At 44.0% G+C, this 144,179-nt stretch overlaps 2 protein-coding genes and 1 pseudogene across 2 annotated transcripts in view; 2 read left to right on the forward strand and 1 right to left on the reverse strand.

The window, feature by feature from the left end:
• The first annotated feature begins 1,809 nt into the window (after nucleotides 1-1,809).
• Nucleotides 1,810-2,827, forward strand: LOC120999599 (annotated as a pseudogene).
• A 6,932-nt stretch (nucleotides 2,828-9,759) lies between these two features.
• On the forward strand, nucleotides 9,760-78,023 carry LOC120999597 (calpain-8-like). Its single transcript, XM_040430553.1, has 12 exons — nucleotides 9,760-9,995; nucleotides 12,792-12,861; nucleotides 25,235-25,353; nucleotides 38,013-38,146; nucleotides 46,517-46,682; nucleotides 48,010-48,093; nucleotides 48,190-48,275; nucleotides 52,517-52,591; nucleotides 56,085-56,242; nucleotides 57,630-57,790; nucleotides 59,064-59,272; nucleotides 77,862-78,023. The coding sequence occupies exons 1-11, from the start codon at nucleotides 9,780-9,782 to the stop codon at nucleotides 59,259-59,261; spliced, it is 1,467 nt and encodes a 488-aa protein (XP_040286487.1). The 5' UTR covers nucleotides 9,760-9,779; the 3' UTR covers nucleotides 59,262-59,272; nucleotides 77,862-78,023.
• Nucleotides 78,024-87,231: 9,208 nt separating this feature from the next.
• The window catches only part of LOC120999598 (calpain-2 catalytic subunit-like), a 68,917-nt gene continuing 11,969 nt past the window's right edge, over nucleotides 87,232-144,179 (reverse strand). Inside the window, exons 3-12 of the mRNA XM_040430554.1 lie at nucleotides 139,807-139,925; nucleotides 135,363-135,496; nucleotides 123,673-123,838; nucleotides 121,865-121,948; nucleotides 121,683-121,768; nucleotides 113,365-113,439; nucleotides 109,378-109,535; nucleotides 108,096-108,247; nucleotides 98,306-98,511; nucleotides 87,232-87,454 (exon numbers count right to left, since the gene is read on the reverse strand). Of these exons, the coding sequence (XP_040286488.1) occupies nucleotides 98,317-98,511; nucleotides 108,096-108,247; nucleotides 109,378-109,535; nucleotides 113,365-113,439; nucleotides 121,683-121,768; nucleotides 121,865-121,948; nucleotides 123,673-123,838; nucleotides 135,363-135,496; nucleotides 139,807-139,925 (1,169 nt within the window). The 3' untranslated portion in view covers nucleotides 87,232-87,454; nucleotides 98,306-98,316. The remainder of the gene's footprint in view (nucleotides 87,455-98,305; nucleotides 98,512-108,095; nucleotides 108,248-109,377; nucleotides 109,536-113,364; nucleotides 113,440-121,682; nucleotides 121,769-121,864; nucleotides 121,949-123,672; nucleotides 123,839-135,362; nucleotides 135,497-139,806; nucleotides 139,926-144,179) is intronic.

A 144,179-nucleotide genomic window follows, 5' to 3' on the forward strand; every position in this document is an offset into this window, starting at 1 on the left:
TCTAAAGCCCTGTCTGCCGTGTATTAGTGGCAAAAGAAAAATATATTCGCTGTTCAGCGTTGCACTTATATGTTGAAAAGCCTTGTGTAGTGTAAAAGTGGAAAAAAATAATGGCCTATTTGCTGTTCAGCGGTGTAGTTATATGTGGTAAAGCCCTTTTCACGGTATGGACCGAATTACGTAGTGGTGAATTTTTTTATGTGAAACAGGTTTTTTGGGGGAAAATTGATGGGTGATTGTACACTTTGTTCTGTATGAACCGAATCCCATTATCCTTTCATTGGTGAAATTTTTTATGTAAAACAGACTTTTTTGGGGAAAATTGATGGGTGATTGTAGACCTCCTTTTGCTGTATGGACCGAATTATGTAGTGGTGAAATTTTTTATGTGAAACAGGCTTTTTTGGGAAAATTGATGGATGATTGTACACTTTGTTCAGTGTGACACGAATTCCATTATCCTTTCATTAGTGATTTTTTTTAAATCTGAAACAGCCTTTTTTTGCAAAATTTATGGGTGATTGTAGACCTACTTTTGCTGTAGGGACCGAATTACGTCGTAGTTGGTCCTGCAGTAAACATAATGAAGACGCTGATGACAGCACACCAGCAGACTTTGCCTTTACCATCTAGTCACAATTAAATCAAGCAGCTTCAGTAAGTTGAAAATATTCATGTGTTTTTATCTACTCTGTCTGCATTCGATCTCCACAGCACATACGACTTGACAGGAGAGCCGCTGCTTTGGAGTCCAAGTTCAGTTTCTTAAGATCAAGATTTCCATCAGAATTGTGCGTAACATTCTTGCTCCCTGTGCAAAGCCATAACAAAAGGACTCCGTAGGCATACACCTCAGAGGAAGCTGAAGCTGGTTCCCCTAATTTTAATTCAGGAGCAGTAAACAGCGGGAAGCAAATAGGGGTGGCTGAACTCCGCTGCTCTGTATCTCTTGTGAAGTCAATGTCTCCAACTATTCCCCTCTCGCGATTTACAACATATACATTATTTTCATGTAGAGATCCAAGAATTATGTCGGAGGCATGTAGTGTATGCAAGCCATGTGCGACCCCTCTCATCACTCTCACGCTGTTCTGCACCTGGTTTGCTTTGGCGAACTGTGTCACACATGGGAGGAACTGCTCTGTGTCTTTCAGCAAGAAATAGAATCCTGGCTTTCTCCGCAACAACTGTAAACCGGAACCATGGTGACCGATAACGGGAAGAACATGGTGTCGGCGCTGCGTCAAGGAGGTCTGAGCCAATGCGCCCTGCATGGCACACATGTTCAATCTGGTTGTCAAGCGGTTCCTGAAGTCTTCCAGACATCCTAAAAATGGCCAGGAAACTTTGCATGCACTTCAGCCACTCGTACACCGCAAAGCACACCATCCTTGAGCTGCAGCAGCATAATCACATCACCCAATATAGGCTGATATGCAACGTTTACACCCATTGGAATTCCAACCTCCATATCTTGGACTGACTATACGAACAGAGAAAGGCTATAAACGATTTCTTGGTGATCCAAGAAGTACTCCCCCATGTAACTTTGATGTCAGCCAGTGGCAGCTCATGTGTGACACCTGCCGTTTGCTCAGGTCCTTTGAGGAGGCCACGTTATTTGTCAGTCGCCAGGACTACGGGATGAACAATGTAATTCCACTGCTTTATGTCCTGGAACAGATGCTGGTAAATCTGTCTGGTCAGGGGACTAGAGACGTGGCGCCTAGAAAGATGGTGGCAAAGTTTTATACATTTGCCTTTCAAGATCTCTGTTTACAGTCAGTGAACGAGAACATAATTTATTGCAAGGATATGCAAACACCTACCAATGGGGTGTTAACCCCCAGAAGTAGGTCATCGGCACGAAGGAGCAGTCATTTTTACAGCTCGAGGTATCCTCCCGGAAGCTTGACCTCTGCACATCGACAGTCTGCATTGGGAAGCTCGTCTTAAAGAAAAATCCTGCAGTGCACCCCCTTGGAGGAAACTCTTGATCCGGCTTAGGCTGCTTTGCTCCTTCAAAAACAATGGACTTTGTACAGCGTGACACCAATGTATAATTTCTCATATACCAGACTGAAAGAGTATTCCAAGCATCTGTCTGCCCACACAGCTGCTGAGAAGCAGAAGGGACTTGCCATTGAAGTGGGCTCAGAGCTGAACCTAAAAGCCACATTTTTCTGTTTACCTGAACTCAAAGGAAACGACAGAGATCCACTGGGTGTGCTCATACAGATTTCATCCAAGCCTCCACTCACCATTAAGGCAAGCACAGAGGACTGGATTGTGTGGACAGGTTGGTTCTGCGGAATGTACACAGAGGAGGATCTATTGGAGGTGTTACCAGAGACATTTACGTCACTCTCGCTCTTCCTGTAGAACAGCTCCGAGGCACTCACGGCTATCGTAGGGACGTGGTTCGAAGAAAACTTTTGTTTCGGTTTGGTGATCAGTTCTCAAGACCTTACGTTGCTAGCAGCGATGTGGACTGGGTATGACGTGTCTGGATCAGTGTCGGCCAAAGAGCTTGTTTTCTCTGTGCCCGTCGAACCTTGCATGGACATTTCTTATGCCATCCACGCAGGGGACTTCAAGACTTTATGGAATGATATTCATAAATCAAAGGACGAGATCACGTTGGAGGAAGTGGACAATTTATTCTAATGTCTTTACTTGCATTTCTTCAGACACTTTAGAATCCACTTATCAGCAACCCAGGGCATCAGCGCATTGTGAAGAAAAAGAGAAGTTCCTCAGTAAGGACTACCTAATCCGAGTGCTGGGATTCATCACGGAGCTGGCCATCAATAACATCCAGTATTGAACACATGGACGACTCATCTTGGACCTTGTCCACAATGTTCGGGACCCCCCGGACGTATTACATGTTTTAGACATGATCCCTGCAGTGCTTACTACATGTTACACTGCTTCTTACCATTCTGTTCAGTGGCTGTGAGACCTGCACATGCTAAGGCTTATTTTAAATAAGTGGGTACAAAACACAGAAGACATGCAAATATTCCATTCACGTGTCATCTCTGTTTTGGATCCACTCCTGTTTTCTTTTGGCATTAGCAATACTGATGGATTACTGACCAAATGCTGACCGAGTGAAGGCGGATGCTCCACAGACAGGATCAATTTTTTGGGGGTTATTATTCTGACGGATCAAAGGAAGGGCAAAATAATCAGTGACGTCAACACAAACTTACTGCTGACACCCTCTCCAGTCTGTCGGGGGGCTCTACTTGTATAAGCGTTTAATAGAACAGGTTCTGTAGACATCTATGTGGAATCAGCTGATGTAAAAGGAGTGCGCTTCTTCATGGCGCTAACATCGACCTGTAAGGCTGAGTTCATACTTGAGTTATTTGGTCAGTTTTGGCCCCGTGACTGCCCAAATAAGTGAAGTGTGCAGTGATTCTAAGAGCGACGCCTGTCATCTGCATGTCATAGATTATTTCACTACCACAGCAGACTCCCTATACGTGTTACTGCAAGGCACAGTTTTCTACACCACTAAAAAGGCTCTCTGCAGCCAGGAAATAGCAGTTTTTTAACTCGATTCGCCGCAAATAAATTTGGTTCAAACCAAAAATTTTTGAAAAATATGCTCACCTCTAAATATCACCAGTAATATTATTAGTAAGATCCTTTGATCTCTTAACTAATAGTGCCCTATCAGGACTGGGACGAGACAGTTCAGTGTCCTAGGCACAGCTGACCTATTGCCCCCCCCTCCAATTTTAATTATCACTACTTACTAATAATGAGATTAAAATACATTTAACCGCTTAAGGACCCATGCCGTACATGTATGACGCTGGTGGATGTGACTTAAGGACCAGCGCCGTATATGTACGGCGGGTTAATCAGGCGGGTGCAGGAGCTGCGCCCACCTGTTCAGTGGCAGGAGTCCGATAGTCACTGACGGACCCCTGCTGTATGCGCCGGCATCGGTGAAAACACCCATACCAGCACATTAACCCTTGCACGGCCGCGGTCATTAACCTTTGCACGTGCGGGATCCTGACAGATGCGGGGTGGCCATTGAGCCTCCCTTAAGCATCGTAGCTCCCTTCCGTGACAGCCTGTGAGATCCAGCCCCCTGGATCTCACAGGCAGGAAGCTGTAAGTGTATTAAACTGTGTAATACATTTACAGCCAATGCATTACAATACAGAAGTATTGTAATGCATTATAAAGGGGATCAGTCTCCAAAAGTTGAACTCCCAGAGTGGGACAAAAAATAAAGTGAAAAAAGAAGTTAAAAAAAGAAAGCTTTCCAATTTTTTTTTTTAAGTTTCAAGTGAAAAAAAAAGCGTCATTTTCCCAAAATAAAGTAAATTTTTTTTAAAAGTAGACATGTTAGGTATTGCCGCGTCTGTATCGACTGGCTCTATAGAAATATCACATGACCTAACCCCTCAGATGAACACCGTCAAAAAAATAAAATAAAAACAGCTTTTTTTGTCACATTATATCACTAAAAGTGCAACACCAAGCGATCAAAAAGGCGTATGCCCCCCAAAATATTACCAATCTTACCGTCACCTCATCCCGCAAAAAATGAGCCCCTACCTAAGACAATCGCACAAAACATAAAAAAACTATGGTTCTCAGACTATGGAGACACTAAAACTAGTGATGAGCGAGCATGCTCGGCTGAATATCTGTTCGGCTCGAGCATCGCTATGCTCGGCACATGGCGGTACTCGACCGAGTACCGCATGTGCTCGAGCGCAATGCTCGAGTCTCCTCCCCGCACGTTTTGCGGGTTTTATGCAGCCAATAAAGGTGCAGGTAAGTACTGCCATCACTGTAATGCCAGTAGCCATGTTGGCTGCTGGCATTACAGTGATTGGCTGGCCGGAACGCATCATCAGGTGCTATATAGGACCGGATGACGCATGTTCGGCTCAGACGTGCAGGGAGAGAAATTTACTGTTTTTACTGCCAAAAGCTTTTCAAAGACCCCAAAGTCCTTTAAAGGACTACTGTGTGTGTGTTTGACAGCAGCAAGATATTTTTAATCTGGGTCTAATAATCTGGGCCTAATTCTGTGTATTTTTTTGACATATACTGTCCTGCATCCGGAAACTGTGTCTTTAGCGGACAGTAAAACAATCTGCGCCACATCTAGTGACAAAGCCATTAATATGAAGAAGGCGAGCACTAAGGGACGGGGAAGTGGGCGTGATGCTGATGGTGCATGCAGAGGCCGTGGCCCTGGGCGCAATTAAATTGTTCCTGCTGCCAGTGCACCTAAAAAATAATAACCACTGTACCCAGCTTCATGTCCAACTTAGCTGGACGGCGCAGGACAACACTGTCTAAGTCGGACCAGTGCGAACAGTTGGTCGGTTGGATTGCTGAAGATAATGCTTTCAGTCGGTTAAGCACAACCCTCTCTTCCACCAAGCCCGGTCTCTGTAGCCAATAATCTGGTCAATCGAATCCTCACTCTGATCATACTTCCTCCCACCATGGAGAGGCTTGCCAAACAAGTGATCCCACAATCGGATATTCCGAGGAGCTCTTTCCAGCGCCACTATTAGATTTGGCCCTCACGCCCAGCACGCTTGAATAGGGACCTGAGATATTGTGCCCTGATTCCCAACCTCTTGAGCCTTCACAGTCTCAAGAAGATGAGGGTAGTGAACGGCAATCATTCGTTCACGAGGTGGAAGATGATGGGACACAGTTGTCAATCACTGAGGTCAAGTCAGGAGGATGAGCAGAGTGAGGAAGTGGAAGAGGATGTGGTGGACGAAGAGGTCACTGACCCAACATGGGAAGATGAAAAGCCGAGCGAGGACAGCAGTACAGAGGGGGAGGGATCCGCAGCACTGATGTGGGTGTATTATAGTGCTGGTTCCTTGTAATTTTTGGCAGCCCTTTCGCTTAGTGCATAGGTTTTATCAGTGTAGGAGTCCTACTACCTGAACAATTGTACCAGAATGCGAATGAGGTCCTCCTTTAGGTGATATACAGGCTGTTTAGGAGTGCCTCTTGCTTGTAATTTTTTGCAGCACTTGCACTTTATATACAATTGAATATACAGGAAAGAATGTTTCCTAACAATTTTTCCTGTAAAATAGATCTTTTGGGGGGGTTTTGCGTGTATTATTGTCAGTCTGTAAAAGTGGCGTACAACTCGGACAACATGGTTCCCAGCAGCGACCTGGGAGTCCAAGATGCATTCAGACATCGTCCCCATGCTGTTCCCGATCCATTTCCGTGGTGTTTCTGTCACTTTCTGACCTTTTCCAATGGACCAGGCACCCTCCCCTCTTCAGAGCAGGGGATGCCGACCACAAATATAGCAAAGTGTTCGGCCGAACACCCGAATACTTTGGTGCTCGATCATCACTAAAACATGATTTTTTTTGTTTCAAAAATGCTTTTATTGTCTTAAATGTAAAAAAAAAAAAGGAGACATATTAGGTATCACCGCGTCCGTAACAACCTGCTCTATAAACATACTACATGACCTAACCCCTTAGGTGAACACCTTATAAAAGATAAAATAAAAATGGTGTCAAAAAAGCCATTTTTCGTCACCTTACATTACAAAAAGTGTAATAGCAAGCGATCAAAAAGTCATATACACCCAAAAATCATACCAATCAAACCGTCATCTCATTACTCAAAAAATGAGACCCTACCTAAGACAATCGCCCAAAAAAAAAAAAAACTATGGCTCTCAGAATATGGAGACACTAAGGGTACTTTCATACTTGCGGCAGAGGATTCCGGCAGGCAGTTCTGTCGCCGGAACTGCCTTCCGGATCCGTCAAACTGCAAACTGATGGCATTTTTCAGACGGATCAGGATCCTGATCCGTATGACAATTGCATTGAAGGGCCGGATCCGTCTCTACGGTGTCATCTGGAAAAACGCATCCAGCATTTAATATTTTCAATTTTTTTGCGGTCTGAGCATACACAGACCGCAATGCCGGATCCGTTTTGCCGGATCCGGCATTAATGCATGTCAACCACAGCATGCTGCGGTATTATCTCCGTCCTGAAAAGTCAAAAAGACTAAACTGAAGACATCCTGATGCATCCTGAATGGATTTCTCTCTATTCAGAATGCATGGGGCTAAAACTGATCAGTTCTTTCCCGGTATTGAGCCCCTAGGATGGAACTCAGTGCTGGAAAAGAAAAATGCTAGTGTGAAAGTACCCTAAAACATGATTTTTAGCTTTTTTTTTTTTTTAAATGCTATTATTGTGTAAAACTTAAATACATTTAAAAAAGGATACATATTAGGTATCGCCGCGTCCATAAGAACCTGCTGTATAAAAATGTCACATGAACTAAACCCTCAGGTGGACATGTATAAAAAAAGTTATTTTTTGTCACCTTACATCACAAATAGTGTAATACCAAGCGATCAAAAAGTCATATGCACCCTAAAATAGTACCAATCAAACCATCCTCTCATACCGAAAAAAATGAGCCCCTACATAAGACAGTCGCTACATAAGACAGTCACTAAAAAATAATTTTTTTCAAAAATGCTTTATTATGTAAAACTGAAACAAACAACCAGTCATATTTGGTATTGTCACGTCCGTAACAACCTGCTCTATAAAAATACCACATGATCTAATCTGTCAGATGAACATTGTAAATAACAAAAAAAATGGGTGCCAAAACAGCTATTTTTTGTTACCGTGCCTCACAAAAAGTGTAATATAGAGCAACCAAAAATCATATGTACCCTAAAATAGTAGCAATAAAACTGACACCTTATCCCGTAGTTTCCAAAATGTTTTTTTGGGGGGAGTTTCTACTCTAGGGGTGCATCAGGGGGTCTTTAAATGTGACATGGCAACTTAAAATTATCCCAGTGAAATCTGCCCTCCAAAAACCATATGGCGTTCCTTTCCTTCTGTGCCCTGCCGTGTGCCCGTACAGCAGTTTACGACCACATATGGGGTGTTTCTGTAAACTACAGAATCAGGGCAATAAATATTGAGTTTTGTTTGGCTGTTAACCCTTGCTTTGTTGCTGGAAAATGGATTAAAATGGTAAATCTGACAAAAAAGTGAAATTCTGAAACTTCATCTACATTTTCCTTTATTTCTTGTAGAGCAGCTAAAGGGTTAACAAAGTTTGTAAAATCAATTTTAAATACCTTAAGGCTGAGTTCACACGGGCGAGTATTCCGCGCGGATGCCATGCGTGAGTTGAACGCATTGCACCCGCATTGAATACCGACCCATTCATTTCTATGGGGCTGTTCACATGAGCGGTGATTTTTACGCATCACTTGTGCGTTGCGTGAAAATCACAGCATGCTCTATATTCTGCGTTTTTCATGCAACGCAGGCCCCATAGAAGTGAATGGGGTTGCGTGAAAATCGCAAGCATCCGCAAGCAAGTGCGGATGCGGTGCGATTTTCACGCACGGTTGCTAGGAAACGATCGGGATGGAGACCCGATCATTATTATTTTCTCTTATAACATGGTTATAAGGGAAAATAATAGCATTCTGAATTACAGAATGCATAGTAAAATAGCGCTGGAGGGGTTAAAAAAATAATAATAATAATTTAACTCACCTTAATCCACTTGATCGCGGAGCCGGCATCTCCTTCTGTCTTCATCTTAGCTGTGTGGAGCAACAGGACCTGTGGTGACGTCACTCCAGTCATCACATGATCCATCACATGATCTTTTACCATGGTGATGGATCATGTGATGACCGGAGTGACGTCACCACAGGTCCTGTTGCTCCACACAGCTAAGATGAAGACAGAAGGAGATGCCGGCTCCGTGATCAAGTGGATTAAGGTGAGTTAAATTATTTTTTTTAACCCCTCCAGCGCTATTTTACTATGCATTCTGTATTCAGAATGCTATTATTTTCCCTTATAACCATGTTATAAGGGAAAATAATACAATCTACAGAACACCGATCCCAAGCCCGAACTTCTGTGAAGAATTTCGGGTTTGGGTACCAAACATGCACGATTTTTCTCATGCGAGTGCAAAACGCATTACAATGTTTTGCACTCGCGCGGAAAAATCGCGCGTGTTCCCGCAACGCACCCGCACATTTTCCCGCAACGCCCGTGTGAACTCAGCCTAAGGGGTTTAGTTTCTAAAATGGGGCCATTTATGGGTGGTTTCTATTATGTAAGAGCCACAAAGTGACTTCAGACTTGAACCGGTCCTTAAAAAGTGGGTTTTGTAAATTTTCTGAAAATTTTCAAGCTTTGCTTCTAAACTTCTAAACCTTCTAATGTCCGAAAAAAAGAAAATGTCATTTACAAAATGAACCAAACATGAAGTAGACATATGGGAAATGTAAAGTAATAGCTATTTTAGTTTTAAAAGCAGAGAAATTTAAATTTTTCCAAATTTTTTGTAAACTAAAAATGAAATATTTTGACTCAAATTTACCACTGTCATGAAGTACAATGTGTCACGAGAAAACAATCTCAGAATGGCTTGGATAAGTAAAAGTGTTCCAAAGTTATTACCGCATAAAGTGTCACGTCAGATTTGCAAAAATCAGCCTGGGATTTAAGGGGAAAAGTGGCCCGGTACTGAAGGGGTTAATAATAAAGATAAGACATTGGTGTTATGTATTTTTATGAATCATTAAATGTGTACATAGCCAGGTAAACACAGCTATACCTCACCCCACCAGTGTGATCCATATCTCCGGGGTTTTATTTAGCATATAACTCAGTATAAATACCTCCCTGCGGATTCTCTATAATCATTCACTACAGCGCAGAGAGCTTCACATCATGTCCGGAGTTGCCTCTAAAGCTGCGCGTCTTGGCTCCATCAACAACCCAGTAAAATTTAAGGATCAAGACTTTGAGAAACTGAAGGCAGAATGCTTGGCCTCTGGCACTTTATTTAAAGATCCAGAATTTCCCGCTGCTCCGGCCTCTATGGGATTTGACAAATATGGTCCAGAGTCAGAAAATGTAAAGGGGCTCGTGTGGGAGAGGGCTTCGGTAAGAACCTGTTTAAGACTAATGTCTATGTATATTCTTCTTCTTTTTTTTTTTTTTTAGAGGAGGCAGTAGGAAAGAAGTTAAATATGTGAAATGATATCATTACTGTACATTCTCTGAACTGCTTCCTGTTCGGATTGCTCCCGTTGAATGTGCTGCTCTTTTGACACCATGTTTTACAACAGGAGACGCTGAGCGGATTGATATATATATCTTGTTAGTCTCAGTATAACTTGAGATAGTATTGGAGTCTGATGGGTGGTCTTACCAAGTGGGACTGCCCTCTGGACCTATTGTAAGGAGCAGGGATTGATACTGGTAAATCACAAGTTATACTAAATCTTTCCCCACGAAACTATATCAAACACCTCATCCTGTTTTGTAATATGCTGCTCACAGACAGCCATTACATTCAATGTGACTGATGCCCTGAACAACATTACAATAAATTACACCTAGTGTACAGCGTGTGGGGGTAGGACCCAAAAATTCTCTATTAATCCCTGTGTCATGCTCCACCCTCCAGGGATTTGCACTAGTGCATCAAATTTATTTAGACAGTTCTTTTAAGTAAACCTTTTTCCCTTGGCATACCTTAGAGAAAGTCTAAGGGAACCAAGACAAAGCCTGTAAACTGTTGGAAGAAACATTTATGCAAGTAAAGCTGCTGTTGAACTTTATCTCAAGGTCTGGACTCAAGTTATTTCTTCAAATTCCTCAATTATTCCCCCTATTTATTGCTTTGGAGCCAAAGCCTGGGGTTCAGGTAGGAGCACCGTGACACACATAAAGAGACATTTTAGGCAGCAGCATACCACTCAGCATTTCCTACACCTGTGACGCGACATAGAGGGCCCTGGGGCGCAGCCGCCCATCGCACACTCTCGGTGGCTGGATCCTTCTCTCGCGTTCCCAGGGCTGTCACAGGGATGGTGTGCACCTGGTTGTTGTGACTAGCAATGGTTTCCCCTGGGGGACCCTATCAGTGTCTCCTGTCTGATAGTTGGAGGGGTGCCCTTGATGGTGTCGTAGTGCAGAGTTATAAGATGAGAGACAGGCAGCCAAGTGCAGTTGAACAAAATGGAGAGTCTTTACTGAAGTTCAAAGGTCACAAACCCCTCCACACAAAATGGAGGCACAAGTTTCAACGAATACTGGCTAAAGCAGGGGTTATCTTTGGAGCCCACCTGAGAGGTTCATTATTTTTTTTTAACTAGATGCAACTCCAAAACCAGCACTACTAATTGAGCCGGAAAGGGCTGCGAGAAGCCAAAGGTGCCCTAACCAGGGCTAAGAAGTCCAGCAGCCATAAACGTGCATTACCCTCACAGGCTAAATCCTTGCACTCCATCTTACAGCTGCTCAACCGTCTCAGGGGTTCCTTATTTGCACACCACCTCAGGGGTTCACTAACTGGAGTCTTCTTTGGGTCTCAAATAAGCTGGTTCTGATTGTCAAGACTGGATGCAACTCCTTCAGCAGCTTGTCAGACTCAAGCTCAGACTGTACTCTATGACTGACTGTACAGAGAGGAGGCCAAGCCCAGCATTTCAGAGGCATTGCTTCAGCTTAAAGCCCATGTCTATAGTAAAAAACAATGCAAACCTAATCTTCAGAAATATACAGCACATTCTCCCAACTTCATCCACTAGCAGTGGCTTAGTGAATCACTGCATGAACATGTCCATGTGACTTTCCACCAATAGTGATCTCAGCTGTGCTGTATAAATGTCTTTGCCGATAATTATATACATATACAGTACAGACCAAAAGTTTGGACACACCTCATTCAAAGAGTTTTCTTTATTTTCATGACTATGAAGGCATCAAAACTATGAATTAACACATGTGGAATTATATACATAACAAACAAGTGTGAAGCAACTGAAAATATGTCATATTCTAGGTTCTTCAAAGTAGCCACCTTTTGCTTTGATTACTGCTTTGCACACTCTTGGCATTCTCTTGATGAGCTTCAAGAGGTAGTCCCCTGAAATGTTCTTCCAACAGTCTTGAAGGAGTTCCCAGAGATGCTTAGCACTTGTTGGCCCTTTTGCCTTCACTCTGCGGTCCAGCTCACCCCAAACCATCTCGATTGGGTTCAGGTCCGGTGACTGTGGAGGCCAGGTCATCTGGCGCAGCACCCCATCACTCTCCTTCATGGTCAAATAGCCCTTACTTTCAAAGTTTTCCCAATTTTTCGGCTGACCTTCATTTCTTAAAGTAATGATGGCCACTCGTTTTTCTCTACTGAGCTGCTTTTTTCTTGCCATAATACAAATTCTAACAGTCTATTCAGTAGGACTATCAGCTGTGTATCCATCTGAATTCTCCTCAACGCAACTGATGGTCCCAACCCCATTTATAAGGCAAGAAATCCCACTTATTAAACCTGACAGGGCACACCTGTGAAGTGAAAACCATTTCAGGGGACTACCTCTTGAAGCTCATCAAGAGAATGCCAAGAGTGTGCAAAGCAGTAATCAAAGCAAAAGGTGGCTACTTTGAAGAACCTAGAATATGACATATTTTCAGTTGTTTCACACTTGTTTGTTATGTATATAATTCCACATGTGTTAATTCAAAGTTTTGATGCCTTCAGTGTGAATCTACAATTTTCATAGTCATGAAAATAAAGAAAACTCTTTGAATGAGAAGGTGTGTCCAAACTTTTGGTCCGTACTGTGTATATATATATATATATATATATATATATTATATAATATTTTTAGGTAATGATATGGGTTTATGACTGCTGCCAAAAAATAAATAAAAAAAGGCGTTTAATTTTTACAGGAATTAATGAAGAACGCAGTGTTTATCATAGGAGGGGCAGAACGTGAAGATATCCGACAGGGAGGCTTATGTAAGTGGAGCTGAATTCAATGAAATATGAAAAGTTAAAGATATATTTCAGACATAGGACATATGAACAGGGACGGACTGAGAACCCTCAGGGCCCCCGGGCAAAATAAATCAAGGGCCCCCTTACAGGCCCCACCCATGCTCTGCTGCAAGCCCCACCCTTGTCCCGCCTCATAGCCCCGCCTCCAGCCACACCCTACACAATCTTTAATAAGATTTCAAAGTTAAAGCGACACAAAAGGCACCCAGACCCCTTCAGCTCATTGAAGTGGTCTGGGTACAGTGTCCCTTTTGCAAATCGAGCTGCAATGTTCTAGAGAAACTGCATTGTTTACGTTCCAGCAATAAGTCAGCCTCTAGTCGCTGGCAGTCACCTGAGGGCTTCCTGGAGTAAAACAGACCTTTGGTCTGGTATTTGATGCATTTCCCCATAGGAAAGCATTGATTCAATGCTTTCGTATGGGGTGATCTAATCTCAGCGTCCATTAGTGAGCCTCTGTTAGAAACAGTCCCCTCCACCTTGTACTTGTTCCACTGATCTGCTACTTGCGGGCTACGTGGGCATGGGTTCAGTCACTTCGGCGCGTGATCCCACGAGACCCGTGACCTACAGCGGCGGGTCTCGCGGGATCACGCGCTGCAGGACGGGATTGCGCACCGAAGTGACCGAACTCATGCCTACGCAGCCCACAAGTAGCGGAACAATTACAAGAGGGGTGGGGAATAGCCAAATTAAAAAATATTTTGAACCAAAAGGTGTGCTTTTGGTGGGTTTTGAACTAATGGTGGTCTGTGGATGGCACTGTTGTGGGGGCTCTGTGGATGGCACTGTTGTGGGGGCTCTGTGGGTGGAACTGTTGTGGGGGCTCTGTGGGTGGCACTGTTGTGGGGGCTCTGTGGGTGGCACTGTCGTGGGGGCTCTGTGGATGGCACTGTGGGTGAAACATATATAGCACCTTATGCTATATATGTGTCATCCACAGATCCCCCCATAACAGTGTCCCTGTGAGTGAATGACCCCCAATACAGGGTCTGGGGGCTGGCATCTGGTGTTGTAATGGCAGCGGGGCCCGGTGCACTCACTGTATTCTATCGCACCGGGCCCCGCTCACTGTAATACTAATTTTCATATGTGAACAAGAACAAGAGAAATCCTCCGCGATCCTCTCCCTCTCTGTACTCACAAACTCAGTAGCAGGCAGGCTGGGCGGCAGCGCAACTCACTGACGTCACGCGCCTGCTCCTCCCACTTTATAAATGAAGCAGGCGGAGCAGGCGCGTGACGTCAGTGAGTTGCGCTGCCGCCCGGCCTGCCTGCTACTGAGTTTGTGAGTACAGAGAGGGAGAGGATAGCAGAGGATTTCTCTTGTTCTTGTTCACATATGAAAATTTGTATTACAGTGAGCGGGGCCCGGTGCGATAGAATACAGTGAGTGCACCGGGCCCCGCTGCCATTACCACCATTACCAGGCCAGCATAACACATTGTTATTCTGCGGCGGGCCCCCATCCCGGCCGGGCCCTCGGACCATGTCCGAAGTGCCCGACCGGTCAGTCCGCCCCTGCATATGGATGATAACACTATATACTAGACCCTTATAGTATATAGTGTTATCATCCATATTGGGTTGTTTCACACGAGCGAGTCCATTGCGGGAATCGCGCTCCGTGTGTGAGTGTGATCCTCCGCTCTGGACTTGCAGGAGCGCACGGCATTATCATGGTTTATAATGCTATGTGTCTCTGCTTGACCTTATTTCTACAGAATCATACCGACAGATTTATGTCACTATGATTCTGTGGAAAAAAGGCCAAGCAGAGACACACAGCATTATAAATCATGATAATGCCGTGCGCTCCTGCAAGTCCAGAGCGGAGGATCACACTCACACACGGAGCGCGATTCCCGCAATGGACTCGCTCATGTGAAATAGCCCTAAGGGTCATTTACTATGCTGAAATACGACCAAAATTAGGCGTATTTCAGGCACACATAGCGGCGCAACAGTTAGTTGCGCCACTATCTGCGACTTCGCCCTGCTAATGGCAGGTCTAAAATTGCGGGCGTGGTGTGGGCGAAGAAGGGGACGGGCCGGCAGGCCAATCTCACTCAACATTTTCTACACCTGTTTTAGGCTTAGAAAAAGGTCTAAATGTAAGACAGCAAGAAAGACGTCTTACATTTAGAAATGTAGATGGATGCGCGGAAGTTATGGAGTGACCGGCGCCTCTTCTTAACTCTGGCAGAACAATTGCCAGCTAAGGCTACATTCACACTAGCGTTAATATTTTCCGTTCATTGTCAATGGGGACAAAACATAACTGAACAGAACGGAATGCTCCAAAATGCATTCGAATTCCGTTCTCATACTGGAGAGCAGCATGCTGCGGTTTGCTTTCCATCCTGGGATCCAGAGCAAGACCCGTTTTCTGACACAATAGAAAACGGATCCATCCCCCATTGACTTTCATTGGAGTTCATGACGAATCCGTTTTGGGTTGTTAAAGATAATACAACCGGATCAGTTCATAACAGATGCAGTCGGTTATATTATCAGTAATGGAAGCGTTTTTGCTGAACCCTGCCCGATCCAGCAAAAACGCTAGTGTGAAAGTAGCCTTAGGCCTCTTTCACACGGGCGTCCCGGATTTGCTCCGGATGCGTCGCGTGTGCATTGCGGTAAACCCGCGCGAGTTCGCACGCAATTGCAGTCAGTTTTGACTGCGATTGCTTTGCGTTGATCATTTTTTCTGCGCGAGTGCAATGCATTTTGCACGCGCGTGATAAAAAACTGATTGTGGTACCCAGACCCGAACCCGGACTTCTTCACTGAAGTTCAGGTTTGGGTGAGGTGTTCTGTAGTTTTTATTATTTTCCCTTATAACATGGTTATAAAGGAAAATAACACTATTCTTAATACAGAATGCTTACTAAAATGTCATTTGAGGGGTTAAAAAAAATAAAAAATGAACTCACCTCATCCACTTGATCGCGCAGCCGGCATCGCCTTCTTTCTTTTTCTTTCAGGACCTGCAAAAGGACCTTTGATGACGTAATCGCGCTCACTACGGGGTGAGCGCGGTGACGTCAGCGCAGGTCCTGCTGAATGAAGATAGGATGAGGTGATCAAGTGGATGAGGTGAATTCATTTATTTTTTAACCCCTCAAATGACATTTTAGTAAGCATTCTGTATTAAGAATGCTATTATTAAGAATGGTCTTAATAAATGTGTCCCTATGTGAATAGACTCTCTATTTAGGACTTTATCACTTCCCTGTTTCTGTAAGAGGTCCTCCTCTAAAGACTGATTTTGTCTATGGACATTGGCTCCCATTTATTGCAATTACCATACCATGCCCTGCAGCGCGCCCCTGAGTCAGAACAGAAGATGGGAGTAGTAGCAGCCCTGATGATGATGTGTCACAGTTGTTGTGGTAAACATTAATAGTTGTAATCATCTCGCATCAAAGTTTGTGTAAGGAAAAAGGTGAGTCCCCCTTCCCTCAGCCCCAGTCAGAGACAAACACACGTGTTACCATCTTCCTTGAAAATCCTGAGAGACTCCCCCGCGCTTCCCAGTCTGCTCACCTTTTATTTACTAACAAAAGGTGTAAAAAGGGGCTGGCCCAAGACAAGGATACAGGAAGTGATGACATAGGAATATAAGACATAAGACATAATCATTTACAATAACCTAGCTAGCTAACAAACACATTTATACTATAACCTACCATTACCACTGGAGCTAATTTTATCCAGCCTTGCTCAGTGATCAATGCCAGATAAAATTACTATGATCCTCATGCATGTTTATTTACAGGACAACGTCATTATCTCCAGCGGCTGATCAGGCGCACTAGAGACAACAAACGCACGTTCCTTTCGACATACACGGGAAGATATCCACTCCAATGGTTTACCCTGACACTGAGAGACATGATGACAATACACAATATATTAAATACATATCCTAATAAAATTTCCACAACAGTCCCTCCTCTTTGTCATATGCTCGCCAATGTCCCTCGACGGATCTCGATCTTCTTCTTTGAAAAAAACAATCTTTGTAAAGTCAATCTTGACACGTCTTCTTTTCTTCGGGAGGTGACGTTTCGCGTTGGTCGCCGGCTGGTTTGGGATCCTCTGCATCTGGTCCATGGTTTGGTCTTCAGGGCATCTTGTCTGTTCGGTCTTCGGTAACTCAGTCGATTAGACATCAGGAACATCTCACTCCGGCGTATAGAAGGAATGGAAACAAAAAACATAAGTACATGTCCCATTTCCTTTCACCTGGATCCAATGGAAAACCAGTGAGCCCCAAGACCTCCCAAAGCTTTAAAAAGGATTCTAACCGTCACTAGTCATAGCTCCGCCTCTGTCCTGCTCCTGTCAGTATGGGCCTGACCCTTGTCAATGGTGTCTGCTAGCCAGGCATAACCTTCCTCACAACTGGAGGATCCCACATCTACGGGTCGCCTAGCTGCCCGGACACCCATACAGGATTAATAAGCAAGGAGGAGGAGCCAGAGCTAATATTAATAATGTATCGTCTATCAACAAATGCCTCCTTGTAACAAATAAACAAAAGTGATACTCTGCATTCTTTGACTTAGTTGAGCAGCTTCTTGCAGTGACCGGTGTGGATCCAGTTGTCTCGTCCTTCGAACTTCAGAGAGGTTGGCGTCATCAGCAGCACCTGAAATGGCCCAAGATATCTCGGCTCTAGTCCCGTCCTCGGATGTTTCTTTAGCACGACCCAATCACCTGGTTGACTAGAATGAACACTGGTTATTGAGTCTGGGTCCGGAAGAGAACTCCCGAACCCGGTGGTGGACATCGGGTGATAACCCGTGGGGCTGCCTGGGGGCATACCTGATGGAATAAAAGGGTTACAGTGGAACATTCAGGCCATGGATCGGCCGTGATTTTTACCTTCTTTGCAAAAATCAGACCCAAGTACCAGCAAAGAAAAGGATTGACATTTGAGAGGTTAGAAAGTTTGAAGATCGTTGTTTTCTGCACCACTTTCCCCCCTTCTCATCGTCCTTAAAACCAGGACGAAGAGAAGCTGGATTAAACATGGTGCATCGTCTCAAGGTTAGATGGAGAGATGACAGAGAGATAGAGAAAGAGAAAAGCGCTTCTCTTGGACTCTGCAGTCCTAGCGGGACGGGATTACATGACAGTGTTAGTTCGCACTGTCTGGGACTTTTGAATGCCCTGTTGCTGGAGCTCGATGGATTTGTGCAGCCACAGTTCTGCCTTCTGGAGGGAACCATGGCTTTGGAGTCTAGTGGGGAATTCACGGACAAACTTTTCCCAAATCCAGACCTCAAAGGTCCCTTCTTTGGGGATGGTCCACTCTGAACCTACAGTCCATTGGTGCCAATCTTTGAGGGGCTTAACAACTCCTCCTCCATAGATGGATTTCATGTACTGCTTGGCTATCCTATAGTCAGAAGTGGTACCCTTCTGTTCCCTAAATTACCCTAAACTCATGCTCGAGCCTTCTAAAAGTAGATGCGTCCATCTCCAGTTTCCCGCGATCTACGCAAGGAATTGTCCCGCGACCTACGCAAGGACTGCCCTGCGACACACGCTGGGCGGCTGTTACTCCCCTTCGTTTGCCTCTGAGGTGCCCCCAGGGTTTCTGGCACCGACACACGGACTCCGTTCACCCTAGTTAGACCTCAGGAAAAGGAGTAATCAGTGTGAGGAAAAGGGCTCTTGCCGACACACGGCGGCCCTCTGAGTCTCCTAATGAGATATACCAGCCTCGGTTTTGGCTCTGAATAGTGACCTGACCACAGGATAGGGCTTCCAATTGACCTGTAGTGGAGAACACACAGCTATTGGTAAGCCCGGGTGATATATATCACCTTGTCTCCTTAAAAAAAAATGCTCATCAACTCACTTTCCTTTGCCGATATGATTCTATATAGTCAAGCTGAACAGCACACGAAGCCCTTTTTGCAGTGACTGATCAAAAACCTCTCACTCAGCAGCAACCCTTGAATTCAGACAGTAGTTCCCACACAATATCATGCGACCCCCAGTACTCCTAACCAAATCTGCAGAGAAAAGAGAGGGAAAGAAAGAGAAAAAAGAGAAAAAAAACAAAATATGAAAAACCTAAAAAAATTAATAAAAAGGAAAAAATTAATAATAGGCTAAAAAATAAAAATGGGTTGGTAAATAAGGAAAAACTGAAAGAGACTTCAATAAAAACCTAAAAAATAATAATAAATGGATTAGTAAAATAAGAAGACCTGTAAACAGGAGAGAAAAACAAACATAACAAACTTCAGTTACAGACAGTCCTGCTACATACATTGAGATTCAGTAAAAAGTTAATTTTACCTTAACCCAAAACGCATACAAAAACTAAAACCTTAGGAACACATACAATTGTATAGGACTGAATTAACAAATCAATGTCCTGGGGGTTCCCCTGAAACCGTACAGGAGAAATTCTACCCACCCAGTAATTGAAATGTTAATTTGCCCAGCCCCAAACAGCTTCAGATTCATTTTACCAGAGAAGCAGGATCTAACATCACAAGGTCCCAAAACCGGTTTCTTTCACATTTTAACCGTTCATATTGTGATTTAAAATCTGCTTCATTGATCAATGACCTTTGCTGTCTCTGCCTTTGCAAAGAAGCATGTCTGGGACCATTGCCCCATCGTGCTGGTGTGGTTCTGGGGTACTTAACAAACCTGTGTCTGTTGCCATTAGCAACGTTACAATATCGTGCAATGTGCCCGTATTCCCTGCATGCAAAACAAAGAATACCTCGCCTCCCTGCATAATACCTTGCCTGGGCACATGGCAATTTGATTTTGCGCACAACATTAACCATATTGAGTCCACTTACCACGGACTCATCTGAGGAATCTTCTGGCCTTGTGTTAATACGCCCAACTCCAGGGTCAGACACATTGTCCATCTCCATCCCTGAGTCGGTTCCACTATCTGAACCACAGTCCTCAGACTTCTCCATGCTTACAGCCCATACATTGCCTCCAATCCCAGACACATTACTCTCCAACGGTTGTTTCAATAACTCTGGCAATTTAATTATGCCAAACAAGTCTACAATTCAGTGTAACAGCCACAGATATACAAACATTAAGCAGAATCATCAACTATAGGACGATTTCACCACTAAACTGCCACTAATGTTCACACAATGATTCCTGTATCAGACTGGTCACTGAGCTATAACATAACCGAACACTCCACTGATATCCAGCACAAAACGTATCAAAACAAAATAAAACTGTACATAGAAAGGTTACAAAAAGACAAGATAATCATTTGACAAAACTAACATTTCAGGCAAAAACAATCAGATCGCTTTCCATAGTAAACTGACTAAGATGGGCCGCCAAGCACATGGTAAAGATGGCTGCCAAGCACATGGTAAAGATGGCCGCCAAGCACATGGTAAAGATGGCCGCCAAGCACATGGTAAAGATGGCCGCCAAGCACATGGAAGCACAGAGGAAATCAAGATAGTGTGTACAAAATCCAACAATAAAAACAGTTTCTATATTCCCTGTTCCATACTCCCTGAAACCAGAGCACAACCTCCACTCTGTGGGTGATTTACAGGTTAGCAATATAAAAATACTCCCTAAATGCTGTCTCTAATGTACAAACACTAAAACCAATTGCTGCCTCTATAAACCTCTATAAAATTGCCTCTTACAAAATCAAAGTAACATAAAAGTTAAAAGTTACAAAAAACACAATACCCTGTCTACTTCTCATCATACAATCTCATCATACAACCTTATCACCTTATCCTTACACCCCTTGATGCAGCAGACAACAATCATATACACCAATAAGGTTCTTTTTAAGTAGATTTCTTTCCAGATATCAGCAGATTGGAGTACACAGATTTAAATTCCCAAAGAGCAAAACTTTCTCAACAATGAGAGTAAGGAAAAAGGATATTACCTTATGCCGGCCTTTTTTGCTTTTTGAAAATTAAGCTGTGTCTCCTTTAAGTTTTGCTAATAGCGGGGAAAAAAATTAGCTTTCTAATTCGTGGTCGCCAACTGTTGTGGTAAACATTAATAGTTGTAATCATCTCGCATCAAAGTTTGTGTAAGGAAAAAGGTGAGTCCCCCTTCCCTCAGCCCCAGTCAGAGACAAACACACGTGTTACCATCTTCCTTGAAAATCCTGAGAGACTCCCCCGTGCTTCCCAGTCTGCTCACCTTTTATTTACTAACAAAAGGTGTAAAAAGGGGCTGGCCCAAGACAAGGATACAGGAAGTGATGACATAGGAATATAAGACATAAGACATAATCATTTACAATAACCTAGCTAGCTAACAAACACATTTATACTATAACCTACCATTACCACTGGAGCTAATTTTATCCAGCCTTGCTCAGTGATCAATGCCAGATAAAATTACTATGATCCTCATGCATGTTTATTTACAGGACAACGTCATTCTCTCCAGCGGCTGATCAGGCGCACTAGAGACAACAAACGCACGTTCCTTTCGACATACACGGGAAGATATCCACTCCAATGGTTTACCCTGACACTGAGAGACATGATGACAATACGCAATATATTAAATACATATCCTAATAAAATTTCCACAACACAGTGTACTCCCTAAGGGCTCATGCACACGACCATTGTTGTTTTGCAGTCCGCTTTTCACTGATCCGTTGTTCCGTATCTGATGGGGTCTACATCCCTTGTGTTTTGCCACAAAACTTACCCGTATGGTTTCCGTATGTGTTCCGTTTTTGTGGATCGTATACGGACAAAAGAATGAGGCAATAAGGAGTTACAAAAAAGCACATGGCTATTGTGGGCCTGGCCTTAGAATTCACAGCACGGATCTGCAAAAAAGTGATGAAATACAGTGGTGTTCCGTTTGTGTTCCGTATTTTTTGCGGACCTATTGACTTTAATCGAGCCACGGACTGTGATTTATGTACAATAATAGGACATGCACTACTGTTTTGCGGAACGGCCATGCGGACATACGGAAACCAAATGCACACACAGTGGTGTCAGTTTTTTTTTGCGGACCAATTGAAGTGAATGGTTCCGCATACGGTCCGCAAAAAAAACCGAACGGACAAGGAAAGAAAATACATGTGTGTGCATGGGCACACGGCAGGGCACAGAAGGAAAGGAATACCATACGGTTTTTGGAAGACAGATTTTGCTGGACTGGTTTTTTGATACCCAAAATGTGTAGAGACTGACTTTTGTCAAGATGAATCAAGTGTGGAAGAGCCAGGATTTCCACCCACCAAGCCTGATGCATCAGACTAGATCATTCATGGTGCCACACCAACACTTTGAAAATATACCGGTTTCTTCTGGCTACCTGCCTCAGCTTCTGATTCTGCCACCCGCCTGATGCGACACATCTGATGCCATGTGCTCCTTCTTTCACCCATCATCTTCAGCTGGTACTGATATTGCCACTCACTTCCCCACTCTGTCACTCGGGTCTCCTGATGCTGCTGCCACCTTCACACTATGTCACCTTGCCACTCTGTGGTCTCCTGATGCTGCTGCTACCTCAACACTATGTCACCTTGCCACTCTGTGGCCTGCTGATGATGCTGCTGCCACCTCCACACTTTGTCATTGTGCCACCCTGTGGCCTCCTTCAGATTATGCTGCTTCTGCCCCCTCCACACTCTGTCATTGTGCCACTATGTGGTCTCCTCATGCTGCTGCTGCTGCTGCAACCTTCACAATGCATTGTGACACCCTGTGGCCTCCTCCTGATCCTGATGCTGCCACCTCCACACTCTCATTGTGCCACTCTGTGGCCTCCTGATGCTGCTGCCATCTCCACATTCTGTCATTGTGCCACCCTGTGGCCTCCTCCTGATGCTGCCCCCACCTCCACACTGTCAATGTGCCACTCTGTGGCTTCCTCCTGATGCTGCTGCCACCTCCAGACTCCTCCTCCTGTTGCTGCTGCTGCCGCAACATCCACACTGTCATTGTGCCACCCTGTGGCCTCCTCCTGTTGCTGCTGCTGCCGCCACCTCCACACTGTCATTGTGCCACTCTGTGGTCTCCTCATGCTGCTTCCACCTTACCACTATGTAATAGAGCCACTCTGTGGACTTCTCATGGTGCTCCCACCCTCCGCACTTCATGACTGGGCCACTATTTTGCCTTTCGGCCTGGCTGACATCATCATTTATTTGACCCTTCTTCTGATCTGTGAGAAGGAAGGAAAAATGAGACGCACAACGGATCCTGTCTATGCAACAGCTGTAGGGCCTGCATGACATGGTCCCTATTTTGCAGAATTGGTTTATAATTTGGTAGCCAAAAGCAGGAGTGGGTACAAAACACAGAAGACATGCAAATATTCCATTCACGTGTGTTATCTCTGTTTTGGTTCAACTCCTGTTTTTTTGGGCTTATACTGATGGATTATTGACCGAATGCTGACCGAGTAAAGGCGGATGCTCCTCAGACAGGATCAGTTTTTTGGGGCTTATTGTTCTGACGGATCAGAGGAGGGGCAAAATAATCAGTGACGTCAGCACCCTGCTGACACCCTCTCCACTCTGTTGGGGGGCCCTACTTGTATAAGTGTTTAATAGAACAAGTTCTGTAGACATCTATGTGGAATCAGCTGCCAACGGTGTAAAAGGAGTGCGCTTCTTCTTGGCACTAACATTGACCTGTAAAGCTGAGTTTACACTTTAGTTATTTGGTCAGTTTTTCCCCCGTGACTGACCAAATAAGTGAAGTGTGCAGTGATTCTAAGAGCGACGCCTGTCATCTGCATGTTATACTGACTCACAGTATTGTTTCACTACCACAGTAGACTCCCTATGCGTATTACTACAAAGGCACAGTGTTCTACACCACTATAAAGGCTCTCTGCAGCCAGGAAATAGCCGTTTTTTAATGTGATTCGCCACAAATAAATGCGGATCGAACCAAATTTTTTAGAAAAATTCAGCGAACCAGCCAAATCGAATTTTTGAGAAATTCGCTTTTACAGAGGTGTGTTAGGGCTCATTTTCTGTGGAATGATCTGTAGTTTTTGATAATACCATTTTTAGGTTTGTATGACTTTTGATCACTTTGTATTCAAATTTTTCAAGTGATGAAAAATAATTATTTTCTTTTCCGTTACGCCATTCACCGCTACAAGTTTTATATATTTTAATAGTACGGGGCAATGCCCATGATGTTTTTTTTATTTTATTGTTTAAGTGTTTTGATTTTGGGGGGAAGAGGAATGATTAGAATTTTTATATATTTAAAAAAAAATTTTTTTTTTATATTTTCCATAAAGTTTTTTTGCTTTAAAAAAATTAAAATAAACTTTTTATTAGGTCTCCAAGTGGACCACAACATACAATCATAAGAACGCAATTTGTCTAGGGTAATGGAATTTTCTGCATTATCCTATACAGAAATAGGTATATTACAGTTTAGTGCTGCCACCGACTGGCCTGAACTGTAATATACAAGTAGTGAGCCTGGAAGCCTAAGGCGACTTTCACACTTGCGCTTTCCCTTTCCGTTATTGAGATCCGTTATAGGATCTCAATGGTGGGGGAAAACGCTTCCATTTTGTCCCCATTCATTGTCAATGGGGACAAAACTGAATTTAATGAAACAGAATGCACCAGAATGCATTCAGCTGCAAGCAGCGTTTTTCTGTCCGCGATGTTGTGCGTAGCAATACGGATCCGTCCTGACACACAATGTAAGTCAATGGGGACGGATCGGTTTTCTCTAACACAATAGAAAATTGATCCGTCCCCCATTGACTTTCATTAGTGTTCATGGCGGATTTGTCTTGGCTATTTTAAAGATATTGCAACCAGATCTGTTCATAACGGATGCAGACGGTTGCTTTATCAGAACGGAAGCGTTTTTGCTGATCCAGGACGGATCCAGCAAAAACGCTGGTGTGAAAGTAGCCAAATACAGGCTAAGGCTCATTTCTTAGAATGAACGCCTTCTCCCCGATATCTGCAGCCCGTAAAAAGCACACTTCAGGGTTTCTGACTTCTTAGATGCCGTGGTCACATTTGACCATGGCATCTGAGGGGGTAAATGTCCGCAATAGGCATTACTGATGGTTGCAGACATTAGCTGCTCGTGTCTGCTGTATGAAGCAGCAGGCACCCACTAGTTATGGAGCTCGATCCACTCTGGAGCATGCTCCATTTTTAAAGACCCGGGTACATACAGTATATGGCGGATGTTTAGAAGGGGTTAAAAAAAAAGAACAAATTCATTATTGCTGTTCTTAAGACTTACTCCAAATTATTGCAAACTAAAATGAAATACATGAGACATTACCTTTGACCCTTGACTCTTCCTTTACACAGTGGACTGTTGGTTCCTCGCCTCCGTCGCATGTCTCACCATGAATCAAGATTGCCTCTTCCGTGTGGTTCCATCAAATCAATCCTTTGAAAAAGACTATGCCGGGATCTTCCATTTCAAGGTACAGTAACTTCTTTATGTGACACAATGTAAAGCTTCTGGGCCACAGTGCAAAGTCTTTACCAGGGCCCCACCTACCATGTACCATTGATAATAATAGTATCATCTTTTATGGAAGGGGCGTCCTTGGGCACCCCCAGGCCTCAGGAGCTGGGTGTAACTGCTACCTCCATACCTCCTACAGAAGCCCCTGCATAGAATCCAGTTGATTCACATTTGACAACCACTTCATTGTTTGCGTCTACCAGGTTTTTTGTAATATGCAGTTCGGACATACCCTTTCATTTCTTTTCTTTTTCTCCATTGTAGATTCATATTGAAGACATGAAAACAGTGAAGGAACACGTATGGAATTAAGTAGCTAACAGAAAAGTGTTAAACAATCCAGAATATGTTTTATATTTTAGGTTCTTCACAGTCCCCCTTTTTGCTTTGATCACAGCTTTGCACACTTTTGGCATTCTCTCGATCAGCTTTATGAGATATTCGCCTGGAATGGTTTTCCAATTGTCTTCAAGAAGTTCCCAGATGTGCTGGGCACTTGTTGGCTGTTTTTCCTTCACTTTGCCGTCCAACTTATCCTTAATTTGGTTAAGTTAGGGTGGATAAGGAGGCCATGCCATCTGACACAGTACTCCATCAGTCTCCTTCTTGGTCACATAGTCCTTGCATAGCCTGGAGGTATGTTTGGGGTCACTGTCCTGTTAAAATGATGGTCCTACTAAGCACAAATCAGATGTAATAACTTTGGCTCATCGGAGCCAATACATTCTAATTCGATTCGCTCATCCCTAGTTTTTAATCATGACTGCTGTTGAGGATGCCTTCAAAGTTCTGGAAGTATTCCGGATTGACTGTCCTTCATGTCCTAAAGTAATGATGAACTGTCATTTCCCTTTACTTAATTAAGTGGTTCTTGACATAATGTGGATTAGAAGAGTAGAAGAGTAGAGCTAAACTCTGTATAAAACTGCACAACTCAACTGATGGTCTTAAACACATTATAAAGGCAAGAAATTCCACAAATTAACTGTTGACAAGCATACCTGTTAATTGCAAACCATTCCAGGAGACTACCTCATGAAGCTGCTTGAGAGAATGCTAAATGTCATCAAAGGAAAAGGGGGCTACTGTGAAGAACCTAAAATATAAAAAAAAATTCCAACACTTTTCTGTTTGCTGCTTAATTTCCATATGTGTTCCTTTATCATTTTCATGTCTTCGATATGGCCTCATGCACACAACAGTTGTTTTTCTCGGCCTCCGTTCCGTTTTTTTGCGGATAGGATGGGGACCCATTCATTTCAATGGGTCAGCCAAAAAATGCTGATAGTTCATCCGTTTGTGTTCCGCCTCCGTTGTCCGTGTTTCCCTTCAGCAAAAAAAAATAGTGCATGTCCTACTTTTTTCACATTTGCGGACAAGGATAGGCATTTATTACAAGGGATCTGTGGGAAAAAAAACTGATCCTCCCAAAAAAAAAAAAAAAACGGATGCCGCATTCATTTTTTTAGGCAGACGCACACTTTGCGGACGCGAAAAACAACTGTCGTGTGCATGAGGCCTATGAATGTATAATGTAAAAAAAAAATAAAAAATTGAAAAAATAGAAAAAAATAGAATAAAATAGAAATGAAACCATAGAATGAAATCATGACCTATTATTAGGCCTAGTGGCCAGCGTGGAAATTGTGAGATTATATAATTTAAAAAATATATATTTTTAAATATTGATAGTAACATGGAAGATGTTATATATATTTTTTTAAATCACCAAAAATTCAAAATGCAGGCAGATACAGGAGGTCCTAGTGCTTGCATCTGTGCCTTTGGTGAACGCTTTCCATAGAGGATACAGCCACCACCATTTTGGGAAGCTTTGGCTGCAGCAGTTTCTTTGCATGCATTACCCATGGGCACCAGGGGCTTCACCATGTAAGCTTAAAGGGGTTATCCCATGACTAATGTAAAAAAAATTAAATCAGACATCATATATAGAGATGAGCGAATCGAAGCTGACAAAGTAGAATTCGATCCGAATTTCAGGAAATATTCAATTTGCAACAAATGCGAATTTTCTTGCGCTTCGTGGTAGCGAATCACATTATGTATAATTTTATGTGTATTATTATATAAATATGGTGGCCATCGTAGATTCAGCGTTCTAAGTGCAGGACAGACGTGAGAAGGCGCTAGGGAGAGCAATAGGAAAAATCTCATTGTGAAAAAAAAGACTGAAAAAACAATTTAAAAATGCAGAGAAAGGATAGGGAGGAATCATTTCACAGCATCTTAGTGCAGGGAGAGACGTCATAAAGCAGTCGGGACAGTGCTAGAAAAGCGTTTTACAAGTGCAGGACAAGATTATACAGCTCTGTCATTCCAGCAATTTGTTCTTGTTATGGAGGTGCAAGTGCTATGTTGAAAAGCCTTTAGTGGTCTATTTTAGTACAAAAAATAAAAATATACACGCACTTTAATGTTGCAATTATTTGTGGCGAAAGCGTTTAGTGGCCTATTTCAGCACAGAAAAAAAATATATACGCATTTCACTTCTGCAGTTATATGTGGTGATAATGTTTATTGGGCTATTTTAGTACAAAAAGAGAAATATATACACAGTTCACCTGTACTGTTATTTGCGCTGAAAGCGTTCAGTGTCGTATTTCAGTACTACAAGAGAAATATATACGCTGTTCACTTTTGCAGTTACAGTGGATATAAAAAGTCTACACACCCCTGTTAAAATGTCAGGTTTCTGTGATGTAAAAAAATGAGACAAAGATAAATTATTTCAGAACTTTTTCCACCTTTAATGTGACCTATAAACTGTACAACTCAATTGAAAAACAAACTGAAATCTTTTAGGTGGAGGGAAGAAAAAATATAAAAATAAAATAATATGGTTGCATAAGTGTGCACACCCTTAAACTAATACTTTGTTGAAGCACCTTTTGATTTTATTACAGCACTCAGTCTTTTTGGGTATGAGTCTATCAGCATGGCACATTTTGACTTGGCAAGATTTGCCCACTCTTCTTAAAACACTCTAAATCTGTCATTTTGTGAGGGCATCTCCTGTGCACAGCCCTCTTCAGATCACCCCACAGATTTTCAATCGGATTCAGGTCTGGGATCTGGCTGGGCCATTCCAAAACTTTAATCTTCTTCTGGTGAAGCCATTCCTTTGTTGATTTGATTGTATGCTTTGGGTCGTTGTCATGCTACAAGATGAAGTTCCTCTTCATGTTCAGCTTTCTAGCAGAAGCCGGAAGGTTTTGTGCCAATATTGACTGGTATTTGGAACTGTTCATAATTCCCTCTAGCTTAACTAAGGCCCCAGTTCCAGCTGAAGAAAAACAGCCCCAAAGCATGATGCTGCCACCACCATGCTTCACTGTGGGTATGGTGTTCGTTTGGTGATGTGCAGTGTTGTTTTTGCGCCAAACATATATTTTGAATTATGGCCAAAAAGTTCAACCTTGGTTTCATCAGACCATACCATGACACCTTTTCCCACATGCTTTTAGGAGACTTCAGATGTGTTTTTGCAAAATGTAGCCTGGCTTGGATGTTTTTTTTTTGTAAGAAAAGGCTTTCGTCTTGCCACTCTACCCATAGCCCAGACATATGAAGAATACGGGAGATTGTTGTCACATGTACCACACAGCCAGTACTTGGCAGATATTCCTGCAGCTCCTTTAGGCTGGGTTCACACCTGAGCGTTTTACAGCGCGTTCCTACGCGCTGTAAAACGCACAACAAGGAGAAACCAATGCTTCCCTATGGGAATGGTTCTCACCTGGGCGTTTTACAGCGCGTACGATCGCGCTGTAAAACGCCCGACGCTCAAACAAGTACATGAGCGTTTTTTCGGGCGTTTGTCGCGCGTTCCCGTACATAGACTTTCGGGAACGCGCGACAATGTGTGTTCGCTTGTCTCTGTATGCGCGATTGTAAACGCCCGTACAATCGCGCATACAGAGCGCTCCTTTCAGAACGCTCCGGTGTGAACCCAGCCTCAATGTTGCTGTAGGCCTCTTGGTAGCCTCCCAGACCAGCTTTCTTCTCGTCTTTTCATCAATTTTGGAGGGACGTCCAGTTCTTGGTAATGTCACTGTTGTGCCATATTTTCTCCACTTGATGATGACTGTCTTCACTGTGTTCCATGGTACAGTCCTGATTAAAAGTCTAAGACCACTTGAAAAATGGCAAAAAATCATATTTTACATTGTTGGATCTTCAACATGCAACAAGAAGAAAAGAGAGTGAGACAAAGCATTTTTTGAGCATTCAATTAATTGAAAATAATGATTAAACTGAAACAGGCTGTTTTTCAGCTGATCCAAATTTTAGGACCACATGCCTTTAACCCCTTAAGGTGTCACTTTAAGTGCTGATAACTTTAAAACGCTTTGACTTATCCAGGCCATTCTGAGATTGTTTTTTCGTCACATATTGTACTTCATGACACTGGTAAAATGAAAATAAAAAACATCATTTTTATTTATTAAAAAATACCAAATTTACCCAAAATTTGTAAAAAAAATTGCAAATTTCCAAGTTTCAATTTCTCTACTTCTATAATACATAGTAATACCTCCAAAAATAGTTATTACTTTACATTCCCCATATGTCTACTTCATGTTTGGATCATTTTGGGAATGATATTTTATTTTTTGGGGATGTTACAAGGCTTAGAAGTTTAGAAGCAAATCTTGAATTTTTTCAGAAATTTTCAAAACCCAATTTTTAGGGACCAGTTCTGAAGTCACTTTGCGAGGCTTACATAATAGAAACCACCCAAAAATGACTCCATTCTATAAACTACACCCTTCAAGGTATTCAAAACTGATTTTACAAACTTTGTTAACCCTTTAGGTGTTCCACAAGAATTAATGGAAAATAGAGATACAATTTCAAAATTTCACTTTTTTGGCAGATTTACTATTTTATTAATTTTTGCGGCGATACCTAATATGTATACTTTTTTTTATTTATGTAAGTTTTACACAATGATTTCTTTTTTGAAATAAAAAAAATCATGTTTTAGTGTTTCCATAGTCTGAGAGCCATAATTTGTTCAGTTTTTGGGCGATTACCTTGGGTAGGGTATGATTTTTGCGGGATGAGATGACGGTTTTATTGGCACTATTTTGGGGTGCGTGTGACTTTTTGATTGCTTGCTATTACACTTTTTGTGATATAAGGTGTCAAAAAATTGTTTATTTAGCACAGTTTTTTTTTTTTTTTTTTTACGGTGTTCATCTGAGGGGTTAGGTCATGTGATATTTTTATAGAGCCGGTCGATACGGACGCGGCGATAGCTAAAATGCATACTTTTTTTTATTTTTGTAAGTATTACACAATGGTTTTATTTTTGAAGCAAAAAAAAATCATGTTTTAGTGTTTCCATAGTCTGAGAGACATAATTTTTTTCAGTTTTTGGGCGATTACTTTAGGTAGGGTATGATTTTTGCGGGATGAGATGACGGTTTTATTGGCACTATTTTGGGGTACGTGTGACTTTTTGATCGCTTGCTATTACACTTTTTTGTAATGTAAGGTGACAAAAAATTGTTTATTTGGCTCAGTTTTTATTTTAAATTTTTTACGGTGTTCATCTGAGGGGTTAGGTCATGTGATATTTTTATAGAGCCGGTCGATACGGACGCGGCGATACCTAATATGTATACTTTTTTTTTATTTATGTAAGTTTTACACAATAATATCATTTTTGAAACAAAAAGAAAATCATGTTTTAGTGTCTCCATATTCTGAGAGCCATAATTTGTTCAGTTTTTGGGCGATTACCTTGGGTAGGGTATGATTTTTGCGGGATGAGATGACGGTTTTATTGGCACTATTTTGGGGTGCGTGTGACTTTTTGATTGCTTGCTATTACACTTTTTGTGATATAAGGTGTCAAAAAATTGTTTATTTAGCAGTTTTTTTTTTTTTTTTTTTACGGTGTTCATCTGAGGGGTTAGGTCATGTGATATTTTTATAGAGCCGGTCGATACGGACGCGGCGATAGCTAAAATGCATACTTTTTTTTATTTTTGTAAGTATTACACAATGGTTTTATTTTTGAAGCAAAAAAAAATCATGTTTTAGTGTTTCCATAGTCTGAGAGACATAATTTTTTTCAGTTTTTGGGCGATTACCTTAGGTAGGGTATGATTTTTGCGGGATGAGATGACGGTTTTATTGGCACTATTTTGGGGTACGTGTGACTTTTTGATCGCTTGCTATTACACTTTTTTGTAATGTAAGGTGACAAAAAATGGTTTATTTGGCTCAGTTTTTATTTTAAATTTTTTACGGTGTTCATCTGAGGGGTTAGGTCATGTGATATTTTTATAGAGCCGGTCGATACGGACGCGGCGATACCTAATATGTATACTTTTTTTTTATTTATGTAAGTTTTACACAATAATATCATTTTTGAAACAAAAAGAAAATCATGTTTTAGTGTCTCCATATTCTGAGAGCCATAGTTTTTTTTAGTTTTTGGGCGATTATCTTAGGTAGGGTTTCATTTTTTGTGGGATGAGATGACGGTTTGATTGGCACTATTTTGGGGTGTATATGACTTTTTGATCGCTTGCTATTACACTTTTTGTGATGTAAGGTGACAAAAAATTGTTTATTTAGCACAGTTTTTATTTTTTACGGTGTTCATCTGAGGGATTAGGTCATGTGATATGTTTATAGAGCCGGTCGATTCGGACACGGCGACACCTAATATGTAAACTCCCCCCCCCCTCCCTATTTTTAACCAATTTTTTTTAACTTTATTTGGGGAAAATGATGTTTTTGTTTATTTTTACTTGAAACTTGTAATTTTTTGGGGGGAAAACTTTATTTTTTTCAACTTTTTTTTTCACTTTATTTTTTGTCCCACTTTGGGACTTGAACTTTTGGGGGTCTAATCCTTTACAATGCATTCCAATACTTCAATACTTCTGTATTGGAATGCATTGGCTGTATAAGTAATACTGTGTGTATTACTCATACAGCTTCCGGCCTGTGAGATCCAGGGGGCTGGATCTCACAGGCTCATCACCGGAAGGCAGCGTGATGCCTTCCTTAGACATTCGCGCTGCCTTCCATGCCATCGGGTCCCCCCCACAGGCCCATGGAGACCCGATGGCATTACCGCCGCCGCAACTTAGAAAAGCCGCAAACCGCACCGCCGACACTGGGGGGGGGGTCACGGGATAACCCCGCGCATTTAGCCGAGGTGCCTGCTCAATGATTTGAACAGGCACCTTGTTCCGATCACCGCCCGTCGGGCGGCGGTGATCGGAACAACACATGACGTACCGGTACGTCATGGGTCCTTAAGGACTCGAGATCCATGCCGTACCGGTACGTCATGGGTCCCTATGGGGTTAAAAGGCCAAATCTGTGCAAAGATGTGGATTCATTGTCATTTTCTGTCAGGTAGTCACAGGTTGTGGTGGCAAAGGCAAAAAAACTCTCCCTTTATTAACGTGGGCGGGTTGTTGAACTGCATAAGCAGGGTCTCTCACAGCGTGCCATCGCTGCTGAGGTGGGACGCAGTAAGACAGTCATTTGGAATTTCTTAAATGATCCTGAGGGTTATGGAACAAAAAAGTCAAGTGGAAGACCCAAAAATATTTCACCAGCACTGAGCCGGAGGATCCAATTGACTGTCCGTCAAGACACTGGACGATCCTCGACCCAAATTAAGGCCCTTACTGGTGCTGACTGCAGCCCCATAACCATCAGTCGGCACCTGAGACTGAAGGGCTTAAAAAACAAAAAACGTCTTCAAAGACCTCGTCTCCTTGAACGCCACAGAACTGCTCGTTTGGACTTTGCAAGAGAGCACCAAACATGGGACAGTCAAAGGTGGAAGAAAGTTTTATTCTCTGATGAAAAAAAATGTAACCTTGATGGTTTCCAACGTTACTGGCATGACAAGCAGATCCCACCTGAGATGTTTTCTACGCGCCACAGTGGAGGGGGCGCCATAATGGTCTGGGGTGCTTTTTCCTTCAGTGGAACAATGGAGCTTCAGGAAGTGCAGGGGCGTCAAACGGCCGCTGGCTATGTCCAGATGTTGCAGAGAGCATTCCTCATGACTGAGGGCCCTCGCCTGTGTGGTAACGACTGGGTTTTTCAACAGGACAACGCTACAGTACACAATTCCTGCAGGACAAGGCACTTCTTACAGGAGAATAACATCACTCTTTTGGCCCATCCTGCGTGTTCCCCTGATCTAAATCCAATTGAGAACCTTTGGGGATGGATGGCAAGGGAAGTTTACAAAACTGGACAACAGTTCCAGACAGTAGATGGCCTTCGTGCGGCCGTCTTCACCACTTGGAGAAATGTTCCCACTCATCTCATGGAAACGCTTGCATCAAGCATGCCGAAACGAATTTTTGAAGTGATCAACAATAACGGCGGAGCTACTCATTACTGAGTTTATGTTTGGAAGTTGGATTTATGTTTTGGGGGGGTTTAGTTTTTTTTTGGAGGTGTGGTCCTAAACTTTTGATCAGCTGAAAAACAGGTGGTCTTAAACTTTTGATCCGGACTGTATATCTAATGCCTTGGAAATTCTTTTGTACCCTTCTCCTGACTGATACCTTTTAACAATGAGATCCCTCTGATGTTTTGGAAGCTCTCTGTGGACCATGGCTTTTGCTGAGGGATGCGGCTAAGAAAATTTCAGCAAAGACCAACTAGAGCAGCTGAACTTTATTTGGGGTTAATCAGAGGCACTTTAAATGATGGCAGGTGTATGCTGACTCCTATTTAACATGATTCTGAATGTGATTGCTTAATTCTGAACACAGCTACATCCCCAGTTATAAGAGGGTGTGCACACTTGTTGTACAGTTTATAGGTCACATTAAAGGTGGAAAAAGTTCTGAAATGATTTATCTTTGTCTCATTTTTTGACATCACAGAAACCTGAAAACAGGGGTGTGTAGACTTTTTATATCCACTGTATTTGTGCTAAACGCGTTTACTGGCCTATTTCAGTACAAAATTAGAAATATATACGCAGTTCACTTCTGCAGTTATATGTGTTGAAAGCGTTTAGTGGCATATTTCGGTAGAAAAACAAAATTTATTTAGCGTTCAGCGCTGCAGTAATATTTGTGGTGAAATCTTTACTGACGTATTTCAGTACAAAAGCAATTTATTCAGCATTCAGCGCTGCAGTAATATTTGTGGTGAAACCTTTACTAACGTATTTCGGTAGAAAGGCAAAATATATTCGGCATTTACTGTTGCAGTTATATGTGGTAAAATATTTAGTTACGTATTTTGGTGAAAAAACTAAATTTATTCAGAGTTCAGCGCTGCAATAATATTTGTGGTGAAATCTTTACTGCCGTGTTTCAGTAGAAAAGCAATTCATTCAGCGTTTAGCGCTGCAGTAATATTTGTGGTGAAATCTTTAGTGACGTATTTTGGTAGGAAAACAAAATATATTAAGCGTTCACTGTTGCAGTTATACGTGGTAAAATCTTTAGTTACGTATTTTGGTAGAAAAACTACATTTTTTCAGCGTTCAGCGCTGCAGTAATATTTGTGGTGAAATCTTTACTGACGTAATTTGGTGATTTCATCCTTCTCACGATGCTGCTGCTGCAGTCAACTCCAGACTCTGTCATTGTGCCACTCGGTGGCCTTCTCCTAATGCTGCCAACTCCAGACTCAGTCATTGTGCCACTTATTGGCCTTCTCCTGACACTGCTGCTGCTGCCACCAACTCCAGACTCTGTCATTGTGCCACTAGGTGGTCTTCTAGTAATGCTGCTGCCATCTCCACACTATGTCACCTTGCCACTCTGTGGTATCTTGATGCAGCTGCAATATCCACACTATGTCACCTTGCCACTCTGTGGTATCCTCCTGAATCTGCTGCTGTTGCCACCTCCAGGCTCTGTCATTATGCAACTCGGTGGCCTCCTAATACTGCTGCCAACTCCAGACACGGTCATTGTGCCACTCGGTGGCCTTCTCCTGATGCCGCTGCATCCAACTACGGACTCTGTCATTGTGCCATTCAGTGGCCGTCTCCTAATGCTGCCAACTCCATACGCAGTCATTGTGCCACTCGTTGGCCTTCTCCTGACGCTGCTGCCGCCAACTCCGGACTCTGTCATTGTGCCACTTGGTAGCCTTCTCCTGATGCTGCCAACTCCAGACTTTGTCATTGTGCCACTCGGTGGCCTTCTCCTGATGCTGCTGTTGACATCTCCACACTATGTCACCTTGCCACTCTGTGGTAATCTGATGCTGCTGCCATAGCCACACTATGTCACCTTGCCACTCAGTGGTATCCTCCTGATGCTGCTGCTGTCGCCACCTCCAGACTCTGTCATTGTGCCACTCGGTGGCCTTCTCCTAATGCTGACAACTCCAGACTTTATCATTGTGCCACTCATTGGCCTTCCCCTGATGCAGCTGCTGCTGCCATCTCCACACTATGTCACCTTGCCACTCTGTGGTATCCTGATACTGCTGCCATATCCACACTATGTCACCTTGCCACTCTGTGGTATCCTGCTGATGCTGCTGCTGTCACCACCTCCAGACTCTGTCATTGTGCCACTCGTTGGCCTTCTCCTGACACTGCTGCCGCCAACTCCGAACTCTGCCATTGTGCCACTCGGTGGCCTTCTCCTGATGCTGCCACCTCCAAACTCTGTTATTGTGCTACTCAGTGGCCTTCTCCTGATGCTGCCAACTCCAGACTTTATCATTGTGCCACTCGTTGGCCTTCCCCTGATGCAGCTGCTGCTGCCATCTCCACACTATGTCACCTTGCCACTCTGTGGTATCCTGATACTGCTGCCATATCCACACTATGTCACCTTGCCGCTCTTTGGTATCCTCCTGATGCTGCTGCTGTCCCCACCTCCAGACTCTGTCGTTGTGCCACTCAGTGGCCTCCTTATACTGCTGCCAACTCCGGACTCGGTCATTGTGCCACTCGCTGGCCTTTTCCTGATGCTGTTGCTGCCAACTCCAGGCTCTGTCATTGTGCCACTCAGTGACCTTCTCCTTATGCTGCCAACTCCAGACTCTGTCATTGTGCTACTTTTTGGCCTTCTCCTGATGCTGCCAACTCCAGACTCAGTCATTGTGCCACTCGTTGGCCTTTGCCCTCTCTTTGTGCCACTCTGTGGTCTCCCCACGCTGCTGCCACATCTACACTGTGTCATTGTGCCGCTCTGTGGCCTCCTGATGCTGCCTTTATCTCCAGACTCCATCATTGTGCCGCTCTGTGGTCTCCTCATGCTGCTGACACCTCCAGACTCTGTCATTGTGCCGCTCTGCGGCCTCCTGATGCTGCCACCACCTTACCACTATGTCATAGGGCCACTTTGTGGGCTTCTCATGCTGTTCCCACCCTCCTCACTTTATGACTGGGCCACTACTTTGCCTTTTTGCCTGGCTGACATCATAATTTATTTGACCCTTCTTCTGATCTGTCAGAAGGAAGGAAAAATGATCCTGTCTTTGTAGCAGCTGTAAGGCCTGTATGGTCCCATCAGAGTTGGCTTATGATTTGGTAGCCAAAAGCAGGAGTGGGTACAAAACACAGAAGACATGCAAATATTCCATTCACGTTTCATCTCTGTTTTGGACCCACTCCTGTTTTTTTGCATTAGCAATACTGATGGATTACTGACTAAATGCTGACCGATTAAAGGCGGATGCAAAACAGACAGGATCCGTTTTATGTGGGTTATTTTTCTGACGGTAGCAGACTCCCTATGCGTGTTACTGCAAGGCACAGTGTTCTACACCACTATAAAGGCTCTCTGCAGCCAGGAAATAGCCGTTTTTTTAATGCAATTCACAACGAATATATTCGGATCAAACCAATAGAAATTTTGAAAAATTCGCTCATCTCTAATCATATAGTTCATGACAATCTCTTTCTAACAAAGCCAGAACCATCCCTGCACCTCACATGGATCCAGAGATCTCCCCATTAATTGCTCAGCCAGATTTATATCAAGCTGACAGCTCAAGGGGAGTGTCTTCTCTGTTGCAGCTAAGGGGGCGTGTCCATGCTCTCCCTATCACAGCTCAGGAGGCAGTTGAAGGATGAAACTGAGCATGTGCGACCTTCTCAGTGAGCAGGTCAAAGAAATAGGAAGAAAATACACAAACTGCAGGTGGCGCTATACAGACACATTTTATTGAATATCTAATTGGCTATGCTAAATTTTTAATTACATGCAATTACAAAAGTATTCAGATCCAGGTACTGGTTTTAAAACTGTAGAATATTTTTTGTGGGACAACCCATTTAAGAAAGACCTGACATGTTTTAGTGTTTCTTATGCCATTAGGTATCAGTGTATGGTATTTGTACAAAGATAACTGCTGTCCATTGACCAGTTAGGACAAATGAACATCATAGAGGGATCACTGGCTTAAGTCCCCCTATGTGACTTACAATGGAGAACCTCTGTGGATGATCACCATGTAATATGACTTTTGTCAGAATGGCCACAGCTTCTCAATGCAAAATCAGGTGTTTGCCGATGTGCCAGGAGATTATTGCCACATTGGCTCCTGTTTGAAAAAGGTTGTCTGTGATAAGAAACAGGAGACAATTGAGCCTAACCAAATATTCTGGCTTTATTACAGTTTTGGCAGTATGGAAAATGGATAGAAGTGGTAGTCGATGACATGATGCCTACAAAGAATAAAAAGCTCAAGGCTGCTAAGTCCAATACAACTAATGAGTTCTGGAGCGCACTTCTGGAAAAAGCCTATGCTAAGTAAGTGCAGTGAAAATGAATGTTACCATCCACTTGTAGATGGTGCTCAGTGATTATTAGTGTTGAGCGCGAATATTCAAATAGCTAATTTTTCTCACGAATAATAAAAACAATAATTCGCAAATATTTAGAATATATTGATATATATTCGTTAAAACGAATATTAGTTTTTTTGTTTTTTTTTAATCTGAAACCCATTAGTGATAATACATGTAATGGGTTCAGATGAAAAAAAAAAAAAAAGAATATTCGTATTACGAATATAGCGCTATATTGTACATATTCAACAATTCTACCAAGCCAACCCAATAGGAAAGTTGCTTAACGCCCTTACACAATTCGATTAATGCGCATATTTAATTGCTGATTTTTCGCATAAGATAAACTATATTAAAGAATATTTTAATTTAGTACTGACTAAGATATTTTAGCCTTCTCAGTGAGGAAAGGAGGAGGTCTGGTCAGGAGGGGGAGAGCTGGTGCTGGGGGCACCGTTAGTCCGGGGTTGGGGCAGCTCCGACCGGGAGCAGCAGCAACAGCAGCAGGAGGACCAAGAGGTTATGGTCCCGGGCAGCCATGAAGAGTCACTGCGTGCTGTCCTCTTCCCCATGGCTGCCCACATGCTGCGATGCCTCAGGAAGAACCCCCGAATCAGGAAAATTAAGGGGAGGGGTGATTATTGGTTGACCACCCTTTTAGACCTTCGCTGCAAGGGGAAACTGGAGCAGTTCATCCCAGCCAGCCGGAGGGAGGCCCGTATGCAAAACCTGTGGGCCTGTCTTATCAACCGGCTGGAGCAGGCAAACCCTTTGCGTCATGCTCCAGTTCTCCCCGCCCATCTCACCCAGCCGGTGGCTGGCCTCAGCAGCACCAGCTGACCTTATGGGTGAGATGAGGTTGTTCTACCAGTCTGTGCGACCCAGTACCAGCAGCAGCATCAGTTACCACAAGCAGCTGGCCCGCATGGTGGCAGACTACAAGGGTTCGTTGTGCTTCTGACAGCATGAGCACCGACGACCCCATGGAGAACTGGGTTGCCAGGCTGGACACCTGCTGTCAGCTCGCTCAGTATGCGCTGGAGTAACTATGTTGCCCCCCCTCTAGGGTACTCTCTGAGCGGACATTCAGCGCGGCAGGTGGTGTGGTAACCGACAAGCGGACCCGTTTGTCCACTGACTCCGTGGATATACTGACATTCATCAAAATGAACGAGTCCTGGATCGGCAGTGAGTTCTTGGCCCCCGCTGTCGGTTCAGGCCGTTGAAGGGTCCCTTGTCCATCCATCTCGTTGTCTCTCCTTCCTAAACTCCATTGTTTGTAAATTATTTATTGATATTTTTAATTATTTATTTATTTAAATTTTTAATTATCAATTTCTTAAATTATGTATATGATTAATGATTTATTTATTTAATTCTGAATTATTAAATGTATCTATTGATGTATATAATTATTTTTAGTTTTTATTTAATGATGAAATTTAAAATATATTTGTTATAATGTTTTTATATATTTGTCTATTTTTTTATTTATATAAATCATGTTTTTCTACTGTGATTTATTGAGGTTTGAATTTTTTAATATATGGATTTATTTATATATTTATAATTGATTTAATTATTATAATCATGTATTTTGTTAATAATATATTAATTTAATGAAATTTTTAAATGTTAATATATTAGATTTTATCTTTATTTATTTTCATATTTATGTACTGATGAATTTGAGGAATCATGTATCTGTAAATTAATTTAATAATTTATTGAATGGTTGTTTTTTATTATACACTGCTCCAAAAAATAAAGGGAACACTTAAACAACACAATGTAACTCCAAGTCAATCACACTTCTGTGAAATCAAACTGTCCACTTAGGAAGCAACACTGAGTGACAATCAATTTCACATGCTGTTGTGCAAATGGATAGACAACAGATGGAAATTATAGGCAATTAGCAAGACACCCCCAATAAAGGAGTGGTTCTGCAGGAGGTGACCACAGACCACTTCTCAGTTCCTATGCTTCCTGGCTGATGTTTTGGTCACTTTTGAATGCTGGCGGTGCTTTCACTCTAGTGGTAGCATGAGACGGAGTCTACAACCCACACAAGTGGCTCAGGTAGTGCAGCTTATCCAGGACGGCACATCAATGAGAGCTGTGGCAAGAAGGTTTGCTGTGTCTGTCAGCGTAGTGTCCAGAGCATGGAGGCGCTACCAGGAGACAGGCCAGTACATCAGGAGACGTGGAGGAGGCCGTAGGAGGGCAACAACCCAGCAGCAGGACCGCTACCTCTGCCTTTGTGCAAGGAGGAACAGGAGGAGCACTGCCAGAGCCCTGCAAAATGACCTCCAGCAGGCCACAAATGTGCATGTGTCTGCTCAAACGGTCAGAAACAGACTCCATGAGGGTGATATGAGGGCCCGACGTCCACAGGTGGGGGTTGTGCTTACAGCCAAACACCGTGCAGGACGTTTGGCATTTTCCAGAGAACACCAAGATTGGCAAATTCGCCACTGGCGCCCTGTGCTCTTCACAGATGAAAGCAGGTTCACACTGAGCACATGTGACAGACGTGACAGACGTGACAGACGCCGTGGAGAAAGTTCTGCTGCCTGCAACATCCTCCAGCATGACCGGTTTGGCATTGGGTCAGTAATGGGTCAGTAATGGTGTGGGGTGGCATTTCTTTGGAGGGCCGCACAGCCCTCCATGTGCTCGCCAGAGGTAGCCTGACTGCCATTAGGTACCGAGATGAGATCCTCAGACCCCTTGTGAGACCATATGCTGGTGCGGTTGGCCCTGGGTTCCTCCTAATGCAAGACAATGCTAGACCTCATGTGGCTGGAGTGTGTCAGCAGTTCCTGCAAGACGAAGGCATTGATGCTATGGACTGGCCCGCCCGTTCCCCAGACCTTAATCCAATTGAGCACATCTGGGACATCATGTCTCGCTCTATCCACCAACGTCACATTGCAACACAGACTGTCCAGGAGTTGGCAGATGCTTTAGTCCAGGTCTGGGAGGAGATCCCTCAGGAGACCGTCCGCCACCTCATCAGGAGCATGCACAGGCCTTGTAGGGAGGTCATACAGGCACGTGGAGGCCACACACACTACTGAGCCTCATTTTGACTTGTTTTAAGGACATTACATCAAAGTTGGATCAGCCTGTAGTGTGTTTTTCCACTTTAATTTTGAGTGTGACTCCAAATCCAGACCTCCATGGGTTGAAAAATTTGATTTCCATTTTTTTTATTTTTGTGTGATTTTGTTGTCAGCACATTCAACTATGTAAAGAACAAAGTATTTCAGAAGAATATTTAATTAATTCAGATCTGGGATGTGTTATTTTTGTGTTCCCTTTATTTTTTGAGCAGTGTATTTAATTATCTATCTATTATTTTCTATATAGATTATTTTTTAAATATCAGGTTTTTACTCTTTAATTAATTTATTTATTAATATAATTAATGTAATTGACACACAGCGCTACACACGCCGCCTGCACCGGTCTGCTATCATTTTTCATATCAGGCACAGCAAGTCAGTAGCAGAACAATGCGGTTGCACAGCCAGCCTCACCATGTGATGATTCCTCCAAGCCAGAGGGCAGTAGGAGTGGCGGTGTTTAGCAGCGGCTCTCTCATCCTCCTTTAGTCTGTGAGGAGTTATGGGTACTGCCGCTCTCCCCACCCATGCATGATCATCACCGCACACACGCTGGGCTTCGGCCAAAGGCAGGACCCATTCGTCCTGTGCCCGTCTGAGCACAGAAGGCAGTAATGAGCCAGCTTGCCTCGGCCAGGGTCTGGAAGTGTCCCCTGCTCAGGCGCCGTGATTAGTTCACCTTCCCATCGTTGAAGACTCAGCTGCGTTCCCCGGCTGCAGGAGGGGTCCTTGGCGGTTGCCTCCAGTGCACAGCCCGGATCATCGATTGCACGTCATGGTGCAGACTAAGCCTTTAGATGCAAGGCTTGTCTAAACCCGGTGGGCTAGTGTCACACAGCCCGACTTCACCAGGAAGGGGCTGACAGGCAAAGTGGAGCACCTTCACTGTCATTCAGCAGAGCACAGTTTTGAATCTGATCTGAAGGCACCATGTGTTCATGAGTTACACAGAACTGCCGGTAAACTGTCCCCGCATAACAAATGCAGATGTGCTATATTTTGGTTGACTTTAAATATAAATTCATATTCCTTGAAGTTCTATAAAAATGTACACTAATACGGTCCTCTAAAATGATGATGTCTCAAGGGGGAAAAAATTTGAGGGCTTACATGGAGAGATGTGGTAGATAGATATATTATAGCAGGATAGACCACATGTATATATATCTATCTACAACATCTCTCCCGGGAAGTGAAGCATCATTCTCCACCTCCAGACATCAGCATTGTAGAGGACCTGATTAATGTATGTTTTTCTTGAACGTAAAGGAATAATAATTAATATTTTATGTAAAAAAGGTGCACAGCTGCATTAGTTATAAGTGGAAACTTTACCGCAAGTTCTATGTAACTCCTGAAAACATAGTGACTTCAAAACAGAATCCAAACTGGGCTCTGCTGAATGACAGAGAAGGTGCTCCACTTTGCCTGTCAGCCCCTTTCTGGTGAAGTCTGCCGCGGGCTGTGTGACACTACCCCTCCGGGTGTAGACAAGCCTCACATCTAAAGGCTTATTCTGCAACATGATGTACGATAGATGATCCGAGCCGCACACTGGAGGCAACCGCCAAGGACCCCGCCAGCAGCCGGGGAACGCAGCCGAGTCTTCAACGATGGGAAGGTGAACTAATAACGGCGCCTGAGCAGGGGACACTTCCAGACCCCGGCCGAGGCAAGCTGGCCCCATAGAAATGAATGGGTCCTCAATTCCGTTCCGCAAAATGCAAAACGGAATTGCGGACGTGTGAATGAAGCCTTATGTGTAGGCCTTACACTCCACCGTTACCAAGGACTGTTGCTATTATCCTGATCCTTCAGAGTTATGTGTAGGGCTTACACTCCACCATTACCAAGGACTGCTGCTATTATCCTGATCCTTCAGAGTTATGTGTAGGCCTTACACTCCACCGTTACCAAGGACTGCTGCTAATATCCTGATCCTTCAGAGTTATGTGTAGGCCTTACACTCCAGCTTTACCAAGGACTGCTGCTAATATCCTGATCCTTCAGAGTTATGTGTAGGCCTTACACTCCACCGTTACCAAGGACTGCTGCTAATATCCTGATCCTTCAGAGTTATGTGTAGGCCTTACACTCCACCGTTACCAAGGACTGCTGCTATTATCCTGATCCTTCAGAGTTATGTATAGGACTTACACTCCACCGTTACCAAGGACTGCTGCTAATATCCTGATCCTTCAGAGTTATGTGTAGGCCTTACACTCCACTGTTACCAAGGACTGCTGCTATTATCCTGATCCTTCAGAGTTATGTGTAGGCCTTACACTCTAGCTTTACCAAGGACTGCTGCTATTATCCTGATCCTTCAGAGTTATGTGTAGGCCTTACACTCCACCGTTACAAATAACTGCTGCTATTATCCTGATCCTTCAGAGTTATGTGTATGCCTTACACTCCACTGTTACCAAGGACTGCTGCTATTATCCTGATTCTTCAGAGTTATGTGTAGGCCTTACACTCCAGCTGTACCAAGGACTGCTGTTATTATCCTGATCCTTCAGAGTTATGTGTAGGCCTTACACTCCAGCTTTACCAAGGACTGCTGCTATTATCCTGATCCTTCAGAGTTATGTGTAGGCCTTACACTCCACCGTTACAAATAACTGCTGCTATTATCCTGATCCTTCAGAGTTATGTGAAGGCCTTACACTCCAGCTTTACCAAGGACTGCTGCTATTATCCTGATCCTTCAGAGTTATGTGTAGGCCTTACACTCCAGCTTTACCAAGGACTGCTGCTAATATCCTGATCCTTCAGAGTTATGTGTAGGCCTTACACTCCACCGTTACCAAGGACTGCTGCTATTATCCTGATCCTTCAGAGTTATGTGTAGGCCTTACACTCCACCGTTACCAAGGACTGCTGCTAATATCCTGATCCTTCAGAGTTATGTGTAGGCCTTACACTCCACTGTTACTAAGGACTGCTGCTATTATCCTGATCCTTCAGAGTTATGTGTAGGCCTTATAATCCACCGTTACCAAGGACTGCTGCTATTATCCTGATCCTTCAGAGTTATGTGTAGGCCTTATACTCCACCTTTTCTATGTACCTGCGGCTGCTGTATGTCATGATAATGATGAGTCTGGGCTGGACTAAAGGGTCCTTACTGTAACCCTATTGGTTAAAATAATACAGAAACCATACAATTATAATAAAAAAAACCTGAATTTATAAGTTAACTAGAAAACATTTATATTAATATTTAACATTATCAAAAAGCTTAATATTTACATGTAAAACTATGGCAAAGCTTTAAGTTGGTCATGGAGGTTTAACAGCACCTCCACGGTCTTATTGTGCTTCTCCTCCATCTTCATCATTTTGGGTGAAAACTGGAGTTTCAGCTCCCGCAACTTTTGCAGCTGGTGCTCCCGTAGTAAAAAATAATAATAATAATAATAATAATTTCTGATCAGAATTTAAGCTAATTACTGAATAGTGTATAAAGCAGCTGACAATTTACATCATAATTCCTTATATAGTTTTTTAGTTAGGAATATTTCATTAGCATCTAGTGTTATTTAGTAGTTAAGTAGTTTTGTAGTGGAGATGAGTGGTACCCGGTGGGGTCTTCTGCTGCTGTAGCCCATCCGCCTCAAGGTTGTGCGTGTTGTGGCTTCACAAATGCTTTGCTGCAGACCTCGGTTGTAACGAGTGGTTATTTCAGTCAACGTTGCTCTTCTATCAGCTTGAATCAGTCGGCCCATTCTCCTCTGACCTCTAGCATCCACAAGGCATTTTTGCCCACAGGACTGCCGCATACTGGATGTTTTTCCCTTTTCACACCATTCTTTGTAAACCCTAGAAATGGTTGTGCGTGAAAATCCCAGTAACTGATCAGATTGTGAAATACTCAGACCGGCCCGTCTGGCACCAACAACCATGCCACGCTCAAAATTGCTTAAATCACCTTTCTTTCCTATTCTGACATTCAGTTTGGAGTTCAGGAGATTGTCTTGACCAGGACCACACCCCTAAATGCATTGAAGCAACTGCCATGTGATTGGTTGACTAGATAATCGCATTAATGAGAAATAGAACAGGTGTTCCTAATAATTCTTTAGGTGAGTGTATATTGCATACATTTAGGCTATACCCAAAGAAAGGGTAATCCTCTATCTGTGACCATATAGCATACTTTTCAATACACTTTTAAAATATTTTAATTCCTATCAGTACAGAAGATCCTTCTTGTTCTTGTTTTCGTGTTATTAATACATATATATTTTTTTATAATCAAAAATACTAAATTTTCATTCCATTCTATACTAAATGTGAGTGTGCCATCACATTTTTTATATATCAAATTCTTCTTACCAAGCGGTCTGTGGGTGGACCGGAAACAGAGCATAATACAAAATTGGTGAGCCACTGAACATATACATCTCAATTTAAGAACAGTTTTGTGCCTCTGTACTGCGTCCGCTCACCCTGCCTACCAGAGCGAATCCCCACACACTTCTATAAGTATCTCTAGCTATTTCAATACACAGTAACTCTATATATGGGCACTTGGTGCCTCTTTTTTTGTGTCCTGTTTACACATCAGACTTGTGCTCACATGTCCAGGTTCCCATAATGAAAAGGTTCAAAATGTATGTAACCAACTGAGACAAATACCAGAATGCTTCTTTAACAATCTTTATCGTTACACTGTGCCTTCCTGTGAAAAGATTCTAAAGCTTTTAGTATGGTTGTATTCTTCTAGATTTGCTGTCTTGCAAATTTTCAAACCGTAGGCCTAATCCCTCAGTTACAAGTAACTGATTGTAAGCTCCCTCTAGTGGGGAATTACTGAAGCCAAAATTTTTGCATTGAAAAGTCCTTTAACACAGGCCAATGATTGAGTGAATAAACATTCCTAGAAATGCTCGGTCCTGGTCACTGCCACATGTGAAGATCCCAAGTGATCAGCCAAGTGAGAAAATTCAGCTGATCACATCTTTTGTACAGGCATAAAAATAATTGGTTATTGGCAGCACATCGCCTCATGTACACAGGGTCTGCTACCAACAATAATTACACTGTACGTGCCCACACACGCTCTTCTTCTGTATCTACTTTTTGTTTTTGTTTAAAAAGACGCATTAAAATGTACCGTCTGAACATGGCTATGTGGTCCAGTGTCTCATTTAAAAACAAAGAACACACTAATCAGTGACACTTATTCTCCGCAGGATCAATGGATCGTATGAAGCCCTTGGTGGTGGTTTTGCTCTGGAATCACTTGTGGATTTCACTGGTGGGGTTGGTGAAGTATATGAAACTGCGAAACCTCCAGCAGATTTGTTTCAGAGAGTCCAGAGGACACTGATAGAAAAGAGCTTGACCGCTAGTAGCACAGTAAGTTATTAAAAGTCTTAATTTCCACCAGTGCTCCATAAAATGAAAGTGTTATTCCTAGTACAGGGCACCAAAGAGAGAATCCGGGGGTCATGCTCCTCCCCTAGGTCCCGCTGTAGACATAGTACAGTCTACTAGTTTTACCGGAGCAGGACTTAACGCCCAAGCACCAAATCCCTTTTAAACTACTGATGGAATGGGATGTCGGGAGTCATACCCACACCAATCAGATATGTATGACATATCCTCAAGATAGGTTATCAAAATTTAACTTCTGTAAAACCTGTTTAACAACTGGGAGAGTTACTATTCCACTTGTCAATGAGGTGTATCCTAAAAGAGGATGACACTGTCCAATTAGTGCTGGACATTTTTATACAACGACTTACTCCTCTCTCACCATTCAGGGCACAGACATGCTTGGCCAAGCCAAGTGTGCGGATGTGTGGGGCAGTTTGTAATTTTGTTCTCCATCCAACCAGCTGACCATCTACATCTGAACGTTAAAAAGTTGGCCATACACATTACCTACCTGTCGGGTGTCGATTCAATGTTCAATTGGCCAATAGCTATCTAATGTGTATTTCCAACCTTATAACCTTCAAATTTAGATGGTCAAATGGTTGGGTGGGGAACATACTGGACCAACTCCTGCACTAATGTGGGAGAGAAATCCCACACTGAACATAGGGAAAGGGGAAAGGAAATAAGGTCTGAAAACTAGGGAAGGAAGATGGACACCTCCTAGTGAAAACCCTAATCAAAGCCCTGACTGATTACCAGTATGAACAGACCCCAGAGGTAGGTGAGTTCATACACAGGAATACCTAAAGTCCTATCTAACCCTAAAGGACCCTGGTACTAATGACAGTAATGAGACAACCCGTTCCTCCAAAAGAAAGGATGAACGGGAGTCTCCCTGAGGCCTAATACAAAACAACAAGGAAATGCAACACACAGAAAAGTCAAAATAAAGTACAAAAGGGAAAGGTAACACTTAACTTCCAAGAAGCTATGGCAGCACCAGGAACTCAGCCGAGATCCAAACACCAGGTATCCACAGGTCCAATTGAAGCTATTAACCGCACTGCATTGTGGGAGAAACAACTATAAATTTGGAAAGTTAAATGACCACAATATCAACACCTGGAAGTTAAGGGTGTGACAAGGTAAACATGTCAAATTAAACCACGTGTTGCCAGTCTCAAAGATCTCCTGCCACACACTGTCGCGGGGAAGTCCGTATGTCTCGGTACGTCCGTGACACCTACATTTGCAGGCTTGATTCAAAGAAGCTTTAGTGACACTTACTATTTTTTCTCTGCAGAAGTTTGTCGATGGTAAAGGAGAAACTATTGACAAAATGAATGTGGTTGCAGGACATATGTACTCTATAACCGGAGCAGAGGAGGTGAGGACACTCCAACACATACTTGACTAGAGTCCTTTTGATCTTGATAGTGATATCATTTTATGTTTATTCAAACTATTGCTGTGTGCTTTGAAGGTCACCTGTGATAAAAAAGTGGTTCAAATTATCCGACTGAGGAATCCCTGGGGTAAAACTGAATGGAACGGACCCTTTAGTGATAAGTATGTGGTCTAGATATTTTTCTTTTTAATTTTTAATAGTCACAGTGAAACCTCCACAAAAGATAGGATCAGATTCCCAGCATCCCCTGCAATCAGCTCTGAGGAGCACAGTGGCCTCTTAATAGTATACTAAGAACAGTGCCATAAAGTGTATTGTGGCTGTTGTTGGTATTGGCGGTCAATACCATTAATAATTGAAACAAAAGGGATGCTCAACAGTGTAGTAAACTGGAGCACAGCAAACTAAGGCTACTTTAACACTAGTGTTTTTTGTGGATCCGTCATGGATCTGCAAAAACAATTCTGTTACAATAATACAACCGCATGCATCCGTCATGAACGGATCCGGTTGTATTATGTCTTATATAGCCATGACGTATCCGTCAGGACTACCATTGAAAGTCAATGGGGGACGGATCTGTTTTCTATTGTGTCAGAGAAAAGTGATCCGTCCTCATTGACTTACATTGCGTGTCAGGACGGATCCAACTTTCTCCGCACCACGTCGCGGACAGAAAACCGCTGCTTGCAGCGTTATTCTGTACACAATGGGAGCGCAACCAAACAGAAACTTCCGTTTCGTTCAGTTCCGTTTTGTCCACATTGACAGTGAATGGGGACAAAACTGAAGCGTTTTCTTCCGCTATTGAGATCCTATGACGGATCTCAATAGCGGAATTGAAAACGCTAGTGTGAAAGGGGCCTAACTACCATTTAGCAGCTATAAAACATCAGGTCATCAGTATCTAGTCGGTGGAGTCTGGCTCCCAGCTGTTGGAAGGGGTTGCAGCACTTAGGTGAGCACTGCGGCCTCTTCCCTGGCCTATGATGTCCTTCATCACATAGCCTTCCTGCAGTTGAGTCCCATTCAGGTAATGGGATTGAGACATTCAAAGAAAATGGCTAGCTCACAGTCAATTCGCATATAATATTTACTTAGTCGAAAAGCAATAAAATACACATAATAATACAATAATAAAAAATAATAAAACACAGTCACGTTCCTTTTTAAATACCTAACATGCGGAGCTCTATAGCACTAGTATATATAAGCTAAAAGACGGCTGAATTGTAATTACAGTTAATAACCGTTCTCATCGGTGTATCCACTAGATAACTTTGTCTCCGGTTGTGTCCTTTTTTGCGGTGGAATAATATCCAAATACAACATATACTAGATAATAGTCAATATGCTAGCGTTCCTGCGCTTGAGCTGGGAATCGCGGTACTATAGAAACTTAATAGAGGGGACAAACTCCAGTGTATACTGCTCGTGAGTCTCCTCATTCTGCAATCTGCCTCTCGGCCTACTGAACTTGCACCTTTGTGTTTGTGCTGGGACTTGAAGTTGATGTCTGTTACTCCACGTTCCACAGCCCACCGCTCAGCCCGTTGTTCATCGGTGTATCGGCTGCTCTGCTGTGTGCCCGGTCGTATGACTCCACGCATGCGCTCTTCAAGTATGGAGACACCAAAACCGATTCAAATATTGCAAGATTAAAGTTCTCCAGATGTTTATCCACACTAGCGATACTGGATAAGACGTCCTACAAGACGCGTTTGGGAACAAGTGTTCCTTCCTCAGTGGTAAATAATAATATATACTTAAAGGGACCAATCTCTCTATATATCCGCAAAACACTAACGGACGTGTGAATGGACCCTAACAGTAAATATTATATGCAAATTGACTGTAAGCTAGCCATTTTCTTTGAATGTCTCAATCTCGTTGCTTGAATGGGACTCAACTGCAGGAAGGCTATGTGATGAAGGACATCATAGCCCAGGGAAGAGGCCGCAGTGCTCACCCAAGTGCTGCAACCCCTTCCAACATCTGGGAGCCAAACTCCACCGACTAGATACTGATGACCTATCCTGAATTCATATCAAGTTATAAGAGAAAGTTTGTGAAACACATGTTAAACACATTCATAGGGAGTCTATAAGAGTGTCCTTCTGGCCTCCGTCTGGCCAACAGACATGAGTATATTACCTAAGAAAGGCATGTAATACTGTAATAGGCTGCACTATTGCACATAATAAAATATAAATAACAATAAAAAAAATGTACATCTTAAAGATTACTCTTTTTACAGTGGGACACCCTGTGGATATGTTAAAAGTACAGTAGGTCATAAACGTGATGACAGGGGCATAGCTATCAGCGGTGTAGAAGTAGCAGTTACACATGGGTCTGAATGTCTGTGGGGGCTCAAAGGTCTATCTGCCACATAAGAAGACACCAGTATTATAAATGTTACATGATAATTGTCTTTATGTCATCAATAAGACTTGCATGTAAGTGTAGATGTCCAGCAGCAGGGACTCTTGAAGATCTTGATCAGAGAGCCAGCCACATCTGAGTGAGGATAATACCACCCTCCAAGAATGTCAGTCATTCCTCCTGTGCCCAGGAGACCCAGTGGGGAAGTGAACCTACTGACTCTTACTAAATAAATGTGCAGACTGAGCCGAAAATGTCTGTTCATGCGAAGTCGGCAAAGACAGCTGTCAGCCCTTGGCCTTTTTATGCTTGTGGTCGGCTTTTTCCAATGTACACTGCATGCAGAATTATTAGGCAAATGAGTATTTTGACCACATCATCCTCTTTATGCATGTTGTCTTACTCCAAGCTGTATAGGCTCGAAAGCCTACTACCAATTAAGCATATTAGGTGATGTGCATCTCTGTAATGAGAAGGGGTGTGGTCTAATGACATCAACACCCTATATTAGGTGTGCATAATTATTAGGCAACTTCCTTTCCTTTGGCAAAATGGGTCAAAAGAAGGACTTGACAGGCTCAGAAAAGTCAAAAATAGTGAGATATCTTGCAGAGGGATGCAGCACTCTTAAAATTGCAAAGCTTCTGAAGCGTGATCATCGAACAATCAAGCGTTTTATTCAAAATAGTCAACAGGGTCGCAAGAAGCGTGTGGAAAAACCAAGGCGTAAAATAACTGCCCATGAACTGAGAAAAGTCAAGCGTGCAGCTGCCAAGATGCCACTTGCCACCAGTTTGGCCATATTTCAGAGCTGCAACATCACTGGAGTGCCCAAAAGCACAAGGTGTGCAATACTCAGAGACATGGCCAAGGTAAGAAAGGCTGAAAGACGACCACCACTGAACAAGACACACAAGCTGAAACGTCAAGACTGGGCCAAGAAATATCTCAAGACTGATTTTTCTAAGGTTTTATGGACTGATGAAATGAGAGTGACTCTTGATGGGCCAGATGGATGGGCCCGTGGCTGGATTGGTAAAGGGCAGAGAGCTCCAGTCCGACTCAGATGCCAGCAAGGTGGAGGTGGAGTACTGGTTTGGGCTGGTATCATCAAAGATGAGCTTGTGGGGCCTTTTCAGGTTGAGGATGGAGTCAAGCTCAACTCCCAGTCCTACTGCCAGTTTCTGGAAGACACCTTCTTCAAGCAGTGGTACAGGAAGAAGTCTGCATCCTTCAAGAAAAACATGATTTTCATGCAGGACAATGCTCCATCACACGCGTCCAAGTACTCCACAGCGTGGCTGGCAAGAAAGGGTATAAAAGAAGAAAATCTAATGACATGGCCTCCTTGTTCACCTGATCTGAACCCCATTGAGAACCTGTGGTCCATCATCAAATGTGAGATTTACAAGAAGGGAAAACAGTACACCTCTCTGAACAGTGTCTGGGAGGCTGTGGTTGCTGCTGCACGCAATATTGATGGTGAACAGATCAAAACACTGACAGAATCCATGGATGGCAGGCTTTTGAGTGTCCTTGCAAAGAAAGGTGGCTATATTGGTCAGTGATTTGTTTTTGTTTTGTTTTTGAATGTCAGAAATGTATATTTGTGAATGTTGAGATGTTATATTGGTTTCACTGGTAAAAATAAATAATTGAAATGGGTATATATTTGTTTTTTGTTAAGTTGCCTAATAATTATGCACAGTAATAGTCACCTGCACATACAGATATCCCCCTAAAATAGCTAAAACTAAAAACAAACTAAAAACTACTTCCAAAAATATTCAGCTTTGATATTAATGAGTTTTTTGGGTTCATTGAGAACATGGTTGTTGTTCAATAATAAAATTAATCCTCAAAAATACAACTTGCCTAATAATTCTGCACTCCCTGTAATGTTTGAGTATGCTGGCCGCGTGTGACGGAAGGTTTCCACTCCCTGGACTTTAGTCTTTGCAAATTAATGTCTAAAGGGGAATTTCCTGATTTTCATGATTTCTTCTTGTCCTCTCAGATCCCCGGAGTGGGGGAAGGTGGATCCCAAAGTAAGAGCAAAACTCAATGTTCAGACGGAAGATGGAGAAACTTGGTGAGTTATCAGCTTGTATCAAGCATAAACAACCTCTAGAGCACAGACTTCCCAAGTTCCACTTTCAGCTCTCCCAAGTCAGGTCCTTGTTTCCACTATACAAGTTGTGTTCAAAATTATTCAACCCCCACTGAAATTGAGTGTTCTGGGCAGTTTGACATTGATCTTGATAATTTCAGTCATCTTGTTTACAATTAAATCAAAGAGGCACTTGTAAGTCAGACAAATATAACATAACATTTATAATGAAATAACCACAAATGTCTTTTCTGTGCTCACATCATTATCAGTTTTATTCAACCCCCAAGTGACATTCAATCTTAGTACTTAGTACAACATCCTTTTCCAGTTATAACAGCTTTTAAACGTGAAGCATAGCTTGACACAAGTGTCTTGCAGCGATCTACGGGTATCTTCACCCATTCTTCATGGGGAAAAGCCTCCAGTTCAGTCACATTCTTAGGCTTGCGCGCTGCAACTGCTTTCTTTAAGTCCCACCAGAGGTTCTCAATCGGATTTAAGTCTGGTGACTGCGATGGCCACTTCAAAATGTTCCAGCCTTTAATCTGCAACCATGCTCTAGTGGACTTGGAGGTATGCTTGGGATCATTGTCCTGTTGAAAGGCTTAACGTCTCCCAAGCCTCAGGTTTGTGACGGACTGCATCACATTTTCATCCAATATCTCCTGGTACTGAAGAGAATTCATGGTACCTTGCACACGCTGAAGCTTCCCTGTACCTGTAGAAGCAAAACAGCCCCAAAGCATGATTGACCCCCCGCCATGCATCACAGTAGGCAAGGTGTTCTTTTCTTCATAGGCCTTGTTCTTCCTCCTCCAAACATAGCGTTGATCCATGGGCCCAAACAGTTCTCATTTTGTTTCATCAGTCCACAGAACACTATCCCGAAACTTTTGTGGTTTGTCCACATGACTTTTGGCATACTGCAGTCGACTCTTCTTATTCTTTGGAGACAGCAAGGGGGTGCGCCTGGGAGTTCTGGCCTTCATTACGCAGTGTGCGCCTTATTGTCTGAGCTGAAACTTCAGTACCCACATCTGACAAATCTTTTTTCAGTTCCTCAGCAGTTACACGGGAACTTTTCTCCACATTGCGCTTCAGGTAGCGCACAGCAGTCGAAGTCAGCATCTTCTTTCTGCCACGACCAGGTAGCGTTTCAACAGTGCCCTTTGCCTTGAATTTGCGAATGATGCTTCCTATGGTGTCTCTTGGTATGTTTAACATCTTTGCAATCTTCTTATAGCCATTGCCCTTCCTGTGAAGAGAAATCACCTCTTCTCTAGTCTTCCTGGACCATTCTCTTGACTTCACCATGTTTGTAAACACACTAGTAAATGTCTAGAAGGAGCTGAGTATCACAGTCCTTTTAAATCTGCCTAATTGGTGCTTATTATGCTTGATTGCTGCTCCTTGACATCCACAGGTGTTTTCAATACCTGATCACTTGAATGAACCTCTGTTCTTAAGAGTGGTAGTCTTTAAGGGGTTGAATAATTGTGTCAATGAAGAAATCACAAAAAAAAAACATTTAATACTGTATTACAAAAACAATTGATGTCATTTTAGTTGCATTTGGTTCTTTAAAAAGTACTTGTAAGATTTCATTCTGAACACAATTACAAATGTACACTAAATTCCCTAAAACCCTTTACAGCATTGGGGGTTGAATAATTTTGATCACAACTGTAGGTGGTGCTCTGCATCCAAGCCTTTTGCAAATGTCCCACAGAAGAAAAACACATAAGCGGCACTCACCAGAGATGGTGGTTTTCTTTATTCCAAAATTCTCACATTACATGGATAAAGGCATGGGGCGGTCCGCGATGTAATGTGAAAATTTTGGAATAAAGAAACCTATCTCTGGTGACTGCCGCTTATGTGTTTTTCTTCCATGGGACATTTTCAAAAGAGCTTGTATCAAACAGTCTGCCCCATAAACACTACCTGCTCGCTGCCCCTTTATAAAGGGTCTTGCCAGGTGTATTCATTACCAACTGCCTGTGACTACTGTTTATATGAGTGCAAAAGTTAAAAAACGTCTTAAATTTTTTCTTTATTTCATAATATCAAAATAACACAGAATCAATAATCAGTATAGAAATGCAGTAATATTTACCTACATAAATCCACAAACTGATCCCACTCCTTAGTAAGAGCGAGAGAGAAAAAATACATACTGTATATTTGAAATAATCCTAAAACCAAACCATATATCTATCAAGGGTGAAAATTTAACCAATATTCGATTCCATCCAATCTCCAAAACCTGCAGCCTTAAAGGGGTTGTGTTGTGTTAATATTGAAGAACTATTCTCAAGATAGGTCATCGATATCTGATTGGTGGGGGTCTGACACCCGGGACCACCGCGAGTCAGCAGTGAGACGAGGAGGCTGCGCTCCATGCGAGCACTGCTTCCTCGTCATTACACTACGTTTCGTCTCCAGTAGCGTGGTGAATGGAGCGGGTACTTGTATTACACTCCACTTCCGAGGCGAAGTGCAGTGCAATGAAGAGGAATCGGCGTTGACATAGAGTGCCGCCTTCTCTTCAAACAGTGCATTGGTGGAGGTGCTGGGTGTCGGACCCCTGCTGATCTGATATTGAAGACACATAACCTTTAACTCCTTCTTGATTATAGAACTGAGAGAGGCATGTTACCCCAAATCTTTCTCAGATGGATACAGCGCCAACTTCTCTCAGACTCTAATCAAATAAACGGTTGTTGCTCCAGATATTCAGAGACTCCTAACCAAACTCTATATATCATGTTTCCTGTATTAGCAAATTTCTTCCTTACCCCTTCCAGGGGTTAAATAACTATGCCATCACTATGCCATCGCTCGTCCATGTGTAGGACAGCGGTGTGCCGGCGGCAGATCATTATTACACAGCACGATCTGCCGCCGGCATGCTGAAAGATCTGAATTGCCTGATGAACGAGCGTGTAATCGGAGGCAGTATTAGATTGCCAGTTGATCTATCGTTTACACTTAGGTGGTCATCCTGGTGGTAAAAAAAAAATGCAAGCAAGATGATTTTCTTTCCTTGGGAGATGACTCTTTAGATCTGGTGGAGACTTGTTCTTTTCTACAAATGGCCTGGTTACTGACTCCGGCACTATACATGGGCCACAGCACCTATATCTCCTGCCTAGCACCCACACCAAACCCACAACACCAAGGGCACCCCAACTACCAATATGCAGGAGCTCCAACATTAGGTTATGCCCCAAGGGAAGAAAGGGTGCGTCCTTCTATCACTGCCCTGGCCCTAGGGAGCATCAGTGTGAGGATCGCACCTGTGAATAATTATTGCAACCAGTATCACTTCCATTCCCATCATCCTCTCCTCCGGGGCTTGTGGCATAAATGTTACTAAAACGGGCGTGCCAGGAGAGGTGACGGGTCCTCTTTAAATTTGGAAAGTGGAAAGTTGGAAATCTGTGAAACACATAGATTTGGTTGTTTGCAGGATGCCCTTCGATGACTATCTGAAAGAGTTTAAAATATTGGAGATCTGTAACATCCACCTGAGCGAGGCGTGCTGTGGTGACGACTTTAAGTGGTCCCTGACAGAATTCAATGGAAGCTGGAAGAAGGGAATCAGCGATGGAGGGAGGAAAAGTTTGGGTAAGAATGTGTGTTCTCCGAAATCATGCCTGCCACCGCCATACGTCATACAGATGTCTACAATCCCACAACTCATCTTATGAAGTGAGTCCATCCTTTGTGTACTATACAACCAGGAGGATTACTCCCAACCCACTGCAGGCAGTTTTAGGGTTTTTTTTGTCATTTTTTTCATCCCCTTTTTCCAAGAGTCATAACTTTAATATTTTTCTGTCAACGTGGCCATTTATTGTACCATATAATGTATAGTGTTGATTGCGAATATTCTAATCGCAAATTTTTATCGCGAATATCGGCACTTCGACAATTCGCAAATATATAGAATATATATTCTATATATTCATAATCGCGAATATTCTAGATTTTTTTTTTTCATCAGTAACCTCCCTGCTTCTTGCTTGTGGGCCAAGGAGAAGGATATCTTTCTCTGAGCATAGCAATATCCCTAGCAACCAATAGGAAAGTTGCCTACCCCTTACTATATAAGAAACTCGCCAGCAGCCATAGTTCTGAGAGAGAGAGCCGTGACATTACTGTGCTCTGTGCTTTGCTGATTCAATTACATTAGATAGTTAGTTAGCTCATATATATAATACAGATAGTTAGTGGGAGAAAATAATGACTGGAGATCACGAATTCTAGAATTTGCAAATTTATGGCGAATATTAGGAAAAAAATTCACGAAATATCACAAAAACAAATATTGCCTATGCTGCTTATTACTAATAATGTACCGAGAAACATGTAAAAAATTATAGGTTGGGTTAAATTGCAAAATTTAAAAACACACAATTCTTCCTTTTTTTGAGGTTTTGTTTTTATGACATTTACTATGCAGTAAAAATAACAGGGTCACTTTATTCTGGGGGTCAGTACGAATACGACAAAACCAAATGCATAGTCTTTCACTACAATTACATAGTAAAAACATTAACCCCTTGACAACATGCTTCGTGCATGTACAATGGATGTCGTGTCTTTAAAGATGGTGCCCGCTCCGGAGTGAAATGGGAACCAAAGCTGCCGGGTTTTTGCTGCTTCACACAGCAGACACCTGGGACTAATGTCTGTGATCGGCGATAACATTGCCGACCTGGCTTTTCCCAGATAGAGGAGAGGACTGTGTTTTGAAATTGTTTTCATTTTTTAAATATTATTTTAAAATGTCTTAATTATACTTAGATTATGTTTGCCTTACAAATATGATCAGCTTTTCGGAGATAGCGCTATCTAATAAAATGGGAATGCCAAAAGTGGTCAACCCTTTTATACATATATAGATAGGATCTAACAGGAGAAAGTATCAGTGCCTGGAATATGAAGTACTGCATCCACCACTACTATTCATATATTATTATCCTTCACTGTTATTTTATTTCACACTCAGCCAGATTTAGCATCAACCCCCAGTACCGAATACAATTGAAGGCTCAAGATGGTGATGCCAACAAGAAACGCACTCTCGTTGTGTCTCTGACACAGAAGGATCGAAGGAAGCAGAAAGCTGCCGATGTGAAAATCCTCAACATTGGCTTCTATGTATATAAGGTTGTTGGGGATTTTTGTTATTATTATTGTTATTATTTTTTTTTAATATGTTCCACTTCTGAAAGGAACTCTCCGGCCACTGCACACTGTGTTATGCCTAATGCTACTACTACTACTATTATAACCACTACTACTACCCTACTATCACTACTAATACTTGTACTACTACTACCTCACTACCACTACTACTACTACTACTACTACTATTATAACCACTACTACTACCCTACTATCACTACTAATACTTGTACTACTACTACCTCACTACCACTACTACTACTACTACTACTACTACTACTACTACTACTACTACTATTATAACCACTACTACTACCCTACTATCACTACTAATACTTGTACTACTACTACCTCACTACCACTACTACTTCTACTACTTCTACCACTGCTACCACCACCTTTTCTTACTACTAAATACTACTACTACTACTACTACTACTACTACTATCCCACTACTATTTCTACAATCCCACTATCACTACTACTTCTACTACTACTACCCCACTACCACTTCTACTACTACCACTACTAGTACTGCCCCACTCTTATTACTGCTACTTCTACTACTACTACTACTACTACTACTACTACTACCACTACTGCATCTACTACTTCCACTACTATCAGCAGTACTACTACCACTCTACTACTACTACTACTAGTACTCCCACTGCTGCTACTTCTACCACTACTAATACTGCTACTACTACCACTACTACTACTACTACCACTCCTACTTTCACTACCACTACTACTACTGCCCTACTCTTATTACTACTACTTATACTACTACCACCACTACTACTATGTCTACTACTACCAGCAGCAGTGCTACTACTACTCTACTACCACTACTCCTAGTATTACCAGTACCACTGCTGCTACTACTACCACTAACACTACTACCACTAGCACTACTACTATTACGACTACTACTAGTACTACTACTTCCACCCTACTATCACAAATTTTACTACTACTGCTGCTATTACTGCTATCACCACTACTATTACTCTACTACCACTACTACTACTATCACTACTACTACTGCAACCACAGCTACTACTAAATATCACTATATAAATAGCCAATAAATAGAAAGATATTGGATAATGGATTCATTTTACCATCCATGTAGGCTTTATTACATTTTTCTTCCGCTCTGTGATACTTACACTGGATACAGAGATAATGGTAACTGATGCTAATGTTACACTATTACTGTATAGTCATCATTTTGTTCTCTATACAACAGGTTACACCTTCAGACAAAAGTCCTCTGGGGAAGGAGTTCTTCAATAAAAACAATCCGATTTTTGTATCCGAATTTGTTTTTTACCGTGACGTATCAGGTCAGGTTATGCTTCCTCCAGGGGATTATGTCATTGTGGCAGCAACATTTTCTGAGTCTCAAGAAGCTGATTTTTACCTCCGTATTTTTACTGAAAAATGAGACAGAGCACGGTAAGTACTGTATGCAGAAATGACTTCTGTTACTTTGGAATCACTTCTGTAGATTGAAATTCACTCACTTTTGTCCAATGATACATATTTACATAGCCCATTCCCCCAAACATTGCTAACCTTCTATATCCCAATCACACAGTGCTTATATCCTTCATCACACCTTGTAAAGAATACAGACTCCAGACCAGACCCAAGAAGAAACAGTCTACAAAATAATAACCGACCCCAGAATAACTCTGCATTGCACCTTGAAATACAGAAGACAGACTGCAGAGTACATATAGGCCCCAGAAAAACCTTGGAATTACCCCAAAATATAGACCAGACTACAGGCTAACTACAGACCCCAGAATAAATACATGCCTCAAAGACCCTAAATAAATTTAAACTCAGACAAGACCCCAAAAAATGCAGATATTAAACGAGCCATCCTAATTTAAGACCGAGGTCAGAAAAAATACAGATCCTAGATCAGACCTCAAAAATAACTACAGAGTGACACCAGACCACTTAAAGTGGTCGTCCAGTTGGTACAACATTTTTATATGTGTCTTACAGTAGGTTTAAAGTAAAAAAAGACACCATACTTTCATCGATTTCCGTGCTGCCATTCCGAAGCTGCTCCAGTCTTACTGCTGGAAACCGCCTTATTAAATAGGGACCTTAGAATAAATACAGACTCACTAAAAGAATACATAACTCAGATCAGATGCCAGAAAACAAACCAAACAGAAAGCAATCCAGCTCCACTGGAATGCAAATTAAAATCTCCTTCTTTAGTTAAAACTAGAGATGAGCGAAGTTTAGAAAAATTCGATTCAGCCAGAAATTTGATTCTTTTTAAATTAATTATAGCGAATTTTTATCGCGAATATCGGCACTTTGAGAATGTAGAATATAGTGCTATATGTTCGTAATCGCGAATATTCTAGATTTTTTCATCAGTAACCTCCCTTCTTGCTTGTGGGCCAATGAGAAGGCTGCTATATTTTTGTCAGAGCTTAGCAACATCCCTAGCAACCAATAGGAAAGTTGCCTACCCCTTTACTATATAAGAAACTCCCCAGCAGCCATTTTCTGCAGGTTTTTTGCAGTTCTGAGAGAGAGAGCAGTGACATTGCTGTGCTCTGTGCTTTCATCTGGATCCTATTCCTTATATAATTACATTAGATAGTTAGCTCATAAATATACAGTACAGACCAAAAGTTTGGACACACCTTCTCATTCAAAGAGTTTTCTTTATTTTCATGACTATGAAAATTGTAAATTCACACTGAAGGCATCAAAACTATGGCATCCACACATGTGGAATTATATACATAACAAACAAGTGTGAAACAACTGAAAATATGTCATATTCTAGGTTCTTCAAAGTAGCCACCTTTTGCTTTGATTACTGCTTTGCACACTCTTGGCATTCTCTTGATGAGCTTCAAGAGGTAGTCCCCTGAAATGGTTTTCACTTCACAGGTGTGCCCTGTCAGGTTTAATAAGTGGGATTTCTTGCCTTATAAATGGGGTTGGGACCATCAGTTGCGTTGAGGAGAAGTCAGGTGGATACACAGCTGATAGTCCTACTGAATAGACTGTTAGAATTTGTATTATGGCAAGAAAAAAGCAGCTAAGTAAAGAAAAACGAGTGGCCATCATTACTTTAAGAAATGAAGGTCAGTCAGTCAGCCGAAAAATTGGGAAAACATTGAAAGTAAGGGCTATTTGACCATGAAGGAGAGTGATGGGGTGCTGCGCCAGATTACCTGGCCTCCACAGTCACCGGACCTGAACCCAATCGAGATGGTTTGGGGTGAGCTGGACCGCAGAGTGAAGGCAAAAGGGCCAACAAGTGCTAAGCATCTCTGGGAACTCCTTCAAGACTGTTGGAAGACCATTTCAGGGGACTACCTCTTGAAGCTCATCAAGAGAATGCCAAGAGTGTGCAAAGCAGTTATCAAAGCAAAAGGTGGCTACTTTGAAGAACCTAGAATATGACATATTTTCAGTTGTTTCACACTTGTTTGTTATGTATATAATTCCACATGTGTTAATTGATAGTTTTGATGCCTTCATAGTCATGAAAATAAAGAAAACTCTTTGAATGAGAAGGTGTGTCCAAACTTTTGGTCTGTACTGTATAATACAGATAGTTAGTGGTAGATAGTCAGTGTAGGTTAGATAGTGATATAGTGTGGCTGATAGGTTCAGTGCAGGGTATTAGGTAGTGTGATAGGGATTAGGCCCCTTTGACACGAGCGAGTATTCCGCGCGGGTGCAATGCGTGATGCGAACACATTGTGCCCGCACGGAATCCGGAACCATTAATTTTAAATGGGTCTGTATACATGAGCGTTGGTTTTCACGCATCACTTATGCATTGCGTGAAAATCGCAGCATGTTTTATATTCTGCGTTTTTCACGCAACGCTGGCCCCATAGAAGTGAATGGGGCTGCATGAAAAATGCATCGCATCCGCAAGCAAGTGTGGATGCGATGCGATTTTCACGGATGGTTGCTAAGAGATGTCGTTTCTAAACATTCAGTTTTTTATCACGAGTGTGAAAAACGCATCAATGCGCATTTCACTCGCGCGATAAAAACTGAACAACTGAACGCGATCACAATCAAAATTGAATGTACTTGATGTGAAATCTGTCAGTTTTCACTGAAAGCATCCGCAACGCATCAGGACCTAATCCGGACACGCTCGTCTGCAAGGGGCCTTACTGTTTCTCTGCTGTCCATACCTACATGCTACAGACATAGTGCGGTGATGTCACAACAATACTTAGTGCACCAATCAGTAATATCTACTAAGACCTAATAAAATGTGAAGTTGCATCTATTGCGCAAAAAAATATGCGCATAATTAGTGCTGATTTGCACAATAGCAAAAATAATGACTGGAGAACACAAATTCTAGAATTCGTGAATTTATTGCGAATATTAAGCAAAATATTCGCGAAATATCAAGAAAATGAATATTGCCTATGCCATTCATCACTAATTAATTTGTCACAAATCGCGATCAATCAGGTAAACCCAGGCCTCAGGGGAGTATTGTGATATAGCAATCCCCAAGAGTGTAGTTATCGCATTCCCCAAACATGAGCCAAAACTTCATGAAGGTATAAAAACAGGAACTCTGTTTATTTTAACACACAAGCATTGATTTATACACATCTTCCAACAAGGTTACCACCCCCAGGGTTTTGTAAAAACAGCCAATCACATGTATTTACAGTATTCCACCTTCCCAGCAATTGTACACAAAATCCCCTTCCCTCTGTCTGTAACGCAATAAACAAAATACAATGAGCATTGTCTGAGACGCAATTAACTAACACAATGAGCATTGTCTGAGATGCAATCCACAAAATACAATTACCAAACGTAATGGACTAACTTGAACCCTGGTCTAATTCGTGGGGGTGAGAGTTCAAGTTAGTCCAAGTCCTTTGTGAACAAATGAGGCCTGGCTGATGAGAAGGCCCATAATCTTGGGGCAAGAGGCTAGTAGCCAGGCCCCTCCAAAACCCAGTGGCGAGGTTGGTTTCGCCTCACATTTCCCCCTCCCAGGGAAGACTAACCAGATACCTGACCTCACGGTCAGTACCTGAGTTAGTCTGGCAGTCCAACCACAACCCAATACTGGACCTGTTGAATTTTGGGGCCTGGCTCTGTTCTGTATGTCCCCAGCTGTTGAGTGGGCATCTGCGACTCCTTGCTTCCTTGTGGTTCTCTACCTTGGAGCTGTAGGTACTTGGTGGGCAGAGGCCGACTGCGCTCTGGTGGACAGATGCCAGCTCTTCTGCTGGGGTAGCCAGTGGGGAGTCAGCCTCTGGACAAGAGGATAGGGGAGGGCAGAGGCCGACTGCGCTCTGCCCAGATGCCAGCTCTTCCGCTGGGGTAGCCTGTGGGAAGTCCGGCTCTGGAGAAGAGGATAGGGGAGGGCAGAGGCAGACTGCGATCTGCCCAGATGCCAGCTCTTCTGCTGGGGTAGCCTGTGGGAAGTCTGGCTCTGGAGAATAGGATAGGGGAGGGCAGAGGCCGACTGCGCTCTGCCCAGATGCGAGCTCTTCCGCTGGGGTAGCCTGTGGGAAGTCCGGCTATGGAGAAGAGGATAGGGGAGGGCAGAGGCCGACTGCGCTCTGCCCAGATGCCAGCTCTTCCGCTGGGATGGGGTCAGGGAATCCTGCCCCCAGGACCTTGTTGCGGATCAGCTGTGGAGAGGAGGGATCGTTTACCTCCTCCTCCTGGCATTCCTGCAGGGTTGGTGGGGGATCCGTACCGGCCGTCCAGCATCCCGGTAGGCCTGGTGCAGAGACTGCGGTCCCATCTGCACCATCGGAGTTAGGGGTGCTGTCCCCCTGTGGTTGGGGAGAGAGACCAGTTGTCTCCTCTCCCTTCAAAGTACACTGCCGCTGGGGAGTGAGACCGACTGTCTCCACTACCCGTGATGCTGGTTGTTGCAGGGGTGAGGGACCGACCATCTCCTCCCCCTGGACTCCCAGTGGCAGTTGGGGATCTGGGCCGCCTCCCCAGCCACCCTGTTGGGACGGTGGAGTGACTACGGTCCCATCTTCACCTGCCGACTGGGGTTCCTCCCAGTACCAGTCTATGAAGTCCCCTACCTCCACAGTTGGTGAGGAAGTAGGGGATACCTCAGCTGTGACTTGCCAGGGGTAGGGCTGCAGGTCTGGGCCTGGTATCCAACTGTCTTGTACCTTGCGCTAGGCTTGAATGGAGCGAAACAACTGTTGATAATCTTGCTCCAGCCCCTACTCCCTTTGGACCAGAAAGGTCAGATCTGCCCTCACCCCACTAGTTGCAGGCCAATTGTGCAAGTCCCACCTGTAGTCAGTAATGTCCCAAAATCTAGACTCTTCTGTGCTCCCAAAGTCAATGTCTTCAAAAGACTCCCACAATAAACCAGGGCAATTATATTCCTCACCTTCGGGCTTGGCGTACTCCTCCATCCATGGAGACTGTCGTACTGTGTCCCACCATAGTGCTTGGTAAGCGTCATCCAGCCAGGTTTCCTGCCATACCAGTGTCTCAAGCTCTGACACCAACTCCATCAATGGTTGCTCTCCCAGTAGAGGTAGTCGCAGCGCCAATCGCATTCGCAATCTCTGCTCCTCACTGGCAAGACTCTCACCCCTCCGACGCTGCACGTCCTCCAGGGCCTGGTGCCATACGCCTTTCGCCTTTCCGCTCGGCATCCCTGTAATCCGGGTGACCTTCCTCATGGAATGCTGTGCAGGAACCAACGGCATCTATATTGCTGTAGCCAGGGGCGCTGTACGGATACGAACGGTGTCTCTGAGCTGCTTCTCCTCACACTAGGACGCCATCCCACTGCTTGCTACCAATGTAACGGAACGCCTAGCACCCCGACCGGGTACCTCCGTCGATAGATGTTCCTAGTGCTTCCAGAGGACTCCAAGCACTCCACTTGACACCGTCAGCAATGCAGACCCCACGAACCGCCGAAGCTTGGTGGAGGTCTCGCCATCTCCTACCCACCCTGGACCTACGACAAGGCTCCAGTGGGTGAACCTCTCCTAAATGCAGAGAGCAGGAACCATGAACAAGCTCTTACAAGAGCTTATACTCAGGGGAGTATTGTGATATAGCAATACCCAAGAGTGTAGTTATCTCATTCCCCAAACATGAGCCAAAACTTCATGAAGGTATAAAAACAGGAACTCTCTTTATTTTAACACAAGCATTGATTTATACACATCTTCCAACAAGGTTACCACCCACAGGGTTTTGTAAAAACAGCCAATCACATGCATTTACAGTATTCAAACCTCCCCAGCAATTGTACACAAAATCCCCTTCCCTCTGTCGGTAACGCAATAAACAAAATACAATGAGCATTGTCTGAGACGCAATTAATTAATACAATGAGCATTGTCTGAGACGCAATCCACAAAATACAATTACCAAACGTAATGGACTAACTTGAACCCTGGTCTAATTCGTAGGGGTGAGAGTTCAAGTTAGTCCAAGTCCTTTGTGAACAAATGAGGCCTGGCTGATGAGAAGGCCCATAATCTTGGGGCAAGAGGCTAGTGGCCAGGCCCCTCCAAAACCCAGTGGCGAGGTTGGTTTCGCCACAATATTCATCCAACTTTTAGTAAACCCCAATCACAGTGTGAAAGCTTGGAAGTTAAACTGCAGGGAGATTGTAGGGAGAGTGTATCGACATGTGCAGTACGTTATAGTGCACCCACATTAAAAGTTAATCCGTTCTGTAGATACTGTGCCATCAGTATTACAGGCAGATGGACTTTATCGCCATACGCATCACGTTGTAGTCCACCTACATTCATAGCTAATCTGTTTTGTTAAACAAAAAGAAAAGCATACAGCACCCTTCAGTAAAGCAAAAAACCTGTGTGCACCGCTGCAGTCCAATGGTTCTTTAGTGGAACAAAATAAAGAAATGGAGGCAGCGCCCTTCTGTTAGCTGTAGATTTACTGTGTGTCAGTATTACAGGTCAATGTTAGCGTCAGGTCTAATTTATTGCTGTGGATTTAACTGCACAGTGCCAGAAGATTCAAGTAGTGGCCCCATAACACAGTGGGAAGGGTGGCAGCAGTGGCAGTGAAAATAGTGGCCCCATAACACAGTGGGAATGGTGGCAGCAGTGGCAGTGAAAATAGTGGCCCCATAACACAGTGGGGAGGGTGGCAGCAGTGGCAGTGAAAATAGTGGCCCCATAACACAGTGGAGCGGGTGGCAGCAGCAGCAGTGGCAGTAAGAGTAATAGTAGTGGCCCCAAAACAGAGTGGGGATGGTGTCGAACAGCAGTGGCAGAAACAGGGACAATAGTGGCCTTGTGACAGACTGGGGGGGCTGATTCATCAGAAGAAAAGAAAACTAAAAGAAAAAAAACGAATCCAGTATTTTGAGAATCCATAAAGCCTCTTTCAGACGGTCAGTATTTAGTCAGAATTTGGCATCAGTATTTAATCAGCATTTGTAAGCCAAAAGCAGGAGTGGGTCCAAAAGAGAAATAAAATGGAATGGAATTATTTGCATGTGTTTTGGACCCACTCCTGCTTTTGGCTTACAAATACTTATCAAACACTGCCCAAATACTGACTGTGTAGTTGTGTATAAAATTCTTGACCATTTATGTTCTTATCCTCCTATGCCAGTTCATCCTCCTCACGGCTCAGGTGGCCATGAAATGTAGATTTCATGTCTTCTGTCCCCTCTCCAATTATATTGGTCAGCTTCCCCTCCAGGACGTAAAGGAATGGATTGACATCAATCATCCTGTAGTTCTGCCCACTGACAAATAGGGTGGCCTCCTCAAAGGGCCTGAGCATACGACACTTGTCACACACGAGATGCCACTGAACAACGCAGAAGTTACACCAGGGAGTAGACCTGTCTGTCTGCAGCATTAAGATATCGCTGACCCTCTTCCTCTGTTTATAACGGCGGTCTACCATATGGAGCGTGGAGATCCAATGGGTAGAATGTTGCATATCAGGTGATGTTGGGGAAGAGCATTTTGCCTTTGTAGCTCAAGGGGGGCGTGTTTTGCACAGTAAGAGTGGCTGAAGTGCATGCACAGTTCCTGGACATTTTTAACAGCTCTTGCAGTTCAGTGGAAGACTTGAGGAACCAGGTGACAATGAGATTGAAGATATGTGCCCCCCCTCCTAATGCAGTACAGACAAAATGTTCTTCCCGGTGGATTCCTATCTCCAGTTGCTGAGGAGGCAGCCAGTGTTTGATTTCTTTATTGATGACACTTACCAGTTTCTCTCGATGTGGCTCCATTCGCCAAGGCAGGTGCAGAACCATGTGACAACTCCTAGCTTTGCACAGACCATATGCTAGAGGACCTCTGTGAACTGTGCTTAGAGGGGAAGGTGAGGGCAAGGTGGAGGATGAGGAAGCAGCGGAGGACACTGGAACAGGAGTACCAGCATTACAACACAGACAGCATTGCCATCACCTGGCCTTCTGGTGGGCCGGAACCTCATTTACCAAGTGGGCTGTGAACGACATACATTGTCCTTTACCATAGTTGCAACACCATATGTTAGCACTGGCGTGAACTCTATCAGACGCCGACAGGCCCATGGACTGGCAAACCTTCTGCTTAATGTACGTGTACAGGGCTGATACAGCTTTTCTAGAGAGGTAATGATGACTTGGGACTCTCCACCTTGGCTTGGCATAAGCCATCAGTTCTCTGAAATGTGCAGAGTCAACTACATGGAAAGGGAGGGACTGTAGTGCCAGCAACTTGGCCAGGTGCACGTTCAGCTTCTGCACCATTGGATGAGTGCACGCATACTCTTATCTTTTTGCAATCATTTTGGTGATCGATTGCTGTCTAAACAAGCGATGAGGAGGATGAGCATCAAAAGCAATAGACAACATTGAAGTTGATGGGAAGGAATTACAGCTTCCTTCTGGTGATGTTGTTGAGCCCTGACTGCTGGAGAAGGGGGTACATGCCAGTGGGAGATGCAGCGGTTGGTGCATCAAGCTGTAACACTAAATGAGTGGCATGGTTTTCCCACACCACTTCAGGGTGATGTTCCCTGACCTCTTGCAAGAAAGTAGAAAGTAGAAAGTAGAAAGAGTGCTCCCACCCGATTGTCATCATTGGTAGTTGCACTCCTAGAGGAGTCAGCAGCAGACTTCTCCTCCAAGTCTGTGCTGGCCTGTAACTGCTGACTGTCCTCACAAAGCTCATCCTTGCTGAAAAGCAGAGTAGAGCCAGCAGCATATGCAGTATCCCAGGGGGTCAGTAGTGTAACTTTAGGTATGCGGGGCTTTGTAGTGCAGGGCAACCCACTAACCTGGGATTCACTGTCGTCTTCAATCGGGTCAACACTGGAACAGGCAGTTGATAAATGTCGTGACGCCAGTGCCAATTGAACGGTGGCACACCGTGTAGTGATAGATGGAATAATTGAGCGATCCTGATATTTAAATAACAGGTTAACTTTACTGAACGAATTTGAAGATGGATGAACAGTCAGTGAATACAGTTCCAGAGTTATTCCACACGTTACCATACAATCACAGTGGTGGTTAGGCTTTTACTCACAGTCGCAAAAGACTAACTTCAAGACAGGCCTCCTAGGATCAGGGATTTCCTCTTACTCTAAATGCAGCAATACCCTTCAGGCAACTATTCTCTCTGCAGGGGTATACTTATTTCCTCTCCTGCTTTAGTTCCTGGCTGTAGGCAATACTCTCAAGGTCCAGACACCCAAATCACGGTGATAACCCTTGAGCAAAGGTTTTGTAGAGGTTTTCTTCTCTCCTGATGGCAGGCTCTATCTTTAGAGTACCTCAGGTATACTTGACCTGGAAAACTGGGTGGGAAGGATCCTCCACACCAGTGGTGCAATTTCTGCACTAGTTACTGAGTCCTGAATCTCTCAGAACTAACTCTGAACTAGAAACTTCCAACTCCCTCCCTAGGCTAGGCCCTGGCCTATTTATACTAAACTGGGGGCTCCCTCTGCTGGCTGGAATAAGAATTGCCTGCAGCAGGCCTAACTTTCTTAAAGGGAGATACACATTATAATATAGCAGTGTCGGGTAACCTACCCGTATGACGAACACCCCCAGACTTTAACGTGAGTAAGGCCTCGTACTCACACACACGCCTTCCTGAACCGGCATAAAATGGTACATAATTTAAGCATTACATTATAAATATGATGAATAATTATTTCACACAGAAGATATAACATTTGTAACTCAATGAACAAATGACGCAAGGGAAAGGGGTGTTTTCTTGCTTCTTAGACACGGCCGCTGACCTGGCACAGCGGACCTAAGGTGAACCAGGTTAGTCCATTTTTTTCTTGGTTGCAGTATAATAACGGAACTACACAGGGATTTCCTGCGGATGTATAACAGGCAAGGACTCACGTGGAGGAGTCCATTCTTGCGCACAAACGTCAAGCAAACTATTTCCAGTAGTAACTGCTCGGGAGGAGACACCACCAGCATAGTCAAAGTCCCCTAAACGGACTGGCGGGCGTCCCCTGTTCATCCGGGTGGACCTTCTCAACACAGGGGTCTCCTCTCCCCTTAGCATCGAGGTAGAAGAGAGAGGAGCAACAGGAGGGTCTCCATCAGTGAGACCCTGGTCAGGAACAACAGGAACAACTAGATCCCCTAGAAGGGGGACTGGATCCGGGGCATCTTGAACCGGCTCTTCTGGAGGTGAAGATGCAGTAGGCGCCGGAGCGGGCACCAACAAATTCAACCATGGTGTCAGGAGCCAATGCATGGGATCAGTGTCATACCTTAAATTACTGACAGCCTGCATAGGATCCTCGGGCTGTATTGATGGCTCTGACACAGGGGATTCAGATCTAGAACTCTCAGCACTGGGTTCTTGCGTCAGGCAGAGCTTTAACCGGTTTCTGTGCACAATTTGGGATCCCCTGCCTTCTCGGGTAATCTCATAAGTGTGGGTCCCAGCATTTGGGATTGCAGTGACAACATAGGGACTCTGCTCCCATTTACTGTCCAGTTTACTTGTACGGCGGTTATTTTTCAATCACACCACAGCCCCTATTGTCAAGGGTTCTGCATGGGCTGCTTGATCATAGTCTCTCTGCTGTCGGTCTCTAGCATAATCCATACGTTCCTGAACAATGGCTTTGGCCGTATTCAATCGCCTTTGGTGCTCAGCAACCCAGTCGGTATTAGGTAAGGGGTTGATGCAATCAGGTACGTGTATGTCCAAGGAGTGATCAGCAGGCAATGTCCCTTGGCGCCCAAACATCAAATAAAAAGGGGTATACCCAGTGGAACAATGGATGGTATGGTTGTACGTGTACATGAGCTGTGGCAACAGACTGGGCCAATCTCCTCTGGTTTCAGGAGGCACGGCCCTCAGCATCTCTATCAAGGTCTGATTCATCTTTTCACACAATCCGTTACCTTGAGGATGGTAGGCTGTTGTCCGGATCTTCTTGCAGTTGTGTAAGCGGCACAGTTCATGGAACAGATGGGACTCAAAAGCAGGTCCTTGATCGGTGAGGATCTTTTCTGGACATCCGTAGGGCAGGAGGAAGTGTTTCCAGAACAGTTCGGCTGTAGTCTTGGCCGTCTGGTCGCTCACAGGCACCGCTACAACAAACTTAGTGAAGTGGTCAATAATAGTCATGGCATAAGCATACCCTGAGCGACTAGGCTCCAACTTCACATGGTCGATGGCGACAAGTTCAAGAGGACGGGTACTTACAATGGGTCTCAGTGGTGCCCTCTGGTCGTGGTGCTCACTTCGTTTTAAGGCACAGGCTACACACTCCTGACACCACCTCTCAATGTCTTCTCTCATGCCCACCCAATAAAACTGCTGGCGGATATTAGCCTCAGTCTTTTGGACCCCAAAATGACCGGATTGATTGTGGTACATCTCCAACACCATACCTTCATCTCGTCGGGGTATGAGAATCTGGTGCACTCTTTCGTTGGATACTGGGTCTAGGCTTCTCCGTAGCAATAGGCCCTTTTGTATGAAGAGCTTATGGCGCTGTCTCCACAGTTTGATGAGCTCTGGATCTGCACTCTTACGCCTAATCCTCTCAGGGGCTCTGCCACTAGTAATAAAATCCAACAACTCACCCAGCACTCTACTTTCAGACTGTAATTTCACCCACCTTTCCTCTTTGGGCTCAGGCCTACTGGAGGGTGAAGGGGCTGCGGCTCTGTCATTGGTAGCTCGAGCCTGATCCTGTTGAGCAAACTTGTTATAGAAGGCCGGCATTTCTACATCTTCCCAAGCATCCCGCCCATCATCAGGAGCTGTCTCTGTGGGAAGCCTGGATAAAGCATCAGCATTGTCATTAGTACGTCCAGCACGGTATTTTACAGAGAAATCATAGTTGGCGAGGCGAGAGGCCCATCTCTGCTCCAAGGCCCCCAATTTAGCTGTATTTAGATGCGCCAGAGGGTTATTGTCGGTGAATGCAATGAATGGGGTGGCGGCCAGATAATCTTTGAATTTCTCCGTCACTGCCCACACTAATGCCAGGAACTCTAGTTTGAAGGAACTATAATTCTGGTCATTTTTCTCAGCTCCTTTCAGGGAGCGGCTTGCATAAGCTATCACTCTTTCTTTTCCCTCTTGGATCTGGGCCAACACAGCTCCCAGGCCTCGCTTGCTAGCATCGGTATAAAGATGGAATGGTTTGCTGTAGTCTGGATAACCTAACACAGGAGGCTCGGTCAGTTTCTTTTTTAACAATTGGAACGCTATTTCCCTTTCCTCATTCCACTCAATGGGCACAGGAGTTCTAGGACTTTTCTTGGGTTGCCCCCTCAGGAGTTCTTGGATAGGATCAGCTATTTGAGCAAAATGGGGGATAAAACGTCTATAGTAGCCTGCAAAACCAAGGAAACTCCTCACCTCTTTGACGGTAGTGGGGACCGGCCAATTACGGACAGCAGCTAGCTTATCCACACGCCCTCTGCGCTTACCACATGCCCCAGGTATTTTACTGCAGGTTTGAGCAAGTGACACTTGGATGGCTTTACTTTCAAGCCATATTTGATAAGGATTTCAAATACTTCTGCTAAATGTTTCAGATGGTCCTCATATGTTTTTGAGTACACAATGACATCATCTAGATACAGCAGCACTGTTTCGAAGTTTTTGTGACCCAAACACCGCTCCATTAGTCTCTGGAAAGTCCCTGGGGCATTACACAGCCCGAACGGCATACAATTAAATTCGAACAGGCCCATGGGAGTGGTGAAAGCAGTCTTTTCCCTATCTGCAGGGGCCATGGGTACTTGCCAGTAGCCACTGGTCAAGTCCAATGTGGAGAAATAGGCGGAGGAGCCCAGAGCAGTTAGTGACTCCTCAATGCGGGGCAGTGGGTATGCATCTTTGTGGGTTATTTGGTTAATTTTCCTATAATCCACACAGAAACGGATACCACCATCCATCTTCTTTACAAGGACCAGGGGGGCAGCCCACGGGCTACGGCTGTCCCGGATTACATTAGAGTCTTTCATCTCTTGGATCATTTCTTTTACAGTCTGATATGAAGTAGGCGGTAAGGGTCTGTATCTCTCCTTGATAGGAGGATGAGAGCCAGTAGGTATGGTGTGTTGTATGGCACTCACCTCTCCATAATCAGTAGCATGTTTACTGAAGGCCTGGTGGTGCTCTTTGACAAGCTGTAGGATCCCTTCTTGTTGATGTTGGGGGGTAGTCTCGTCCCCTACATGGAGCTCTTCCCACCAGGGCACTTGTGGCTGGGTCACCGACGGACGTCCACTGACTGCAGCTGGCGGCTTTTCTGTCACTGGAAGACGAATGATGTCTTGGAAGGACACCTGGGAAAGCTGGGCAACACGGCAATGCTTAGTAAGCGCAACAGGATGATCACTCAGGTTAATCAGACGGACAGGTACTTTACCTTGGGAGACGTTCACCAGGCACTTGGCAGCTCTCACATAAGGGTAGTTCTCCATCTGGATTGGTTCCACCAGGGCTGGATAATCTTGGCCTTGGACTCCCAGGATAGCACAACACCATAAAAGAGTTTGAGAATTAGGAGGCAAAGTCACAGGCTTAATATCACGGATCCTGGCAGTACAAATTTCTCCTTTCCCATTAGCAAACCTCTGCTGAGCACTTAACACAGTAATAGTCTTCTGAATCACCCTCTTGGATGCAGAGGAAGCATTGGGCAAAGTCTGGTGTAATGCGGCAAGTATTTCAGAATAACAGTTTTTGAAGACATTGGTGCCTAGAATGACAGGATGTCCTCCTCTGTCGCCGGCCTGTACTACTATCACCCCCTGTTGAGGCAAGGTTACTTCTCCCACCTGCAGGGTGGGTTCCCAGTATCCATGAATCTTTACCGGTTTGCCATTGCTGGCGATAATCTCCACCCAGGATTCAGGCGGCTGGGTTAACTGGTTGGTGTCCCAGAACTTTTCAAATGCGGGCAGCTGAATGGTAGTGACCTGGGACCCAGTATCTAATAGGGCTTCAAAGGAGACCCCGTTGATCTCTATATTGATTTTAGGATGGGATCCTACATACCGGGGCATCCAACTTGGATCCTTTGGACCTAGTGTTCTACCTCCCGAGGAGCGGTCCTCAGCCTCGAGGGTAGCCCGTTTAACTGCCAGCACGTGGATTCGGTGTGTCCCACCTTTTTACAGTATTTACACACGGGCCGCTTGCGATCTTTGGAACGATCTCTATTACGCCTCCCAGGATCCCTGGGGTGAGTCTCTTGGTATGGAGGCGAGAACGGCTTAGGAGGTGACAGGAACTCTTCCTCTGACATTAGGGGTTTTTCCCATTCCTCTATCTTTCTGCACACTCTCTCTAAACTTTTAGTGAGGTGGTTTACCTGTTCTGTCAGCATGGCAATAGTATCGGTAGCTGAAGCTTGAACAGCTTGACCGGCCTCAGCCTGGTTAGTGATAAGCGGTTTTGGCCTGCAGGCTGGTGACTCAGGTGGGGTGCTCAACTCCGTAGATACTGTTGACCCCAGAATTCTTATAGCCAGCTCTTTAAAGTCCAGAAAGGTACTGTTAGGGTGCTGGGCTGACAGCATTTTTAATTGAGTCCTTATTTGCTCACTAGACACCCCTGTGATAAATTGTTCCCTCAGGGTCTGGTCCTGATTATCAGCCTCCTTGGGATCTATCTGGATTACAGCCCCCAAAGCCTCCTGAAGTGATAGGGCATAGTCACGGAGGGACTCACCGGACTTCTGTTTCTTGCCAAAGAAGTGCATCTTTATCTCTGAGGCAGTCCTGGTTTCAAAAGTGGCCCTGAGGCGGGTGAATATTTGTTCTAGAGTACTCCGTTCAGCAGCAGGCCAGGATAATACCTCTCTGCGGGCAGCTCCCTCCAGTTGCGCTAGCAGGATTTCCATCTGCTGTCCGGCATTTATGGGGTACAGTTTGAATAATGCCAGCAACTTTTCTTTAAAGTCTCTTAAGGTATGGGCCTCCCCTTTATAGCGGGGGAACCATGGGGCCCCAAAATAGTAAGGCATAGTAAAGGGCATCATGTTGGGGGCTATAGGATGATTAGAAGCCGCAAGCTCTCCTGGGGCCGGCTGCTCGGGAACTCCCGGTTCTGACATGTTAGTTTTTTAAGATGCGGCTGCTGGCGACTAGAGAGGCCGGAACAATCCCCTTCCCTCCGGTTACAAGTCCTTACCGGTATCGCCGGGGTTGCGCAGGCCAAGTCCCGCGAGACTCTGGACGTCCTGTGTACGCGGTGACGTTGCTGACGTAGAAGAAGCAGGGCCGCGGCGGTGCGATGATGAAGAGGGGCGGGATTCTCTGTGTCTTTGAAGGGATCCGCCCACGAAGGTCCTCAGCAGCGCGGGAAACTTTACTCCAGGCGGCCGGCGGCCATCTTGGTCACCATTCCCTGACAGCAAGCAGGGGTGTTGACAAGTTGATAAATTGTAATCCACAAACACGATTTCTCTCTCCCTGGGGGTAGAGCAACACAGCACAGCGCCTCCGATTCCTCCCAGGCACAATTGTAATCCACCGACTTGGAAATAAAGGGTACAGTCCTTGCAATACGGTGGTGGAATAGTTAAAGCACACAGTTCACACTTCTCTGCACTCCAGAAGCATGCGGATCCTGTTCGTGACGCCAAAAAGAGCGATGCAGTATCCAAGGGGGTCAGTAGTGTAACTTTAGGTATGCGGGGCTTTGTAGTGCAGGGCAACCCACTAACCTGGGATTCACTGTCGTCTTCAATCGGGTCAACACTGGAACAGGCAGTTGATAAATGTCGTGACGCCAGTGCCAATTGAACGGTGGCACACCGTGTAGTGATAGATGGAATAATTGAGCGATCCTGATATTTAAATAACAGGTTAACTTTACTGAACGAATTTGAAGATGGATGAACAGTCAGTGAATACAGTTCCAGAGTTATTCCACACGGTACCATACAATCACAGTGGTGGTTAGGCTTTTACTCACAGTCGCAAAAGACTAACTTCAAGACAGGCCTCCTAGGATCAGGGATTTCCTCTTACTCTAAATGCAGCAATACCCTTCAGGCAACTATTCTCTCTGCAGGGGTATACTTATTTCCTCTCCTGCTTTAGTTCCTGGCTATAGGCAATACTCTCAAGGTCCAGACACCCAAATCACGGTGATAACCCTTGAGCAAAGGTTTTGTAGAGGTTTTCTTCTCTCCTGATGGCAGGCTCTATCTTTAGAGTACCTCAGGTATACTTGACCTGGAAAACTAGGTGGGAAGGATCCTCCACACCAGTGGTGCGATTTCTGCACTAGTTACTGAGTCCTGAATCTCTCAGAACTAACTCTGAACTAGAAACTTCCAACTCCCTCCCTAGGCTAGGCCCTGGCCTATTTATACTAAACTGGGGGCTCCCTCTGCTGGCTGGAATAAGAATTGCCTGCAGCAGGCCTAACTTTCTTAAAGGGAGATACACATTATAATATAGCAGTGTCGGGTAACCTACCCGTATGCTGCACATACATTACTTGGCTAGCAGAAGGAGCAGCAAAAGCAAGAGGCATGTTCAGGACAGGTGAGGGCACATAGGCAGTTCCTAGGCCATGCCAAGTAAGCTTGGTGTCAGAAGAACCCACCGATTCCTGGCTGTGTGTATCTCTTGTCACTTGAGATGATGACAGGGGCAGCTCTGGCTTGTTTCTGTGGATGTAACAACCCACTTCTTCTGCTGCTACTTGTGCCAGCTACAACAACATTTTTGCCACTGTCCGTTCCTTTGGAGGGCCCAGGCAACTGTCTGTTGGCCATAGTAACTGAACTGCAATGTAACAGATTAACTAAGAATGTGTCTGACGCACAGTAAGCCTATGTGTAAAATAACAGATTAACTATGAATGTCGCAGTAGTTGATCAAGATGCACGCAACCTGTAGTCTCCCTACTTTCTCCCTATGGCCTCCCTACAGTCTCAAAAAACTCTCCCTACAATATCCCTGCACTGCCCCTGCACTCTCCCTATCCAATATTCTTTTTTAAACAGTTTTCAGCAACACTGTCCCTAGTGCATGAGCGCTTGTCACGTCTCTCCCTATGCTCAGCTCATAGTGAAATGGCGGAGACCGCGCAGGATGAGGGGATAGCTCTCTGTGGGATGGCTGGCTGCACGGCATTATGGGTGATCTCGCGTACCCAGGCTTCTTACTTTCACTTTGTAACACGTGCAGCCGCCATTTTAGAGATTTTAATTTGTATTCCGATGGAGCTGGATTGCTTTCTGTTTTGCTTCTATTACTTACTCTTTCTGGGGTGGTGTCCATGCATCTGGATAATCCCTTGGCTTGATAGCTGGTGAATATACTACGCCAGAATACAAACCCTTGAATATCTACATACCCCAGAATAAATACAGACCCCAGACCAGACCCCAAAACAAATAGACCTCTAGAATAATTAAAGACTCCCTAAATACAGTTTCATATTAGAATGATTAAGATTTAGTTACAATATGCTGAAAACTTCCTTTAAAGAGTTCCTATGGTAATCGAGAAAGTCATGAAACGTTACTGAGAACGTAGTGGACTGAGCTAGTTATTGCCGCCAGGGTAAAGTTGTGATCCTGGCTCCATCTCTAATGTGATGTTCCTTTTATGAATTTTATATAACCAGAAAGCTCAGCGGCTCAACCTCTCACGTATGAGATAAGGTGCTCACCTACAAGTGCCACCCTAAGGACCAAAGTGAAATGTGGATGTCAAAAAGCAATGAAGGGGCCCACTCAAAAGGGATCACTTGAAAAAGCAACGATAGACACTTTATTTAACCAAAAAATATCCCCTAAAAATATACATAATATATAGGCTGAATACAAATATATGACCTCTATATATATAGGATTGAGTCCCGTGTAACAGTACACCCGTCCCAGGGTGATTCCTGTAGCAAGTATGTCGGCTGAGACCCTTACTAATCGATAGAAAGGTGGTGCATATGTGCCGGCTATATATCACTCAAATGTGGCACGTGTGTCAGTATACCGCAACCAAATGTAGATCAATGGACGTGCAGCACCTGTATAGGTGTAATGATGAGGGCTGTATAGCACAAAATGCCAATAACTTCTGATCGTTTTCAGTCAAAGTCCAATTGATATAGGCGGCAACACTCACAGTTGATAACACCGCCAAAAGTCACTTAGTGCATTCACAATGCCACAATAGATGATCCCCAGGAGCTGGGTCTTACCCGTCTTCACTGCCTCTGATGCAGCGCTGATTCCAGGCGGCCGCACGTCCCACGTGGTGTGCTAGACCTCGACGTGGCGTCCCATGTGACCTGGTTGCTTGGGAGACCGGGTGAAGCTGGGATGACGTCACCAATCGGCGACCGCTTGCTATGAATCCGGACAGAGCTTCCTCTATCTTCTTTATTTATTGCAGGTATTCAGTGCAACGCTCACTCCTCACGCCAGACGCGCTTCGAGGTGCTGTACCTCTTCCTCAGTGGCCACGTCGAGGTCTAGCACACCACATGGGACACCCCTTTTGAGTGTGCCCCTTCATTCCTTTTATGAATTTATCTTTTTATTTTCACAGTGAATAACCACACTATTGGCCTGAGGATAGATCCACAGATACAATGATAAGAAAGAAAAGATGCTTGGCCTCATCCTTTAATCAGCACATTCTCAATAGATTCCTATTATATCGTTTATATGCGTAAATGTTGATTATTTCAATACAATTTGCTCTGAAATGCAGAATCTCCTCTTGTGTGAACTGAATGTCTCGAGATAATTTGGGGTTGGATAGCTTTGTAGCTGAGAAAAAGAAAAGCTTTACATAATCATAAAATGAACAACTGTCTGATTTAGCTAACAAAGTGGTAGCTTGACTTTCTTAAAGGGGTTGTCCCACAAAAAATATTCTACAGTTCTCAAACCATCACCTGCATCTGAATACTTTTATATTTGCATGTAATTAAAAATGTATCATTGCCACTGAGTTATTCAATAAAATGTATCTGCATAGCGCCACCTGCTGGTTGTTTTTCTCTTATTTCTTTGACCTGCTCACTGAGATGGCCGCACATGCTCAGTTTCATCCTTCAGCTGCCTCCTGAGCTGTGATAGGCAGAGCATGGACACGCCCCCTGAGCTGCAGCAGAAAAGACACTCCCCTTGAGCTGTGAGCTTGATATAAATCTATCAGAGTAATGAATGGGGAGATCTCTGGATCCATGTGAGGTCCAGGGCTGGTTAGGGCTTTGTTAGAAAGAGGTTGTCATGTTCTACGTGATGTCTGATTTTCTTTTCTTACATTAGTCATGGGATAACCACAGTAAGGGGATTTTCAAAGCTCCTTATATTGATGACCTACCCTCAGGATGGTCAAAAAGATATGTAGGAGCAGCACACAAAGGTCTCAGCGACTGCACCAGAATGCACCATCCAGGCCACAACCGCAGATCCTCAGCAGTCAGCAGATAGATAAGTAAGCAAAAGGCGATGGCAGCATCTCCGGTCTCTTCTTTATTATTAGTACTTCAATGAATGTGCACACACAGCGACAAATGCAACGTTTACATAGCATTATATGTCAGTAAAAATACCTGTGTTGTCGTGCAAAAGAAAGGTGAAACTTGCGATGGTGAACACATCGATTACTTGGACTCCATGATCGCGTCTCCCGATGTTCACTGCGCATGTCCATATTGTTAGTAATTGGCCAAGATGCGGATGACGTGAAACATCGCGTCATCAGCCACGGTCACATGGTAATCACATGATAGTTTAACTCCGCTGACGTGTACAACAGGAAAGCATCCTGTTGTCATATAGATACCGACGCTGTCACAGGAGAATAATCTCCATGTCGCACATTACCTAGACATTTCCCCAAATCATATATAGCGTGCAATAACTCAATTAAAATAAAGACATCCCCCCCACCCCGCAATATCATACCATATATTCAATGCGGGCATAACATATGGGGACATTGCATCAAAAAGTATATAATGGATGGAGTAAATTAACCCCCGATTGCTGGACCCAATGTTGTTATCTCGGTCCACACCATCGCATTACACCCAGAATCTATAAAAAGGAGGGAGAGAACCACCGGCTCACCAAAAGTAATTTATGCCACTTATGTTGAACTTAATATTGAGTCCATGTGGTTGCAGTGACTTTAAGGTAAAGATCCATTTAAGTTCCTTCTTCCTAAGGATTTGTGTCACGGTGGGGAGTGGGGAAAACCCCCCACCGTACGATGAGTAGGGGACAATGAAAGCATACGGAGATGGCAGGTAAGTGAAACCAATAACACACTTACCTGCCACAGACACACTGACTGGAACCCGTGCACAAGTGCTGGTGTCCACACCAACATTAAAGGACACAGCACACACCACATACCACACAGGAACCCAGGACATCGATAGCTGCAATAAACATGAGACAGGGGAATGTCTAGCAAACATGCTGGACACCAAACACCACCAGACATGTAACACCAAACTAGACATACAAACACCCTGAACATAACCCACTCCATACAAATAGGGACAGGAAGGGAAGGAGATACCGGGATAACATTGATGACCACAAGGGTGGCCCTCACTGGACAGATGGAACACCCTGGACTGGAGCAGAGCTCCAGCACCAACCACAGCTGAAGTACAACTGACTCCAGCCAGGAAACCACAGAAGATATAAGCCAAGTGACCACACCCAGTCAGGGAGTTAACCCTTACAGCACCAGACAGAGGGAGGCTACAACTTAAAGGGGAAGTGCACACACAAGCATACCAAACACGTAACCACCGGCAACAGCATGCGTGGCAACCATGTCACGGCAATCACCCAGAAGACCGAGACACTGCCACCGCATGCTCTCACACAAACACGTTGCCGCGGGCAACCGCAAGTGTGGCAACAGTGTCACAGTGTACACCATAGGCCGTGACAATTTGTTCTTTATCACCACCTCTTCTCAATATACCCACCGAATCTATCACTCTGAATCTCAACTGGTTGACAGAATGGCCACACTCCACAAAATGTTTGGCAACCGGTTGGTCCAACATTTTTTTCCTAATCGTACTTTTATGTTTATTTATTCTTTCCCTGATTTCGCGACATAGATCAAACTACAGGGGCATTGTATCATGAAGATCACATCTGTAGATCTACAAGTAAAGTGACCCCTGATATTATATGTTTTCCCACTATATGGGGGAACAAAGGTGTCCCCTTTTATTAGATTACCACAATTACAGCATCCTAGACAGGGAAAGTTGCCCATCTTTCTTGGTGCCAAAAGCATCTGCCTGTCACCCCGTTACTCCCTATGTCCGTTTTGACCAACCTATCACGTAGGTTAGTGTGTTTGAACTCACTTATATTGGGAAGACCCCTATATAAAATGTGCCATTCTTTCCTAAGAATGTTGGCAATGTCACCACTGTGACTGCCAAATGTGGACACAAAAGGAATTCTCTGAATCCCCCTACTGATTGGAAAGTAACGCAGTGTGGTCTCCCTGTCAACCGCCAAGATCCTATTACTCGTCTTTTGTAATAAGTTCAGTGGGTATCCCCTCACAGAGAATTTATTACACATCTCCTCCACCCGGTCATAGAGGTTCTCATCATCTGAAACTATTTTCCTCACTCTTAATAATTGGCTCCATGGAAGCGAGTCAAACATACATCGAGGGTGATTACTATCATACCTCAGTAAATTATTTCTGTCTGTCTGTTTTTGATATAGATTTGTCTTGATGGTCCCATCTTCAACATATACCCTCACGTCTAAAAATTGTAATTCACTTTCAGAGGCCGTGACAGTAAACTGCAAACCCGGAACCTCCATATTCAAATGTTGATGAAACTTTTCTAGTTCTTCCATCGTTCCACCCCAAATCATAAAGATGTCATCAATTCAGCGCCACCAGCACAGGACTCCCCCCATGAATGCTGAATGGTAAACCAGTCTGTCCTCCACCTCAGCCATGAAGATGTTGGCATAAGTTGGGGCCACATTCGACCCCATCACCACACCCCGCATCTGCTGGTAGAAGGTGTTCCCAAAGAGGAAGTAATTACTCTTCAGGATCACCTCCAATAGCTGGAGAACAAACCGTCAGGCATCGGTGGAGAGTTCCATGCCGGCGAGCGCCACATCAACAACACCTAGACCATATTCGTGTTCAATAGATGTATATAACGATACAACATCGAAACTGACCAGCAGAAACTGAGTAGGTGAATTGATCTCCCGTAACTTCACCAGAAAATGCCCAGTATCACTGATGTAGGAGGGAGTATCGATCACATGGACACAAAGTAGCTTATCAAAAAATACAGCAATAGTATTGAATATAGATCCCCTGCCAGACACAATGGGTCTTCCAGGCGGATCCTCCAAACTCTTGTGTATCTTTGGGAGTACATATAATAATGGAGTAATGGGATGTGGAAACCTAAGGTATTCACTCAAATCATCATTGATGAGTCTCTTATCAAGAGGAACATCGATGATTGAATTAAATTCTTTCATTATATCCCATTGGGATCCCCTCCAAGTACTTCATAAACCTCCCCATCATTCAGCTGTCTCTGTATTTCACCTATATCTTTATCAGTGTCCATAACGACAATAGCAACAACCTTATCAGCGGGCTTTATTGAGATGTCTCTATTCTGTTCTAATATCCTCAATGCTTCTCTCTCTTTAAAAGACATATTATATCTACAGGTCACATCATGTTGCTCTCTCAAATTTTTAATCTGTTTAGTGACAATTTCAATGCATGAAGCAATCACATGGTTATTTTGAGGCGGTGAAAAATTAAATTTTCTTTTCAAATCCCGTTACTTCAGTGCTAATTCAACTTTATTTATATTTTTATTAACCCCTTCCCAACCTTTGATGTACTACTACATCATGGGAACCACTAAGTTCCCGCAATTTGACGTAATAGTAGCGGTGCGCGCGATCACTGCAGGGGCCCGGCAGTCCGTGGTAGCCGGGCGCCTGCTGTATCCGCCGGAATCGCTTTAAAAGCCGATGCCGGTGGATTAACCCCTTCTATGCCGCGATCCGCGCTGACCGCGACATAGAAGAGGTTTGTGTCGGGTGAGGGAGAGCATCGAGTCCCCGCGCTGCTGTGGCGGGGACCCGATGGGACACAAGGCAGCCCGATGCCATGCAGAGGCTGCCCAATGCCTTGCACGGCATCGGGAACTGCCTTCTACAGGTGTTGAGGAGATCCAGCCCCAGGCTGGGTCTCCTAGGCAACCTGTTAGTGTATGACTCAGTGTCATACACTAACAGGCAATGCATTACAATTGTAATGCATTGCAGAGGGGATCAGACCCCCAAAAGTGAATTTCATAAATAAAGTAAAGTAAAAAAAAGTTTTAAAAAAAAGTGTTTTTAATAAAATTTATAAAGTAATAAAATTAATAAAGTAAAAAAGAAAAAAAACGCCCCTTTACCCTTATTTTATAATAAAAAACAGAAATAAAACCCAAAACCCACACATATTAGGTATTGCCGCGTCCGTAATGACCGGCTCTATAAATATATCACATGATCCACCCTGTCCGATAAACACCATAAAAAAACATAAAATAAAAACAGTGTAAAAAAAAGCAATTTTTGTCACCTTACATCACAAAAAGTGCAACACCAAGCGATCAAAAAGGCGTATGCCCCCCAAAATTGTATCAATAAAATTGTCATCTCATCCTGCAAAAAATGAGCCCCTACCTAAGACAATCGCGCAAAAAATAATAAAACTATAGCTCACTAAAACATAATTTTTTTAAAAATAAAAAAAGTATACATATTAGATATCGCCACATCCGTAACAAACAGCCTATAAAAATATCACATGACCTAATGACACCGTAAAAAAAAAAAATTATTTCAAAAAAGCTATTTTTGTTACATTGTGGTCATCAATGTCATCCCGGTATCTCCTTCCCTTCCTGTCCCTATTTGTATGGAGTGGGCAGAGGCGGCTCTTCCATTAGGCCACTTAGGCCACCGCCTAAGGTCTCGCGCTGGTGGGGGCCTCGCTCTGGCTCCCACCCGACACCGCCGCAAGTACAAATTGTACTTGCGGCGGTGTCGGGTGGGAGCATCCTTAAGTCAAAACATTCGGGGCTTGAGCTCCAGTGCCCCGAATGCTATTCTCCACCCCCCCCCGGTACTTGTCCACTGATGGGCCACTTCAGAGCGCTGCGCAACCCTCCGTCCTGCAGCGCATAATCCCGCGAGACCCGCTGCAAGAGGTCACAGGTCTCGCAGGATTACGCGCAGCAGGACGCGGTTGCGCTCTGAAGTTTCACTTTAACTACTTGCAGACCACCGGATGACTTAAAACGTCCAGCGGGTCCAGATGTATCTCTGCCATGTCCCTGGATGTTCCTGGATGTCCTTGCCAAGTACAAGGTGGGCGGCAAATTACATAATATGAGGCACTAGTGTGTGGGCAAATTTGTGAGGCAGTGTGGGGGGCAAATTACATGATGAGGGCAGTGTGGGGGGGCAAATTACATGATGAGGGCAGTGTGGCAGACAAATTACTTAATGGAGGCAGTGTGGGGGGCAAATTACAATATGGGGCAGCGTGGCGGGCAAATTACTTAATAGGGGCAGTGTGGCGGGCAAATTACTTAATGGGGGCAGTGTGGCGGGCAAATTACATGATGAGGGCAGTGTGGCGGATAAATTACTTAATGGTGGCAGTGTGGGGGGAAAATTACTTAATGGGGGCAGTGTGGGGGGGCAAATTACTTAATTGGGCAGTGTGGGGGGGAAAATTACTTAATGGGGCAGTGTGGGGGGCAAATTACTTAATGGGGGCAGTGTTGGAGGCAAATTACATGATGGGGGCAGTGTGGCGGACAAATTACTTAATGGGGCAGTGTGGGGGGCAAATTACATTATGGGGGCAGTGTGGGGGACAAATTACTTAATGGGGCAGTGTGGGGGGTAAATTACATGATGGGGAAAATTACTTAATGGAGGCAGTGTGGGGGGCAAATTACATTATGGGGGCAGTGTGGGGGGCAAATTACTTAATGGGGGCAGTGTGGGGGGCAAATTACATGATGGGGCAAATTACTTAATGGGGCAGTGTGGGGGGCAAATTACACGATGGGGCAGTGTGGCGGGCAACTTACTTAATGGGGGCAGTGTGGGGGGCAAATTACTTAATGGGGGCACTGTAGGGGGCAGTGTTACTAATGAGGGCATTCTAGAAGGGAATTACTATTGGTGGGACTATGAGGAGCACTATTACTATGGGAGCACTATTTCTTCAGTATAGTATTTGGGGGTATTGGGGGGCATATCAAGCAGCAGGATAACACTGTGGGGACTCCAGGTTGGGGCATGATGATAGAAATGTGAGGAAGCTAAGATGTCTGTGTGTCACACTCTGCAGAGACGAGGTGCGGCTGAGAGAAGTGTCCGGACTGAATGCAGAAGACGATGACAGAGAAGATCTACATCCGAGGAGACGTCACCTGAGAGGCTCTAGATGTGACAGGTATGTGCTGCTGTATAGCAAGTACAGCAAAATGCGGTGTGTGGGGGGAGGGTCAATTTAGAGAACTGGGCCAGGGTTAATGCAAAGTGTTAATATGCACTGTGAATATAAGCCCTGTACTGTGTTGTCACTGTGCATATTAACCCTTTACTGTGATGTCACTGCATATTAAAGGGGTACTCCGGGATAGGAAAATAAATCCCCTATCCAAAGGATAGGAGATAAGTGTCTGATCGGGGGGGTCTGGCCGTTGGGATCCCCCACGATCTCCTGTATGGTACTCCGGATCTCCTTGTGCCCGGAGCGGTGGTCAGCACTCCCCCTCCATGTATCTATGGGAGAGCCGCAGATACAGCACTTGCGTATCTCCGAGTCTTCCATAGAGATACATGGAGGGGGAGTGCTGACCACACCACTGCTCCGTGCGGTGGTTGACACAGATTATTTCTTGAGGACTGAGCCGGGGTGCTGTACGGGAGATCACGGGCATCCCAACGATCTTCGTGGGGGCCTCATGTTTCGCCTAAGGCCTCACAAAGTCTAGAGCCGCCTCTGGGAGTGGGTTATGTTCAGGGTGTTTGTATGTCTAGTTTGGTGTTACATGTCTGGTGGTGTTTGGTGTCCAGCATGTTTACTAGATATTCCCCTGTCTCATGTTTATTGCAGCTATGGGTGTCCTGGGTCCTTGTGTGGCTTGTGGTGTGTGCTGTGTCCTTTAATGTTGGTGTGGACAGCAGCACTAGTGCACGGGTTCCAGTCAGTGTGTCTGTGGCAGGTAAGTGTGTTATGGGTTTCACTTACCTGCCATCTTCTTATGCTTTCATTGTCCCCCACTCATCATACAGTGGGGGGTTTTCCCCACTCCCCACCGTGACACAAATTCTTAGGAAGAAGGAACTTAAATGGATCTTTACCTTAAAGTCCCTGCAACCACATGGACTCAATATTAAGTTCAACATAAGTGGCATAAATGACTTTTGGTGAGCCGGTGGTTATAAAGTATAAATCAATATGATCTGATTCAGATATACAGCATCTATGTTTTTAGCCGTATTTTAACTAGTCACTTATTTTTCTCTCCCTCCTTTTTATAGATTCTGGGTATAATGCGATGGTGTGGACCGAGATAACAACATTGGGTCCAGCAATCGGGGGTTAATTTACTCCAGCCATTATATACTTTTTGATGCAATGTCCCCATGTGTTATGCCCGCATTGAATATATGGTATGATATTGCGGGGTGGTGGGGGATGTCTTTATTTTAATTGAGTTATTGCACGCTATATATGATTTGGGGAAATGCCTAGGTAATGTGCGACATGGAGATTATTCTCCTGTGACAGCGTCGGTATCTATATGACAACAGGATGCTTTCCTGTTGTACACGTCAGCGGAGTTAAACTATCATGTGATTACCATGTGACCGTGGCTGATGACGCGATGTTTCACGTCATCCGCATTTTGGCCAATTACTAACAATATGGACATGCGCAGTGAACATCGGGAGACGCGATCATGGAGTCCAAGTAATCGATGTGTTCACCATCGCAAGTTTCACCTTTCTTTTGCACGACAACACAGGTATTTTTACTGACATATAATGCTATGTAAACGTTGCATTTGTCGCTGTGTGTGCACATTCATTGAAGTACTAATAATAAAGAAGAGACCGGAGATGCTGCCATCGCCTTTTACTTACTTATCTATCTGCTGACTGCTGAGGATCTGCGGTTGTGGCCTGGATGGTGCATTCTGGTGCAGTCGCTGAGACCTTTGTGTGCTGCTCCTACATATCTTTTTGACCATCCTGAGGGTAGGTCATCAATATAAGGAGCTTTGAAAATCCCCTTAATGTGGTTATCCCATGACTAATGTAAGAAATGAAAATCAGACATCACGTAGAACATGACAACCTCTTTCTAACAAAGCCCTAACCAGCCCTGTACCTCACATGGATCCAGAGATCTCCTCATTCTGCTAGATTTATATCAAGCTGGCAGCTCAAGGGAGTGTCTTTTCTGCTGCAGCTCAGGGGGCGTGTCCATGCTCTGCCTATCACAGCTCAGGAGGCGTGTCCATGCTCTGCCTATCACAACTCAGGAGGCAGCTGAAGGATGAAACTGAGCATGTGCGGCCATCTCAGTGAGCAGGTCAAAGAAATAAGAGAAAAACAACCAGCAGGTGGCGCTATGCAGATACATTTTATTGAATAACTCAGTGGCAATGATACATTTTTAATTACATGCAAATATAAAAGTATTCAGATGCAGGTGATGGTTTGAAAACTAGAATATTTTTTGTGGGACAACCCCTTTAAGAAAGTCAAGCTACCACTTTGTTATCAAAATCAGACAGTTGTTCATTTTATGATTATGTAAAGCTTTTCTTTTTCTCAGCTACAAAGCTATCCAACCCCAAATTATGTCGAGACATTCAGTTCACACAAGAGGAGATTCTGCATTTCAGAGCAAATTGTATTGAAATAATCAACATTTACGCATATAAACGATATAATAGGAATCTATTGAGAATGTGCTGATTAAAGGATGAGGCCAAGCATCTTTTCTTTCTTATCATTGTATCTGTGGATCTATCCTCAGGCCAATAGTGTGGTTATTCACTGTGAAAATAAAAAGATAAATTCATAAAAGGAATGAAGGGGCACACTCAAAAGGGGTGTCCCATGTGGTGTGCTAGACCTCGACGTGGCCACTGAGGAAGAGGTACAGCACCTCGAAGCGCGTCTGGCGTGAGGAGTGAGCGTTGCACTGAATACCTGCAATAAATAAAGAAGATAGAGGAAGCTTTGTCCGGATTCATAGCAAGCGGTCGCCGATTGGTGACGTCATCCCAGCTTCACCCGGTCTCCCAAGCAACCAGGTCACGTGGGACGCCACGTCGAGGTCTAGCACACCGCGTGGGACGCCGCTGGTGTGCGGCCGCCTGGAATCAGCGCTGCATCAGAGGCAGTGAAGACAGGTAAGACCCAGCTCCTGGGGATCATCTATTGTGGCATTGTGAATGCACTTTTTGGCGGAGTTATCAACTGTGAGTGTTGCCGCCTATATCAATTGGACTTTGACTGAAAACGATCAGAAGTTATTGGCATTTAGTGCTATACAGCCCTCATCATTACACCTATACAGGTGCTGCACGTCCATTGATCTACATTTGGTTGCGGTATACTGACACACGTGCCACATTTGAGTGATATATAGCCGGCACATATGCACCACCTTTCTATCGATTAGTAAGGGTCTCAGCTGACATACTTGCTACAGGAATCACCCTGGGACAGGTGTACTGTTACACGGGACTCAATCCTATATATATAGAGGTCATATATTTGTATTCAGCCTATATATTATGTATATTTTTACGGGATATTTTTAGGTTAAATAAAGTGTCTATCGTTGCTTTTTCAAGTGAGCCCTTTTGAGTGGGCCCCTTCATTGCTTTTTGACATCCACATTTCACTTTGGTCCGTAGGTGAGCACCTTATCTCATACGTGAGAGGTTGAGCCGCTGAGCTTTCTGGTTATATAAAATTCATAAAAGGAACATCACATTAGAGATGGAGCCAGGATCACAACTTTACCCTGGCGGCAATAACCAGCTCATTCCACCACGTTCTCAGTAACGTTTCATGACTTTCTCGATTACCATAGGAACTCTTTAAAGGAAGTTTTCAGCATATTGTAACTAAATCTTAATCATTCTAATATGAAACTGTATTTAGGGAGTCTTCAATTATTCTGGAGGTCTATTTGTTTTGGGGTCTGGTCTGGGGTCTGTATTCATTCTGGGGTATGTAGATATTCAAGGGTTTGTATTCTGGCGTAGTATATTCACCAGCTATCAAGCCAAGGGATGATCCAGATGCATGGACACCACCCCGGAAAGAGTAAGTAATAGAAGAAAAACAGAAAGCAATCCAGCTCCATCGGAATACAAATTAAAATCTCTAAAATGGCGGCTGCACGTGTTACAAAGTGAAAGTAAGAAGCCTGGGTACGCGAGATCACCCATAATGCCGTGCAGCCAGCCATCCCACAGAGAGCTATCCCCTAATCCTGCGCGGTCTCCGCCATTTCACTATGAGCTGAGCATAGGGAGAGACGTGACAAGCGCTCATGCACTAGGGACAGTGTTGCTGAAAACTGTTTAAAAAATAATATTGGATAGGGAGAGTGCAGGGGCAGTGCAGGGATATTGTAGGGAGAGTTTTTTGAGACTGTAGGGAGGCCATAGGGAGAAAGTAGGGAGACTGCAGGTTGCGTGCATCTTGATCAACTACTGCGACATTCATAGTTAATCTGTTATTTTATACATAGACTTACTGTGCGTCAGACTCAATATTTAAGGGCGGTCTAATATATCGTTTATCTTGTTCAACTGCTGCCACATTCATAGTTAATCTGTTATTTTACACATAGGCTTACTGTGCGTCAGACACATTCTTAGTTAATCCGTTACATTGCAGTTCAGTTACTATGGCCAACAGACAGTTGCCTGGGCCCTCCAAAGGAACGGACAGTGGCAAAAATGTTGTTGTAGCTGGCACAAGTAGCAGCAGAAGAAGTGGGTTGTTACAGCCACAGAAACAAGCCAGAGCTGCCCCTGTCATCATATCAAGTGATAAGAGATACACACAGCCAGGAATCGGTGGGTTCTTCTGACACCAAGCTTACTTGGCATGGCCTAGGAACTGCCTTTGTGCCCTCACCTGTCCTGAACCTGCCTCTTGCTTTTGCTGCTCCTTCTGCTAGCCAAGTAATGTATGCTACTGTCTGTACTCTGCTTTTCAGCGAGGATGAGCTTTGTGAGGACAGTCAGCGGTTACAGGCCAGCACAGACTTGGAGGAGAGGTCTGCTGCTGACTCCTCTAGGAGTGCAACTACCAATGATGACAATCGGGTGGGAGCACATGTTGCAAGAGGTCAGGGAGCATCACCCTAAAGTGGTGTGGGAAAACCATGCCACTCATTTAGTGTTACAGCTTGATGCACTAACCGCTGCATCTCCCACTGGCATGTACCCCCTTCTCCAGCAGTCAGGGCTCAACAATGTCACCAAAAGGAAGCTGTCATTCCCTCCCATCAAATTCAATGTTGTCTATTGCTCTTGATGCTCCTCCTCCTCATCGCTTGTTTAGACAGCAATCGATCCCCGAGGCGATTGCAAAAAGATAACAGTCTGCGTGCACTCATCCAATGGTGCAGAAGCTGAACGTGCACCTGGCATCAACACAATTCTAACATGTTTGGCTCTATACACCACCACAATGGATTTAAAATGAAACGAAAAAGATGTGCTTTAACTGCAGACAGTCAGCTTTAATTTGAGGGTAATTACATCCAAATCAGATGAACGGTGCAGGAATTACAACAGTTTGCATATGTGCCTCCCACTTGTTAAGGGACCAAAAGTAATGGGACAGAATAATAATCATAAATCAAACTTTAACTTTTTAATACATGGTTGCAAATTCTTTGCAGTCAATTACAGCCTGAAGTCTGGAACGCATAGACATCACCAGACGCTGGGTTTCATCCCTGGTGATGCTCTGCCAGGCCTCTACTGCAACTGTCTTCAGTTCCTGCATGTTCTTGAGGCATTTTCCCTTCAGTTTTGTCTTCAGCAAGTGAAATGCATGCTCAATCGGATTCAGGTTAGGTGATTGACTTGGCCATTGCATAACATTCCACTTCTTTCCCTTAAAAAACTTTTTGGTTGCTTTTGCAGAATGCTTTGGGTCATTGTCCATCTGCACTGTGAAGCGCAGTTCAATGAGTTCTGAAGTATTTGGCTGAATATGAGCAGATAATATTGCCTGAAACACTTCAGAATTCATCCTGCTGCTTTTGTCAGCAGTCACATCATCAATAAATACAAGAGAAGCAGTTCCATTGGCAGCCATACATGCCCACGCCATGACACTACCACCAACATGCTTCACTAATGAGGTGGTATGCTTAGGATCATGAGCAGTTCCATTCCTTCTCCATACTCTTCTCTTCCCATCACTCTTGTACAAGTTGATCTTGGTCTCGTTGTTCCAGAACTGTGAAGGCTTTTTTAGATGTCGTTTGGCAAACTCTAATCTGGCCTTCCTGTTTTTGAGGCTCACCAATGGTTTACATCTTGTGGTGAACCCTCTGTATTCACTCTGGTGAAGTCTTCTCTTGATTGTTGACTTTGACACACATACAACTACCTCCTGGAGAGTGTTCTTGATCTGGCCAACTGTTGTGAAGGGTGTTCTCTTCACTAGGGAAATAATTCTTCGGTCATCCACCACAGTTGTTTTCCGTGGTCTTCCGGGTCTTTTGGTGTTGCTGAGCTCACTGGTGCGTTCCTTCTTTTTAAGAATGTTCCAAACAGTTGTTTTGGCCATGCCTAATGTTTTTGCTATCTCTCTGATGGGTTTGTTTTGTTTTTTCAGCCTAATGATGGCTTGCTTCACTGATAGTGACAGCTCTTTGGATCTCATCTTGAGAGTTGACAGCAACAGATTCCAAATGCAAATCGCACACTTGAAATGAACTCTGGACCTTTTATCTGCTCATTTTAATTTGGATAATGAGGGAATAACACACACCTGACCATGGAACAGCTGAGAAGCCAATTGTCCCATTACTTTTGGTCCCTTAACAAGTGGGAGGCACATATGCAAACTGTTGTAATTCCTGCACTGTTTACCTGATTTGAATGTGAATACCCTCAAATTAAACCTGACAGTCTGCAGGTAAAGCACATCTTGTTTGTTTCATTTCAAATCCATTGTGGTGGTGTATAGAGCCAAAAAATTTAGAATTGTGTCGATGTCCCAATATTTATGGACCTGACTGTATATCGTTTACAGCCCACTGGGTACATGTGGTTGCGGCCCAGGCACACCAGTAACTTGGCTAAGTGGTCTCGTGCTTCAGTGTTCATAGCACAGTGGTCTCGTGGTCAAGGTATATCGATGATATGTTATCCATCTGGCAGGGCCCTATAGTGGATTTGAATACTTAATGTAAATGATATAAATATCAAATTGACATGGAAACATAGACGGGGACAAATTTAATTCCTGGATATCCTACTAAGTAGGGGGTCGGATGGCAGGGTCTCCACAGACCTCTTCAGAAAATCTACAGCAACGAATGCTCTGTTACATGCAAACTCCTCTCACTATCCACAGACTATCAAGGCCATCCCTACGGGCCAATTTTTAAGACTTCGCCGGATCTGCTCAAGTGACGAACGTTTTGAGACCCAATCGGAGGATCTTTCTAAAAGATTTCGTAATAGGGGCTACAACCAACGTGACATCAGAAAGGGTTATTTAAGAGAAACATCCTCCTCTAGAGACCCTCTTGGTGAGTATAAAAAAGACCATTGATATGAAACCACGATTCATTATGCCTTTCAATGCACATTGGGGGAAAATTCGGGACATTATGACAAAATTTTGGCCTATTTTACTTTCAGATAGTGACCTTAGGGGGTCACTTTTAGATTATCCCTTAATTACGTGGAAAAGGGCTAAAAACTTGGGTGACATCCTTACAAGGAGCCACTATGTCCCACATGTAACACGTAACTTCTTTGGCAGCAGGGGCCCCAGATGGGGGTCATTCTCCTGTGGTAGCTGTCAGGCGTGTAGATGCATAATGAGGACATCTACTTTTAAAGATTCAAATGGGGTCAAAGAATATAAGATTGTCCATCATATTACCTGCAGGTCAACAGCAGTCATCTACTTGATAGTATGCCCTTGCAATTTTTTGTATGTTGGCATGACCACTAGGGAGCTCCGGGTAAGAGTTTTGGAACATGCCAGTAAAATACGATTGGCAGGTACAATGAAGACGGAGGATTCGGTCAAGTTGCAACCCATAGCCCTACATTTTAAAGAAAAGCATAACTTTGACCCGAGGGGTCTGCAAGTTAGGGCATTGGCAGAGTGATTTTGGGTTGCCAAGAAGGTGACATCAAAAAACTACTACTCCAAAGGGAAACAAAATGGATAATAATGCTGAACACTGAGATCCCCCAGGGATTAAATGAAGCAGTTAGTTTCAGGTCTTTTCTGTAATTGCGCTTTTTTAATATTTATGTTGGTATTTGTTTTTATTTGGGGTTCATGATTTAGTGTTTATATATGTATTTTGCATCCTAATTTTTTGTCTTCTATATTTACAGCACCTGTGAGGTCATACTACCTTTAAAGCTGTGATGCATCACACCCCTTGTATGTGAGGTCCAAAGTGGAAAGATGTCTTTCATGTTATGCACCAGACACTTTAATATTATGAATTTAATTGGGGGTTTACTAATTGAATTCTGTTTTTAGTATAATTTTTTTTGCATAGTTGTGTACACAGATATCTTGCAATAAGAATTTTTCATTTCTGTTGAGTTGCGCTTAACATAATCTTGTATGTGTTTGATTAATTATTATTATATGATTTATCACTACCACTATATTGATTGAGATTTAGGTCATTTTTATATGATTGACTTTATATTTATATGCACTATTACACTTTCGTTCACTTATACATTATGTATGTGATGGTGGCTAGGATGTTTTACTACACATAAATTAGTTATGGTATTTATATACCTCTTGTGATACAACAAGTTGGATTGGTCCTCTTAAATTCATCTTTCCACCGAGATGCCTTTCTTCATCCTGGGGTGGACGCATCACGTGCATGCGCTGGGTGGCCGCATCATGTAGCACTCTATATTGCTCGTTCACATGGTGACGGGCATGGGCGGCGCCCCGCACCGCGCATCATCGACTTCCTGGATGGACGCTTGGTGGTGCGTGGGTGCGCTCGGCATCGCTCACGTGGTGACGGGCGGCGCGCTATGATGATGCGGACCTCCTAATCATGGCAGGTATGCGACCATGATTAACCTCAGGTGCATTTTTTGTATATATACCCCTACATGTACCAGTATGTTTAAGCCTCCTGACGAAGCCAGTGGGTTGGCGAAACGCGCGTCGAGGTAGCAGTAGTACCGGGAGCCCCAGGTCACCTGTCCACCATGGGTAATATATTTTGAGTTGTTACATTTGTGACTTCCACCTACTATTCGCCTCCAGTTTTCTACATCCATGTCCTGCTTTATGTAGTTCCTCTCTTGCATCTTAGACACAGGACATTTTTTCCCCTTAGTGTCTTTTATACATTGCAGGACTGGTGGTAGTTTCTGGTGTTGTTGAATGCCATTTTTCCATACATGTCTGCACTCCTTATTGGACTAGGCTTAGTATTTGGTGTCACTTTTAGTATTATTATTCATGTATCCTGTGGGCATGTGCCCTGCTGTTGCTCCCGGGCGGTCTCTGTAATCAGGGGTTTAGGTGGAGGTATCCCCTTGTGGGTTTTTTCCTCCCCCCATTGATTGTTTTCACCTATGTATTTGTTTAATTATACTCAATGAATATTTTTGTTATATTTTATATGATATTCTCTGTGAATTAGTTTGGGGCTATTAGTTAGTTCTATTGTAGGTGTTACACCAGTAACTTGGCAAGGTGATGGCAATGCTGCCTCTGCGTTGTAATGCTGGGATTCCTGTTCCAGTGTCCTGCTCTGACTCCTCATCCTCCACTTTGTCCTCACCTTCCCCTCTAGGCACAGTTGCAGCGTACTCAAGTTGTGTGCAGTAGGTGTTTCTGGGTGATGTAGTGCAATATACACTAACCTGGTACAGCTGACTCTCTGCAAGGGCAGGTATAGGTAGAAATAGTTCGTGACGCCAGTGCCAAGTAAACGGTGGCACGCCGTTTGCGGATGCAGGAATAAATTGAGGAAACGTAGTATTAAAACAGAACTCCAACTTTAGTAGTTTTTCAAGCAGAGACAATAATGGAAATGCAGTTCCTTAGCATACAGTCGATTTTGCAATTCGGTCGATGCAGGCAATTCAGTTACAGCAGGGTAATTACAGAGTGTTGAACACAGGACTTGCAGCACAGGAGCTTGCACTCTAATTCTGTCTGATCCTGGAATACAGCAATTCTTCACCAAGGCCCATTAACCTAATTCTGGCTTTATATCCTTGGCTATGGCTTTTATAAGTACCTCCTCTGTCTTTCTGAGTACCTCTGGCTTTCCTGATCTTTGCCTCTGTCCCTCTCAGCTTCCTCAGGCTCTTGATCTAAGATATTCCTGTTTCTGCATATGGGAATTCAGGAGGGAATCTTCTCCTGGACAGCAGGCTTCAGGCCTGGACTTGTCTCAGACATTGTCTAATCTCCAACTGTAGATTACAGACACTAGACTCCGTCTGCCTTGCACTTCCCTGACTGGGCCTTATATAAACTAGGGCTCTCTAGCTCCCTCTAGCGACTAGAAGCTGGAATGACACCCCTGCAGGCCTGTACATGCAAGTTTCACAGTAACAGGGAAATACATAACATTGCATTACATGACACTTTACAAAACTGACACATACCAACTTCTCCATAATTAAGGAGGGACGACAGCACACCAAGTGACACTTTGGTAGTGACGGGTATTACAGTTCCCGTACACTACACAGTTCACAGTGGTCCTCCAGCATATCATCTATGCAGAGCTAGGCGTTGTCACACGGTTCTGCAGCTGCCTTGGCGAAAGCAGCCAAATCAGGGGAAACTTGTAAGCGTCATCAATAAAGAAATCAAAAGCGGTCTGCCTCCTCGACAACTGGAGATGGGAATCCAACTGGAAAAACATTTTGTCTGCACTACATCAGGGAGGGCGCACGTTTTCAATTTCATTGTCACCTGGTTCCTCAAGTCTTCCACTGAACTGCAAGAGCTGTTAAAAATGTCAAGTTAACTGTGCATGCACTTCAGCCACTCTTACCGTGCAAAACACGCCCTCCTTGAGCTACAAAAGCAAAATGCTCTTCCCCACCATCGCCTGATATCCAACGTTTCCGCCTATTGGATCTCCACGCTCCATATGGTAGACCACCTGTACTAGCAGAGGAAGAGGGTCAGCGATTTCTTAATGGTGCAGACAGACAGGTCTACTCCCTGGTGTGACTTCTGCATTATTCAGTGGTACCTCGTGTGTGACAAGTGCCGTTTGCTCAGGCCCTTTGAGGAGGCCACTTTATTTGTCACTGGGTAGAACTACGGGATAAATTATGTCATTCCATTCCCTAACGTCCTGGAGGGGAAGCTGACAAATATAATGGGAGAGGGGACAGAAGACATGCAATCTACATTTCATGGCCACCTGAACCACGAGGAGGATGAACTGGCAGAGGAGGATGAAAACATAAATGGTCAAGAATTTTATACACAACTACACGGTCAGTATTTGGGAAGTATTTGATACAGTAAGTATTTGCAAGCTAAAAGCAGGAGTGGGTCCAAAACACAGATGAGATGCAAATAATTCCATTCCATTTTATCTTTGTTTTGGACCCACTCCTGCTTCTGGCTTACAAATACTGATCAAATACTGATGCAAAATACTGACCAAATACTGACCGTCTGAAAGAGGCTTTATGGATTCTCAAAATACTGGATTCATTTTTTTCTTTTAGTTTTCTTTTCTTCTGATGAATCAGTAGAACAGAAAAATAAACAGTGATGTGAACACAACATGTCACTGCTACTGCTGCTGCCCCCCCAGTCTGTCACAAGGCTGGTCTGTATTGTCCCTGTTACTGCCACTGCTGTTGGACCCTATCCCCACTCTGTTTTGGGGCCACTACTATCACTGTTACTTCCACTGCCGCTGCTGCCACCCTCCCCACTGTGTTATGGGGCCACAATTTTCACTGCCGCTGCTGCCACCCTGCCCATTGTGTTATGGGGCCACTATTTTCACTGCCGCTGCTGCCACCCTCCCCACTGTGTTATGGGGCCACAATTTTCACTGCCGCTGCTGCCACCCTCCCCACTGTGTTTTGGGGCCACAATTTTCACTGCCGCTGCTGCCACCCTGCCCACTCTGTCAGTGTTATTTCACTGCTGCCTCCCTCCCCACTCTGTCATAGGGCCACTAATTAAATCTTGAGGCACTGCGCGGTTAAGTCCATGGCAATAAATTAGACCTGACGCTAACATTGACCTGTAATACTGACACACAGTAAATCTACAGCGAACAGAAGGGAATAAAAAGTGTGTTTTTGACTGCAACAACATGCATTAAAATAAAAAAAAATTCTCCACTACTTTATTGGCGCTGACTCCATTTCTTTATTTTGTTCCACTAAAGAACCATTGGACTGCGGTGGTGCACACAGTTTTTTTTGCTTTACTGAAGGGTGCTGTATGCTTTTCTTTTTGTTTTACAAAACGGATTAGCTATGAATGTGTGTGGACTACAACGTGATGCGCATGGCGATAAAGTACATCTGCCTGTAATACTGATGGCACAGTATCTACAGAACGGATTAACTTTGAAGGCGGGTGCACTATAGCGTACTGCACATGTCGATACACTCACCCTGCAATCTCCCTGCAGTTTAACTTCCAAGCTTTCACACTGTGATTGGGGTTTACCAAGTGGGATGAATATGATTAGGCAGAGTGGCCTGGGTTTACCTGATTGATCGCGATTTGTGACAAATTAATTCAGAATGAATCAAATTTCTTGTATAAGTTTCCGCAAATTGGCCGAATCAAATTTTTTAAAAATTCCCTTATCTCTAGTTTTAACTAAAGAAGAAGGAGATTTTAATTTGCACTCCAGTGGAGCTGGATTGCTTTCTGTTTGGTTTGTTTTCTGGCATCTGATCTGAGTTATGTATTCTTTTAGTGAGTCTGAATTTATTCTAAGGTCCCTATTTAATAAGGCGGTTTCCAGCAGTAAGACTGGAGCAGCTTCGGAATGGCAGCACGGAAATCGATGAAAGTATGGTGTCTTTTTTTACTTTTAACCCACTGTAAGCCACATATAAAAATGTTGTACCAACTGGACGACCACTTTAAGTGGTCTGGTGTCACTCTGTAGTTATTTTAGAGGTCTGATCTAGGATCTGTATTTTTTCTGACCTCTGTTTTAGATTAGGGTGGCTTGTTTAATATCTGTATTTTTTGGGGGGTCTTGTCTGAGTGTAGATTTATTTAGGGGCTTTGAGGCCTGAATTTATTCTGGGGTCTGTAGTTAGCCTGTAGTCTGGTCTTAGGTCTCTATTTTGGGGGGCATTCCAAGGTTTTTCTGGGGTCTATATGTATTCTGCAGTCTGGTCTGTCGTCTGTATTTCAAGGTGCAATCCAGAGTTATTCCGGGGTCGGTAATTATTTTGTAGACTGTTTCTTCTTGGGTCTGGTCTGGGGTCTGTATTCTTTACAAGGTGTGATGAAGGATATAAGCACTGTGTGATTGGGATATAGAAAGTTAGCAATGTTTGGGGGAATGGTCTATGTAAATATGTATCATTGGACAAAAGTGAGTGAATATCAATCTACAGAAGTGATTCCAAAGTAACAGAAGTCATTTCTGCATACAGTACTTACCGTGCTCTGTCTCATTTTTCAGTAAAAATACGGAGGTAAAAATCAACTTCTTGAGACTCAGAATAGGTTGCTGCCACAATGACATAATCCCCTGGAGGAAGCATAACCTGACCTGATACGTCACGGTAAGAAGCAAAATGCTCAAAAATCGGATTGTTTTTCTTGAAGAACTCCTTCCCCAGAGGACTTTTGTCTGAATGTGCAACCTGTTGTATAGAGAACAAAATGATGACTATACAGTAATAGTGTAACATTAGCATCAGTTACCATTATCTCTGTATCCAGTGTAAGTATCACAGAGCGGAAGAAAAATGTAATAAAGCCTACATGGATGGTAAAATGAATCCATTATCCAATATCTTTCTATTTATTGGCTATTTATATAGTGATATTCAGTATCAGCTGTAGTAGCAGTAGTAATAGTAGTAGTGGTAGTAGAGTAATAGTAGTGGTGATAGTAGTATAGTAGCAAAATTAGTAATTGTAGGGTGGTAGTAGTAGGACTAGTAGTAGTGGTAATAGAAGTAGTTGCACTAGTAGTGCTAGTGGTAGTAGAGTGGTTGTAATGGTAGTAGTAGTGGTAGTGGTAGTAGTGCTAGTGGTAGTAGTGTTAGCGGTAGTAGTAGTAGGGTGGTAGTAGTAATAGTGGTAATAGTAGCAGAAGTGGTATTGGTACTATTAGTAGTAGTGATAGTAGAGTAGTAGTAGCACTGCTGCTGATAGTAGTGGTAGTAGTAGACAGGTGGTAGAAGTAGTAGTAATAAGAGTAGGGCAGTAGTAGTAGTGGCAGTGAAAATAGCAGTGGTAGTGATACTAGTGGTAGGAATAGTAATAGTGGTAGTAATGGTTGCGGTAGTAATGGTAATAGTAGCAGTAGTAGTAGTGGTATAATTAGCAGCAATGGTAGTACTAGTAGTAGTATAGTGGTAGTAGTACTGCTGATAGTAGTGGTAGTAGTAGTAATAAGAGTGGGCCAGTACTAGTAGTGGTATTAGTAGTAGTGGTAGTGGTGGTAGTAGAAGTGGTAGTGGAATAGTAGAAGTAGTAGTGATAGTGGGATAGTAGTAATAGTAGTGGTAGTAGTGGGAAATTAGTAGTAGTAGAAGTGGTGGTGGTAGTAGTGGTAGAAGTAGTAGTGATAGTAGTAGAAGTAGTAGTGGTAGTGAGGTAATTATAGTACAAGTATTAGTAGTGATAGTGGTGTGGTAGTAGTAGTGTTAGTAGTAGTAGTGGTTATAATCAGTGGCGTAGCTATAGGGGTCGCAGCGGTCGCAATTGCGACCGGGCCCCTAAGTCAGGGGGGCCCACGGGGCCCCTGCCTCAAGCCAGGAGAACGTGGCCCGCAGGCGCAGCTGATAACTGTCTGAAATCAGATTCACAGGACAGGGGGCGGAGCCGAGCACTGCGTGACGCGCACTGTGCAGGGCAGGGCCAGGTGAAGTGAGGAGGGGGAGCAGCTTCAGCCTTCCTTCAGTTGAGGTCGGAAGAGGAAGCGGCTGTGTGCAGCGCACGGTGCTGCGAACTTGCGAGACGAGTGAGTGACTCACTGACTCCGACCTCTCTCCCTATCCTGCGAGACAGTCACTGACACTGACTGACAGACTACTGACTTACTCAGGTGTGCGTGGCGCTGGCCCGGCGGCGTGATAAACTGCCCGAGCCTGACCATCCGACCGGGGTCCTGGTCCGGTCCAGACTCCAGTGAGTGACTGTCCCTGAGTGAGTCCGGGCCCCCCTGACCCGCCTGGTGGGAGCGCCGGTGGTGAATCGTGATAACTTAAGCAAGCCCAGACCAGTCAATACCCCCTTTAGGAAATCTCAGTCACTCTCGTCATCAGATGTGACTGCAGCAGGCCAGCAGCGATCGATCAGCCAGGTCTGCCAGGATTAATGTGCATAGCCTGCGAGACCCCCCTTAGGCAAGTGACAAACTGCCCCCCCTCAGTCTTAGGCAAGTGACAAACTGCCCCCCCCCCCTCAATCTTAGGCAAGTGACAAACTCAGCTCTGCTACATCTACAATGAGCAACTACAGCAAATGTAATGCCAAACTGCAGTTCCTTGTGATGCCTTGGATAGCTTCCACTGGACCCAGTGGAAGCTATCCAAGGCATCACATAGAATAGAGGAACTGCAGTTTGGCATTACATTTGTTGTAGTTGCTCATTGTAGATGTAGCAGAGCTGAGTTTGTCACTTGCCTAAGAATGAGGGGGGGGGGCAGTTTGTCACTTGCCTAAGGGGGGGGGGCCTCCCACTATGCACATTAATCCTGGCTGATCGATCGCTGCTGCTCTCACATCTGATGAGAGATTTCCTAAGGGGGTATTGCTTGGCATTAGGGACGGGCTGGTGGATGAGGGCAGCCACCCGGTCTTGCCTATGGATCACCCAGTTTGCACTTAGCTATGCCCAGGCCCCATGCCAGGGGGTCCCTGATGTATTAACTGACCAATAACATGGAGATCCCAGTGCCAGCTGCCTTGCTGGTGGACGATTGGCGTATACTTCTGCTGTGGGCCACAAGGCAGCTGGCACTGGGATCTCCATGTTATTGGTCAGTTAATACATCAGATTCAGGGATGTATTAACTGGCGGCGTGATAAACTAACCCCCCCCCCCCCCTCCCCCCCCCTCCCAGTCTGTGACTGTCCCTGTCGGCTGCTGCAGATGAGGAATCTCATCTGTCCCTCCCTCTTGACTGATAGGGCTGCAGGCTCTGGACATGTTGTGGGGCCCTAAAAAGTCTCCCTCCTGCACTGCTGCTACAATGGTAGAAGAGCAGAGTACATGTGCTGCTACTTCTGGGTTGCAGTGAATGCACAGTCTCTGTTCCAGCAGAGCCTCTGACTCTGAGCACATGCGCCACTAGGCATGCAATTGTCCTGGTACGGCGAGATAGGACTGGACCGGTCTGTTCCTCCCAGCCACTATCATATGTCTCACTGCCATAAAGCTAAACTAACAGGATTGTGCTCCACACCTGGTGATGACATACCGCCATATGTATGAAGTGTACTTCAATAAAATTAAAAAAAAAATTACTACTTTTAGATGGCATCCTTATCATCATTATTATTATGCACTTATTGGATTAAAATGTATTTTCTCTGTGAGATTTTAGTTCTGCAATTGGGCATGGTGGGCGTGCAGGGGTCTGGTGGTGTTAGGAAACGGTATTGAGGGTAGGGGGGGCCCAAATTGAACTCTTACACCAGGGCCCATGAGCCTATAGCTACGTCCCTGGTTATAATAGTAGTAGTAGTAGTGGTGGTAGTAGGGATAGTAGTAGAAGAAGTAGTGGTAGTGGGATAGTAGTAGTGTTGGTAGTAGTGGAGGTAGTAGTAGCAGTAGTAGTGATAGTAGTAGTCTGCAACCTCACTCACTCACTCACATTTTGGTGCAATTTGGCTCATCTCTTTTTAGACATATTTAATAAGGAAGTGAGCCAAAAATAATAATCTGCTTGGCCCCACCTGTCGAAGAGGTGTGGCTTAGCGGGGGCCTAGGGCCTGCTAAAGGTTCCCAGGCCTGTTATGGTTAACTACCTGTAAAGGCATGCACAAGGCACAGCTCAGCAGGCAGACCGTCAGAATCCCATAGACCAATAGTACTTCATTATGGTGTATGGGACTATATTAGCTCTAAGGGGGATAAAAGTTATTGTAAAAAAATTAACATAAAATCATCCCACCGTTCTCAATTTTACATATTAAAAATAAACAATAATAAAAATAAACATAACTGGTATTGCCACGTCCGAAAATGTTTGAACTATTAAGATATAAAAATATTTTTCCAGCATGCCATAGCGAAAAAAAAAAGTAAAAACATAAGATTTGCTATTTTTTGGTCATCTTGTCGCCCCATCCCCCAAAAAATAGAAAAAACTAATTAAAAAGTCATACATGCCCCAAAATAATGCCAATAAAAACTACAGTTCGTCCCACAAAAAACAAGCCCTCATACAGCTCTATAGACAAAAAAACTAAGGCTCTTGGAAAATGACGATGCCAAAAAACATCTTCATTTTTTTAAGTATTAAAACAAAATAATAACTATAAAAATGTAATACTATTGACCCATGTTGGGTCAATTTTTGGACGTGGTATTGGCACGTCCGAAAATGTTTAAACTATTAAGATATAAAAATATTTTTCCAGTATGCCATAGTGGAAAAAAAGTAAAAACATGAGATTTGCTATTTTTTGGTCATCTTGTCCCCCCATACCCCAAAAAATAGAAAAAAGTAATTAAAAATTCGTACTTACTACATACCCCAAAATAATGCCAATAAAAACTACAGTTCGTCCCACAAAAAACAAGCTACTATTGACCCGTAATATTAAGACCCAAAAATAACTTGGCGGCACTGTGTTTTTTTTTCAATTTAACCCCACAAAGATTTTCCAATATAAAACACGGTACATTAAATGGTGCCATTAAAAAGTACAACTTGTCCTCCAAAAAAATAAAGAAAAAGTTATGGCTCTTTGAATGTGGGGAGGAAAAAAAATGAAAATGCAAAAATGACAGTGAGCGGGTTTTTCAGTCAAGAGGGTCCTTTGTGAGCAGCAAATAAATAAAATCTGCCCAAAGCTATTTAATTATCTAAAATTGTATGTACAGTATGTCTGAGTATATACATTGGGAACAATACATTAAAGGGATTGCTTCACTAAAATATGTAAAAATATGTAAAAATAAAATATGTAAAAATAAAAAATAATAATCTTGATCTAGGAGGAGTTGGTCCATATGGAGTAGGAGGTTGAGGAGGTGGTGGATGTGGCGGTGTAGGTGGAAGCGGCGGTGGAGGAGAAGGAGGTAGCCAACACTGGTTTTTGGTTTTGTTTTTTATTTTATTATTATAATTTTTTTATTTAAATTTGGGTAGACCCCAAAACATTGGGAAATATAACCTGTGATAACCCCCTCCAGCCGTGCTAAACACACGTTCAGACAATACACTGGCTGCAGGGCAGGCCAGCACCTCCAAGGGTAAGCTCAGGCCATGTGCCCAATTTGGAGACCCAGAAGTTGAAGGGGGCAGACCCGTCATTCAGTACATGCAGGCATGTGCACACATACTGCTCCACCATGTTGGTGAAATGCTGCCTCCTGCTAAGACGTTCCATATCAGCTGGTGGTGCTGGTTGTTGTGGCATGCTGACAAAGTTTTTCCACATTTCGGCCATGCTAACCCTGCCTTCTGAGGTGCTGGCGGTGCCCCAGCTGCGTTTGCGACCTCTTCCTCCTCCTCCTGTCTTCGCCTTGTGCTTCCACTGTGCCCCCGCTGTCAGGTGGGAATGCCACCAGCAGCGCGTCTACCAGCGTGCGCTTTTACTCATGCATCTTACGATCACGCTCCAGTGACGGAATTAAGGACGGTACGTTGTCCTTGTAACGGGGATCCAGCAGCGTGGCCTCCCAGTAATCAGCACAAGTTAGAATGTGGGCAACCCGGCGGTCGTTGCGGAGACACTGCAGCATGTAATTGCTCATGTGTGCCAGGCTGCCCAGAGGCAATGACAAGCTGTCCTCTGTGGGAGGTGTATCGTCTGTGTCCTCTGTATCCCCCCAGCCACGCACCAGTGATGGCCATGAGCTGGTTTGGGTGCCACCCTGCTGTGAACATGGTTCCGCCTCCTCCACCTCGTCATCCTCCAGAACTGTGCCCTTGCTGGACAATTGTGTACCTGGCGTTTGTGGGTGCCTGAAACCTTTGGAAATTATCTCCTCCTCCTCCTCCTGTGCCACATCCTCTTCCATCATCGCCCAAAGCATTTTTTCAAGGAGGCATAGAAGTGGGATAGTAACACTGAGAACGGTGTCATCGGCACTGGCCATGTTGGTGGAGTACTCGAAACAGCGCAACAAGGAACACAGGTCTCAGATGGAGGCCCAGTCATTGGTGGTGAAGTGCTGCTGTTCCGCCAAGCAACTCACCCGTGCATGCTGCAGCTGAAACTCCACTATCGCCTGCTGCTGCTCGCACAGTCTGCAGCGCTGACAGGCAAGCAGCAGCAGGCGGAGAACGCCGAAAGCGCGCACAGACGGCCCGCACTTTCTGCAGCAGCTCTGACATATCGGGGTAATTTTTAAGGAACCTCTGCACCACCAAATTCAGCACATGCGTCAAACCAGCTAGTCCCAGAGCTGCTACGAGATTTCGCCCATTATTGCACACCACCAGGCCAGGCTTGAGGCTCACTGGCACCAACCACTCATCGGTCTGTTGTTCCATGCCCGTCCACAGCTCCTGCGCAGTGTGGGGTTTGTCCCCCAAACAGATAAGTTTTAAAACTGCCAGCTGTCGTTTACCTCTGGCTGCGCTGAAGTTGGTGTAAAGTAACAGGAGGCAAAGAGAAGCGTCCTGCAATCCTCGGTGGTGGAAGGACATGCGCCAAACTGCTATCCGCCTCAGGCCCAGCCGCCACTGCATTTACCCAGTGTGCTGTTAGGGAGATATAACGTCCCTGACCGTGCTTACTCGTCCACGTATCCATAGTCAGGTGCACCTTGCCACAGATGGCGTTGCGCAGTGCACACCTGATTTTGTCCCCCACTTGGTTGTGCAGGGAAGGGATGGAAAAAGTAGTGGCGGCTGGGCACGACGTACTGTGGAATAGCCACCGCCATAAGGCTTTTAAAACTCTCCGTCTCAACCAGACGGAATGACAGCATTTCAAAGGCCAGTCATTTTTAAATGCTGGCATTCAGGGCCAGGGATTGCGGGTGGGTAGGGGGGTACTTCCTCTTTCGCTCCAGTGTTTGGGAGATGGAGAGCTGAACGCTTCCTTGGGACATTGTGGTGATGCTTGGTGACCCAGGTGGTGGCATTGCTGGCAGATCCTCTGTTTGCGGGGTGGCAGGTGGCACTGTCACTCCAGAAGGGGATGAAGAGGCCGCGACTGCAGCAGAAGAGGAATCAGGAGGAGCCTGAGACCTTTCTTTGTTTTTGAGGTGTCTACTCCACTGCAGCTCGTGCTTTGCACTTAGATGCCTGGTCTTGCAGGTTGTGCTCAGGTTGAGAACGTTTATGCCTCGCTTCAGGCTCTGATTGCACAGCGTGCAAACCACTTGTGTCTTGTCGTCAGCGCATTGTCTGAAGAACTGCCACGCCAGGGAACTCCTTGGAGCTGGCTTTGGTGTGCTCGGTCCCTTGCTGCGGTGGGCAGTAGCAGGCGTACTGTTTATGGTACGGCTGCTTCGCTTTTGCACCCTGCTCCCTCTTCTGCTGTGCTGGTGGCTCTGTGCGACCACCGCCTCTTCCTCCGAACTACACAGTTCACGCGCATGACTTTGATTCCATGTGGGGTCGAGGACCTCATCATCCTCCACATCATCTTCCACCCAGTCTTCACCCCTGCCCTACTTGTTGGTCTGCACACTGCAGAAAGCCACAGCCGTTGACACCTGTGTTTCGTCATCATCCGAGACGTGCTGCGTTGGTCCTCCCATGTACTCATCCTGAAACATAAGTGGTTGGGCATCGGTGCACTCAATCTCTTCCACTTCTGGGCCAGGGCTAAGTGGATGGCCCTGGGAAACCCTGCTAGCAGAGTCATCAAAAAGCAGAAGAGACTGCTCCATGACTTGGGGCTAAGACTGCTTGGCTGATTTGCAAGGGGGGGAGGTGAAAGACTGATGCCCATGGGCTACAGGTGCCAACTCTGATCTTTCAGCAAGAGACTGGGTGGGAGAGAATGTGAAGGAACTGGAGGCACTGTCAGCCACCCAATCTACTATCGCCTGTACTTGTTCTGGCCTCGCCATTCGTAGAGCCGCATTCGACCCTACCAAATAACGCTCGCACCTGAGGAAGGTGTTTCACTTGTGCGTGTAGCTGGCACAGATCGACCACGTCCTCCCCCGGCAACAGGAGCTCCACCAGCAGCACCACGACCGGGGCCACGTCCATTATTTAACGCTCTCCTCATTCTTTGCGTTCACCCACCAAACTAACAGATGGTTTATGTCGGGCAACAATGTAACCGCCAATAGTCGACAATTAAGTTCACTGAGAGTAAGGCAGTGCCGGTGTCATAAAGAGGAAAAATTGCAGGCGAATTTTATACAATTACTTCACGGTCACAAAAAATGTTAATTTGTCAACCAACAATGTAACTGCAGTATTAACTGGTTGTATTTGACAAATGCAGCAAAGGCCCCAAATGTAGTGTCTTGCACAAAATGGGTGTTTTTTAAAACCAAAGTATAACAGCGGTATCTAAAGCTTGTATTTGACTGTGACAAATGCAGCAAAGGCCCCAGATGTAGGGTCTTTCACAAAATGGGTGTTTTTTTTAAACCCAGAATATTACTGCAGTATTTAAAGTTTGTATTTGACTGTCACAAATGCAACAAAGGCCGCAAATGTATTATCATGCCCAAAATGGGTGTTTTTTTAATACCAGAATATAACAGCAGTATCTAACACTTGTATTGGACTGTCAGAAATGCAGCAAAGGCCGCAAATGTATTATCTTGCCCAAAATGGGTGTTTTCTTAAAACCAGAATATAACAGCAGTATCTAACGCTTGTATTTGACTGTGACAAATGCAGCAAAGGCCCCAGATGTAGGGTCTTGCCCAAAATGGGTGTTTTTTTTAATACCAGAATATAACAGCCATATTTAACACTTGTATTTGAATGTGACAAATGCAGCAAAAATGCAGCAAAGTTTTTTTTAAACCTAGAATATAACTGCAGTATTTAAAGTTTGTATTTGACTGTCACAAATTCAGCAAAGGACCCAAAATGTATTATCTTGCAAAAAATGGGTGTTTTTTTTTAAACCCAGAATATAATAGCAGTATTTAAAGCTTGTATTTCACTGTGACAAATTCAGCAAAGGCCCCAGATGTAGTGTCTTGCAAAAAATTGGTGTTTCTTTAAACCCAGAATATTACTGCAGTATTTAAAGCTTTTATTTTACTGTGACAAATTCAGAAAAGGCCCCAGATGTAGGGTCTTGCAAAAAATTTGTGTTTTTTTTAAACCCAGAATATAACTGCAGTATTTAAACCTTGTATTTGACTGTCACAAATGCACATATGCGGTGCTGGTGCACTGAACTTGCACAAAATGGCTGCCAACGCCCACCTAACTAACAGACGGATAAAGATTCTTTTTCTGTGTCACTGGGCTCAGGGCAGGGTAAAAAAAATGGTGAACTGCACCCACAAATCAAAATCGATGTAGATCGCAGAGTTAACAAGCACTTCTGATAACAGATTCTTTCCTATTCTCTCCCTCACAGCAGCAGCATCCTATCCCTACACTAGTAAGAGCAGAGTGACGTGCAGCGCTACGTGACTCCAGCTTATATAGAGGCTGGGTCACATGCTGCACTGGCCAATCACAGCCATGCCATTAGTAGGCATGGCTGTGATGGCTTCTAAGGGCACACGAGTTAAACTGCTGCCTTTCAAAAAGCGCCATTAGCTCGCCGAACACCGAACTCGAACCTGAACTTTTACTGAAAAGTTCGGGTTCGGGTCCGGGGTCCAAAAATCCTAAAGTTCGGTACGAACCCGAACTTTACAGTTCGGGTTCGCTCAACCCTATATATGAAGTCTGATTTTCATTTTTTACATTAGTCATAGGATAACCCCTTTAAGGCAATACTGTTTGGGGTGTTTTTGACTTCCAGTGTCATGCTCCACCTACTTCAGCCTTGCATTAGGCATAACACAGTGTGCAGTGGCCGAAGAGTTCCTTTCAGAAGTGCAACATAATAAAAAATAATAATAATAATTATAATAATAATAAAAATTCACAACGACCTTATATACATAGAAGCCAATGTTAAGGATTTTCATATCGTTCTTCCTTCGATCCTTCTGTGTCAGAGACACAACGAGAGTGCGTTTCTTGTTGGCATCACCATCTTGAGCCTTCAATTGGATTCGGTACTGGGGGTTGATGCTAAATCTGGCTGAGTGTGAAATGAAATAACAGTGAAGGATAATAATATATGACTAGTAGTGGTGGATGCAGTACTTCATATTCCAGGCACTGATACTTTCTCCTGCTATAAAAGGGTTGACCACTTTTGGCAATCCCATTTTATTAGATAACTTCATCTCCGAAAAGCTGATCATATCTGTGAGGCAGATAATAAAATGGCTGCACAACATTTCACATACAAACAATAGAGCTGAGAAATGGGGATCATTCTAAATTAAAGTGGTATTATACTTACTATAAATGGAAAAATAGAAGCTCTTTGCGCACATTTTTGATCAAACGTGTGTCGGTATGTGAAATGTTGTGCAGCCATTTTATTATCAACCATGTTTGCTTGATGGATATGCACCTGTGACTATGAATATGAATGTGCTAATCTAAATTTTCTTGTAGCATATTTGTAAGGCAAACATAATCTAAGTATAATTAAATAATATTTAAAAAATGAAAACACCGTCCTCTCCTCTATCTGGGAAAAGCCAGGTCGGCAATGTTATCGCCGATCACAGACATTAGTTCCAGGTGTCTGCTATGTGAAACAGCAAAAACCCGGCATCTATGACTCCCACTTCCCTCCGGAGCGCGCACCATCTTTAAATACACGACATCCGTCGTACATGCACGATGCGTGTTGTCAAGGGGTTAAAGTTTTTGCTATGTAATTGTAGTGAAAGACTACAAGAACTGTATGCATTTGGTTTCGTCGTATTCGTACTGACCCACAGAATAAAGTGACCCTGTTGTTTTTACTGCATAGTAAATATCATAAAAGCAAAACCTCAAAAAAAGGAAGAATTGTGTGTTTACAATTCCCAATTCAACCCAACCTAGAATTTTTTACGTATTTCTCGGTACATTATATGGTACAATAAATGGCCACGTTGACAGAAAAATATTAAAGTTATGACTCTTGAAAAAAAGGGGATAAAAAAAATGACAACAAAAAACTAAAACTGCCTGCAGTGGGTTGGGAGTAATCCTCCTGGTTGTGTAGTACACAAAGGATGGACTCACTTCATAAGATGAGTTGTGGGATTATAGACATCTGTATGACGTATGGTGGTGGCAGGCATGATTTCGGAGAACACACATTCTTACCCAAACCTTTCCTCCCTCCATCGCTGATTCCCTTCTTCCAGCTTCCATTGAATTCTGTCAGGGACCACTTAAAGTCGTCACCACAGCACACCTCGCTCAGGTGGATGTTACAGATCTCCAATATTTTAAACTCTTTCAGATAGTCATCGAAGGGCATCCTGCAAACAACCAAAACTATGTGCTTCACAGATTTCCAAACTTCCACTTTCCAAATTTAAAGAGGACCCGTCACCTCTCCTGGCACGCCCGTTTTAGTAACATTTATGCCACAAGCCCCGGAGGAGAGGATGATGGGAATGGTAGTGATTCTGGTTGCAATAATTATTCACAGTGGCGATCCTCATACTGATGCTCCCTAGGGCCAGGGCAGTCATAGAAGGACGCACCCTTTCTTCCCTTGGGAAATACATTAATGTTGGGGCTCCTGCATAATGGTAGTTGGGATGCCCTTGGTGTTGTGGGTTTGGTGTGGGTGCAAGGCAGGAGATGTAGGTGCTGTGGCCCACATATAGTACCGGAGTCAGTAACCAGGCCATTTGTAGAAAAGAACAAGTCTCGCTTTACTGGGAGTTGTAGTACATCCACCAGATCTAAAGAGTAATCTCCCAAGGAAAGAAAACCATCTTGCTTGCACTTTTTTTGGACCACCAGGATGACCACCTAAGTGTAAAAGATAGAGCGGTAGTGTCACTGGATGCACCCTGGGTGTTTGATTGTGTTGGATTGGATTTTTAAACAATGTACTGGGGAAATATGGTACGGGGGATATATTTTGGAAATAGATTATAATATTGTATAGGAAACCGCGTGCAACTGTAGTAGTTAAGGGTAAGGATTGGGACAAGACAAGGTTGTCCTCTGTTTACCTCCCTTTTGCTGACTATGTGTTTTTGGAGAACATGTGTAGTTCAGTTGGTAAGTTGGTAGAAAGGGTTGATGAGTGTTCGGAATTTTCAGGTATAGAAGTTAATAAAAGCAAATTGTGCATATTTGGGATTCTTGTCTTTGGGGAATTATGTGTTTCCAGTGTCTCCTACCATTAAATACCAAGGGATTTGGGTGAGTAGAGGGTACATTAGATGGGCAGATCTTCTGCCCAATAATCGCTAATGAGCATTCCTATAAACACTCGTTAGTGATCAACTGGCAATCTAATACTGCCTCCGATTACACGCTCGTTCATCAGGCAATTCAGATCTTTCAGCATGCCGGCGGCAGATCGTGCTGTGTAATCGCGATCTGCCGCCGACACACCGCTGTCCTGCGCGTGGACGAGCGATGGCATAGTGATGGCTCCTCCCCATGCTGCAGAGTTATTTAACCCCTGTAGCTCGCAAACTGAGAACATTTTTAATAAAGACCAACTATAAAAAAGAATTTTTGCCCAAAATGAGTAGAATGCAACAATTTTATAAAATTGCCCCCAAAGGTGTGTATAGCCTTTAATTAAATCTGGATTTCACCTGGTAACCACTTATATCTAATAGTCCAGTTTGGAAAGAGAAAAATATTTTAAGGTAATAGATTCTATTTATCACAAGTTTTTGTGGGGAGGGATAACTCCTAGAACAGGTTAAGAGATAAAGAAGGCTTAGCTATTCCAGATGCTTATGTATCATTCCTGGCAACACATGGGTGGCTAGGTGGCGCTCCAGAATATCCACATGTTTTGGAAGCATTAATTGGTGGAAAATAAATAGAGAAATTTTCTATTACAGGAAAAATGATATATAGAGTTTGGTTAGGAGTCTGAATATCTGGAGCAACAACAGTTTATTTGATCAGAGTCTGAGAGAAGTTGGCGCTGTATTCATCTGAGAAAGATTTGGGGCAACATGGCTCTCTCAGTTCTATAATCAAGAAGGAGTTAAAGGCTATGCGTCTTCAATATCAGATCAGCAGGGCACCTCCACCGATCAGCAGTTTGAAGTGAAGGCGGCGCTCTATGTCAACGCCGCTTCCTCTTCATTACACTGCACTTCGCCTCGGAAGTGGAGTGCAATACAAGCACTTGTAATTACACTACTCCACCACGCCAATGGAGACGAAACGTAGTGTAATGACGAGGAAGCAGTGCTCGTCTCACTGCTGATCGGTGGTGGTCCCAAATGTTAGACCTAGTGTTGAGCACGAATATTTGAATAGCGAATTTTTATCGTGAATATCGCTACTTCGAGAATTTGCAAATAGTTAGAATATAATGCTATATATTCGTTATATCGAATATTCAGCATTTTTTTTCCATCTAAACACAAGATTCCTCTCTGCTTCTTGCTTGTGGGCAAATGAGAAGGAAGCAATGTCAAGTTCACAACAATACTTAGTGCACCAATCAGTAATCTCTAGTCAGAGCTGCTAAAATGTGAAGTTGCACGTAATATTCTAATCACTGCCGATTAGCGCAATCGCGAATATATTGGAGCTCTTGACTCTATCTTCATATACAGCTATTGTAGTGTTCTGCCGTGCCAACCATTTTCTCCAGTCTCAGGAGAAACTCATGAAACTTCTAGCAGCTTGAAAAATGTAGCCAAAGTGACCCATGCCTGTATTTCGCGTTATGAAATCGCATTACGCGATTTTTACATTGCCGATTTTTCGCATTCAATAAAATAATCTTGAATTCGCGAAATATATGACGAATATTCTATAAAATATTCGTGAAATATTGTGAATTCGAAAATAGCCCCTGCCGCTCATCACTAGTCAGACCCCCGCCAATCAGATATCGATGACCTATCTTATTATCAGCACAGCACAACCCCTTTAAGGCTGCAGGTTTTGGACATTGGATGGAATCGAATATTGGTTACATTTTCACCCTTGATAGATATATGGTTTGGTTTTAGGATTAATTGAAATGGGTATATATTTGTTTTTTGTTAAGTTGCCTAATAATTATGCACAGTAATAGTCACCTGCACACACAGATATCCCCCTAAAATAGCTAAAACTAAAAACAAACTAAAAACTACTTCCAAAAATATTCAGCTTTGATATTAATGAGTTTTTTGGGTTCATTGAGAACATGGTTGTTGTTCAATAATAAAATTAATCCTCAAAAATACAACTTGCCTAATAATTCTGCACTCCCTGTATACAGTATGTACTTTTTCTCTCTCGCTCTTACTAAGGATTGGGATCAGTTTGTGGATTTATGTAGGTAAATATAACTGCATTTCTATACTGATTATTGATTCTGTTTTATTTTGATATTATGAAATAAAGAAAAAATTTAAAAAAGGAGAATGTGTCTGGTCCAGTAGGGAAATTAAAGGACCAGTCTTGAACTGGTTTAAGGCGTTCTCTGGAACCAGGAACTTCTATTTATATGGTCAGGCAGGATGCAAAAGTTAATAAAATGACTTACCTGTCACCGGCACACCAGTTCCTTTCTCTTCCATTTCTGGTCTCCACTGGACTGGAAGTGTGATGTGCCAACTACATGCATGTCATAGCTGACAGCAGGGTCTTAGCTATAGGGGAAGCAAGGGAAGTGGCTGCTTTGGGGCCCGAGCTCAGAAGGGGCCCACTAAGGATGAGGGCTAAAAGATTTTATTGTCAGGACCCCTCAACAATATTATAAAATGACATTATATACAGAGAAACTGTAGGAAACGGACGGAGCGGCTGCTGGGCCTGGTCTAAGAGAGCGATTTTGACTAGCCACAGAAGTGGTGGTTGCAAAGAAGTTGCTTGGGGGAGGGGCATAAAAAAATTTGGTGGGCGGCCCAGTCATTTCTAGCTACGCCACTGGCTGACAGCCAATCAATTTCTAGTCCAGTGAAGACCAAAAGTGGAGGAGAAGGGAGCTTGGTGATGGACCTGAAGTGTCAGTAACAGGTGAGACATTTTTTTACTTTTGCACCCTTGCCTAGCCATATGAACAGTAGTCACAGGCAGTTGGTTATGTATACACCTGGCAAGACACTGTATAAAGGGGCAGCAAGCAGGTAGTGTTTATGGGGCAGACTGTTTGATACTCACCAAGTTTCTCCATCTAGCTTATCAACATAGAGTTTTGCTCTTACGTCGGGATCCACCTTCCCCCACTCATCGGCACTGAGAGGACAAGAAGAAATCAGGAAATTCCCCTTTAGACATTAATTTGCAAAGACTAAAGTCCAGGGAGTGGAAACCTTCCGTCACACGCGGCCAGCATACTCAAAGATTACATTGGAAAAAGCGGACCACAAACATAAAAAGGCCAAGGGCTGACAGCTGTCTTTGCCGACTTCCCATGAACAGACATTTTCGGCTCAGTCTGCACATTTATTTAGTAAGAGTCAGTAGGTTCACTTCCCCACTGGGTCTCCTGGGCACAGGAGGAATGACTGACATTCTTGGAGGGTGGTATTATCCTCACTCAGATGTGGCTGGCTCTCTGATCAAGATCTTCAAGAGTCCCTGCTGCTGGACATCTACACTTACATGCAAGTCTTATTGATGACATAAAGACAATTATCATGTAACATTTATAATACTGGTGTCTTCTTATGTGGCAGATGGACCTTTGAGCCCCCACAGACATTCAGACCCATGTGTAACTGCTACCTCTACACCGCTGATAGCTATGCCCCTGTCATCACGTTTATGGCCTACTTTTAACATATCCACAGGGTGTCCCACTGTAAAAAAAAAGTAATCTTTAAGATGTACATTTTTTTTTATTGGATACTATTATGTGCAGCATATTACACTATTGTATACAGACAGTGGGATGGTGGCTCACTCAAGGCGGAAATGTGAAACAGGTGCTGCTAGCCCAAATGTGAGGGACACCCACCCTCAAAGGGTAATGTAGATAAACTAAAATAATGGGCGAGCACACTGCATTTGTATCATCCAGTACATAAAATTTAATTAAATCCAATAGATAAACACGTGATATAGATAAAATCAGTCACACAATAAAATAAAATACAATAAAATATCTAAAAACAATAGGCTTGGATTGATACACTTAAATAAATAAATACCGCAGATAAATAGGATGGTTTGCACAGTATGGTGAAGTCCAATTAATGGTATGTGGACCAAGGTATCATATAAAAGTCCATTAATATGATAAGATATCCTAAATTCTCCTATCCAGGAGATCTTTGGTCACAAGTCTATTGCATGAATGGTGCACCAGAAGTATGTGCTGGTATTATAGCTCCGATATGAAGAGAGAGTATCCTCTTACAGTCTCTGGCCGACTGCTTAAAATGAACTCCTGTATAAGACCTTAGGTGCTGATTTTTATGCACCAGTTAGCTGTATAATGTTACAAAGTCCCGTAGTCACTGTGGGTATAGCAACTTATGTATACAGTGCTTCTTACCTCCCTCGTGGTGGACGGGTTGTTTCCAGCGTGAGTCGGGCGACGCGGGATACTGCCGGCGTCTTGCTTCGTTCAGCTGCAGTTGACTTACCCGAAGTCTCACGAGATTTCTAAGCGGGATTTCGCCCGGCACGACAGGGAGGGCACAGTGAGTCTCCGATATGTTCTTAGTTATTGGAATCCTTCAATTCAATTTACAGCATGGCCATGCTTGTGGACGTGGAGGTGCTTTGATTACAGGTATGCGATCTCTTCATATCGGAGCTATAATACCAGCACATACTTCTGGTGCACCATTCATGCAATAGACTTGTGACCAAAGATCTCCTGGATAGGAGAATTTAAGATATCTTATCATATTAATGGACTTTTATATGATACCTTGGTCCACATACCATTAATTGGACTTCACCATACTGTGCAAACCATCCTATTTATCTGCGGTATTTATTTATTTAAGTGTATCAATCCAAGCCTATTGTTTTTAGATATTTTATTGTATTTTATTTTATTGTGTGACTGATTTTATCTATATCACGTGTTTATCTATTGGATTTAATAAAATTTTATGTACTGGATGATACAAATGCAGTGTGCTCGCCCATTATTTTAGTTTATCTATATTACACTATTACATGCCTTTCTTATTTAATATACTCATGTATGTTGGCCAAAAGGACACTCTTATAGACTCCCTATGAATGTGTTTAACATCTGCTTCACCAACTGTCTCTTCTAACTTGATATGAACTCAGGATAGGTCATCAGTATCTAGTCGGTGGAGTTTGGCTCCCAGATGTTGGAAGGGGTTGCAGCACTTGGGTGAGCACTGCGGCCTCTTCCCTGGGCTATGATGTCCTTCATCACATAGCCTTCCTGCAGTTGAGTCCCATTCAAGCAATGGGATTGAGACATTCAAAGAAAATGGCTAGCTTACAGTCAATTTGCATATAATATTTACTGTTAACAGTAAAATACACATAATAATGCAATAATAAAAAATAATAAATAAGTCACAGTCCCTTTTAAATACTTAAAATACGGAGCTCTCGCATATATAAGCTAAAGGACGGCTGAACTGTAATTACAGTTAATAACCATTCTCATCGGTGTATCCACTAGACAACTTTGTCTCCAGTTGTGTCCTTTTTTGCAGTGGAATAATGTCCAAATGCAACATATAGAGACTAAGTAATAGACAATATGCTAGAGCTCCTGCGCTTGAGCTGGGACTCGCGGTACTATAGAAACTTAATAGAGGGGACAAACTCCAGTGTATACTGCTCGTGAGTCTCCCCATTCTGCAATCGGCTGCTCAGGCCAGCTTGTATGACTCCACGCAACGCGCTCTTGAAGTATGAAGACACCAAAACCGATTCAAATACTGCAAGATTAAAGTTGTCCAGATGTTTATCCACACTAGTGATACTGGATAAGCCGTCCTACAAGAAGCGTTTCGGAACAAGTGTTTTACCACTGAGCAAGGAACACTTGTTCTGAAACGCGTCTTGTAGGATGTCTTATCCAGATGTGGATAAACATCTGGAGAACTTTAATCTTGCAGTATTTGAATCAGTTTTGGCGTCTCCATACTTGAAGAGCACATACGTGAAGTCATACTACCCGGCACATAGCAGAGCAGCCGATACACCAATGAACAACGGCCTGAGCGGTGGACTGTGAAACGTGGAGTAACAGACATCAACTTCTGTAATACCACAAATCCCAGCACAAACACAAAGGTGCAAGTTCAGTAGGCTGAGCAGCGGATTGCAGAATGGGGAGACTCACGAGCAGTATACACTGGAGTTTGTCCCCTCTATTAAATTTCTATAGTACCGCAAGTCCCAGCTCGAGCGCAGGAGAGCTAGCATATTGACTATTACCTAGAATATGTTGTATTTGGACATTATTCCAAGTGCAAAAAAGGACACAACCATTACATCCAAATCAGGTGAACGGTGCAGGAATTACAACAGTTTGCATATGTGCCTCCCACTTGTTAAGGAACCAAACGTAATGGGACAATTGGCTTCTCAGCTGTTCCATGGCCAGGTGTGTGTTATTCCCTCATTATCCCAATTACAATGAGCAGATAAAAGGTCCAGAGTTTATTTCAAGTGTGCTATTTGCATTTGGAATCTGTTGCCGTCAACTCTCAAGATGAGATCCAAAGAGCTGTCACTATCAGTGAAGCAAGCCATCATTAGGCTGAAAAAACAAAACAAACCCATCAGAGAGATAGCAAAAACATTAGGCGAGGCCAAAACAACTGTTTGGAACATGCTTAAAAAGAAGCTCAGCAACACCAAAAGACCTGGAAGACCAGGGAAAACAACTGTGGTGGATGACCGAACAATTCTTTCCCTGGTGAAGAAAACACCCTTCACAACAGTTGGTCAGATCCAGAACACTCTTCAGGAGGTAGGTGTATGTGTGTCAAAGTCAACAATCAAGAGAAGACTTCACCAGAGTGAATACAGAGGGTTCACCACAAGATGTAAACCATTGGTGAGCCTCAAAAACAGGAAGGCCAGATTAGAGTTTGCCAAACGACATCTAAAAAAGCCTTCACAGTTCTTGAACAACATCCTATGGACAGATGAGACCAAGATCAACTTGTACCAGAGTGATGGGAAGAGAAGAGTATGGAGAAGGAAAGGAACTGCTCATGATCCTAAGTATACCACCTCATCAGTGAAGCATGGTGGTGGTAGTGTCATGGCTTGGGCATGTATGGCTGCCAATGGAACTGGTTCTCTTGTATTTATTGATGATGTGACTGCTGACAAAAGCAGCAGGATGAATTCTGAAGTGTTTCAGGCAATATTATCTGCTCATATTCAGCCAAATGCTTCAGAACTCATTGTACGGCGCTTCACAGTGCAGATGGACAATGACCCAAAGTATACTGCAAAAGCAACCAAAGAGTTTTTTAAGGGAAAGAAGTGGAATGTTATGCAATGGCCAAGTCAATCACCTAACCTGAATCCGATTGAGCATGCATTTCACTTGCTGAAGACAAAACTGAAGGGAAAATTCTCCAGGAACTGAAGACAGTTGCAGTAGAGGCCTGGCAGAGCATCACCAGGGATGAAACCCAGCGTCCGGTGATGTCTATGCGTTCCAGACTTCAGGCTGTAATTGACTGCAAAGGATTTGCAACCAAGTATTAAAAAGTTTGATTTATGATTATTATTATTATGTCCCATAACATTTGGTCCCTTAACAAGTGGAAGGCACATATGCAAACTGATGTAATTCCTACACCGTTCACCTGATTTGAATGTAAATACCCTCAAATTAACCCCTTAAGGACACAGCCTTATTTCACCGTAGGACCAGGCCATTTTTTTTCAAATCTGGCCAGTGTCACTTTAAGTGGTGATAACTTTAAAACGCTTTGATTTATCCAGGCCATTCTGAGATTGTTTTTTCGTCACATATTGTACTTCATGACACTGGTAAAATGAAGTAAAAAAAAATCTTTTTTGTTTATAAAAAAATACCAAATTTAGCAAAAATTTGTAATAAATTGCACATTTCCAAGTTTCAATTTCTCTACTTCAATATTACATAGTAATACCTCCAAAAATAGTTTTTACTTTACATCCACCATATGTCTACTTCATGTTTAGATCATTTTGGGAATGATATTTTATTTTTTGGGGATGTTACAAGGCTTAGAAGTTTAGAAGCAAATCTTGAAATGTTTCTGAAATTTTCAAAAACCCAATTTTTAGGGACCAGTTCAGGTCTGAAGTCACTTTGCGAGGCTTACATAATAGAAACCACTCAAAAATGACCCCATTCTAGAAACTACACCCCTCAAGGTATTCAAAACTGATTTTACAAACGTCATTAACCCTTTAGGTGTTCCACAAGAATTAATGAAAAATAGAGATATAATTTCATAATTTCACTTTTTTGGCAGATTTTCCATTTTAATAAAAAAAAATTCAGTTACAAAGCAAGGGTTAACAGCCAAACAAAACTCAATATTTATGGCCTTGATTCTGTAGTTTACAGAAACACCCCATATGTGGTTGTAAACCGCTGTATGGGCACACGGCAGGGCGCAGAAGGAAAGCAATGCCATACGGTTTTTGGAAGGCAGGTTTTGCTGGACTGTTTTTTTTGACACCATGTCCCATTTGAAGCCCCCCTGATGCACCCCTAGAGTAGAAATTCCATAAAAGTGACCTCATCTAAGAAACTACACCCTTCAAGTTATTCAAAACTGATTTTACAAACGTCATTAACCCTATAAGTGTTTCACAAGAATTAATGGAAAATAGAGATATAATTTCAAAATTTCACTTTTTTGGCAGATTTTCCATTTTAATAAAAAAAATTCAGTTACAAAGCAAGGGTTAACAGCCAAACAAAACTCAATATTTATGGCCCTGATTCTGTCGTTTACAGAAACACCCCATATGTGGTCGTAAACTACTGTACGGGCACACGGCAGGGCGCAGAAGGAAAGGAACGCCATACGGTTTTTGGAAGGCAGATTTTGCTGGACTGGTTCTTTTGACACCATGTCTCATTTGAAGCCCCCCTGATGCCCCCCTAGAGTAGAAACTCCATAAATGTACCCCATCTAAGAAACTACACCCCTCAAGGTATTCAACACTGATTTTACAAATGTCGTTAACCCTTTAGGTGTTCCACAAGAGTTATTGGCAAATGGAGATGAAATTTCAGAAATTTAATTTTTTGGCGCATTTTCCATTTTAATCAATTTGTTCCAGTAACAAAGCAAGGGTTAACAGCCAAACAAAACTCAATATTTATTGCCCAGATTCAGTAGTTTACAGAAACACCCCATATGTGGTCGTAAACTGCTGTACGGGCACACGGCAGGGCGCAGAAGGAAAGGAATGTCATACGATTTTTGGAAGGCAGATTTTGCTGGACTGTTTTTTTTTTTTACACCATGTCCCATTTGAAGCCTCCCTGATGCACCCCTAGAGTAGAAACCCAAAAAAAGTGACCCCATTTTAGAAACTACGGGATAGGGTGGAAGTTTTTTTGGTACTAGTTTAGGGTACAATGATTTTTGGTTGCTCTATATTACACTTTTTGTGAGGCAAGATAACAAGAAATAGCTGTTTTGGCACCGTTTTTATTTTTTGTTATTTACAAAAATCACCTGATCATGTGGTATTTTTATAGACCAGGTTGTCACGGATGCGGCGATACCTAATATGTATACTTTTTTTTTATTTATGTAAGTTTTACACAATGATTAAATTTTTGAAGCAAAAAAAATCATGTTTTAGTGTTTCCATTGTCTGAGAGCCATAATTTTTTCAGTTTTTGGGCAATTACCTTGGGTAGGGTATGATTTTTGCGGGATGAGATGACGGTTTAATTGGCACTATTTTGGGGTGCGTGTGACTTTTTGATCGTTTGCTATTACACTTTTTGTGATGCAAGGTGACAAAAAATTGTTTATTTAGCACAGTTTTTATTTTTAATTTTTTACGGTATTCATCTGAGGGGTTAGGTCATGTGATGTTTTCATAGAGCTGGTCGATACGGACACGGCGATACCTAATATGTATACTTTTTTTTTTTTTATGTAAGTTTTACACAATAATATCATTTTTGAAACAAAAAAGAAAATCATGTTTTAGTGTCTCCATAGTCTGAGAGCCATAGTTTTTTCAGTTTTTGAGCGATTATCTTAGGTAGGGTCTCATTTTTGCGGGATGAGATGACGGTTTGATTGGCACTATTTTGGGGTGCATATGACTTTTTGATCGCTTGCTATTACACTTTTTGTGATGTAAGGTGATAAAAAATGGTTTCTTTAGCACAGTTTTTATTTTTTACGGTGTTCATCTGAGGGGTTAGGTCATGTGATATGTTTATAGAGCCGGTCGATACGAACGCGGCGATACCTAATATGTATACTCCCCCCCCCCCCCTCTTTTTTCCCAATTTTTTTTAACTTTATTTGGGGAAAATGACGTTTTTGTTTATTTTTACTTGAAACTTTTAATTTTTTGGGGGAAAACTTTATTTTTTCTACTTTTTTTTTCACTTAATTTTTTGTCCCACTTTGGGACTTGAACTTTTGGGGGTCTAATCCTTTACAATGCATTCCAATACTTCTGTATTGGAATGCATTGGCTGTATAAGTAATACTGTGTGTATTACTCATACAGCTTCCGGGGCCTGTGAGATCCAGGGGGCTGGATCTCACAGGCTCTTCACCGGAAGGCAGCGCAGATGCCTCAGGAAGGCATTGCGCTGCCTTCCATGCCATCGGGTCCCCCGCACAGCCCCATGGGGACCCGATGGCACCGCCCGCCGCCGCCCGAATAGATAAAAGCCGCAAACCGCATGATTTTGATTTGAGCAGGCACCGGCTTCCGATCACCGCCCACTGCGCCGCAGTGATAGAAAATACACAGGGCGTACAGGTACGCCCTGTGTCCTTAAGTACCAGGACATTTTTATTATTGTATTATTATGTCTATTTTATTGTTTTCGACTAGGTAAATATATGCAAATTGACTGTAAGCTAGCCATTTTCCTTGAATGTCTCAATCCCATTACTTGAATGGCACTCAACTGCAGGAAGGCTATGTGATGAAGGACATCATAGGCCATCATAGGCCAGGGAATAGGTCGCAGTGCTCACCTAAGTGCTGCAACCCCTTCCAACATCTGGGAGCCAGACTCCACCGATTAGATACTGATGACCTGATGTTTTATAGCTGCTAAATGGTAGTTAATTGACTGTGCTCTAGTTTACTACACTGTTGAGCAACCCATTAATGGGATTGACCGCCAATACCAACAACAGCCACAATACACTTTATGGCACTGTTCTTAGTATACTATTAAGAGGCCATGGTGCTCCTCAGAGCTGATTGCAGGGGATGCTTGGAATCTGATCCTATCTTTTGTGGAGGCTTCACTGTGACTATTAAAAATGATAATTAAAAAGACCTACACCACATACTTATCACTAAAGGGTCCGTTCCATTCAGTATCACCCCAGGGATTCCTCATTCGGATGATTTTAACCACTTTTCCATCACAGGTGACCTTCAAAGCACACAGCAATAGTTTGAATAAACATAAAATGATATCATTACCAAGATAAAAAGGACTCTAGTCAAGTATGTGTTGGAGTGTCCTCACCTCCTCTGCTCCGGTTATAGAGTACATATGTCCTGCAACCACATTATTTTCGTTAATAGATTCTCCTTCACCCTGGACAAACTTCTGCAGAGAAAAAATAGTAAGGTTGACCATCTCTAATTCAATGTTGATGGTAGTGGACATCTAGTTGAGTTCGGATTAGGTAAAGTGTGACTAAAGCTTCTTTAAACCAAGCCTGCAAATGTAGGTGTCACGGACGTACCGAGACATACGGACGTCCCCACGACAGTGAATAGCAGGAGATCTTTAAGACTTGAACACGTGGTTTGATTTGACATGTTTACTTTGTGGATCAATAGGTGTCTGTGTTGTTTCTGGTACTGGCCACACCCTTAACTTCCAGGTGTTGCTATTGTGGTCATTTAACTTTCCCTATATATAGTTGTTTCTCCCACAATGCAGTGCGGTTTATAGCTTCAGTTGGACCTGTGGATACCTGGTGTTTGGATCTTGGCTGAGTTCCTGGTGCTGCCATAGCTTCTTGGAAGTTAAGTGTTACCTTTCCCTTTTGTACTTTATTTGGACTATTCTGTGTGTTGCATTTCCTTCCTTTTGGAGGAACGGGTTGTCTCATTCCTATCATTAGTACCAGGGTCCTTTAGGGTTAGATAGGACTTTAGGTATTCCTGTGTATGAACTCCCCTACCTCTGGGGTCCGTTCATACTGGTAGTCAGTCAGAGCTTTGATTAGGGTTTTCACTAGGTGGTGTCCATAAAGTTGAAAATATACATTAGATAGCTATTGGCCAATCGAGCATTTAGTCGACGCCCGACAGTTAGGTAATGTGTATGGCCAACTTTTTTACGTTTAGATCTAGATGGTCAGATGGTTGGATGGAAAACAAAATGGACAAACTGCCCCACACATCCGCACAATTGGCTTGGCCAAGCATGTCTGTTCCCTGAATGGTGAGAGAGGAGTAAGTCGTTGTATAAAAATGTGATACCATGGTCCAGCACTAATTGGACAGTATCCTTCTCTTTTGGGACACACCTCATTGACAAGTGGAATGGTAACTCTCCCAGTTGTTAAGCAGGTTTTACAGAAGTAAAACTTTGATAACCTATCTTGAGGATAAGTCATACATATCTGATTGGTGTGGGTAAGACTCCCGACATCCCATTCCATCAGTAGTTTAAAAGGGCTTTGGTGCTTGGGCGTTAAAGGGACCCTGTCATGTGGATATTTGATTATAATCTAACTAATTATATACAATCATTAACTACTAAAAAGTGCCTTAGATGTATTCACTTACTGGTGTGACAGATGGTTATCTCAAAATATACACACAAAGATGCCGCATGCCGCATGCTAATGAGCTGATTTGAGTCCAGCGTGATGTCATTGAGTCCAGCGTATATTTAATTCAGAGCTATAGCCACTCCCCTGCCCACCTGCTGCTGATTCATATGGAAAATAACTGTCATTCAGCAGCAGGTGGGCGGGGAGAGTCAGGAGCTCATGAATATTCATGACTCATCATTATCAGCTGGAGATTTTCAATACAAGACGTTGGCAGATTGACTGGGTCAATTAAAGAAAGTGACCCAGCATTGTGCTAAGAGAATCAGTCACTTATTTATGTTGCCCTTAGTTAGGACACCATAAAACTGGTGACAGGTTCCCTTTAAGTCCTGCTCAGGTAAAACTGGTAGTCTGCACTATGTCTACAGCGGGACCCAGGGGAGGAACATGACCCACGGATTCTCTCTTTGGTGCCTTGTACTAGGAATAACACTTTCATTTTATGGAGCACTGGTGGAAATTAAGACTTTCAAATACTTACTGTGCTACTAGCGGTCAAGCTCTTTTCCATCAGTGTCCTCTGGACTCTCTGAAACAAATCTGCTGGAGCTTCCGCAGTTCTATATGTTTCACCAACCCCACCAGTGAAATCCACAAGTGATTCCAGAGCATAACCACGACCAAGGGCTTCATACGATCTATTGATCCTGCGGAGAATAAGTGTCACTGATTAGTGTGTTCTTTGTTGTTAAATGAGACACTGGCCCACATGGCCATGTTCAGACGGTACATTTTAATGTGTCTTTTCAACAAAAAAAACAAGAAGTAAATACAGAAGATGAGCTTGTGTAGACGATGTCTGACTGCAGTTCCATGACCCTAGTAACGGAGATTATTCCGGGGCCTGTATTGAGGTGCAATAAATGATATAGTAAGTTGATCAGCACTCGTTAAGCTCCATTTACATGGAGCAGTCATCAGCATTGTATGTGACCGAACGACGGTCTTCATGATTGAGCACATACAGTGTAATTATTGTTGGTAGCAGACCCTGTTTACATGAGGCGATGTGCTGCCAATAACCAATTATTTTTATGCCTTTACAAAAGATGTGATCAGCTGAATTTTCTCACTTGGCTGATCACTTGGGATCTTCACATGTGGCAGTGACCAGGACCGAGCATTTCTAGGAATGTTTATTCACTCAATCATTGGCCTGTGTTAAAGGACTTTTCAATGCTAAAATTTTGGGTTCAGCAATTTCCCACTAGAGGGAGCTTACAATCAGTTACTTGTAACGGAGGGATTAGGCCTGCGGTTTGAAAATTTGCAAGACAGCAAATCTAGAAGACTGCAACCATACTAAAAGCTTTAGAATCTTTTCACAGGAAGGCCCAGTGTAACGATAAAGATTGTTAAAGAAGCATTCTGGTATTTGTCTCAGTTGGTTACATAAATTTTGAACCTTTTCATTATGGGAACCTGGACATGTGAGCACAAGTCTGATGTGTAAACAGGACACAAAGAATGAGGCACTAAGTGCCCATATATAGAGTTACTGTGTATTGAAATAGCTAGAGATACTTATAGAAGTGTGTGGGGATTCGCTCTGGTAGGCAGGGTGAGCGGACGCAGTACAGAGGCACAAAAAGTTCTTAACCAAAAGTTCAGTGTTCATTCACACATGGCAGGTTAACAAAAACTAGCAAAGTCACCTTAGGTTTTAAGTCCTGGTGTTCAATTTACACCATGCCGTGGGTACCATATAAGAAGGTCAAGTCCTGGTGTTCAGTTCACACCGTGCTGCAGGTACTGCGTAAGAAGGACGAGTTATGGTGTTCGTCGACCTGTCCTCCCAGACAGATCGCAAGCCGACATCCAGCCACAGGCCTCACACACTCACAGACACAGCCTACTGCCATCCACCTGGCTTTTTAAGACACTTAGGTATTGGCGGACCGGCATGTGAGATCCCTCACTTGCATCCCTCACCTCCCTCGGCGAGGTCACCTGAAGAATATCAAACACCCTGTCCACTCAACAAGATGGATCAGAGGACTCCAGTAAAAGGAAGGTTTTAATTGAAGAAATGAGCTTGACGCGTTTCGAGGATTACAATAGAAGTTCCCTTCTTAAGGAGCATACAGGACGTCGGTCTCTCCAGTGTGACTTCTAGAGATGAGCGAATCGAAGCTGACGAAGTGGAATTGTTCAATTATTCAGGAAAAATTGGAGCTCGAGAATTGCTATGTGTATTTAAATGAAATTTAGCATCAATTTCTGAAAACTCCCAAGTTACCTCTTGTACATTAGAGGCAAGGACCTTATCCACTCAGCTATAAAGCTGAATGCTAAACTGTGTCGGACAATCTTCAACAAGATCTGCACACTCCTCTTCTGAAATACTCTGCACTGCTGAGGAATCCTGCTCCTTACACTCTCAGTGTATAGGATATGCCACTCATCTTATTTATTTATTAATTTTATTAGAAATTCAAACAATACAATTCAGCAAAAACAAAATATTATTATATTATTTTTCCCCTAACAAACCCTACCCCCCTGTTCATACCCAACCAACCCCCTCCCTTATGATGCGTCTCCCACCCCCTCCATCAATAAGTGAAAAAGGGGGAGATGAGGGAGTGTATGCACGAAAACCTTAAAACTTCCATTCTCTCCAAATCTTAGTCCGTTTCTCCCCAGTATTTCTCTGCTTATATAGAATGTTTTCATATCTCTTAATCGTATTAACCAGGTTAAACCATGAAGTAATACTTTGAGTATTTCGAGAAAACCAAACCCAGCAATCAAAAGTCTCGCCAAGAACATTATTTTAATCAAAAGAATCCTTTTATATTTTGGACGGTGTAAAAGGAGTGCACTTCTTCTTGGCGCTAACATTGACCTGTAAGGCTGAGTTCACACTTGAGTTATTTGGTCAGTTCTGGCCCCATAACTGCCCAAATAAGTGAAGTGTGCAGTGATTCTAAGAGCGACGCCTGTCATCTGTATGTCATACGGACTCACAGTATTATTTCCCACCGCAGACTCCCTATGCGTGTTACTGCAAGGCACAGTGTTCTAAACCACTATAGAGGCTCTCTACAGCCAGGAAATAGCCGTTTTTTTTAACGCGATTCGCCGCAAATAAATTCGGATCGAACCGAATTTCTTCAAAAAATTCGGCTAACTGGCTGAATTTAATTTTTTTTCAATTTGCTCATCTCTTGTGACTTCCCGTGAACTCCAGGATTACGTCATCACCAATCACCTCCTGGTGTCACGGCCTATGGTGTACGCCATGACATTGTCGCCATGCTTGCTGTTGCAACATGTTGCTCTTTTGGCATGTTGTGGCAGTGTCACGGGTTTTGCTGTTTGCGCCGTGACTTGCTGGCCACGCATGCTGTTGTCTGCGGCAACCTGTTGCCTTTTGCTTGTGTGTGCAATTCCCCTTTAAGTAGTGTCTCCCTGCTGTGTGGTGTGTGTGGGGTTAATTCACTGGCTGGAGCAAATTGGTGAGTTGGGTGTGGTCTCAGGTCTTCTTATATACTCTGGCTTGGAGACTGAGATCAGTTTTGGTTTGTCTGCCTTGCATGTGAGATGCGTGCTCTGTGCATGGATGAGATCTGAGGGCCATCTAAATTTGACATCGATGTTCTTAGCAATGTCATCGGCGATGTCATACTGTGTGTTTACTCCTTGTCTTCCTTCCCCTCCTGGTGTGTTGTTTATGGTGTGGGTTTGAGTTGGAGGTTTGTTGTACGTCTTGTTTGTTTTTGCATGTCTGGGATGTTGTTGGTGTTTGTTCCTGTTTTGTGTGTGTAACCTCCAAAAGGGGGCTGGTTTCCCGGAGGAGTGAACCATATGCTTGGATGCAGCACTGCCTGGAGCTTCCGTGCATCTGGTGTTCGCATAGAGGTCCAGGTAGGAGTTTGGTGTCGTTTCTCCATCTCTGTTGCGGCAGGTAAGTGTTGGTTGTTGCTAGTGTTCTTTGTTACACTGTGTACTTACCTGCCGTGCAGTTGTTGCATTGTCTTTCTCCCTGTCAGCTACTGGGCCTCTGTAGACTCCTTTCATCCGTGGTGTTGGATGAACAGGTCTCTGCCCCGTCACAATGTTGAGGGTGATGCAGGGATTTCTAGGTTTCTGGGTATGGGTCCCCTTACCATTGAAGGCAGCTCATACAGCCAGGAGACTAGGGCTGCTTGAGGGAAGCTTTAGGAGGTGACAGCTCCCTTTTCCCTGCCTATGGCCTAGTATTTGGTGACATTGTACGGTGGGGGGTTTTCCCCACTCCCCACCGTGACAGTATGTCAAACTTAGGCTCCTCAGTATATTTGGCCTTCGGAAGAGGGCGCAGCATGTGTCACCTGGCGTTTTCTGGTGCACATGCTTATCCTCCAGAAGGAGGGTGAAAGGGGAATCCTGTTACAGTGCAGTTCTCTGTCACAGTGGTTGCAGTTGGTGTGAACTGGCACTTGTGTTTGGGTCTCCCCTAGTCCATTTCTCATTCATTCTGTCGCTTGTGTTGTGGTGGCTGGCTGCATTCCTTCAGTGTAGTGGCTGTGTGCTGGTTGGAGATGCATGCTGGCAGCGACTTGGTGCGAACCGTGTCTGAGGTGGATGCAGCGTTCAGTGCAGTCTCTCTTGGCTGTTTGTTGGCTGGCGCCCTGGTTCCTGTGTGTTGCTCCATAGGCTGGCGGCAGTCTTGGAGATACTTCCTTGCACTGGCGCTGAATCTGCTTCTTTTTTTTTTTTTTCTCTCCCTCCCTCCCCCCCTGTTTGTTGTGCTCCACTAGCTTCCCCTTTTCTGTTTGGGGGGGTTTTGAGGGGTGGAAGTGTCACGGCCTATGGTGTATGCCGTGACACTGTTGCCACGCTTGCTGTTGCCGGTGGCAACATGTTGCTGTTTTGGCATGTTGTGGCCATGTCACGGGTTTTGCTGTTTGCGCCGTGACTTGCTGGCCACGCATGCTGTTGTCTGCGGCAACCTGTTGCCTTTTGCTTGTGTATGCAATTCCCCTTTAAGTAGTGTCTCCCTGCTGTGTGGTGTGTGTGGGGTTAATTCACTGGCTGGAGCAAATTGGTGAGTTGGGTGTAGTCTCAGGTCTTCTTATATACTCTGGCTTGGAAACTGAGATCAGTTTTGGTTTGTCTGCCTTGCATGTGAGATGCGTGCTCTGTGCATGGATGAGATCTGAGGGCCATCCAAGTTTGACATCGATGTTCTTAGCAATGTCATCTGCAATGTCATACTGTGTGTTTCCTCCTTGTCTTCCTTCCCCTCCTGGTGTGTTTATAGTGTGGGTTTGAGTTGGAGGTTTGTTGTACGTCTGGGATGTTGTTGGTGTTTGTCCCTGCATGTGTGCAAGACGTTTCCCTTTGTGTGTCATCTCCAAAAGGGGGTTGGCTTCCCAGAGGGGTGACCCATAAGCCTGAATGCAGCGCTACCTGCCTGGAGCTTCCGTGCATCTGGTGTTCGCATGGAGGTCTGGGTAGAAGTTTGGTGTCGTTTCTCCATCTCTGCTGCGGCAGGTAAGTGTTGGTTGTTGCTAGTGTTCTGTTACACTGTGTACTTACCTGCCGTGCAGTTGCTGCATTGTCTTTCTCCCTGTCAGCTACTCGGCCTCTGGAGATGCCTTTGTCACAGATGGTGTTGCAGAAAACTGGAAGTCACAAATAAACATCAGACTGACTTGATCCCAAACTAAGGAACATATGGGTAAGCCCTATAAAAGCCCTAGAGCTCTCCCTTACTGCTCAGCCCATGCAAAGATCTCTATGATAGATAATTGCATGTCCTCGTGCCTCGACTATGACACCTGAAAACCCTACAATAGTGAGGGGACACGCCCACTGGCTCCCTACACTTAATACGGAGGGAGTCAGGAGCCCCTAGAATCAAGCCAGCAGAAAAACACAAATAAAGGAAGAGACTTATCTGAGGAACCAGCAGTTGCAGCTTCTAGCAGAGAGCACAATCCAGGAAGTAGTATAAACCACAAAGTGAGGCAGTATGGAAGGGGATATTTAGGGAGGCAATCAGTGTGAATAGATGACAGCTGGGAAAAGGAAAAGAGATGACAAAGTGAAAGCAAAACAAAAGAACATCATGCAGGAGGTACAGAAGAACGTCCGTCAGAGCTTCTTAGAGATCTGGCGGTGACAGTACCCCTCCCTCTACGAGTGGACTCCGGACACTCAGGACCCACCTTCTCAGGATGGGACCTATGGAAAGCCATGATAAGACGAGAGGCCTTAATGTCCGCCACTGGGACCCACATCCTCTCCTCAGGACCATAACCCTCCCAATGAACGAGATACTGGAGAGAACCACGGACAATGCAGGAATCCACAATCCTAGAGACCTGAAATTCAAGATTACCATCAACCACAATCGGAGGAGGAGGCAAAGAGGAGGGTGCAGTGGGTTGGACATAAGATTTTAATAGGGACTTGTGAAAAACATTATGGATCTTCCAAGTCTGAGGAAGATCAAGACGGAAGGCAACGGGATTGATGATGGACAAGATTTTGTAAGCCCCAATAAACCTAGGACCCAACTTCCAGGAGGGAACCTTCAGTTTGATATTTTTAGTAGACAACCACACCAAATCACCCACATTCAGGTCCGGACCAGGCACACGCCTCTTATCCGCCACACGCTTATATCTCACTCATGATCTTTAGATTACCCTGAATCTTTTGCCAAATAGATGACAAAGACGAGGAAAATCTCTCCTCATCCGGTAAACCAGAAGACCCCTCTCCAGAGAGCGTCCCAAACTGCGGATGAAACCCATATGCACCAAAAAATGGTGACTTATCCGAGGACTCCTGGCGACGGTTATTTAAAGCAAACTCAGCAAGGGACAAAAAAGAACACCAATCCTCCTGATTCTCTGCCACAAAACAGCACAGATATGTCTCCAGATTCTGATTGACGCGTTCTGTCTGGCCATTCGACTGCGGGTGAAAAGCAGAAGAGAACGACAACCGAACCCCCAAGTGAGAACAGAAAGCCTTCCAGAATCTGGAAACAAACGGCGTGCCCCTATCAGACTGTCTGAAGGAATGCCATGCAATTTGACAATGTGATCAACAAATGCCTGTGCCAGCATTTTAGCATTGGGTAACCCAGGAACGGAAATTAAATGCGCCATTTTGCTAAAACGGTCCACCACCACCAGAATCACAGTCTTCCCTGAGGAACGAGGCAGGTCCGTAATGAAGTCCATGGACAGATGCGTCCAAGGACGGGAAGGAATGGGTAACGGGAAGAGAGGACCCGATGGCCGTGAATGAGGGACCTTGGCACGAGCGCAGGTCTCGCAGGCTGCCACAAAACCCTTAACCGTCCTATGAAGAGCCGGCCACCAGAATCTCAGAGCAATGAGATCCACGGGTGCCCAGCAAGGACAGTATCGTGGTGGTCCTTAAAAACCTTGTGTCGTAAAGCGAGAGGCACAAACAACCTCCCAGGAGGACAAAGATCAGGAGCCTCTGCCTGGGCTGCCTGAACCTCTGCTTCCAAGAGGATAAAGAGCAGAGACGACCACCCCTTCAGCCAAAATGGGACCCGGGTCTTCAAAGTTCCCCCCTCCTGGAAAACAACGTGACAGGGCATCAGCCTTCACATTTTTAACCCCAGGGCGGAACGTGACAACAAAATTAAACCTAGAAAAGAATAAAAACCATCTGGCCTGTCTCGGGTTCAGACGCTTGGCTGACTCCAAGTAGGCCAGATTCTTATGGTCGGTAAACATGGTAATAGGGTGACTGGCTCCCTCTAGCCAATGGCGCCATTTCTCAAAAGCTAATTTGATGGCCAACAACTCCCTATCTCCCACATCATCATTTCTCTCTGCGGAGGAGAGTTTCTTTGAGAAAAAGGCACACGGTCGCCATTTGGCAGGAGAGGGACCCTGAGACAAGACCGCACCCACACCCACCTCAGAAGCGTCCACCTCAACAATGAAAGGCAGAGAGACATCGGGTTGTACCAAGATGGGAGCGGAAGCAAAACTCTCTTAGATAGTAGAAAAGGCCTTAAGCGCATCCACCGACCAGGAGGAAAAATCTACCCCCTTTTTAGTCATATCAGTGAGGAATAATTCAAAATGAACTTCCTGTAATAATTGGCAAAACCCAAAAACCGCATCAGCGCCTTCTGATTCTCAGGAAGCTCCCAATCAAGCACAGCGCGGACCTTCTCAGGGTCCATGCGAAAACCAGAAGCGGAGAGAAGAAAACCCAGAAATTGAATTTCTGGAACCGCAAACACACATTTTTCCAGTTTAGCGTACAATTTATTCTCCCGCAGAATCAGCAAGACCTGATGTAGGTGGTCCCTATGAGTTTTGAAATCAGGAGAAAAAATCTAAATGTCATCTAGATACACCAGTACAAATTTCCCCATTAAATGACAGAAAATGCTGTTCACAAAATGTTGGAAGACGGCTGGAGCATTCATTAACCCAAAGGGCATAACCAAATTCTCAAAATGGCCCTCAGGGGTATTGAAGGCCGTCTTCCATTAGTCTCCTTCCCTGACCCTGACCAGGTTGTATGCCCCTCTTAAATCCAACTTAGAAAAAACTTTTGCCCCAACAATCTGATTAAACAGGTCCGGGATCAGAGGAAGCGGAGAAGGATCACAAATTGTGATACTGTTCAGCTCCCTGAAATCCAGACAAGGTCTTAAAGAACCATCTTTTTTCTTAACAAAAAAAAAAAAACAGCGGCAACAGGTGACTTCGAGGGTCGTATGTGTCCCTCTCAGAGATATAAGTACGCATAGCGACCCTTTCAGGTTTGGAGAGATTGTATAAAAGTGATTTAGGCAGCTTGGCGCCTAGGATGAGATTAATAGGGCAATCGTACTCCCGGTGAGGAGGGAGCTCTTGGACACCACTCTCAGAAAACACATACGAAAATTCAGAGAGAAAAGATGGTACAGTCTTGGTAGAAACCTCTGAGAGAGGCAATTCTCTCTGCAAAAGTCACTCCAACCATTTATTTGCCTTGCTTGCCAATCAATGGTGGGGTTATGTTTAGTAAGCCAGGGTAGCCCCAACACTAGAGGAGTAGGTAATCCGCCCAGGACGAAACATGACACATCCTCAACATGAGCATCAACCACAGTCAGAGGGATATTGTGAACTATGCCCTTTAACGATTTTTGAGAAAGTGGAACGGAATCGATAGCAAAAACAGGTATATCCTTTCCCAAAGTGCATACCTGGAAACCATGTGTTATAGCAAATTTATTATCAATGAGATTGACAGCTGCTCCACTATCTACAAAAATCTCACAAACAATGTTCTTGCTATCTAGCGCCACCATGGCAGGTAGGACAAAACGGGAACTACAAGCAAACGGAAAACCTTCAATTTCCGCATCAACCTTGCCAATAGTAACAGATGGAAAGTTTTTAGAGGATTTTTTTCTCTTTGTTTCTTTATTACCCTCAAAAGACTCCCTGAATCTCCTAGAGGGGCAAACATTTGCCAAATGATTTATACCTCCACAACAGAAACAAACCCTCCTCTGAGAGCTGAATCCTTTATTATTAGAGGCAAGCAAACCCCGCTGCATGGGCTCCGGCTCAGAGGGGATTGAGAGAGACTGAGGCCCCTGCACACTGAATGAGACCGCCCCACTGTCCTTGGACTGAATATGACAGGAAGGAGTGATCTCACCTCTCTCTCTGATGCCTGTCAATACGAACAGCCCGAGACATGGCAGACTCCAAGGAGGCAGGTCTCTCATGAAAGGCAAATGCGTCTTTCAATCCCTCCGAAAGACCATGGCAAAATTGACTTCGGAGTGCAGCATCATTCCAACCAGAATCAGCTGCCCATCTCCGAAATTCTGAACAGTATATCTCTGCAGACTGTTTACCCTCTCTTCACACACTGATAGCAACACCACAGGAGAAATGCTAGCACAGGCTTCCAGTATCCGTAGTTTCAGGTGCTGCACATCTCGTATCATCTGAAGGCAATCGTCTATGCTGTGAAGATACGAGATGTGCAGCACCTGAAACTACGGATACTGGAAGCCTGTGCTAGCATTTCTCCTGCGGTGTTGCTATCAGTGTGTGAAGAGTGGGAGAAGAGGGTTGCATTGACAATCCAACACAATGGGCAGCACATTGAACACATTTTATAAGTGGTCAGAAACTTGTAAATAACTCATGAAAGAATAAAGTTACGTTAAAACCAAGCACACCATTTTTTTTCTTGTGAAATTCCCAATAAGTTTGATGTGTCAAATAACCCTCTTCCTATTGAAAAAACAAAAGTTAGATTCAAAATGGCCGACTTCAAAATAATCGCCATGGTCACCACCCATCTTGAAAAGTTTCCCCCCTCACATATACTAATGTGCCACAAACACGAAGTTAATATCACCAACCATTCCCATTTTATTAAGGTGTATCCATATAAATGGCCCACCCTGTAGTATAAACCACAAAGTGAGGCAGTATGGGAGGGGATATAAAGAGAGGCAATCAGTGTGAATAGATGACAGCTGGGAGAAGGAAAAGAGATGACAAAGTGAAAACAAAACAAAAGAACATCATGCAGGAGGTACAGAAGAACGTGCGTCAGAGCTTCTTAGAGATCTGGCGGTGACAGCCTTTCATCCGTGGTGTTGGATGAACAGGAGGTCTCTTCCCTGTCACAATGTTGAGGATGATGCAGGGATTCCTAGACTTCTAGGTTCGTGGATATGGGCACCCTTACCATTGAAGGCGGCTAATACAGCCAGGAGACTAGGGCTGCTTGAGGGAAGCTTTAGGAGGTGACCAGCTCCCTTTTCCCTGCCTATGGCCTAGTATTTGGTGACATTGTACAGTGGGGGGTTTCCCCACTCCCCACCGTGACACCTGGCAGCTCTCAGTCCCCTCCTCTCTCCACTTTCCATCTTCCTGTTTTACATCCCTGTATTCTGTTGAGGATATAATGTCTCCTCTATGCAAAGGACCCCTATGTGCAGAAATATAATACGTAAGTGTATACAATGATTAGCTTCCGTTAAGTATGTAGTACCCCAGACCTGGGGGTTCTACCATGGTATCTGCAATTGTTTACTGTTTTATATGCAATGTGAATGTAATGCTTTTGTAATATTCATGATAGGTCACCGTTCATGCAATACATTTTGTTGTCCAGCAGATGGATTACAGTTGTCAATGTTTGGCAACAGGAACTTACCATTCCATTCCTCTCCTTTTGGTAGGCGTGGGCTGGTCTTACTTTCTGCCAAGGGTGGGGCTGAGCAAAAGAGAGTCAGTTTACAGTCTGAGAGAAGAGAGTGAGGCGTGAGGGAACATGTGATCCATCTCCTGCTCCTCCAGGCCAGGTGGACCACAGAGGAGGCTCACTAGGGAGGACGTAATTGCCCCAGGTGGACCACAGATGTGGCTCATCTAGGAGGATATAATTGCCCCATAGAGACTGCAGGGTCGTAGGCCACAAATGAAATGCAAGCAACCGCATATTAGAGTTAGCAGATTGATCAAGCAATCAAGCTAGCTAGACTCCACTGCAAAGTGGTGGGAAACAATTTCTGACACCATCACGAAAATTCAGGACAGGCATAGCTATAAGCCTGCATCATTCAGTTAACACCTACAGCGTAAAGCCATAGGGAAAGGAATCCAGAAAGAGACAGTGTGCCCTAGCAAGTTTCTGAGTGTAATTTTTGCACAACGTGGTGTCAGGCATAAACGACATACAGTAGTCCACAGAATAATGAACAGTGGATCTCACTAATCCAACCAAATCCAACTTGATTGAGGAACAGTCAGTAATGTGGAAGAAAGTAGCCTACGGCTGTTTTGCGTGTATCCACACGTTGTCAAGGCCGCCACGTCTCAAGAGACTTCTTCTGTATATGAAGGAGATGTTTTTGAGATGCAGAGACCCTTACAAACTGTGAATACATCTGAAACGATTGTAGATTATCTTCCTCCATATTACTGACCGTGCCTCAATAAAGAAGAATTTGGTTGCATTAGTGAGTGCCACAGTTGCTTTACCTGTAGACTATATGGATTTATGATTCTGCTAATATAATCACTGAGCACCATCTACAACAGTGAGCAAAGTGACGGGCGATACATGTATACTGATATTCTGATCAATATGAGGAATAGCTGAGCAGGGCCAGCTTTTCCATGAGTGGATGGTGACATTGATTTTCACTGCACTTACTTAGCATAGGCTTTTTCCAGAAGTGCGCTCCAGAACTCATGAGTTGTATTGGACTTAACAAACATGAGCTGACCATCCTTTGTAGGCAGCATGTCATCGACTACCACTTCCATCCATTGTCCATACTGCCAAAACTGTAATAAAGCCAGAATATTTGGTTAGGCTCAATTGTCTCCTGTTTCTTATCACATACAAACAGGAGACAATGTGGAAATCATCTCGCAGCACTTCGGCAAACAGCTGATTTTGCAATGAGAAGCTGTGGCCATTATGACAAATGACGTATTACATGGTGATCCTCCATTCTAAGTCACATAGGGGGACTTAAGCCAGGGACCCCTCTATTATGTTCATTTGTCCTGAATGTTCATATGGACAGCAGTTATCTTTGTACAAATACCATACACTGACATCTAATAGCATAAGAAATACTAAAACATGTCAGGTCTTTCTTAAAGGGGTTGTTCCACAAAGTTTTAAAACCAGTACCTGGATTTGAATACTTTTGTAACTGCATGTAATTAAAAATTTTGCATAGCCACTAAGATATTCAATAAAATGTGTCTGTATAGCGCCACCTGCAGTTTGTGTTATTTTTCTTATTTTTTTGTCCTGCTCACTGAGAAGGCCGCACATGCTCAGTTTCATCCTTCAACTGCCTCCTGAACTGTGATAGGCAGAGCATGGACACGCCTCCTGAGCTGTGATAGGCAGAGCATGGACACGCCTCCTGAGCTGTGATAGGGAGAGCATGGACACTCCTCCTGAGCTGTGATAGGGAGAGCATGGACACTCCTCCTGAGCTGTGATAGGGAGAGCATGGACACTCCTCCTGAGCTGTGATAGGCAGAGCATGGACACCCCCCTTAGCATCAGCAGAAAAGACACTCCCCTTGAGCGGTCAGCTTGATATAAATCTAGCAGAGCAATGAATGTGGAGATCTCTGATTTAAATTTTTTACATTAGTTATGGGATAACCCCTTTAAAGGGTTTCTGTCACCCCACAAAACTCATTATTTTTTTTTGGGATAGTTAGATTCCTTATAGGGCGATATAGGAGAATATAATAGTCTTACTTACTTTCATGCGGCCGATTCTTTATAAAACGAAGTTGACAGGGCCAGCCGTGATCTCCTCCTCCGGCCGGCCCTGTCAGTAATTAAAAAATTGCGCGCCTCTGGTCATTCGGCGCCGATGACGTCTTCTCTTTCGGTGATGTCATCGGCGCAGGCGCACTGAGGAGACGAGCCTCCTCATCTCAGAGCGCCTGCGCCGAATGACCAGAGGAACGCGATTTTTGAATTACTGACAGGGCCGGCCGGAGGAGGAGATCACGGCTGGCCCTGTCAATCAACACTGCGAGGGGGCGGATTGCTGCTGCGGCTACCAGCAAGTAGACGCCCTACTTGCTGGTAGAGCCCTCATTTACATATTATAAAACTTCGTTTTATAAAGAATCGGCCGCATGAAAGTAAGTAAGACTATTATATTCTCCTATATCGCCCTATAAGGAATCTAACTATCCAAAAAAAAAAAAATGAGTTTTGTGGGGTGACAGAAACCCTTTAAGCTTACATGGTGAAGTCCCTAATGCCCATGGGTAATGCATGCAAACAAACTGCTGCAGCCATAGCTTCCCAAATTGGTGGTGGCTGTATCCTCTATGGAAAGCGTTCACCAAAGGCACAGATGCAAGCACTAGGACCTCCTGTATCTGAGCCTGAATTTAGAATTTTTGGTGATTTAAAAAAAAATAAAAAATCTTCCATATTACTATTGATTTTTAATTATATAATCCTGCAATTTCCACACTGGCCACAAGGTCTAATAATAGGTCATGATTTCATTCTATGGTTTAATTTCTACAGTATTTCATTCTATTTTTATTTTTTTTACATTGTACATTCATATTGAAGACATGAAAATGATAAAAGAACACATATGGAATTAAGCAGCAAACAGAAAAGTGTTGGACAAAATAGAATGTTTTTTTTTATATTTTAGGTTCTTCACAGTAGCCCCCTTTTGCTTTTATGACACCTTTGCACACTCTTAGGCCTCTTTCACACGGGCGTTGCGGGAAAATGGGCGAGTGCGTTGCGGGAACACGTGCGATTTTTCCGCGCGAGTGCAAAACATTGTAATGCGTTTTGCACTCTCGTGAGAAAAATCGTGCATGTTTGGTACGGGGTTGTGTAGATTGTATTATTTTCCCTTATAACATGGGTATAAGGGAAAATAATAGCATTCTGAATACAGAATGCATAGTAAAACATCGCTGGAGGGGTTAAAAAAAAAATAATAATAATTAACTCACCTTAATCCACTTGATCGCGCTGCCGGCATTCTCGTCTGTCTCCTTCTTTGCTGAACAGGACCCGTGGTGAGCATTCATTGCAGGAACAGGACCTGTGGTGACGTCACTCTGGTCATCACATGATCCATTACCATAGTAAAAGATCATGTGATGACCGGAGTGACGTCACCACAGGTCCTGTTCCTGCAATGAATGCTCACCACAGGTCCTGTTCAGCAAAGAAGGAGACAGACGAGAATGCCGGCAGCGCGATCAAGTGGATTAAGGCGAGTAAAATTATTATTATTATTTTTTTTAACCCCTCCAGCGCTATTTTACTATGCATTCTGTATTCAGAATGCTATTATTTTCTCTTATAACCATGTTATAAGGGAAAATAATAATGATCGGGTCTCCATCCCGATCGTCTCCTAGCAACCGTGCGTGAAAATCGCACTGCGTCCGCACTTGCTTGCAGAATATAGAGCATGCTGCGATTTTCACGCAACGCACAAGTGATGCGTGAAAATCACCGCTCATGTGAACAGCCCCATAGAAATTAATGGGTTGGTATTCAGTGCGGGTGCAATGCGTTCAACTCACTCATCGCATCCGCGCGGAATACTCGCCCGTGTGAAAGGGGCCTTAGCATTCTCTCAATCAGCTTCATGAGGTAGTCTCCTGGAATGGTTTGCAATTAAGGGCTCATTCACACGACCGTGCCGTTTTTTGCGGATCCGCAAAAAATGGATGCCGTCTGTGTGCCTTCCGCAATTTGCAGAACGGAACAGGAGGCCCATTATAGAAATGTCTATTCTTGTCCGCAAAATGGACGAGAATAGGACATGCCTCATAATTTTTGCAGGGTCACGCAACGGATCCGGACAGCACACGGAGTGCTGTCCGCATCTTTTGCGGACCCATTGAAATGAATGATTCCGTATACGGACCGTATAAGGAACACAAAAAACGTTCGTGTGAACGAACCCTAACAGGTATTCCTGTTAACAGTTAATTTGTGGAATTTCTTGCCTTTTATAATGTGTTTGAGACCATCAGTTGAGTGCAGTTTTATACAGTGTTTAGCTCTACTCTTCTACTGTTCTTATCCACATTATGTCAAGAACCACTTAAGTAAAGAGAAATTACAGTTCATCATTACTTTAGGACATGAAGGCCAGTCAATCTGGAATACTTCCAGAACTTTGAAGGCATCCTCAAGAGCAGTCATGATTAAAAACCATCAAATGCTATGATGAAATTGGCTCTCATTCTGGCCACCCCAGGAAAAGAAGACCAAGAGTTAAACCTGCTGCAAAGGATAAGTTCATGAGAGGTACCAACTTCATAAACTGCAAATTAGCAACACCTCAAATGAAAGGCTTCATAAATGCTTTACAGAGATTAAGAACCGTACAAACCTAACCAGCATGACTACCACAGCATTCTGCAGGGACATGCCATCCCATCTGATTTGTGCTTAGTAGGACCATCATTTGGGTTTTAACAGGACAGTGACCCCAAACATACCTCCAGGTTATGCAAGAACTATGTGACCAAGAAGGAGACTGATGGAGTACTGTGTCAGATGGCATGGCCTCCACATCCACCCTAACTTAACCAAATTGAGGATAAGTTGGACTGCAAAGTGAAGGAAAAACAGCCAACAAGTGCCCAGCACATCTGGGAACTTCTTGAAGACTGTTAGAAAACCATTCCAGGCGAATACCTCATGAAGCTGATCGAGAGAATGCCAAAAGTGTGCAAAGCTGTGATCAAAGCAAAAAGGGGGACTGTGAAGAACCTAAAATATAAAACATATTCTGGATTGTTTAATACTTTTCTGTTAGCTACTTAATTCCATACGTGTTCCTTCACTGTTTTCATGTCCTCAATATGAATCTACAATGGAGAAAAAGAAGTGGTTGTCAAATGTGAATCAACTGGATTCTATGCAGGGGCTTCTCTAGGAGGTATGGAGGTAGCAGTCACACCCAGCTCCTAAGGCCTGGGGGTGACCAAGGACGCCCCTTCCATAAAAGATGATACTAGTATTATCAATGGTACATGGTAGGTGGGGCCCTGGTAAAGACTTTGCACTGTGGCCCAGAAGCTTTACATTTTTTCACATAAAGAAGTTACTGTACCTTGAAATAAAAGATCCCGGCATAGTCTTTGTCAAAGGATTGATTTGATGGAACCACACGGAAGAGGCAATCTTGATTCAATGTGAGACATGCGACTGAGGCGAGGAGCCAACAGTCAACTGTGTAAAGGAAGAGTCAAGGGTCAAAGGAATGTCTTTCATTTTAGTTTCCAATCATTTGGAGTAAGTCTGAAGAACAGCAATAATGAATGAGTTATTTTTTACCCCTTCACAACATCCGCCATATATGTACAGGGGTCTTTAATGATGGAGCATGCTCCAGAGTGGATCGAGCTCCATAACTAGTGGGTGCCTGCTGCTTCATACAGCAGACACGAGCAGCTAATGTCTGCAACCATCAGTAATGCCTATTGCGGACATTTACCCTCTCAGATGCCATAGTCAAATGTGACCACGGCATCTAAGAAGTCAGAAACCCTGAAGTGTGCTTTTTACGGGCTGCAGATATCGGGGAGAAGGCGTTCATTCTAAAAAATGAGCCTGTATTAGGCTACTATCACACCAGGGTTTTTGCTGGATCCGTCAGCAAAAACGCTTCCGTTCTGATAAAACAACCGTCTGCATCCGTTATAAACGGATCTGGTTGTAATATCTTTAAAATAGCCAAGAGAAATCCGCCATGAACACTAATGAAAGTCAATGGGGGATGGATCAGTTTTCTATTGTGTCAGAGAAAACCGATCCGTCCCCATTGACTTACATTGTGTAAGTCGCACAACATCGCGGACAGAAAAACGCTGCTTGCAGCTGAATGCATTCTGTTTCATTAAATTCAGTTTTGTCCCCATTGACAATGAATGGGGACAAAATGAAAGCGTTTCCCCCACTATCGAGATCCTATGACGGATCTCAATAATGGAAAGGGAAAGCGCAAGTGTGAAAGTTGCCTTAGGCTTCCAGGCTCACTACTTGTATATTACAGTTCAGGCCAGTCGGTGGCAGCACTAAACTGTAATATACCTATTTCTGTATAGGATAATGCAGAAAATTCCATTATCCTAGACAAATTGCAATCTGATATATATCAAGGGGAGAAAAACAGAACTGGATCGCACATCCACAGTGCTATGCTTAGATCTAATTAAACTCTTTCTAAAGAAAAAAAAAACAGGAGTGGATCCAAAACAGAGATGACACGTGAATAGAATATTTGCATGTCTTCTGTGTTTTGTACCCACTCCTGCTTTTGGCTACCAAGTCATAAGCCAATTCTGATGCAAAATAGGGACTATGTCATGCAGGCCTTACAGCTGTTACATAGACAGGATCCATTGTACGTCTAATTTTTCCTTCCTTCTGACAGATCAGAAGGGTCAAATAAATGATGATGTCAGCTAGGCCGAAAGGCAAAACAGTGGCCCAGACATGAAGTGGGGAGGGTGGAAACAGCATGAGAAGTCCACAGAGTGGCCCTATGACATAGTGGTGAGGTGGAAGCAGCATGAGGAGACCACAAGGTGGCCCAATGGAGGTGGCAGCAGCATCAGGAGGTGGCCACAGAGTGGCAAAATGACAGTGTGAAGGTAAAAGCATCATCATCAGGAGGCCACAGAGTGGCACAATGACAGTATGGAGGTGGCAGCATTAGAAGCATCAGGAGGAGGCTACAGAGTGGCATAGTGACAGTGTGGTGGTGGCAGCAGCAGCATCAGGAGGCTGCAGGGTGACACAATGACAGTGTGGAGGTGGTGGCAACATCAGGAGGCCACAGAGTGGAACAATGACAGTGTGGAGGTGGTGGCAGCAGTATAAGGAGGAGGCCACAGAGTGGCAAAATGACAGTGTGGAGGTAAAAGCATCATCATCAGGAGGCCACAGAGTGGCACAATGACAGTATGGAGGTGGTGGCAACATCAGGAGGCCACAGAGTGGCACAATGACAGGGTGGAGGTGGCAGCAGCAGCATCAGGAGGCCACAGTTTGGAACAATGACAGTCTGGAGGTGGCAGCAGCATCAGGAGGAGACCACAGAGTGGTGAAATGACAGTGTAGAGGTGGCAGCAGCAGCATCAGGAGGCCACAGAGTGGCACAAAGACAGAGTGTGGAGGTGGCGGCAGCAGAAGCATCAGGAGGAAGCTACAGAGTGGCACAATGACAGTGTGGAGTTGGCAGCAGCATCAGAAAGCCGCAGTGAGGCACAATGACAAAGTATGGTGGTGGCCGCAGCAGCAGCATCAGGAGGAGGCCACAGGGTGGCACAATGACAGTGTGGAGGTGGCAGCAGCAGCATTAGGAGGCCACAGAGTGGCAAGGTGACATAGTGTGGAGGTGGCAGCAGCATCATGCGGAGGCCACAGGGTGGCACAATGACAGTGTGGAGGTGGCAGCATTAGGAGGCCACAGAGTGGCACAGTGATATAGGGTTGAGGTAGCAGAAGCATCAGGAGACCACAAAGTGGCAAGGTGACATAGTGTGGAGTTGGCAGCAGCATCAGGATACCACAGAGTGGCAAGGTAACATAGTGTTAATAAGGAAGCAGCAGCATCAGGATACCACAGAGTGGCAAGGTGACATAGTGTGGAGGTGGCAGCAGTATCAGGATACCAGAGATTGACCCGGTGACAGAGTGTGGAGGTGGGTGGCAATACCAGTACCAGCTGAAGATGGTGGGTGAAAAAAGGAGCACTTGGCATCAGATGTGTGGCATCAGGCAGGTGGCAGCATCAGAATAGTAGATGAGGCAGGTAGCCAGAAGAAACCGGTCTCTGTTGTCAAAGTGTTGGTGTGGCACCATAGATGATCTAGTCTGATGCATCAGGAATTTGTGGGTGGAATTCCTGGTTGATCCACACCTCATTCATCTTGACAAAGGTCAGTCTTTCCACAATTTGGGTGGACAGGCGAGTTCTTCTAGGGGTAACTATGGCCCCGACCGCACTAAACACCAGCTCTAATGCCGCACTACTGGCTGGGCAGGACAGCTTTTCCCGGGCAAACTCTGCCAGTTGCGGACACAAATCCAGTTTGGCTGCCCAGTAGTCCAGCGCATCTTCAATGTGGGGTGGCAGGGTGCTGTCCAAGTATGCCATCACCTGCTAATTCAGGTCCTGCTCCAGGTCTAGCTACTGCTGCTGGTGAGTAGTTTCTTCACTAGGCAGGTGAAGAAAGCTGCTCATCAGCGACTCTAGACTCAAGTTGCTGCTGATGGAGCTGGAACTGCTCCTACCCACCCACCCTGCCACAGCAGTCATGGCAGAGGAACTTGAGCGCAGAGGGCCCTGCCGGTCAGACCTGTGAGAGGATGGACGATGGCGCAGATAGGCAGCGGCCAACTGACTACATAGGATGTCTCTATAGTAGTTCAGTTTGTCTTCCCTCTCAGCGGGTATAAAAAAGGCCCCCATTTGGACTGGTAGCAAGGGTCCAACAAGGTGGAGAGCCAGAAGTCATCCCTGTGCCGAATGGTGACAATTCAGCTGTCACTAAGCAAGTGAGCATGCATCAGGCTATTTGTGCAAATTACTTGGAGGGACTCCCTGCCTCCATCTCTATTCAACTGGCCCACGACGACTAATCCACTTTCCAGGAAACTGTTCATCTAGGAATGCTCGGACCTGACACCCATAATGTGGTGGTGCACCATCTTGCTGAAAAAACTCAGGGAACGTGCCAGCTAGATGAACAGTTTCCTGGAAAGTGGATTGGTCGTCGTGGGCCAGTTGAATGGCCCCCAAGGTCTCCCGATCTGACCCCCTTAGACTTTTATCTTTGTGGTCATCTGAAGGCAATTGTCTATGCTGTGAAGATACGAGATGTGCAGCACCTGAAACTACGGATACTGGAAGCCTGTGCTAGCATTTCTCCTGTGGTGTTGCTATCAGTGTGTGAAAAGTGGGAGAAGAGGGTTGCATTGACAATCCAACACAATGGGCAGCACATTGAACACATTGTGTTCAGAAACTTGTAAATAACTGATGAAAGAATAAAGTTACGTTAAAACCAAGCACACCATTGTTTTTCGTGTGAAATTCCCAATAAGTTTGATGTGTCACATGACCCTCTTCCTATTGAAAAAACAAAAGTTGGATTCAAAATGGCCGACTTGGTCACCACCCATCTTGAAAAGTTTCCCCCCTCACATATACTAATATGCCACAAACAGGAAGTTAATATCACCAACCATTCCCATTTTATTAAGGTGTATCCATATAAATGGCCCACCCTGTACAATTTTCATAGTCATGAAAATAAAGAAAACTCTTTGAATGAGAAGGTGTGTCCAAACTTTTGGTCTGTACTGTACGTGTGCAGTGCTGGTACTGCCTTTTTGGCAAAGAAATGGCGGCTTGGGACTCTCCACCTCTGCTTGGCACAAGCCATCAGTTCTCTGAAAGGTGCAGAGTCCACCACT

Source organism: Bufo bufo, chromosome 4, assembly GCF_905171765.1.
Source record: "Bufo bufo chromosome 4, aBufBuf1.1, whole genome shotgun sequence".
NCBI lineage: Eukaryota > Metazoa > Chordata > Amphibia > Anura > Bufonidae > Bufo > Bufo bufo.

Coding starts and splice junctions, on each gene's coding strand:
- LOC120999597 (XM_040430553.1), top strand. CDS start 9,780: ATGTCCGGAGTTGCCTCTAAAGCTGCGCGTCTTGGCTCCATCAACAAC. Junction 48,094..48,189: donor CTATAACCGGAGCAGAGGAG/GTGAGGACACTC, acceptor TGTGCTTTGAAG/GTCACCTGTGATAAAAAAGT. Junction 52,592..56,084: donor ACGGAAGATGGAGAAACTTG/GTGAGTTATCAG, acceptor GGTTGTTTGCAG/GATGCCCTTCGATGACTATC.